Source organism: Balaenoptera musculus, chromosome 1 (genome assembly GCF_009873245.2).
Source record: "Balaenoptera musculus isolate JJ_BM4_2016_0621 chromosome 1, mBalMus1.pri.v3, whole genome shotgun sequence".
Classification (NCBI taxonomy): domain Eukaryota; kingdom Metazoa; phylum Chordata; class Mammalia; order Artiodactyla; family Balaenopteridae; genus Balaenoptera; species Balaenoptera musculus.
Window position 1 is genome coordinate 115764862 of NC_045785.1, and position 144179 is coordinate 115909040.

The 144179-nt window shown below is 38.9% G+C and overlaps 3 protein-coding genes across 5 annotated transcripts; 1 reads left to right on the forward strand and 2 right to left on the reverse strand.

The window, feature by feature from the left end:
• Positions 1 to 9712: 9712 nt before the first annotated feature.
• Positions 9713 to 17903, forward strand: MNDA (myeloid cell nuclear differentiation antigen). Its single transcript, XM_036870190.1, is given in 9 exon segments — positions 9713 to 9777; positions 11698 to 11800; positions 11802 to 11910; positions 12605 to 12726; positions 13825 to 14013; positions 15126 to 15264; positions 15267 to 15547; positions 16936 to 17124; positions 17844 to 17903. Coding segments are annotated over 9 exon segments (1257 nt in total).
• A 22621-nt stretch (positions 17904 to 40524) lies between these two features.
• On the reverse strand, positions 40525 to 55258 carry AIM2 (absent in melanoma 2). Its single transcript, XM_036870318.1, is given in 8 exon segments — positions 40525 to 40659; positions 44926 to 44984; positions 44987 to 45029; positions 45032 to 45298; positions 45300 to 45344; positions 47356 to 47405; positions 47408 to 47498; positions 55214 to 55258. Coding segments are annotated over 8 exon segments (735 nt in total).
• Positions 55259 to 59020: 3762 nt separating this feature from the next.
• On the reverse strand, positions 59021 to 112168 carry LOC118906184 (gamma-interferon-inducible protein 16-like). Of its 3 annotated transcripts, XM_036873573.1 has the most exons (10): positions 111922 to 112168; positions 93045 to 93329; positions 91987 to 92120; positions 91191 to 91352; positions 89550 to 89717; positions 85137 to 85334; positions 82267 to 82686; positions 80601 to 80792; positions 60525 to 60613; positions 59021 to 60176 (listed from the first exon to the last, which is right to left on the reverse strand). In XM_036873573.1, exons 2-9 carry the CDS (start codon positions 93307 to 93309, stop codon positions 60533 to 60535), a joined length of 1620 nt encoding a protein of 539 aa, XP_036729468.1. In that variant the 5' UTR covers positions 93310 to 93329; positions 111922 to 112168; the 3' UTR covers positions 59021 to 60176; positions 60525 to 60532. The 3 variants fall into 3 exon arrangements, with proteins under 3 accessions (XP_036729468.1, XP_036729462.1, XP_036729474.1); XM_036873567.1 differs by having other exon boundaries at positions 59021 to 60613; XM_036873579.1 differs by lacking the exon at positions 111922 to 112168 and adding an exon at positions 108983 to 109032 and having other exon boundaries at positions 59021 to 60613.
• Between the last annotated feature and the right edge of the window lie 32011 nt (positions 112169 to 144179).

Consider the following 144179-nt stretch of genomic DNA (forward strand, 5'->3'; position numbering starts at 1 on the left):
CTTTAAAACCACACACCGTATGCTAACACATATATATATGGAATCTAAAAAAAAAAAAATGGTTCTAATGAACCTAGGGGCAGGACAGGAATAAAGACACAGATGTAGAGAATGGACTTGAGGACACGGTGAGGGGGAAGGGTAAGCTGGGACAAAGTGAGACAGTAGAAATAACATATATACACTACCAGACGTAAAATAGATAGCTAATTGGAAGCAGCTGTATCACACAGGGAGATCGGCTTAGGGCTTTGTGACCACCTAGAGTGGTGGGATAGGGAGGGTGGGAGGGAGGCACAAGAGGGAGAGGATATAGGGATATACGTATACACATAGCTGATTCACTTTTTTATACAGCAGAAACTAACACAACATTGTAAAGCAATTATACTCCAATAAAGATGTTTCAAAACACACACACACACACACACACACACACAAATAAACTCAAAATGGATGAAAGACCTAAATGTAAAACCAGATACTATAAAACTCTTAGAGGAAAACATAGGCAGAACACTCTATGACATAAATTGCATCAATATCTTTTTCAATGCATCTCCCAGGGTAATGGAAATAAAAACAAAAATAAACAAATGGGACCTAATTAAACTCAAAAGCTTTTGCACAGCAATGGAAACCATAAACAACACAAAAAGACAACCCACAGAATGGGAGAAAATATTTGCAAATGATGAGACTGACAAAGGATTAGTCTCTAAAATTTACGAACAGCTCAGGCAACTCAATACCATAAAGACAAACAACCGCATCAAAAAATGGGCAGAAGACTTAAATAGACATTTCTCCAAAGAAGACTTACAGATGGCCAAGAGGCACATGAAAAGATGTTCAACACTGCTTATTATTAGAGAAATGGAAATCAAAACTATACAATGAGGTATCACTTCACACCAGTCAGAATGGCCATCATCAAAAAATCTACAAACAATAAATGCTGAAGAGGGTGTGGAGAAAAGGGAACCCTCTTGCACTGTTGGTGGGAATGTAAATTGGTACAGCCGTTATGGAGAACAGTATGGAGGTTCCTTAAAAAACTAAAAATACAGCTACCATATGATCCAGCAATCCCACTCTTGGGTATATATCTGGAGAAAAACTTGGTTTGAAAGTAAACATGCACCCCAATATTCATCGCAGCACTGTTTACAATAGCCAAGAAATGTAAGCAACCTAAATGTTCATCAAGAGATGAATAAAGATGTGATATATATATACAATGGAATATTATTCAGCCATAAAAAAATGAAATAATGTATTTTGCAGCAACATGGATGGACCTGGAGATTACCATACTAAGTGAAGTAAGTCAGACAGAGAAAGACAAATATCATATGATATCACTTATATGCAGAATATTTTTAAAATGATACAAATGAACTTATCTACAAAACAGAAACAGACTCACAGACCTAGAGAATGAACTTATGGTTACCAGGGTGGAAGGGGAAAGGGGAGAGATAGACTGGGAGTTTGGGATTGACATGTACACACTGCTTTATTTAAAATAAATAACCAACAAGGATCTACTGTAAAACATAATAAGATAAAAAATTTTTTAGACACATTATTAAAAAAATGAAGGAGGAATAAAGACTTCCAGACAAACAAAAGCTAAAGGAATTTATCAACACTAGACCTGCCTTACAAGAAAGACTGAAGGAGTTCTTCAAGCTATATTTAAAGGATGCTAATTAGTAACATGAAAATACACAACACACTGGAGAAAGTAAATATTTAGTCAAAAGCAGACTACTCAAATACTGTAATATGGTGGTATCTTAACTGTAATATGGTGTCATAGTATAAATGTTAAAAGACAAGAGTAATAAAAAATAACTATAGCTACTATATTAACAAATATACAACATAAAAAGAGGTCAATAGATGAATGGATAAAGAAGATGTGATATATATACATATATATATATGATGATTGAATGTTACCCAGCCATAAAAACGAACGAAATCTTGCCATTTGCAGAAACATAAATGGAACTATAAGGCATTATGCTAAGTGAAATAAGTCAGACAGAGAAAGACAAACACTGGATGACCTCACTCATATATGAAATCTAAAAAATTTAAACTCATAGAAACCGAGAATACGCTGGTGATTGCCAGGGACTGAGGTGGTGGGGGAAATGGGAAAATATTGGTTAAAGGGTACAAACTTCCCCATATACGATGAATAAGTTCTAGGGTTGTTTCTTTTTTTTTTTTTTTTTTAATTTTATTTATTTATTTATTTATGGCTGTGTTAGATCTTCGCTTCTGTGCGAGGGCCTTCCCCGGTTGCAGCAAGTGGGGGCCACTCTTCATCACGGTGCGCGGGCCTCTCACCATCGCGGCCTCTCCCGTTGCGGAGCACAGGCTCCCGATGCGCAGGCTCAGCAATTATGGCTCACGGGCCCAGCCGCTCCGCGGCATGTGGGATCTTCCCAGACCAGGGCTCGAACCCGTGTCCCCTGCATTGGCAGGCAGACTCCCAACCACTGTGCCACCAGGGAAGCCCAGTTCTAGGGTTTTAATGAACAGTATTGTGATAACAGTTAAAATAATGTATCATGTATTTGAAAGTTAAGAGAGTAGATCTCAAATGTTCTCATCACAAGGTAATAATGACAATTATGTGACATGATGGAGGTATTACCTAAGGATATGCAATCATTTTGCAATATATACGTGTATCAAATCAACACATCATACATCTTAAATTTCTACAATGTTATATGTCAATTATATCTCAGTAAAGTTGGAATAGAAAAATACAGGTACTGCACACAATGCTGAGGAACATCAGAGAGTTCTAGAATAGAGATATATGTATTTACCACCTTTGCCATCCAGGTTGACCACAGAAAGATTGAGCCTCAGAAGGAAGGGTCAAGCACTAGTGTAGGGACTATTATATAACCCACTCTAACAAAGCCTAAAACCCATCTCTGACATGAGTCAGAGTCTGAGTCACACCAGTTCATTAGGCTAGGGGAACATCTTGGGATTTACACAGATCTGCCTTGACAAAGCCTAAAACCAAGCCATGACATGAGTCAGAGAAAAGTCAAGTTCTGACCAAAAAAAAAGGCACTTGGAAAATATCTTGGCCAATCTACCAGAAAGTCATAACAATTCCCTAAACGCACCTAATTACAGAGTTTCAAAATTATAAAACAAGAACCAATAGCAAAATCAAATCAACAATCATAGTTAGATATTTAAAATCTCTGATTCAATAATTGATAGACAAGAAGAAAAATATCAGGAAAAAAACCAGAAAAATTTAATACCACATGTAACTAATATGATCTAATTTCCATAAAATATGATCTAATTTAATACCATTAAAACAACTGGAATCTACATGTTCTCTTCAAGTGTGCCAAAGTAAAATAAAATGCAGGGACTTATAGTGTCTCAGTAAAATTCATGTCTGAAATCTTAGAGTATACTTCATGACCACACAGGGCTAAATCAGAAATCAGCAATAAGATACCTAGAAAATTCTCCAATATCTCAAAATTATATAATACATTTAAAAATAAGCCATTAGTTAATACATGCCAAGGGTTACTAGGGACAGTAAAATACATCCCACAAAACCTAGGGGAACAAAGCAAAAGTAATACTTAGAGGAAACATATTTTTACTTTAAGTGTTTATATTAAAAAAGAAAAAGTAGTAATGTAATTGATATAAATTTACATCTTACAACACTAGAAAAAAAAGAGAGCGAAGAAAGCAACAGTATAAGGAAGTAAAGCTATAAGCAGAAATCAATACACAAATTTATTTTGTGTATTGTGAAAACAAGTAAACAGACAAAACAAACAGTAAACAGAAAAACAATAAAACAGACAAAAAACATAAAGAAAATTAATAGAGCCAAATGTTGGTTCTTATAAAAGATTAACTCAAGTGGTTGATAACTTGGTAAATATATAAATCAACTTGGCCAGCTCAGGCTCACACACTAATAGGTTTTGTTCTGGCCCTTAGGCATAAGAGGTAAAGAGTTTTGATTTACTATACCCAACACCCTTTTCCCTTCCATTTTCTTCTCTGAAACTACAGATCTTTCATGTGTATCTTTATCCCAAGGTCTAATATGGAATTTTGAGTTGCATGTTATTTCTTGGTGCAATTACTCTTCTGCTTGCTCTGACATGTCTTAGAAGGCTTCTGGTATCTGCTAGACATATGGCATCGATCTGGTGGGGACTCTACACTGAGGAATTTGAGTGATCTTCTGTAATAATACTTGAGATGATAGGAGGTTTTTCCAGGCATTTTTTCCCATATTAAGAGTTCCCTCGCTTCCCACTTAGCTCATTTCCCATTTAGCTCATCTCATTATAACAATGAATCCTTGCACATTCTAGAAAAACACTGATCCTCTAGAAGTGTTGAGAGCCTGACAAATCACTTTGTATCTCTATGATGGCCTTAACCATGAACCACTTGGCCACTAAGAATCAGAAAAAGGTCACATTTTTTTTTCCATTTCTTTGGTCCATCTTTTAAAATTTCAACTGCACAGTATGGATTTAAGAGCATTGTTCAGACTTCCTCTTATTTGGGCCAATAATGTGTGTGCTTTCTGTTGCTGAAACTCAACCCCTGCTCACTAGTGCCAAATAGAAACACAGAAACAGAGTTTTGGTTGAAGTAGAAAAGAGTAGCTTTTATTGCTTTGTCAGGCAAAGGGGACCACAGTGAGCTAACGTCCTCAAGACTGACCCACCCTGAAGGGGGTAGTAAGGAGTTTTATAGTGTTTAAGGAGCAGGGTATGATCAGCTCTTGGAAAATTCTCAGACTGGTTGACATCAAAGTGAAGTTTCAAGCATCATCAACCTTCCGGTTTCAACCAGTCTAGGGTCTATGTTCTTGTGGTCAGCAGTTTTCATCTGGAGGGGGTCTGCTCCCTGTAGAAACAACTTAGGAATGTGTGTCAGGCCTTTATCTATATCTTTGAGGGAACTGGGAGTTTGGTGATTCTGCTGTGTGGTGGATTTATAGTCTAAGTTGCTACCAGTTGTCCAGCCCAATAGCTATTCTTTATTTCTACATCTTCACATTTCCTGATCATTAACTCTTGTTTTCTTTTATGGTAGAGAGATTTTTTTATTTTTATTTATTTTGTTTTTACATCTTTATTGGAGTATAGTTGCTTTACAATGTTGTGTTAGTTTCTGCTGTACAACAAAGTGAATCAGCTATATGTATACATATATCCCCATATCCTCTCTCTCTTGTGCCTCCCTCCCACCCTCCCTATCCCACCCCTCTAGGTGGTCACAAGGCACCTATCTGATCTCCCTGTGCTATGCAGCAGTTTCCCACTAGCCATCCACTTTACATTTGGTAGTGTGTATATGTCAATGTTTCTCTCTCCCTTCGTCCCAGCCTCCCCTTCCCCCACTGCATCCTCAAGTCTGTTCTGTATGTCTGTGTCTTTATTCCTGCCCTGCCACTAGGTCCATCAGTACTATTTTTCTAGATTCCATATATATGCATTAACATACAGTATTTGTTTTTCTCTTTCTTACTTACTTCACTCTGTTTGACAGACTCTAGGTCCATCCACCTCACTACAAATAACTCAATTTTGTTCCTTTTTATGGCTGAGTAATATTCCATTGTACATATGTACCACATCTTCTTTATCCATTCCTCTGTTGATGAACATTTAGGTTGCTTCTATGTCCTGGTTATTGTAAATAGTGCTGCAGTGAACATTTTGGTACATGACTCTTTTTGAATTATGGTTTTCTCAGGGTATATGCCCAGTAATGGGATTGCTGGGTCATATAGTAGTTCTATTTTTCATATTTTAAGGAACCTCCATACTGTTCTCCATAGTGGCTGTATCAATTTACATTCCCACCAACAGTGTAGGAGGGTTCCATTTTCTCCACACCCTCACCAGCATTTATGTTTCTAGTTTTTTCAATGATGGCCATTCTGACTGGTGTGAGGTGATACCTCACTGTGGTTTTGATTTGCATCTCTCTAATGATTAGAGATGTTGAGCATCTTTTCATGTGTTTGTTGACAATCTGTATGTCTTCTTTGGAGAAATGTCTATTTAGGTCTTCAGCCCATTTTTGGATTGGGTTGTTTGTTTTTCTGATATTGAGCTGCATGAGCTGCTTGTATATTTTGGAGATTTATCCTTTGTCAGTTGCTTCATTTGCAAATATTTTCTCCCATTCTGAGGGTTGTCTTTTCACCTTGTTTATGGTTTCCTTTGTTGTGGAAAAGCTTTTAAGTTATATTAGGTCCCATTTTTTTTGTTGTTTGTTTTTATTTCCATTACTCTAGGAGGTGAGTGATCATTAACTCTTGAGTCAGCCTTTTACTTCAAAAAGCAGGGACATTGGGGCTTGCATATGGTTTCATTTCTGCTGCAGAAACAACTGAGGAGTTTCTAGTAACAGGAGAAGAAAATGCCCTGACTCATGGTCGTTCCTGTCATGTGTCCTCTGCCTCCTGGTCTGTGGATTGGGACCCTCTGAAGTGCCTAAAGTCCCTCTCTTCCCTTTACATTTAGACAACGCAACACGTCCACATAAGCAGCACTAAAGTCTGTAATGGAAATGCATGAAAACCTACTGGTTATTGTGGTGTTCTTGCCAAATCCTCCTTGGTTTTCCCTGACTTACTCCTGCATATTCAGATTTTTTTTTTTTTTTAATCTAGACTTCAACTCTGTACTCCACAAACCTAGTTTGAATTAATCCAGTCAGTTTTATTCTCCCTTCAGGAGACCTCAAATCATCTACTAAATGTACCAGGTCTTTGGGATCATTTTTCATTTCATGATGTCATCCTTCTTACAGATCAGATAGTGGGCTACCACAATATTATCTACTGATTGGTTTCATTTATTTGACATCTCAGGATTATTTTTCAAATTATTTCCAATGTACTATATGGGAAAAAATGTATAAAAAGTATTTATTAAGTCCTCAACCCTTCTAGAAGGTCATTGCTCTTCCAGAATTTGAAGGATTCATTGCAGTGATGATATAAGCCCATTACTCACTTGTGATTCTGTGAATAATTCTGAAAGGCAAGTGTAATCATGAAAGTGAATCATAGAAGTAGTGGATCCTTGTCATAGGCAAGAGGATAACTTGGGCAAAATTTATTTCCAAATACTCTAGGAAGAAATTACATGTAAATAATGATTTTATGCCTCTGGTATGTCAACTGTTAATAACTATGTAAATGTTTCACATAGTATTGAAACTAGAGGCAACTTCACAGGCAATTTTTCTCCATCCAGGAAGTACAGTCAAGTATTGATAGTGATAGATGCTTCTAACCAAGATCTGCCACTGCCACTGTGTGAACAGAAAAGGAGGAATAAGTAGCTGGTGACTTTCCTTTCCCCTTTGAGGTAAGAGCCTTGATTAAGGAGCTTTGGTATCTATTGATCCACATCTAAGTCTGCTGGATAAAAAAGTTATAATATTGTAACTCTTCAGACATTTGTAAAATAAATAAATAAACAATAATTTATCTCTAATATTTCGTTGTGACTAGGATGTTTACAGAAGAAAACCATTTGGTTTCTTTGACTAAGGAAATACAAATCGAAGGACATTGATGAGATGAGTCTCAACATTGTTTCACAACCTCTTTATCTCTGGGTACATCCCATGGTGTGAGGTAATCAGCACTAGTCAAGTTATTAAGTGACTCTAACCAATGACATTTTTCCACACTATCTTTGAAAAAACTTCATTTTCTTCATTTCAGGATATCATAACATCCTGCACTTCAGTTTCTGAGAGCTTTCCTGATTTATCTTCCTACTTAAACAAAACAATTATTGAGTGCTGCATTTATGAAGAACTCTAAATTTGGACTACTGTGGAAGAATTTTCAGTGAGCTGAGTTTTGTCAGGATTTTATCAGAGAAGATCTCTGGGTACCTCGTTCAGTAATTAAAATATGTTAAAATCTCAACTATAATCATGATTTTGTCAAATTTTCCTTATAGTTCTCTCAAAATCTAATATAAATGTTATATGTATATGTGTATATATAGTGAAAGAAAGAGAAATATGCTACATAATACTATGAATAATAATATGAATGAATATAAATTAATAATAATGTATACTTATTACTATTAGGTAAATAGAGAATTTAAACTGTTCCAGGTAAGTTCTTTCTGGAACTTAAACCTTTTATCATTGTGTACTAAAACTCTATTTCTGATGAGTCTTTATCTTAAGGTCTATTTAAAGCTACACAAACACAGATACACTGCTTTCTTTAATGTTTGCATGATAAAACTTTTTGTAACTATATTTAAAAACCTTTAAATGACTTTAGTCAACAATACATAGTTAGATTTTTGAAAACTTTGTTTTTTAATGGGTTTAACACTCCCAGGACTGGTTAATTAAACTTCATTGCTGGTCATCTCTCTCTCCTCTGTGTGTGTGTGTGTGTGTGTGTGTGTGTGTGTGTGTGTGTGTATATATATATGAAACACATTAGGTAAAATGCTGTATTTTGGTTAGCTTATAGTACTTTTTGTAATTCTTATTCTATGTTTCCTTCTTTTTCTTTGTCTATTTATACATCTAACTTCTCCTTAAGAATAAGTAACTTGGGTTTCCCTGGTGGCACAGAGGTTAAGAATCTGCCCACCAATGCAGGGGACACAGGTTCGAGCCCTGGTCTGGGAAGATCCCACATGCCACAGAGCAACTAATTCCGTGCACCACAACTACTGAGCCTGTGCTCTAGAGCCCAGAGCCCACAAGCCACAACTACTGAAACCCGCGCGCCTAGAGCCCGTGCTCCGCAACAAGAGAAGCCACTGCAATGAGAAGCCACACACCATAACGAAGAGTAGCCCCCACTTGCCACAACTAGAGAAAGCCTGCACAGTAACGAAGACCCAGTGCAACCATAAATAAATAAATAAATAAATAAATAAATAAATAAATAAATAAATAAAATAAATTTACAAAAAAAAAAAAAGAACAAGTAACTTAGTGGACACTCATATAAACATTTCTCCTTACCATCATGTCAACATGTTGACCTACTTCCTGTTTTGTTTCTCTCCAGACAAGACTGCATTTATTTTTAAAACATTAAAATACTTAATATCTTGTTCCCTTTTGCTTTTTAGCCTGCAGCATTTTTTACCCCATTTCTTTACTTTCTTGTTTAATACTATTCCCAAAAGAGTGCTTGGTAGGTGTCTTTGTGTTGCAAATCTTCTGGTTAATTTTGTTGGTCATTTTCAGAGGATCATCTATAGACCATCACGTTTAAAGAGCTGTTTTAGCTAAATATAAAATTCCTGTTTCAAAATTATTTTTCCTTCAATTTATGCTTGCAACACCTCTCTGAAACCCTTGAGGTCACCAGGGTTTGGAGTTCAGAAGTCGAGTGACTTAAGAAAGACTATTTAAGGCACACACCATACATAGTGTATTCCATACATGGCCCAGTCAGGTCTAAGTCCTGCCTCTCATCTCAAATGCACTACTATTTCAGGAGGAAGACATATGAACATTCACACTAAAGTGGAATTTTTAAAAAATATTACACAGACTCCTGCCATCTCACATCAGGTACTTTTCTGATAAATTTTGTCACCAAATTTACACATACAATTTTGGTTTCACGTTTCTGGGAAGTTTCAAAAGTACAGATATGGATTGGTTACAGACACTATACTCCATGCAGTTTTGCTGCCGAGAATCTAATTTTGAACCTTTGTGAGTGATCTACAGTTTTTCTCTGGAAGCTGTCAAATTGATCTTGTTTCTGGATATTTTTCAGTTTATCTATGGCATGTCTTGGTGTGGATTTTTTCCTTCACTCTCCTATTCAATATTTTATTGGCCTGATCAATCAGAAGATGTTCATGTTATTTTAATTCCAAGAAGTTTATCCCATTATTTCTTCAAATACTTCCTAATTTTCTTTTTAGTTTTCTGCAACTAATAACATGGGGATTTCAACCTGTATTCTGACATGTTTTACATTTTCTTTTCTATTTTCTATTTCTTAATCTCAACCTATCTCCTGTGGGAGAGTTTTCAATCTAATCTTACAAATCAATCATTTATATTCTAATTGTATTCATTGAACTATATAGCCAAACTCTTATGTTCCAGGAGCCAAATCTCCTGAACTCCGAAGTCTGAGGTCTTAACACTCATATTCTATTTCCTGAGTCAATGTGTTGGGGGAAGGTATTGGAGAAAAAAATGATAGAAGTGTCATTTTTCACAAATAGTGATTCTCATAAGCTGTATTATATCAGAGTTTAGGATACTATATGCAAAATATCCTATGTAAGGGTTTCCAGATGATTGGATTCAGGCTGAGTACCTCTGCATATTGTATAAGTTGGCAGACTTTTAAATTTGAATAGTTTCATGAAGACCATGTACTCCCTAGATCTACTTTTCAAAAAAAAAATCGGAAATATATTTCATGAGAGGGTCTGGAACAGCAAGATATGCTATAAAGTTCTGGAGCTTAAATATGAAAAATAGAAAGTGGGAAAAGTAAGAAAGAGTCAGATTTTTCAAGGCCTTCCTAACTAGGCTAAGGATAAGGAATTGTTCATAAAGAAAATGGGGAACTATTGAAGGATTTCAAGTGGGGTAGAAATGTAGTTTATAGAGATAACTTGATCTATGAAAATAACTTATTAGAGAGATTAAGTCTGGAAGGAAGAAATTCAAGCCAACTATTAAATAACCCCAGACAATAAATGCTGTAATTCTGCATTAGAGAGCAGGTAAAAGTCCAGCAAGTTATACAGAGTGAAGTAAGTCAGAAAGAAAAAAACAAATATTGTATATTAACGCATATATGTGGAATCTAAAAAAATGATACTGATGAACCTGTTTGCAGGGCAGGAATAGAGACACACGTAGAGAATGGATGTGTGGACACAGTGGGGAGAAAGGGGGGTGGGATGAATTGGGAGATTGGAATTGACATATACACAATACCATGTGTAAAAGAGATAACTAATGGGAACCTGTTGTATAGCGCAGGAGCTCAGCTGGTATTCTGTGGTGACCTAGATGGGTGGGATGGGGGTGGGGGGGGTCCAAGAGGGAGGGGATATATATATACATATAGCTGATTCACTTCGTTTTACAGCAGAAACTAACACAACATTGTAAAGCAACTATACCCCAATTTAAAAAAGTCCAGCAAAGGGACAGTGATATGGGCACAAAGGACGTGGTCCAAGCCCCAAGGAGAGATGATGCTAATGAGAACGGACTAAAGGAAGAGCAAAGTGGATAAAGGCAGGTACCCAGCATGCAACTGTAGTGCTGTGGCAGAAGGATATTTATATAAGGTGAGAGGCTGCAGCCTATTTTGCACATCAGTCACTTCAGTAACAGTGGGTGTGGGAGGAGTCAGGACCCAACCACAGACCTTCACGGCCAGGCTCTAGCCCTAATGAAGGATGGGAGGAGCACCACGGACTTTGACACTATACAGCCCATATTTTAAACACTGTAAAAATGTCCTGTTTCCAGGCATCCTTCTACCATACCCACCCCTGATCCAACTCAACTAGCATCATTAATAAGGAAAAAAAATTTAAGTCTTCCTAAAGCAGCAGCTCTCAGCACATTTTCCAAATGACACACTTGGTAGTGAAGAGTACCTCTTTGTCACATACACATACACATACTGGCCCAGGATTTAAAACTGACTAGAAAAAAGCAAGATAAATACAACAAAATTCAGACTGCTGATGTGATGGGAAAAAAAATTCCCAGGTGATACCTCTGTCAACAAACTAATAGATGTGTTAGAAGACATAGAAACATTTAAAGACCTTGTAAAAGAACTTAGAAAGGAGAAGCTAAAAGGTAATGCAGAAGATCCCACCCACAGTCGCTCTTCTCTGGCCCTCCCCAATCTTAACTAGTACAACACCTTAGTCATATTTAATATATTATTTTCCCAATTTTTGACTCATTGGCCATGAAAGTGTTAGTACTGCAGCAGCCAACAGGTTTGACAATGTAGGGCAACCCTTTTCCTATAAAGGAAAGTGTCTGTATGTTGGAGGTTGTATTTAGGGTAAGGATAAAAAATGAAAGAAAGAGGAAATGGATGAGAAGTTGAAACTTGCAGTACATTAGAGATGTTAGAAAATGACAAAATAATAATTTAAGATTTGTGGTTTATTTAAAATAACATTTACCTTTAACCAATTAATGTGTCTGTTCTATTAAGACTATTTGCTCCATGGTTATTATTCCTTCTAGTAATAAAGATGGAGCAGTACTTAACATAAAAAACTACCTCTTTGTGATGTGAAGAACTTTTGTAAAATCACCAGGCAAAATGAAAATTTTTAAAAATCCAAAGACCAATATCACCATTTTGTCACCTCATCAACTTGTATCATAGTTGCTTTCACTGGCTTCTGTAATTTTAACAGATCTTTTAAATAACATGAGCAAGCAGTCAGCATCATGGAAACCTTGGGTTTTATTAAAGGACATGATAGGAGAACAGGGTAGGGAAAGGGTTTAACTGAGGTACATGGGAATCCAGAGGACAGGAGGAACACTGCACAGGGAGTCAATACAAAAACAATTGAGGAAGCAGAAGACAGTCTCCCTGCCTGTGTTACTACTATTGGCCCCCTTGCAGCCAGGATGGTGAATGCAGTAGAGGTAGACAAAAGCACACCTAGACCCACAAGCAGGAGCTGAGGGGAAATAACACTGAAACTGCTTCAGCTCTCTTCAAACAGCTGCTCTGGGTTTATTGAGTCTCTGTTTTTATATCAGTTACAAACTAAGACAAAAAAGGAAAAATTCAGCAAAAAAGAGAAATCAGAAAGAAACAGGCTCTGCTACACCGGCACCTACCACAAGTAGTGCTCTGACACCTAGGAGAGTAGAGAAGAATCCTATGGTTCAAGTAAGCTTGTAGTCCCACAGAAGGAACTCTGCTAAGGCACTTGGTTCCTTATTAATATTCCAACAGTTCAGATTTACCAAATTGAGGAATTATGGATCATCTTTTTGACAGGAAAAGAGTGAGGCACTATAAAAATACAGTAAACATTTAAGTGACATAGATATGGTAACATCATCCTCATTATAAAGATGATGTTAACTGTTGGATTGAAAACACATCTTGCTCGTGCTTACATAAACCTAGATTTTCTAATTCTAGGAACAGTGCTCTTCCCATTATGACACAGAGGTGATTGGAGTAGTAACATGTCTGTGTGAATCAACCATCCCTTTTATAATGCAACTATATGTCCATTCTTACCTACCGGCCATCTCTTTTTTTTTCGTATATATAAATTTATTTATTTTATTTTTGGCTGCGTTGGGTCTTCGTTGCTGCACTCAGGCTTTCTCTAGTTGCAGCGAGCAGGGGCTACTCTTCATTGTGGTACATGGGCTTCTTTTTGCAGTAGCTTCTCTCCTTGTGGAGCACAGGCTCTAGGTGCGGGGGCTTCAGTAGTTGTGGCTCGCAGGCTCTAGAGCGCAAGCTCTAGAGCACAGGCTCAGTAGGCGCACAGGCTTAGTTGCTCCGCGGCATGTGGGATCTTCCCAGGGCTCGAACCCGGGTCCCCTGCATTGGCAGGCAGATTCCTAACCATTGCACCACCAGGGAAGTCCCCAGCCATCTCTTTTGGTGGTGGGTTGGAACTACTTGGAGTTTTCAAAGACATCATATTTCATATAAATAGAACCTACTACAATGTAATGAAAATATGTTCTGCTTCTTTTAATACTGAAAACCATTAACAGAGAAATCAAACTACTTTCAGAAAAGAAAAAAAACAAACTGAAGAGGAGACTGGAACAAAAAGGAATAAGGCATCTCCGGAGCAGATTCAGCCTCTGTACCCTTCAGTAACCAACACACCCACAACCGTGGGCCTTCCTCCACCTCCCGAGGCCTGATCATCAACTCCATCCTCCACTCACCTACCTGAGGTACACATTTCCTGTTTCTCTTTTCCAAGTTTTCCTCAAGTCAGTAACAGGTGCATTTCACAGTGACTATTGTTAGTCTGTATATAACTATTGTTATTGATTAACTTGCTTTGGCAAAGGTGTTTCTTTTGTCATGGTAAATTGGTCACATTGATGAGAAGCCATATCCAGGTAAAGTCCAATCATTTACAGGTGATCACCATGTGTAATATCCCAGGTCAGACCAGTCTAAGAACTTCTGGTCTGTGGAGGTAGATAGCTTGACTCCATCTTTCATGAATACATGACACCCCCCTCCCCCCCCCGCTTGCCTCCCATACTTCCTATTACAGATCAGGCAACTCTCCCATTATGAAAGTATTCTGCTGCAACTCAATCAAATCAGGCCACTGTGGAGAAAGGAGATTAGAGGCAAACAAACCTGTCCTCTGTTTTTCTGTTAGCATCCAAGCCACTGAGAAATACTGTGGATACACCGAAGAGGACATGGTTCTAATCAAATATCTTTTATTTGAGCCAGTTTAGAACAGGGAATTCTGAGCCACTACATGTCTTTCTCACTACTTGTAGCAGACTATTATTTCTTCGGAAGAGGCAATAGTTTGAATCCTCACAATGGCCCCGGGTACTCTAGTGATACTTGAAAACCCTTAATGTTTGTGGTTTGTGGTAGGCACCGTTCTCTGTTTGCAATGCTATCTTAGTTATTTTTTTACTCTTTTTATTTTCTTTAGTCGTTTAAGTGAGTAGAAGACATATTTGAATTTATTATTATATTTTAATCTATCCCTCAAATGTTTCATGACAATGTTCTCATCCTCCATGGCTCTGTGTTGCTCTTGCTGAGGATCATGCTTTAATTAAGAGAGATTATTCTGTTTATAATGGATAGTCTAACTTCTATTCCTGTTGTCTGCTACCTTATACTAAGCTTTACCAGTTCATTACTGTTTCCTTTCCATTAAGCACTTCCTTTCTAGCCTGACTTCAGGTCCAAATATCTAGGAAGGTTGTGTGGCCCAATGTTATGACTGAGGTTTCACTCAGAGAAAGAGACTTTGTGTTCCCTGCTCAAACTTGTAAGTTTATTTTCCTGTTTCTGTCCAACACAGAACCAGAAAACGCAGGTCCAAAGTAAAGTAGCTGCCAGGAGAAGTGTTCTGCAAAAGGGCCCAATGACAATGATGGTACTGAAAGCAGCAGAGCCATTTGAATATGAGTCACCAGAAGGGGGGAAAAACACAATGTTTCATGTACAGTGGTTACTGCAAGTCAGTTTTTCCAAGTGAAGGTTTTTAACACCAACCTTAAAGAGAAATTCACAAAGCAGAAGGTCATTACCATATCAGATTACTTTGAATGCAGAGGAATCCTGGAGATAAACAAAGCATCATCTGTGTCTGAAGTTGGTCTTGATCAAAAGTCTGAAGTTCCAAACAGCATTGTAAAAAGAGCAAAAGAAACTCCCAAGATGGATAGTCTTCTCAAGCAAGCGTCGGGAACATTTATGTATGAGTTGTTTATGTTATATCAGGTAATCTCTTAAAATTGTTTTTCATTTTCTCGATCAGTGTCTGAAATTGAATGTCTTCACTTGCCAAGCTCTGCTTACTGACTGAATATTGGAACTCAGTTCTCAGTTCTCTTTCTTGACTAGAGATAGGTGGTCAAGTCTGCCACATAACAGGAAATGGGATTGGGTGGCCTGTTAGCATTCTTCTACCCAAGATACCTCCAAGCAAGTCCTTGAAAAGATTCACCAAGAAACCTTGTCATTTCTCCAGTTATAATTACCTGGTCTCAGACACCATGAACAAGGACTGTGCAGGGTATAAATCAATATGCACATTCTAATAATTTTATCTCAGAGCTCCACCGCAAATTCATCACTTTCTTTTTATTTTGAAGAATGGATTGCCTTACTCAGATTGAATTCTGGTTGCGACATGCATCCAGAGTAATAAAGAGATTGGCTTGTATTCTCCTGAATGCATATACATTCAACAGTTAGGCAAATGATATAACAATTCAGTGCTGTCTCCTCTAGATTATTCATTCATTTAATCAGTTATTCATGAACAACTAATTGAAGAAATATCGTATTGCATGGTATTTGGAAAATATGGTAATCTAATTCCCTTATTTATCAAAAAAAAAGGCATAGAGAGTTTTACTGATACGTCAATTTCCAAATTCAGGGTACTAGAGAGTATGATACCTTAAATCCCCCCTAAAATTTACAGACTTCTATGAACTCATCTTACATCTTATATAATTGACTGCTTCATAAACCTGTATAAGTGTCTCCTAAGATAGCCCCTTAATTTACCTCCATTACTTTCTTACACTATCTTTGAGACCATGCCTATAAATGCAATTATAGAATTGATGAGTCATAGCTTACATGAGTGAGACATATAGAGTGTGAATTGTGAGAACTACATCAATGGAAATAAGATATTGGAGAAGAGTGAATAAATGGAGAAGGTAGAGAAAAAAATTAGTGAGTTACCAGAACCTAACCTGTTATATAGATTTTTTATAATCTATTAAATGAAAAGTTATAGTCAATGTTCATTCATTTCTGCATAAGGAGAGGAGCCAAAAATGTCCATCAGGGAATTCTGATTCCAGTTGTTTTAAGGAAACAAAGCTGCCCTTAAGGTGGAAGCAGTAGAAAATAGGAAGAAAACTCACTGTTCTAGAATTGCCAGATAGAAAACATCTAGAACAAGAAAGGCAAAAATAAAAAATCAAGATAATGAAAAGAAAGTTCTCAGAGAAGACCTTGCCAAAGCCATATGCATACCTGTGCCTATAACTGCTTTTTTATAACTTGTGTTTACTGTGTCACAAGGGTCTTTCTCATACATATGGAGGTTACTATATTTTCAGGCACTGAATATGAAATTTCTGTTGCAGAATAAAGTAAATAAGAAGAACATAATCTATGAAATACAGGATAATACAGGAAAGATGGATGTTGTGGGGAATGGAAAACGGCACATTATCAAGTGTGAGGAAGGAGACAAACTTCGACTTTTCTGCTTTCAACTGAGAACAATTGACCAGAAGCTGAAACTCACATGTGGAAATCACAGCTTCATCCAGGTGGAAGCTGGATGGAGAAACATTAGTTTTCCGGAAAGGCAAATAATTTTGTCTGGGTTTTGAGAGTACCAGTTTCTATATTCTTACATATAGAGTCTAGCAGGTGGGAGGAAAACACAATGTTCTTGTGTTCGTTTGTAAGTGGAGGATTTTTTAAAGGATGTGAGAAAATGACATTCATATAGATTTCAAAAGGATTTGATACTAGTGCTAAATAATAAAATATTTGAAGACATTAGGAGGGCAGGGGAATAATTTCACATAGTGGTCAAGAGCAGGGCTTTGAATGGGACTGACCTGATTTGAATCCTGGCTTCAGCACTCACTAGTTGGCTGGTATTGGAGAAACAGCTTAATTGGTCCTCCAAAAGGGTCAAAGTCTCTATCTCATAGGGTTGGTTAAAAGCTAAGTGAGACAATACATATACATTATCTCACTGCCCGACACAAAGTGAGAAATTAATCTGCATTAGATACTATTTTTTCTCAGCAAAGTAAAGACATTGGAAAGAGTTCTAAGCCAAGAAAATGACACATGCGTGTCCTCAAAGGTGTGAAACAGCATAATGAGTTCTGAAATTCAGTAGATGTGAAAGATTATGAGAGATGAGACTATGGGAGACTATTAGGACATGAAGTGTGGGGGAAGGGAGAAAAATGAGCAGAACTTAATGTCAACTGCTAGGATCTCATTGTGTCTTTCTTATCTCTCCTTCAAGGTCATCAAGACTAAGAAGATAGGAAGGACCAACCAGTTTTCATTTAATTCTGAAAGTTGAAGAGGAGAGCCTCCCCCTTTAAATCTTCAGGTGGCTATAATACTGATATTCTTAAAGTTGAGACATATTTAAACAATAGATTCAGTAGACATAGCCCAGCACATTAAGAGCTTTTTATACCTGAGCTGTGGATTAGGTTACTTTCTTTTATAAAATTTACTTATTATCTAAAATGTTCATCATGTAAAAAAATAAAATTTTCTTTTTTGAAGATCATCGTTCTCCAAAAGTACTGGATATGGTCTCTTTATTGCAGAAGTGAGCCACTTGCAGGTAGTTGATTTGTGCACTATGAGCAATACGGGCCGGGAGGGGGCCACACAGAGCCTCATCAACATTAGGGTCTACATTCTGAATGTGATTTCCAAAGGACAAGGCCCTAACCAGGGCCAGCCTAAGGTGATTCAGTTTGGTCCAACAGCCCATGTTCAAATCTATAAACCCTGTGCCTTGGGGCAAGGTTTATTTGGTCTACACAAAGAGTTATTTTCTGCAACTAAATCCCCCAGAAGGGGAATATTTGTGTAATTGGTTTCTCCGGAGGAGGCACCATTGGTGATTGACACAAAGATACCAATACTTGCAAGAAGCTTCCCTATCCCTAGCTGGTGTGGAATATCTAGTCCCATTTCTCTGATTTGTAGGTACACTCATTATTAGTTTTCCAACTCTATCTAATTATTCTCACATCTTAAATATGTGGATTCCAGACCCCACATAGGGACATGCAATGAGCAAAAAGTAATGAATAGTGAATCAAATCTATTCTAAGTGACAGTAAATATCACCTAAAAAATTAAATATCTAACATCAATATTTAAAATATAGCTATCGACTTCTGTTTCTGGTGATTGCAGAGTAGCTTACCACCATAAGCAGCAATATTACTCAATAAAATAACATGAGGTGAGAGTTTTCAGTCTTCAAACAACCAGTGGCACAAGAATAAAATCCCTGAGAGAAGGAAAACTCAGAACATAAGCTTTATAATTGCCCAAGATCTCTACCTTGGAGGATTTCCTGATTGCAGGCCAGTGAGCAGGTGTCAAAGTAGAGCATGACAGTCACACCGGGTGAAGGGGTAAATATTAGTTTTCATGGTACCTAACTAGCTGGAATATGGAGAGAAGAGAGCTACACAGAGGGCTCATTGACTGAGGCCTGGGTTGCACATAAAGAGGGTGAGATAAAATGAGGTCCACCACGGAGCAGCCCCTAGGAGTTTGAGAACAGAACAGAAGAACAAGAGAGCAAACAGTGCAGGCAACGTTGAATGCTGCCAAAATAGAGACACATATTTAGCACCTGGGCATCAAACTAACAAAATTAAGAAGTTGTTAATTAGGAGTGAACTTCATACAGTAGACTAGCAACTACTCTAGAACCTTCCTAACAAAGCCTAAAACCAAGCCTCAACCTACTTCAGGAAAAAGATAGTATCTGAGTTGTTGGTTTTTTCCAGCTTTGTTGAGATATAATTGACATATAGCATTGTGTTATATATGAGTTATGTACAATGGGATTATCTGATACCATTGTATCTTGAGAAATGATCACCATAATAAGATTAGTTAACACTTTCATCACATCACATAATTACCTTTTTTTGGTGATGGTATTTAAGAGACACTCTCTTAAAAACTTTCAAGTATATAATATAGTATTGTTAACTATACTCACCATGCAGTACATTATATCTCCAGAATTTATTCCTCTTATACCTGGAATGTCATACTCTTTGACTAACATTTTCCCATTTTTCCCAAGCCCTTGTCCATGACAGCTACCAATCTATCCTGTGAGTTTGTTTATTTTAGATTCCACCTTTAAGTGAGATCATACAGTGTTTGTCTTTCTCTGTCTGACTTATTTCACTAAGCATAATCCCATTAAAGTCCATCCACCTTGTCACAAATGGCAGGATTTTCTTCTTTCTCATTTCATGACTGAGTAATATTTCATTGTGTGTGTGTGTGTGTGTGTGTGTGTACATACCCATATATGGATGGGCAATTGTATTGCTTCAACCCTTTCGACTACAGGGAATAATAATGTAATGAACATAGGAGTGCAGATATATCTTTGAGACAGTGATTTCACTTCCTTCAGATATATACCCAGAAGTAGGATTGCTGGATCATAATGTACTTTTATTTTTAATTTTTTGAGAAACATCCATACTGTTTTCCAAAGTGGCTGAAGTAATTTAAATTCCTACTAACAGTACACTTTTCTCAAAATACTCCCAGCACTTATCTCCTGTCTTTTTTTAAACTTAACTTTTATTGAAGTCAGGGAGAGTGATTCCTTCAGCCCTGTTCTTCTTTCTCAAGATTGTTTCAGCTATTCAGGGTCTTTTTTGTTTCCATACAAATTTTTTTTTTTTAAACATCTTTATTGAAGTATAATTGCCTTACAATGGTGTGTTAGCATCTGCTTTATAACAAAGTAAATCAGTTATACATATACAATATGTTCCCATATCTCTTCCCTCTTGCATCTCCCTCCCTCCCACCCTCCCCATCCCACCCCTCTAGGTGGTCACAAAGCACCGAGCTGATCTCCCTGTGCTATGCGGCTGCTTCCCACTAGCTATCTATTTTACATTTGGTAGTGTATATATGTCCATGACACTCTCTCACCCTGTCACATCTCACCCCACCCCCCCCCCCTATCCTCAAGTCCATTCTCTAGTAGGTCTGTGTCTTTATTCCCGTCTTTCCCCCAGGTTCCTCCTGGCCTTTTTTTTTTTTTTTTTCCTTAGATTCCGTATATATGTGTTAGCATACTGTATTTGTTTTTCTCTTTCTGACTTACTTCACTCTGTATAACAGACTCTAACTCCATCCACCTCATTACAAATACCTCCATTTCATTTCTTTTTATGGCTGAGTAATATTCCATTGTATATATGTGCCACATCTTCTTATTCCATTCACCTGTCGATGGACATTTAGGTTGCTTCCATGTCCTGGCTATTGTAAATAGAGCTGCAATGAACATTTTGGTACATGACTCTTTTTGAACTATGGTTTTCTCAGGGTATATGCCCAGTAGTGGGATTGCTGGGTCGTATGGTAGTTCTATTTGTAGTTTTTTAAGGAACCTCCATACTGTTCTCCATAGTGGCTGTATCAATTTACATTCCCACCAACAGTGCAAGAGAGTTCCCTTTTCTCCACACCCTCTCCAGCATTTATTGTTTCTAGATTTTTTGATGATGGCCATTCTGACCGGTGTGAGATGATATCTCATTGTAGTTTTGATTTGCATTTCTCTAATGATTAATGATGTTGAGCATTCTTTCATGTGTCTGTAGGCCATCTGTATATCTTCTTTGGAGAAATGTCTATTTAGGTCTTCTGCCCATTTTTGGATTGGGTTGTTCGTTTTTTTTGTTATTGAGCTGCATGAGCTGCTTGTAAATCTTGGAGATTGATCCTTTGTCTGTTGCTTCACTTGCAAATATTTTCTCCCATTCTGATGGTTGTCTTTTGGTCTTGTTTATGGTTTCCTTTGCTGTGCAAAAGCTTTTAAGTTTCATTAGGTCCCATTTGTTTATTTTTGTTCTTATTTCCATTTCTCTAGGAGCTGGGTCAAAAAGAATCTTGCTGTGATGTACGTCATAGAATGTTCTGCCTATGTTTTCCTCTAAGAGTTTGATAGTGTCTGGTCTTACACTTAGGTCTTTAATCCATTTTGAGTTTATTTTTGTGCATGGTGTCAGGGAGTGTTCTAATTTCATACTTTTACATGTATCTGTCCAATTTTCCCAGCACCACTTATTGAAGAGGCTGTCTTTTCTCCACTGTATATGCTTGCCTCCTTTATCATAGATAAGGTGACCATATTTGCGTGGGTTTATCTCTGGGCTTTCTATCCTGTTCCATTGATCTATATTTCTGTTTTTGTGCCAGTACCAAACTCTCTTGATTACTGTAGCTTTGTAATATAGTCTGAAGTCAGGGAGCCTGATTCCCCCAGCTCCATTTTTCGTTCTCAAGATTGCTTTGGCTATTCGGGGTCTTTTGTGTTTCCATACAAATTGTGAAATTTTTTGTTCTAGTTCTGTGAAAAATGCCAGTGGTAGTTTGATAGGGATTGCATTGAATCTGTAGATTGCTTTGGATAGTAGAGTCATTTTCACAATGTTGATTCTTCCAATCCAGGAACCTGGTATATCTTTCCATCTATTTGTATCATCTTTAATTTCTTTCATCAGTGTCTTATAATTTTCTGCATACAGGTCTTTTGTCTCCTTAGGTAGGTTTATTCCTAGATATTTTATTCTTTTTGTTGCAATGGTAAACGGGAGTGTTTTCTTAATTTCACTTTCAGATTTTTCATCATTAGTGTATAGATATGCAAGAGATTTCTGAGCATTAATTTTGTATCCTGCTACTTTACCAAATTCATTGATTAGCTCTAGGAGTTTTCTGGTAGCATCTTTAGGATTCTCTATGTATAGTATCATGTCATCTGCAAACAGTGACAGATTTAATTCTTCTTTTCCGATTTGGATTCCTTTTATTTCTTTGTCTACTCTGATTGCTGTGGCTAACATCATTTTGGATGATCTGTCCATTGGTGAAAGTGGGGTGTTAAAGTCCCCTACTATGATTGTGTTGCTGTCAATTTCCCCTTTTATGGCTGTTAGTATTTGCCTTATGTATTGAGGTGCTCCTATGTTGGGTGCATAAATATTTACTATTGTTATATCTTCTTCTTGGATCGATCCCTTGATCATTATATAGTGTCCTTCTTTGTCTCTTATAATATTCTTTATTTTAAAGTCTATTTTGTCTGATATGAGAATTGCTACTCCAGCTTTCTTTTGATTTCCATTTGCATGGAATATCTTTTTCCATCCCCTCACTTTCAGTCTGTATGTGTCTCTAGGTCTGAAGTGGGTCTCTTGTAGACAGCATATATATGGGTCTTGTTTTTGTATCCATTCAGCCAGTCTGTGTCTTTTGGTGGGAGCATTTAATCCATTTACATTCAAGGTAATTATCGATATGTATGTTCCTATTCCCATTTTCTTAAATGTTTTGGGTTTGTTATTGTAGGTGTTTTCCTTCTCTTGTGTTTCTTGCCTAGAGAAGTTCCTTTAGCATTTGTTGTAAAGCTGGTTTGGTGGTGCTGAACTCTCTCAGCTTTTGCTTGTCTGAAAAGGTTTTAATTTCTCCATCACATCTGAATGAGATCCTTGCTGGGTAGAGTAATCTTGGTTGTAGGTTTTTCTCCTTCATCACTTTAAGTATATCCTGCCACTCCCTTCTGGCTTGCAGAGTTTCTGCTGAAAGATCAGCTGTTAACCTTATGGGGATTCCCTTGTGTGTTATTTGCTGTTTTTCCCTTGCTGCTTTTAATATGTTTTCTTTATATTTAATTTTTGACAGTTTGATTAATATGTGTCTTGGCGTGTTTCTCCTTGGGTTTATCCTGTATGGGACTCTCTGTGCTTCCAGGACTTGATTAACTATTTCCTTTCCCATATTAGGGAAGTTTTCAACTATAATCTCTTCAAATATTTTCTCAGTCCCTTTCTTTTTCTCTTCTTCTTCTGGGACCCCTATAATTCCAATATTGGTGCGTTTAATGTTGTCCCAGAGGTCTCTGAGACTGTCCTCAGTTCTTTTCATTCTTTTTTCTTTATCCTGCTCTGCAGTAGTTATTTCCACCATTTTATCTTCCAGGTCACTTATCCTTTCTTCTGCCTCAGTTATTCTGCTATTGATCCCATCTAGAGTATTTTTAATTTCATTTATTGTGTTTTTCATCGTTGCTTGGTTCCTCTTTAGTTCTTCTACGTCCTTGTTAAATGTTTCTTGCATTTTGTCTATTCTATTTCCAAGATTTTGGATCATCTTTACTATCATTATTCTGAATTCTTTCTCAGGTAGACTGCCTATTTCCTCTTCATTTGTTAGGTCTGGTGTGTTTTGACCCTGCTCCTTCATCTGCTGTGTGTTTTTCTGTCGTCTCATTTTGCTTATCTTACTGTGTTTGGGGTCTCTTTTTCACAGGCTGCAGGTTCATAGTTCCCGTTGTTTTTGGTATCTGTCCCCAGTGGGTAAGGTTGGTTCAGTGGGTTGTGTAGGCTTCCTGGTAGAGGGGACTATTGCCTGTGTTCTGGTGGATGAGGTTGAATCTTGTCTTTCTGGTGGGCACGTCCACGTCTGGTGGTGTGTTTTGGGGTGTCTGTGGCCTTATGATTTTAGGCAGCCTCCCTGCTAATGGATGGGGCTGTGTTCCTGTCTTGCTAGTTGTTTGGCATAGGGTGTCCAGCCCTGTAGCTTGCTGGTCGTTGAGTGAAGCTGGGTCTTGATGTTGAGATGGAGATCTCTGAGAGATTTTTGCCGTTTGGTATTACGTGGAGCTGGTAGGTCTCTTGTGGACCAGTGTCCTGAAGTTGGCTCTCCCACCTCAGAGGCACAGCCCTGATGCCTGGCTGGAGCACCAAGAGCCTTTCATCCACACAGCTCAGAATATAAGGGAGAAAAAAATAGAAAGAAAGAAAGAGGATAAAATAAAATAAAATAAAGCTATTATAATAAAAAATAAGAAAAAAAATTATTAAGAGTAAATGTATTCAGAAAAAAATTTTTTTTTAATTTTTAAAAATAGATTTATTAATTTTTTATAGTAAAAAATAAGAAAAAAATTTTTAAGAAAAAAATTTATTGGGGCTTCCCTGGTGGCGCAGTGGTTGAGAATCTGCCTGCTAATGCAGGGGACACGGGTTCGAGCCCTGGTCTGGGAAGATCCCACATGCCACGGAGTAGCTGGGCCCGTGAGCCACAACTGCTGAGCCTGCGCGACTGGAGCCTGTGCCCCGCAACGGGAGGGGCCGCGATAGTGAAAGGCCCGCGCACCGCGATGAAGAGCGGTCCCCGCACCGCGATGAAGAGTGGCCCCCGCTTGCCGCAACTGGAGAAAGCCCTCGCACGAACCGAAGACCCAACACAGCCAAAAATAAATAAATAAATAAATAAAGTCGCTATAAAAAAAAAAAAACAACTGCTGTTTAGTTACTGTTTAAAAAAAAAAAAAAAAATTTATTAAGAAAAAAAAATTTTAATTTTTTAAAATAAAAAATATGAAAAAACTTATTAAAAAATTTTTTAATTTCTAAAAATAGAAAATACGGAAAAAATTATTAAGAAAACATATATTAGGAAAAAAAATTTTCTTAAGTAAAAAAAAAAAAAAAATGGATGGACCTAACCCTAGGACTGATGGTGAAAGCAAAGCTATACAGACAAAATCTCACCCAGAAGCATACACATATACACTCACAAAAAAAGGAAAAGGGGAAATTTATATATCCTGCTCCTAAAGTCCACCTTTTGAATTTGGGATGATTCGTTGTCTATTCAGGTATTCAACAGATGCAGGCACATCAAGTTGTTTGTGGAGCTTTAATCCACTGCTTCTGAGGCTTCTGGGGGAGATTTCCCTTTCTCTTCTTTGTTCGTACAGCTCCCAGCGTTCAGCTTTGGATTTGGACCTGCCTCTGCATGTACGTCGCCTGAGGGCGTCCGTTCCCCGCCCAGACAGAATGGGGTTAAAGGAGCAGCTGCTTCGGGGGCTCTGGCTCACTCAGGCCGGGGGAGGGAGCGGTACGGAGGAGGCGGGGCGAGCCTGCGGCATCAGAGGCGTTGTGACGTTGCAGCAGCCTGAGGCACGCCCTGTGTTCTCCCGGGGAAGTTGTCCCCAGATCACGGGAGCCTGGCAGTGGCGAGCTGCACCGGCTCCCAGGAGGGGCGGTGTGGAGAGTGACCTGTGCTCGCACACAGGCTTCTTGGTGGCGACAGCAGCAGCCTTAGCGTCTCCTACCAGTCTCTGGGGTCCACGCTGATGGCCGCGGCTCGCGCCCGTCTCTGGGGTCCGCGCTGTTAGCTGTGGCTCACGCCCGCCTCTGGAGTTTGTCTAGGCGGCACTCTGAATCCCCTCTCCTTGCGCGCCGCGAATCAAAGAGGCAAGAAAAAGTCTCTTTCCTCTTCGGCGGCTGCAGACCTCCTCTCCGTCTCCCTCCCGGCTCGCCGCGGCATGCCAACCCCTTCAGGCTGTGTTCACGCCGCCAACCCCAGTCCTCTCCCTGCGATCCGACCGAAGCCCGCGCCTCAGCTCCCAGCCCCACCCGCCCTGGCGGGTGAGCAGACAAGCCTCTCAGGCTGGTGAGCGCTGCTCGGCGCTGAGCCTCTGTGCGGGAATCTCTCCGTTTTTCCCTCTGCGCCCCTGTTGCTGTGGGATCCGCGCTGATAGCCGCGGCTCGCACCCGTCTCTGGATTTCGTTTAGGCAGCGCTCTGAATCCCCTCTCCTTGCGCGCCGCGAAACAAAGAGGCAAGAAAAAGTCTCTTGCCTCTTCGGCAGCTGCAGACTTTTTCCCGGACTCCCTCCCAGCTAGCACCAAAGCCCGAGCCTCAGCTCCCAGCCCCCGCCCGCCCCGGCGGGTGAGCAGACAAGCCTCTCGGGCTGGTGAGTGCTGGTTGGCGCCGAGCCTCTGTGCGGGAGTCTCTCCGCTTTGCCCTCCGCACCCCTGTGGCTGCGCTCTCCTCCGCAGCTCCGAAGCTTCCCCCCTCTGCCACCCGCAGTCTCTGCCCACAAAGGGGCTTCCTAGTGCCTGGAAACCTTTCCTCCTTCACGGCTCCCTCCCACTGGCGCAGGTCCCGTCCCTATTCTTTTGTCTCTGTTATTTCTTTTTTCTTTTACCCTACCCAAGTACGTGGGGATTTTCTTGCCTTTTGGGAGGTCTGACGTCTTCTGCCAGCGTTCAGTGGGGGTTCTGTAGGAGCAGTTCCACGTGTAGATGTATTTCTACTGTATCTGTGGGAAGGAAGGTGATCTCCGCGTCTTACTCTTCCGCCATCTTGCCCCTACCTCCCCATACAAATTTTAAAACTTTTTGTTCTAGTTCTGTGGAAAATGTCGCTGGTATTTTGATAGGGATTGCATAGAATCTGTAGATTACCTTGGGTAGTATGGTCATTTTAACAATATTGATTCTTCCAAACCAAGAATACAGTATATTTTTCCATCTCTTTGTGTCACCTTCAATTTCTTTCATCAGTGTCTTATAGTTATCAGAGTACAGGTCTTTTGGCTCCTCAGGTAGGTTTATTCTTAGTTATTTTATTCTTTTTGATGCAATGGTAAATGAGATTGTTTCCTTAATTTCTCTTTCCGATATTTTGTTCTTAGTGTAGAGAAATGCAACATATCTGTGTATATTAATTTCATATCCTGCAACTTTACCAAATTCACTGATGAGCTCTAGTAGTTTTCTGGTAGTGTCCTTAGGATTTTCTATATACAGTACCAAGTCATCTGCAAACAGTTACAGTTTTACTTCTTTTTTTATTTCCAGTTTGGATTCCCTTTATTTCTTTTTCTTCTCTGATTGCTGTGGCTAGGACTTCCAAAACTATGTTGAATAAAAGTGGTGAAAGTGGGAATCCTTTTCTTGTTCCTGATATTAGAGGAAATGTTTCAGCTTTTCACCATTGAGTATGATGTTAGCTGTCAGTTTGTCATATATGGCCTTTATTATGTTAAGTTATAGTCCCTCTATGCCCACCTTCTGGAGAGTTTTTATTATATATGGATGTTGAATTTTATCAAAAGCTCTTTCTGCACCTATTGAGATGATCATATGGTTTTTATTCTTCAGTGTGTTAATGTGGTGTATCACATTGATTTGTGGATATTGAAAAATCCTTGCATCCTTGGGATAAATCCCACTTGATCATGGTATATGATCCTTTTAATGTATTGTTGAATTTGGTTTGCTATTATTTTGTTGAGAATTTTTTCATCTATGTTCATCAGTGATATTGGCCTGTAATTTTCTTTTTTTATGATATCTTTGTCTGGTTTTGGTATCAGGGTGATGCTGGCCTCATAGAATGAGTTTGGAAGTGTTCCTTCATCTGCAATTTTTTGGATTAGCTTCATAAAGATAGGTGTTAACTCTTCTCTAAATGTTTGTTAGAATTTGCCTGTGAAGCCTTCTGGTCCTGGACTTTTTTTCGTTAGGAGTTTTTAAATTACTGATTCAATTTCATTACTGTTAATTAGTCTGTTCATCCTATATTATAAAGGTAGAGTAATCAAAACAGTATGGTACTTGCACAAAAACAGACACATAGATCAATGGAACAGGATAGAGACCCCAGAAATAAACCCATACAAATTTAGTCAATTAATCTATAACAAAGGAAGAAAGAATATACAATGGAGAAAAGACAGTCTCTTCAATAAGTGGTGCTGGGAAAACTGGACATCTACATGTAAAAGAATGAAATTGGAATATTCTTTAACACAGTATACAAAAAAATTCAAAATGAATTAAAGACCTAAATGTAAGACTGGATACTATAAAACTCCTAGAAGAAAACATAGGCAGAGCACTCTTTGGCTTAAATCACAGGAATATTTTTGTGGTTCTGTCTCCTAAAATAAAGGAAATAAAAGCAAAAATAAACAGATGAAACTTAATTAAACTTAAAGGCTTTTGCACAGCAAAGGAAACCATCAACAAAACAAATGGACAGCCTACTGAATGGGAGGAAATATTTGCAAGTGATATGACAAATAAGGGATTAGTATCCGACGTATATAAACAGCTCATACAACTCAACATCAAAAAAAACCCCAAACAACCCAATTTAAAAAATTTTAAGTGGGCAGAAGAACTGAATAGACATTTTTCTAAAGAGGAAATGCAGATGGCCAACAAGCACATGAGAAGATGCTCAACATCACTAATGATCAGGGAAATGCAAAACCACAAGATATCACCTCACACATGTCAGAATGGCTATCATCAAAAAGAACACAAATAACAAATGTTGGAGAGGATGTGGAGAAAAGGGAACCTTTATACACTGTTGGTGGAAATGTAAATTGATACAGCCACTGTGGAAACAGTATGGAGGTTTCTCAAAAAAAAACCCAAAAATAGAACTATCATATGACCCAGAAATTCCAATCCTGAGTACATATCCAAAAACAAAAACAAAAACACTAATTCAAAAAGATACACAAACTCCAACGCTCATAGCAGTATTATTTACAATAGCCAAGACATGGAAACAACCTAAATGTCCATCAACAGATGAATGGATAAAGAAGATGTGGTACATATATAAAATGGAATACTACTCAGCCATAAAAAAGATGAATTTTTGCCATTTGCAGCAACATGGATGCTTTTTTTCTTGTGGTCTTACAGGATCTCCTCCTGCCACTGCCACTCTGAGAACAGTGAAGGAGGGAGAAGTAGCTGGATGACTCACCTTTTTATTTGAGCCCAATTTAAGGAACTTTGGTTTTTACTGAACCACATTTAAGTTCACTGGATAAGAAAGTTTTAATGTGGGAACTTCTTTCAGCTATGAATTTGTTATGAAAGACTAAATGAAAGTATGCCTGCTACCATTCTTCATTTTGAGTAAAATATTCACAGGAGGAAATTGTGCAGTTTCCGGACTGCACAAAAGCTACAAGCATTTTTGGGCAGAATTTCAAAATCACCTTATAACTTCAAAACCTCTCTTCCTGAGAGGAAAGAAATTGAGGGAGGAAATTATCTCATGGCACAGCATGACATAGCCAGCACTAGTCAGCTTTTTAAATGATTTAAACTAGCACCATTTTTCATTGTAATCCTTCCAAATACATTATTTTCTCAGTCTTTTTCAAGATTACAGCATTCTGCATTTTAGTCTCCAGAGATTTTTACTAATTTATCTTTCTCCTCTTACAAGACAGTGATTTCTGCATTTCTAAAATATTTCAAGATCAAGACTACTGTGGAGGTTCATTCCACAACCCCCACAGTAGTCTTGAGTTTGGTTTCGGCACCAAAAAACAAAACAAACAAACAAACAAAAAAAGACTACTGTGGAAGAAGTCCAGTGAGGTTAACCTGTGGGGATTTCTGTAGTGAATGATCTGGGCACTTAATTAGTAATCACATGTTCACAAGGGCATTTTTTCTTAGTAAAATTATTTTTCTTGTTTTTCTTTTGCTCCATTTTCTTTAATCCATATTATTGTGCTTGAACCTCAAAATTGTGTCTCATTTCATCTTCCACAAAAAATAACTCCAATTATGACTTAATCAAAGGCATACTGAAAATTAACTACACTTTAATCTTTTGCTTCTACTGGGGATACTTGGTGAATCTGACACAATTTCTTGCCTCAAGAAATTTTCTGTCTTTTGCTTTCCTGGGAGGGAGTAGGGAGAGAAATATGAATCATCCATAAGAATACAGGTGACGACAGCAGTGGGTTCATTGTCTGCTAATTGAGTCTCTTTCACACTTCTTCCCTTTGCTTACTACTCAAAGTTTCTTCAGTACACTGTGTTTCCTTCTGCTTCAGGATTTTCACAAACCAAACTTGGTCAAACCTTTTCATTGTTTGAGTTCCAATTTAATGTCTCCTCCTCAGGAAATCCTCCTTTAGATCTCCTCTTTGGCTAGAAGTCTTCTCGGTGTTTACTTGAATAGGATCTTATTTATTTTTCTTTTGTACAAATTGCAACTACTGTAATTAATATGTGTCATTTCACCCACACTGTAAGTCACAAGAGTAGAGCTATAGAGGAACTTAATTGACTTGTGCACAGGGCTGGTGGTAATTTTGTGCAATTATGTATAATTACTGCCACCTTGAGCCCAACTCTAAGAGCTACACCTCCTCACTTCAAATAGCTGAGGAAAATACAATGCAAGACAGACACAATCCCTTATCTAAAGTTCCTTAGACACCACATAACAGTTTATAACTGTATAGCACTATGTGCATACATCATCACTTACATGGTTCCCTTTAGCCTTCATAGAAAACATGTTAGAGAAGCCATGTGTTTTTTCATTGTATTTTTTAAAAAATTGTGTTAACTGGCTTATAACAAGTTTTATGTGTACAACATTATGTTTCTACTCCTTTACATGCTACAGCCTGCTTACCACCAAAAATTTAGTTTCCATCCATCACCATACTGTTGGTATAATTGATCCCTTTTAACCATTTCACCCTTCCACACCATTCCTCTCTGGTAACCACTATTCTATTCTCTATATCTATGTGTTTGTTTTTGTTTGGTTTGGGTTGTTCATTTATTTTGGTTTTTTGTTTGTTTGTTTTTTATATTACACATATGAATGAGATCATACAGTATTTGTCTTTCTCTGTCTGACTTATTTTACTTAGCATAATACCCTGAAGGTCCATCCATGTTATTGCAAATGGCAAGACTTCATCTTTTTTATAACTGGGTAGAATTCCATTGTGTATGTGTGTGTGTGTGTGTGTGTGTGTGTGTGTGTGTGTGTGTGTGTATACATATGTACATATACCACATCTCTTGTTATCCATTCATCCCTTTATGGGCACTTAGGTTGTGTTCACATCTTGGCTATTGTAAATAATGCTGTGAAGAAAATGCAGATGCAAGTATCTTTTGAAAATAGTGCTTTTGTGTTCTTTGGATAAATACTCTGAAATGGAATAGCTGGATCATATGATAGTTCTATTCTTAATTTTTTGAGGAATCTCCATACTGTTTTCCACAGTGGCTGCACCAATTTACATTCCCACCAACAGTGTACGAGTGTTCCCTTTTCTCCACATCCTTGCCAACACTTGTTATTTCTTGCCTTTTTGATAATAGCCATTCTGACAGGTACGTGGAGATATCTCATTGTGGTTTTAATTGCATCTCCCTCATGATTAGTGATGTTGAGCATCTTTTCATGTGTACTTTGGCCATCTGTATGTCTTCTTTGGAAAAATGTCTATTCAGCTCCTCCTCTCAGTTTTTTAATTGAGCTGTTTTTTGTTGTTGAGTTGTATGATTTCTTTATATATTTTTATTTTTTATTTTTTATTATATTTGCATGAAAAATAACTATTTTCTAAGACAAAAATCTTTAGTGGCATTGTTTTACATTTTTGCAAATGTCTTCCAACGTCTGGCTTGATAGAAGACAGCTGAATCCTCGTATCTGCTTCTGTGTTCAGTCTGTTGCCACGTGTTGTGCTGGTTGAAGTATGAGACGAAAATCCAGCTACACATAGATGACAAGGGTGAAAAGGGGAGGACCCTCTGAAAGTGCCAGGGAGACTGCCAAGGGACCCTCAAACCACACTTTGAGAACCACCATTTGACACTTCACAGGGCTGTTGAGGAGGCTATGGATTATATTAGTGAAGGGTAGCCAGGGTTGGGGGAACAACCTCCACCAGAACCACATGGTCGGAAAGGTAGGGAAGGAACAGTTTTCCAGCAGAGTGGGGCGCTGTTCCGGAAGGAGAGAGGGATGCGGAGCAGACAAGATACAGAGACAAGTCTGTGAGGTCTCCTACTGCAGGGCTTGGCATGCGTTCATACAGTGTATTTCCTGCTGCTCAGGCTCTTGGTTTGCTTGAAACGAGATCCAGCCAGAAGTGTCCTGAGGTAAGAGTGGGAGGGCTCCTGAAATATCCCTGGGGCCTGGGGACAGGACACAGCTGGGTCTGGGATCATGCACCATTGAGGACTCTACTTCTCCATCCCCACACCTCTCCTTCCTGCTCCTTCCTCACTGCAGGCCATTTCCCTCCATTTCCACAGGCTGAGAATAGTTCTGCCAGCAGTGCCCAGTCTGCATGTTCCATGCCAGCAACCCAGAGAAAGATGAACCTCATCTACCTTAGTTCCAGTCACACATTTCTTGGGAAGAAATCTGACTTGTCTAGTTGGGGTCCGGAGGTCACCCCTGGACCCATCAGCTGTTGCCATGGCCTAAGATCACGTGGTTCACACAGGGCAACTCCTGTTGTTAAAATGTGGATGGTGGGGCTAGGGGAGATGGGCAGTTTCTGAAAAAAGAAGGTTGGGAGCAGAGTCTGGCAAACTGTCATCATAATGCACAGAAATCTCTTGCATTCCTATACACTAATGATGAAAAATCTGAAAGAGAAATTAAGGAAACACTCCCATTTATCATTGCAATGAAAAGAATAAAATACCTAGGGATAAACCTACCTAGGGAGAAAAAAGACCTGTATGCAGAAAACTATAAGACACTGATGAAAGAAATGAAAGATGATATAAACAGATAGAGAGATATACCATGTTCTTGGATGGGAAGAATCAACATTGTGAAAATGACTATACTACCCAAAACAATCTACAGATTCAATGCAATCCGTATCAAACCACCAATGGCATTTTTCACAGAACTAGAACAAAATTTCACAATTTGTTTGGAAACACAAAAGACCCCGAATAGCCAAAGCAATCTTGAGAAAGAAAAATGGAGCTGGAGGAATCAGGCTCCCTGACTTCACACTATACTACAAAGCTACAGTAATCAAGACAGTATGGTACTTGCACAGAAAGAGAAATATAGATCAAGGGAACAGGTTAGAAAGCCCAGAGATAAACCAACGCACATATGGACAACTTATCTTTGATAAAGGAGGCAAGAATATGCAATGGAAAAAAGACAGCCTCTTCAATAAATGGTGCTGGAAAACTGGACAGCTACATGTAAAAGAATGAAATTAGAACACTTCCCAACACCATACATAAAAATAAACTCAAAATGGATTAAAGACCTAAATATAAGCCCAGACAGTATAAAACTCTTAGAGGAAAACATAGGAAGAACACCCTTTGACATAAATCACAGCAAGATCCTTTTTGACCCAGCTCCTAGAGAAATGGAAATAGAAACAAAAATACACAAATGAGACCTTTTTAAACTTAAAAGCTTTTGCACAGCAAAGGAAACCATAAACAAGACATAAAGACAACCCTCAGAATGGGAGAAAATATTTGCAAATGAAGCAACTGACAAAGGATTTATCTACAAAAAATACAAGCAGCTCATGCAGCTCAATATCAAAAAAACAAACAACCCAATCCAGAAATGGGCAGATGATCTAAATAGACATATCGCCAAAGAAGATATACAGATTGCCAACAAACCCATGAAAGGATGGTCAACATCACTAATCATTAGAGAATTGTAAATCAAAACTACAATGAGGTATCACCTCACACTGGTCAGAATGGCCATCAACAAAAAATCTACAAACAATAAATGCTGGAGAGGATGTGGAGAAAAGGGAGCCCTCTTGTACTGTTGGTGGGAATGTAAATTGGTACAGCTACTATGGAGAACAGTATGGAGGTTCCTTAAAAAACTAAAAATAGAACTACCATATGACCCAGCAATCCCACTACTGGGCATATACCGTGAGAAAACCATAATTCAAAAAGAGACATGTACCACAATGTTCATTGCAGCTCTGTTTACAATAGCCAGGACATGGAAGCAACCTAAGTGTCCATCGACAGATGAATGGATAAAGAAGATGTGGCACATATATAACAATGGAATATTACTCAGCCATAAAAAGAAACGAAATTGAGTTATTTGTAGTGAGGTGGATGGACCTAGAGTCTGTCATACAGAGTGAAGTAAGTCAAAAAAAGAAAAACAAATACCATATGCTAGCACATATATATAGAATCTTAAAAAAAAAAAAAAAAAGCTAACACACCATTGTAAAGCAATTATACTCCAATAAAGATGTTAAGAATAATATATAGTTCTGATCAACCTAGGGGCAGGACAGGAATAAAGACACTGACATAGAGAATGGACTTGAGGACAATGGGAGGGGGAAGGGTAAGCTGGGAGGAAGTGAGAGAGTAGCACTGACATATATACACTACAAAATGTAAAGTAAATAGCTAGTGGCAAGCAGCTGCATCGCACAGGGAGATCAGCTCGGTGCTTTGTGACCACCTAGAGCAGTGGGATAGGGAGGGCGGGAGGGAAGTGCAAGAGGGAGGTGATAAGGGGTTATATGTATACATACAGCTGATTCACTTTTTATGATGCAGAAACTAACACAACATTGTAAAGCAATTATACTCCAATAAAGATGTTAAAGAATATTTTTATATAGAAAAAACTAAAATAAATTAACCTCCCCAACCTCAAGAGCTGTAGAGTGGATGTTCTAAAACTGAAATACATTAAAAGTGTTTTTATTTTCAAGATGCTGTCACAATCCTGTTTCAAGTTCCCTTTATCCTTGTAGCTTCTGAAAAATGGATTACTTCATATGCACATAATGATTGCCTTCTAGGTTATTTTTATATTTATATTCATGATCTTTATTCTAAGTGCCTCTTGTTATAAATACAAAATTACTACAGTTGAGTGATAAACTAGATTGACTTGGGAGTCCATTAAGTAGGGTGGGGTGAAAGAACTGTGCTTAAAAGAAAATAGAAGACAGAGTTAGTATGAGGTGGCTTATTAGAAGGGAGAAATAATAATATAGTTTGACTCTGAGCCTCTGGGAACTAGCCCTGTGTGACTGCTTCTGGTCTAGGGTGGCACCAAGAGCCCTGGCGAGGGAACCTGCTGACTCTGCCTCCAGGAGCTTAAGGCTAAACTCTTCTGTCCTGGCTTTAGTGCAGAGGAACTGATAGGGAGAATCTTTCCTCCAGAATAATTCAAGCCTTGAATTATTAATCTTGGATAAAAGTTAAAATTAACCTTGGATAAGAAGGCCATGGTCTTTACCCTAGTTTTGAGCTTTCAATTTATATATATATATTCACTGAGCCCATTAAATTAAGCCTAAAATACTATCAATCTTCTAGGTAACTGATCAGTTAACTAGAATTGTAAACAATCCAATTTTTCCTCACTTGGGGAATGAATTAACAAACTCTGGTGGGTCCACACATTGAATTCTACACAGCAATATAAAGAATAAACTGATACACACAACTATGTGAATGAATCCTAAACCACAATACTAAGTGCCAGAAGCCAGACTCAAATTGCTATATATATTTAAATTTCCATTTTAGGAAACTCTGGAAAAGAGAAAAGTTTAAGTTAAGAAACTATATTAGTGGCGGCCGGGAGCTTGGATTGGAGGAAGAATTAACAATAAAGTGGCATGAAGGAAATTCTTGTTATGATGGAATTGTTCTAATTATTCAGAACGTGATCTTGCCTTTCTGTCCCTTATTTTTCTCATCAGGAGGGTAAAAAGAACACCGTCAAGCCTCTAGAGCTATTATAAGATTAAGTGACACAAAATAATTGCAGAACACAAGATACCAAATATGCAATCAAGAAATACACTGTAAGGGAATTATATTCAATATCCTGTAATAAAATAAAATGGAAAAGAATATGAAAAAGAATATATTTATATGTATAACTGAATCACTTTTCTGTACAGCAGAAATAATACATTATAATGTTACAAGGTGGTAAATCAACTATATTTCTATAAAATAAAAAAAAATACACTGTAAAATCAGTGTTAGATATCTATTTTCTGCCATTGTACCCTAAAGTAAATGAATTATTCTTCAGTGTTTGCCTAATGCAAGTCTTTGCCTGGAGCAACTTTCTCATAGGATTCACATATATGAGGACCAGGAAATATATCTGGAGAGCTACTGACCAGTTGGTACCTGAGTAAATAAGTGGAGCCAGCTATTTCACGTCAGACAAGGCTAGAATTACTTCCCACATATACTAGTGACTTCATGCAAATCACCAAAAGCTACCTTATATGGTACACAAATTACCCAATTATGGCCCCTCCAGGAGACCAATTCTGAAAAATATCGTTTTAGACTAAAGCAACTCCACCCTAGGATAAGGGTGGGCAATTGAAGCATAGACTGGATTTCAGCTGGTCTGGCTCCCTCTTGGGTTTCTTTGAATAGGGCACAGCTTGTTCAACCTGTCATTCTTTTTTTTTTTAAATAAAAGATAATTTTATTTTCTTTAACACAACTCCATAGAAAAAGTGGGTACCATGGTCTAAATAAGACTCATTTGAGCAAAAATCAATGAAACTAAAAGCTGGTTCTTTGAGAAGATAAACAAAATTGATAAACCATTAGCCAGACTCATCAAGAGAAAAAGGGAGAAGACTCAAATCAATAGAATTAGAAATGAAAAAGGAGAAGTAACAAATGACACTGCAGAAATACACACGATCATGAGAGATTACTACAAGCAACTCTATGCCAATAAAATGGACAACCTGGAAGAAATGGACAGATTCTTAGAAATGCACAAACTGCCGAGACTGAACCAGGAAGAAATAGAAAATATGAACAGACCAATCACAAGCACTGAAATTGAAACTGTGATTAAAAACCTTCCAACAAACAAAAGCCCAGGACCAGATGGCTTCACAGGAGAATTCTATCAAACATTTAGAGAAGAGCTAACACCTATCCTTCTCAAACTCTTCCAAAATATTGCAGAGGGAGGAACACTCCCAAACACATTCTATGAGGCCACAATCACCCTGATACCAAAACCAGACAAAGATGTCACAAAGAAAGAAAACTACAGGCCAATATCACTGATGAACATAGATGCAAAAATCCTCAACAAAATACTAGCAAACAGAATCCAACAGCACATTAAAAGGATCATACACCATGATCAAGTGGGGTTTATCCCAGGAATGCAAGGATTCTTCAATATATGCAAATCAATCAACGTGATACACCATATTAACAAATTGAAGGAGAAAAACCATATGATCATCTCAATAGATGCAGAGAAAGCTTTCGACAAAATTCAACACCAATTTATGATAAAAACCCTGCAGAAAGTAGGCATAGAGGGAACTTTCCTCAACATAATAAAGGCCATATATGACAAACCCACAGCCAACATTGTCCTCAGTGGTGAAAAACTGAAACCATTTCCACTAAGATCAGGAACAAGACAAGGTTGCCCACTCTCACCACTATTATTCAACATAGTTTTGGAAGTGTTAGCCACAGCAATCAGAGAAGAAAAAGAAATAAAAGGAATCCAAATCGGAAAAGAAGTAAATCTGTCACTGTTTGCAGATGACATGATACTATACATAGAGAATCCTAAAGATGCTACCAGAAAACTCCTAGAGCTAATCAATGAATTTGGTAAAGTAGCAGGATACAAAATTAATGCACAGAAATCTCTTGCATTTCTATATACTAATGACGAAAAATCTGAAAGTGAAATTAAGAAAACACTCCCGTTTACCATTGCAACAAAAAGAATAAAATATCTAGGAATGGGCTTCCCTGGTGGCGCAGTGGTTGAGAATCTGCCTGCCAATGCAGGGGACACGGGTTCGAGCCCTGGTCTGGGAAGATCCCACATGCCACGGAGCAACTGGGCCCGTGAGCCACAATTACTGAGCCTGCGCGTCTGGAGCCTGTGCTCCGCAACAAGAGAGGCCGCGATGGTGAGAGGCCCGCGCACCGCGATGAAGAGTGGTCCCCACTTGCCGCAACTAGAGAAAGCCCTCACACAGAAACGAAGACTCAACACAGTCATAAATAAATAAATAAAAGAACGTGAATTTCTTAAAAAAAAAAAAAAAAATCTAGGAATAAACTTACCTAAGGAGACAAAAGACCTGTATGCAGAAAATTATAAGACACTGATGAAAGAAATTAAAGATGATACAAATAGATGGAGAGATATACCATGTTCTTGAATTGGAAGAATCAACATTGTGAAAATGACTCTACTATCCAAAGCAATCTACAGATTCAATGCAATCCCTATCAAACTACCACTGGCATTTTTCACAGAACTAGAACAAAAAATTTCACAATTTGTATGGAAACACAAAAGACCCCGAATAGCCAAAGCAATCTTGAGAACGAAAAATGGAGCTGGAGGAATCAGGCTCCCTGACTTCAGACTATATTACAAAGCTACAGTAATCAAGAGAGTTTGGTACTGGCACAAAAACAGAAATATAGATCAATGGAACAGGATAGAAAGCCCAGAGATAAACCCATGCACATATGGTCACCTTATCTTTGATAAAGGAGGCAAGCATATACAGTGGAGAAAAGACAGCCTCTTCAATAAGTGGTGCTGGGAAAATTGGACAGATACATGTAAAAGTATGAAATTAGAACACTCCCTGACACCATGCACAAAAATAAACTCAAAATGGATTAAAGACCTAAGTGTAAGGCCAGACACTATCAAACTCTTAGAGGAAAACATAGGTGATGTTTTCATAACATCGAGAACACTCTATGTGTTACATAGAGAACATAGAGAACACTCTATGACATACATCACAGCAAGATTCTTTTTGACCCAGCTCCTAGAGAAATGGAAATAAGAACAAAAATAAACAAATGGGACCTAATGAAACTTAAAAGCTTTTGCACAGCAAAGGAAACCATAAACAAGACATAAAGACAACCCTCAGAATGGGAGAAAATATTTGCAAATGAAGCAACTGACAAAGTATTAATCTCCAAGACTTACAAGCAGCTCATGCAGCTCAATAACAAAAAAACGAACAACCCAATCCAAAAATGGGCAGAAGACCTAAATAGACATTTCTCCAAAGAAGACATACAGATTGCCAACAGACACATGAAAGAATGCTCAACATCATTAATCATTAGAGAAATGCAAATCAAAACTACAATGAGATATCATCTCACACAGGTCAGAATGGCCATCATCAAAAAATCTAGAAACAATAAATGCTGGAGAGGGTGTGGAGGAAAGGGAACAGTCTTGCACTGCTGTTGGGAATGTAAATTGATACAGCCACTATGGAGAACAGTATGGAGGTTCCTTAAAAAACTACAAATAGAACTACCATACGACCCAGCAATCCCACTACTGGGCATATACCCTGAGAAAACCATAGTTCAAAAAGAGTCATGTACCAAAATGTTCATTGCAGCTCTATTTACAATAGCCAGGACATGGAAGCAACCTAAGTGTCCATCGAGAGATGAATGGATAAAGAAGATGTGGCACATATATACAATGGAATATTACTCAGCCATAAAAAGAAATGAAATGGAGGTATTTGTAATGAGGTGGATAGAGTTAGAGTCTGTCATACAGAGTGAAGTAAGTCAGAAAGAGAAAAACAAATACAGTATGCTAACATGCTAACACATATATATGGAATCTAAGGAGAAAAAAAAAAAAAAGGCCATGAAGAACCTAGTGGCAAGACGGGAATAAAGACACAGACCTACTAGAGAATGGACTTGAGGATATGGGGAGGGGGTGGGGTGAGATGTGACAGGGTGAGAGAGTGTCATGGACATATATACACTACCAAATGTAAAATAGATTGCTAGTGGGAAGCAGCCGTATAGCACAGGGAGATCAGCTCGGTGCTTTGTGACTACCTAGAGGGGTGGGATGGGGAGGGTGGGAGGGAGGGAGATGCAAGAGGGAAGAGATATGGGAACATATGTATATGTATAACTGATTCACTCTGTTATAAAGCTGAAACTAACACACCATTGTAAAGCAATTATACTTCAATAAAGATGTTTAAAAAAAAAAGACTCATTTGATATCAACAGTGTACATTATGTAAAACTTGGAATCTCAAGGAAACTAAACATTCCGCTGCCTTTTTGTTTACATAAGTTCACCTAGCAAATGCTCTTCCTTCACCATGAAGATAGACAGTAGCTCAGTTCCAGTCAGTGTCTGGCTAATTTTGAGTCAGTCAAAATAGAAGGAAACCTGGATATAGGCTATGGACTCTGTCCTGTTACATCATGAGATAAACTTGCAGTGAGTGTGAGCACGGCCATCTGCTTTGGAAGGCCTCAGCTTGGGCGTTAGCCCTATAGAGCACCAATTCTGGTGGAGCATCAACCTCTTCATTCTTGCCCAGAGTTATATCCTGTAAAGATCACACCCAAAGTATAAATTCAAATATTGCTTGGGGCTTAGGTGTCCCTATCTGATTTGCAGGCCACAGACTATTTGCTTTTAAGCAACAAACCAATGAATTAGACTCCTAGGGAGGCATGCCTATAGGAAAAAACATGATGCTTATTATGTTTTCCAAATTATAAAAGTTATAGATGCAAAATATGGCATGGAGATAGTATAGAAAAGTATAAAAAAGAAGGTTAAAAGCACCCCTAACACCCCATTCCTAAGAATTAATAGCTAGTATATATATTGCTGTATTTCAAACATATATATACTTAAAAAATATATATATATTTTTTCTGTACTTAGATCTTAGCTCCATAAACATCAATATTAATGACATCCAGGTTTTTAGAAGAACAGCTCTAATCAGGTTTCCATATATGATTCAGGATTGAATGGTTGTTCCTTGCTTTTCCTGGCCTTGATGACCTTGAAGAAGAAAGAGGTGAAGATAAACAATGAGATGACCCTGATTATACATTTCTCCCTTCACTCACACTGTGTCACCTTGCTATGGGCTGCATCCTTTTTTCTCTTCCCATCTGAGGGGCTCTTCTTCCACTCTCACCTATCTTCTTTCGTGAATTCCTGTCTTTTGAGTCACCACCCCCAATTCTTGGTTGGGACCCTGAAATGAGATATGCACTCACACCCAGCGTGAGTGCATGCGGACAGGCAGGAGTTGTTGGAGAACAAGAGAGAGGAAGGAGCAGGTGTACTCAATGCCAAGAGTTGAAGGGAAAGTTCTTACTGAGAGAAAAGGTGGAAGGAAGGGGCAAAAGTTATTCCTGGTGCCAAGCTGTGAAGGAAGGATTGGGATATCTCATTGAGAGCCTGAGCACTGGCAAGATCGAAGAGCATGTGCATTTCTGAGTGCCTGGATATGTCAGCCTTTGTATTTGATCTGTTTGCATTCCAGTGCAGGCATACCTTGGAGATATTATGGGTTCAGTTCCAGACCACTGTGATAAAGTGAATATTGCAATAAAATGACACACAACTTTTTTGCTTTCCCAGTGCATATAAAAGCTATGTTTACACTATACTGTAGCCTATTAAGTGTGCAAGAGCATTAATGCATATACCTTAATCAAAAAATACATTTTGCTAAAAACAGCTGACCATCATCTATCTCTCAGCCTTCATAGAATTGAAGAGTGTCAGGGCCTTACCCTGGGAACGTTGTGGCTGGTTTGACCTTCTATCCAGACCACGAAAACTTTTTCCATATCAACAATAAGGCTATTTTGCTTTCTTATCATTCATGTGTTCACTGGGATAACATTTTTAATTTCCTTTAAAAACTTTTCTTGTGCATTCACAACTTGTCTATTTGGTGCAAGAGGCCTAGCTTTTGGCCTCTTTTTTTGCCTTCCTCACTAAGTTTAATCTTGTCTAGTTTTTGATTTAACATGAGGGATATGTGACTCTTCCTTTCACTTGAACACTTAAGAGGCCTCTGTAGGGTTATTAATTGGCCTAATTTCAATATTGTTTTGTCTCAGGGAATAGGGAGGCCCAACGAGAGGGAGAGAGATGAGGGAATGGCCCATCAATGGAGCAGTCAGAACACACATAACATTTATCAAAGAAATTCACCATCTTATATGGGTGTGTGGTTCATGGCACTCCAAAACAATTTCAGTAGTAACATCAAAGATCACAGACCTCTCAGGCTGGTGAGTGTTTGTTGGCACTGATCTTCTGTGCGGGAATCTCTCCCACTTTGCCCTCTGCACCCCTGTTGCTGTGCTCTCCTCCGTGGCTCCAGAGCTTCCCCCCTTTACACCCCCCAACTCCACCAGTGAAGGGGCTTCCTGGTGTGTGGAAACTTTTCCTCCTTCACAGCTCCTTCCCAGAGGTGCAGGTCCTGTCCCTATTCTTTTTTCTCTGTTTTTCCTTTTTTCCTTTGCCCTACCCAGGTGCAAGGGGAGTTTCTTGCCTTTTGGGAAGTCTGAAGTCTTCTGCCAGCGTTCAGTGGGTGTTCTGGAGGAGTTGTTCCACATGTAGATGCAGTTGTGGTGTATTTGTGGAGAGGAAGGTGATCTCCGTATCTTACTTCTCCGCCATCTTGAAGGCGCCCCCAAGAATTTTTAATTTCATTTATTGTGTTGTTCATCATTGTTTGTTTGCTCTTTAGTTCTTCTAGGTTCTTGTTAAATGTTTCTTGTAGTTTCTCTATTCTATTTCCAAGATTTTCGATCATCTTTACTATCATTACTCTGAATTCTTTTTCAGGTAGACTGCCTATTTCCTCTTCATTTGTTTGGTCTGGTGGGTTTTTACCTTACTCTTTCATCTGCTGCATATTTCTCTGTCTTCTCATTTTGCTTAACTTACTGTGTTTGGGGTCTCCTTTTCACAGGCTGCAGGTTCATAGTTCCCGTTGTTTTTGGTGTCTGCCCCCAGTCTGTAAGTTTGGTTCAGTGACTTGTGTAGGCTTCCTGGTGGAGGGAACTGGTGCCTGTGTTCTGGTAGATGAGGCTGGGTCTTGTCTTTCTGGTGGGCAGGACCACATCCAGTGGTATGTTTTGGGGTGTCTGTGACCTTATTATGATTTTAGGCAGCCTCTCTGCTAATGGGTGGGTTTGTGTTCTTGTCTTGTTAGTTGTTTGGCATGAGGTGTCCAGCATTGGATCTTGCTGGCCATTGGGTGGAGCTGGGTCTTAGAGTTGAGATGGTGATCCCTGGGAGAGCTCTTGCCAATTGATATTACATGTGGCCAGGAGGTCTCTGGTGGTCCAATGTCCTGAACTCGGCTCTCCCACCTCAGAGGCTCAGGCCTGACACCAGGCCAGAGCAGCAAGACCCTGTCAGCCACATGGCTCAGAAGAAAAGGGAGAAAAAAAGAAAGAAAAAATGATAATTTAAGAAAAGTAAAATAAAAAAATAAAAGAAAATGTAGTAAAAGAAAATTATTAAAATAAAAAATATAAATGTAATTTAAAAAAAAGAAGAGAGCAACCAAACCAATAAACAAATCCACCAATGATAACAAGCGCTAAAAACTATACTAAGATAAACATAAAAATCAGAAACAAGTCAGTTGCAGACAGCAAACCCCAAGTCTACAGTTGCTCCCAAAATCCACCACCTCAATTTTGGGTTGATTCATTGTCTATTCAGGTATTCCACAGATTAAGGGGTACCTCAAGTTGATTGTGGGGATTTAAGCCACTGCTCCTGAGGCTGCACAGAGAGATTTCCCTTTCTCTTCTTTGTTTAACAGCCTGAGGCACACTGTGTGTTCTCCCCAGGAAGTTGTCCCTGGATTATGGAACCCAGGCAGTGGCAGGCTGCACAGGCTCCTGGTGGGGGGGGCCGGTGTGTGGATAGTGACCTGTGCTTGCACACAGGATTCTTGGTGGCTGCAACAGCAGCATTAACGTTTCATGCCCGTCTCTGCTGTCTGCGCTGATAGTTGCAGCTCATGCCCATCTCTGGAGCTTGTTTAGGTGGTGCTCTGCCTTCTGTGGAAAGAAAGGGAAGGAATCCTCTCACCTCACATACCCCAAAACAATGGTCTCTTGCCTCTTAGGCAGCTCCAGACTTTTTCCCGGACTCCCTCCTGGCTAGCTGTGGAACAGTAGCCCCCTTCAGGCTGTGTTCATGCAGCCAACCCCAGTCCTCTCCCTGGGGTCTGACCTCCTCCGAAGCCCGAGCCTCAGCTACCAGCCCCCACCCTCCCTGGTGGGTGAGCAGGCAAGCCTCTCAGGCTGGTGAGTGCTGGTCGACACCGATGCTCTGTGTGGGAATCTCTCCACTTTGCCCTCTGCACCCCTGTTGCTTCATTCTCCTCGGTGGCTCTGAAGCTTCCCCCCCCGGAACCCACACCCTGTATCCACCAGTGAAGGGGCTTCCTAGCCTGTGGAAACTTTTCCTCCTTCACATCTCCCTCTCAGAGGTGCGGGTCCCATCCCTATTCTTTTGTCTCTGTTTTTTCTTTTTTCTTTTGCCCTACCCAGATATATGGGGATTTTCTTGTCTTTTGGGAAGTCTGAGGTCTTCTGCCAGCATTCAGTAGGTGTTCTGTAGGAGTTGTTCCACATGTACATGTATTTTTGATGTATTTGTGGGGAGGAAGGTGATCTCCATGTCTTACTCCTCTGCCATCTTGAAAGTCCACTCTATAAAAATAGTTTGAAATGAATAATTTCTAAAGTCTCTCCAAGCTTATAGAGGAGAATAAATGATTCCTCTTAATCAACATAAAATTATATATAATTACCTTCTGGACTACAAACAGCCTATTCACAATTGTTTTATGTGGCTGAGTTTGAAGCTTACGATCTTTGGGGTTTCACCAGGTTTTCCGATAATGTGCTGTGGAACACACTGATCTGTTGGTCAGATTCGACATCACACACAAGGGAGGCACTATTTGCTTCCAGGAAACAACTGTGCCAATAATATTTTGATATCATAATTTTTTTTGGAGTGAATTTATCCTTCAGCTATTTATTGAAAACTTTTACATAAAAGAACGCACTCTCCATAGCCACTGCAGTGTGAAACATCTATTGTTTTCCTTCTTGGGTCTCAAATTCAAAAGGCTTCATTGCTTTCAGCACCATGACTGTCACAGGCCTTTCTGCAATGCTCTTGCCTGATGGATTCCTGCTAGGCCACCATCTTTTTCCACTCAGGCTGAAGGCAACAGAAGAAAGACTTCAGCTTGAGTAAAGAAGGTACTATTGAGGAAACATTACTTCATTCATGATATTAAACCTCCGAAAGCCATCCAAGGCAGATGGAGTCAAAGAAGAGATATAGAGGGGTTAGGAAGAGATATGAGATCTAGAATTATCTAGATAGACAAGAGAGTGCATAGGCAAGATTTCATGTCCTACTTTCAGATGAGACCATATTACCAGCTTTGGAGGCAGACTCCCTGAACTGCATCCTTGCTTTTCTACTGTATGTGAAGAGCCCATCAGATCTCTGAGACATTGCTTACAAGGCAAAGGGGTGAATCTGGTCCTTCTATTGACTCCATTAGGACACAAGATGTCCTCATTCCTCCACCCAATACTGTCCTGAATATTCATTTTACTCTGGTATAAAAGTAAGGGAGTTCAATTATCTGCACAAACCTTCCCAAATTTTTAGAGATGCTCCTGTGCTTGATAAAATGACAGATTAAGTTAGATGTGAGTAAAGGTAGTGACCTAGGTCTGAGATCCTACAAATGAGTTAAAAAGAAGAATCAACTCTACTTTTGTGAATTTACACTTAGAAATAATGAACTAGCCGCTAAGATTTATATAAAAGAATTATATCTTGTTATTTGTAATTCTAAAAAATTGAAATAATTAAAATATAAAAAACAGGGATTTGATTAAATTAAATATGTGGTAGTCAGACGAGAGAATACTATATAAATATTAAAACTGTTTTAGAGGAATAGTATGATAAATTGATTCAAAAAAGGTAAAGGTCCCAAACAAAATATACAGTGTGTTTCTTATTAGATAAATAAACATTAAGTCACACACACAATCACACTAGAGAGATATTTACCAATATCAAATATGGTTTTCTCTAGGTGATAAGATTATAGGTAATTATTTTCTTTGTACTTTTCCAAATTAACAGAGATAGGAGATCGGGGTGTTGTTTTAGAAGCAAATGCTACTTTTGAAAAGCAAGTTGCTGTCCAAACTCAAAGGGGAATAGAGAAAAACAGAGACATATAAGGCCAAGTGTAGGACCTCCTGAGTGGAATCTCCAGTAGGACCTGGAGTGCAGGAAATGTCTATCCATTAGAGGACACTGATGGACCATGAAACAGACTCTATTTGAACAAATTCAGGAAAATGTCAGCTTCACTTAGGTCTACTCCAAGATTTCTTCTCTTTGTACCACGTACCTATAGCTGGATAATGTATATTTCCATTACTGATGACTGGAAGGCACCGCTTACACCTGAATCTTGTCTCCCTGCCCAGAGAAAGTGGTTGCTCTAGACAAAAGGAAGAAAGTATGTATAATCAGTTTCCAGAGTTAATGCATCTATAAAATGATATGATACTTGCCTCACAGGGAATGACACTGCACGCTTGTGGTGAATTCTGTGTTGAGTCTCCCATATGTTGTCTGCTGCTCCTCTTTAGGAAAGGTAATCATTCTTACAGAAGCCAAGACCCTCTCCAGGGATCACTCTTGCCTGAAGAGGGCTACCTCATCTTAGTGCAGGTGCATAAAGGTCTTCCTTCCTGTATCCAAATTATGACAATTCTGAAAGGTATTCTCATCTCCTGAGCTCCCTGTGAGATTTGCTGGAGTCTTTGCTGCAATGCACTGGAGCTGAAATTTTGCCTCTTCTTCTATGTCATTCCCTTGCAGGTATTAATCCTGAGAACACTCTCACATATACTGCCTGAAAACAACTGTCTATTCCAGAGTTTTCTTCTTATAGAATCCACCCTGTAACAATGTGTTAAGATGCCCAGAACCTGGCAGAGATTAGGAGCTCAGTAAGTGTTTAATCTGATGAATCTCAAGCAATTTCCCTTTTTGTTACCCAGACATACCTTTCATATTATAGCCTTGCTTTCTTTACTTGCATGCTGTGCGATAAAGAACAGGGGGCTCCAATGTGGGACGTGACAAAGAGAGTGACTGGAGGATGCTCTTACAAGGACTGAGGCCCCTGCACTTGCCCATCACGCCTAATATGAGGAGAGACTTCCAGTGGGGCATGTTCATGACATCATTTCTGGGAGCTGCAGAAACAACAGGAATCACTTCAGCTTGACTTCTCTCTTTCACTAGCTTTGCTCCTTTTTTCCACTTGTATTTCTCATCAATGGGTTAAAAGTAAATAAATACACATTAACCCAGAAGAGATAAACATAGGTAGCTGAGAAAAATGTAGATATTTCCTCTCGGGAATACAAGAAAATTATCTTGAGTCAACACTTGCGCTGGGATCACACACACCTGCAGCTGCTTCAGCATATTGTAGCAGTAGGTAAATACCTTCAGAGATGTAGGTACAGGAATATAATGATACATAAAGACATTCTGCCTCTGACATAGATGTTGTCAGACCAAATCCAGGAGAATATATTGACCAGAAATCTACTGTAAGAAATAACAATGGAAAATTTTCAGGCTAGGAGAAAGAAATGTCGCACAGAAACAGGAACTTACAGAAATAATGAAGAACACTTTAAAAGGCAAATACATGGGGCTTCCCTGGTCGCACAGTGGTTAAGAATCCACCTGCCAATGCAGGGGACATGGGTTCGAGCCCTAGTCCGGGAAGATCCCACATGCCGCGGAGCAACTAAGCCCGTGCACCACGACTACTGAGCCTGCGCTCTAGAGCCTGCGAGCCACAACTACTGAAGCCCGTGCACCTAGAGGCTGTGCTCCGCAACAAGAGAAGCCACCGCAGTGAGAAGCCCACGCACCACAACGAAGGGTGGCCCCCGCTTGCCACAACTAGAGAAAGCCGGCGCGCAGCAATGAAGACTCAATGCAGCTAAAAATAGAAAAAATAAATAAATTTATTTTTTTTAAAAAGGCAAATACATGGGTAAATATGAAGAGTATTGACAGTTTAATACCACAACAATGATGAGGACAGTGATGGTGATAATGATGACACTGTATGTGATTACAATATGTAGAGGTAAAATATATAACAATAATAATCATAATATTAGCACAAAAGACGGGGGGGAGCGCATAAGTTAACTTTTACTGCATAATAAACCACCCCAAAGCTCAGTGGCTTAAAAAAACAAACATTACTATCTCTTATAATTCTGTAGATTGTCTGAGCAGTTCTTCCAATCTTGGCTGGCTCAGTGAAGCTGAATGAGCAGATGACTTCTCATACACACACGTCTGGGACTTCAGCTGAGATACTGGGAAGACTGTGATAACTGGGGCTTCACCCCTTGTGGTGTCTCATCACCTAAATGCTAAGCAAGGTTTGTTCACAGTAGGGCAGAATGGTTCCCAGAAACAAGAGAAGGCAAGCTCCAACGTACACACGGTTTTCACATCTGTTCTTCATGTTTCCTAATGCCCCATTGGCTAAAGCAAGTCACATGCCTACACCCAGATTCAGAGGTTAAGATATGGAATCTTCACCTCCTGATGAGTATCTGCATGATCACAATGCAAGGTGTGATAGCGTGTTTAAAGCTTACCACAGCATCAATTCATCCAATTCCCCAAAAGGTACCATTAAGAGTGTGAAAACCAAGCCACAAAGTGAGAGAATAGATACATTTCCATTTATTGACTGAGATAGTAGTGTACCCAGGGGGTTCACTTTTTGATACTCTATGTGTATATATAAAACAAAGTACTGGTATCCAGAATATAAATAACTCTCATCCACACATGTTTAAAAGGTAGACAAACCACCAGATAAGTAGGCAAAAAAAAATGTATTGTCGCTTTGCTAAATAAGACATACAAATGGTCAATAACCATATAAACATAAACAGCGCTCAACCTCAAAAGTTATCAGAGAAATGCATATTAAAATACTCTTTAAAAAATGGCAAATATTTTTTAAGTAAATAAGATTTTTTTAAAAAAAAACTGAACTAAGTAGAATTCTCAAATTGCTACACCACTTCAGAAAATAGTTGGGCACTGTTTGCTAAAATTCAATATATACTAGCCTTACTATCCAGTAATTGCATTCACAGGTGTACAGCCAAGAGAAAGATTCACACACATACACAATATTATATATATACTTATATAATTGCATACATATGCGTATATATAAATGAAAAGACATACTTAATGTTCATAATATTTATAACGAACCTAAGTGATCATAGCAACACTATTCATAATGGCCCCAAATAACAATCAACAGTAGACTCTCTCTCTCATATATATGTATAAAACTATATATATATTTATATGTATAAAACTAAAACATGAAATGTTATACAGAAATTAAAATGAACAAACTACTGCTACAAACTACATCATGGATGAAATTATACTAACGTCATTTGAAAAAAGAAAGACCCAAAATAATTTGCACTGTAAAATTCCTTTTATATTCAAAAACAGGCAAAACTAGTCTCTGGTGTTAGAATTCAAGATAATGGCTATCTTTAAGTGTGAGTCTTAGAGGGAGCACAAAAGGGACTTCAGGCGTGCTAATAAAATTTACTGACCAAGATGGTATATCATCTTGCATTTACTTTTTGATAATTTATTGAGCTGTATTCTTAAGATCTGTGTACCTTTTATATTTGTGATATAATACGGTAAAAAGTAGTATATATATACACATATATACCAAAATGTATATATATATATATTTACATGTATAAGGTGTATATATATTTATATATAAATGTATATTTCACCTGATAACTTAAATTATTTGAATAAAACTAAAGTATCCTCCCTGACAATGCCTATTCACTAACTTTTCATTTCCAATCTATCACCAAATCTTAATACTTCTCAAATCTTTCTAAATTCAGTATATTTTCCTCCATTTCCATTTTATAAGCAAATCAAAGTTACTATTATCTCTTCCAGACCTATGGTAATAGTTGTTCTCCCCAAAGTCAAACTGGCTACTCATTTTTTCCCAAATAGTATCCAGAAGTTTCACTATAAAATGAAATCTAGTAACACTCTATGGCCCCAAAACTTTTGATCAATCACATCTGATAAAAACAAAGAATTCTAATCGTGTTCCACAGGACTTACATTGTCTTCTCTCAAAGGGCATCATACCACCCTTCAGAGATTCCCTGTACTTCAGCCACACTGGTTTTCTTTCAAGCCCTCCAGCAAGTCAAACTCCTGCCACAGGCTTTTTTCACACTGTGTTTCCTCTGACTGAAGATACTTTTCATTCCTGTTCATTTTCAGAGTTTAGCACAAAAGTCACTTCTCAAGAGAAGCCTCAGCTTACCAACTCCCACTCTAACTCCCGGCTGTTGTTAGGTTTCTTTGACACATGCTCTGCAACGACCACTGTCCTTTCAGTTGGAACTCTTACCTCAGCTTATTAATTCATTAAATTGTGGTCAAGAAAAAGATCTACCTCTCTCATTAGAATGTAAGCTCTGTAAAACTTGGATTTGTTTTTAACTCCCTGTTTTATCACCAGAACCTAAAAGAGTTCCTGTCACCTATTAGATAACTCAAGGGATATTTACTGAATGGGTAAGTGGATGGATGGGTGGATGACATGCTGGCCCCTCAATAGTGACACCACAGTGCAGCTGTATCATCTGCCTTGGGTGCCCTAGGTCTATGGCCAAGTTATATTTCTTCATGAAAAGCCAACTTCTAGTCTTGGTTTTTAAAATACCATGTCTCAAGATGTCCTTTTCCAATTATTTGGTGGGGGAGGGGGGTGGGGGGGTTGCGGTGGAGGGAACAGCATTCTCTGGGTTTGTTTTTTTTTTGTATTTAAGTATAACTTACAATGTTGTGTTAGTTTCAAGCATACAGCAAAGTGATTCAGTTTTATTCTTTTTTCAGATTCTTTTTCCATTATAGGTTATTACAAGATATTGAGTATAGTTCCCTCTGCTCTGCTCTGCTCTATGGCACATGAGGAGAGGTTGTGAGAAGAACCTTATACAGCAGTCTGTGTGCACACATGCCTGGTTATGCAGAAAGAACCTTCAACAAAGGATGGAAGATGAACCCTACAGGAAACAAAACAAAAACTGGTTTCCTACCAGAATAGTTAAGGGTGGCATGGAGCACAAATAAATTTGCTATGTACAAAGTAGAACTAAGAATACTCCAGGATGGAATTTTTAAATAAAATAGGAACCCTACTGACTTCTTATATGGAGTACAGAGCTACCAGCTACCAGTCATTCATAACTTTCCAACCAGATTCTCTTAGTGAAATCTTGTCCCATATTGGATCATTTTTACCTAGTCAGGATAATAAAATTCTAGGATCATTACAACACCAAAAGGAGGAAAGATTGCAGTAGGGGAAATTTGGTGCTATCCTGGACAGAGAGGAATGAATTCTTCAGTTTAGAGAAAAAACAAAAGACATTCCTAAATATCTTCAGCCTATGTTCACCAACACTTCTAGATTCCTGGCTCACCCTCAGGAAAATCACAAAGCTTTGGGTTACTTGGGGCAATTACGTGTAGTTACTGCCACCTTGAGGCCATCTCTAAAACCTACATCTTCTAACTTCGCTGAGCAGAGGAAAATACAATGCAAGACGCAATCAGTCCCTTCTGTAAAGTGCCTTAGAAACTAGATAACAATTTATATCAGTGTAGCATCATGTGCTTATATCATCATTTACATTCATCATTTACATAATTTACATTTATCTCCTCAGTGCTTATTCTCTACCTGGGCTTTCTAAGCCCGGAATAGGGCAGATGAAAGCCAGAATAAATCACAGTTGTCAACTCACATGTCTCCTTATGGAATGATTTCAAAAGGAAGAATGGTTGAGAAGGCTTGTTAAAATCTAAGTTTTACGTCAAAATATATTCAAGGTAAGTAACTTGGAAACTTCTATCCCAAAGAAAATAATCCAACTTTCTATTGTACCATTATACCAGCTAACCTAGATTCTAAGAAAGAAGTAAAACATGGTATAGTACAGGGAAATTTAAAGTAATTCAGTTTGTGTAAACTTGTAAGCTGATACCAAATCAATCATGGAGTTTATCTGAATGCATTTCTGCTATTAGTTATTTTAAACCGTATTTTCACTGGTGAATACAATAATAATTGACACCACGGTTGTATTTTTATTCTGGATATATCAATACATTTTGAAACTACAAAATTACACAATCCCTAAATAACTGTCATAACACTAAGAAGCAATAACGTGTCATATTTCAAACCCCTGGAGGAGTTATATCCCTGTTCCCAAAGTCATCCTGTTCTTTACTTTGTTAATTGGTGATCCCAAGACTAGAGTCCCAGAGTGAAGTGCTTACATCAGTGTTTGGCTTTATAAGCCTGAGAAGCAGTCTATTTGTCATGGCTGGGGAACAAGACTGGCCAAGTCGTTAAGCATTTCCTCCAATAACTTTCTACCACTTGCGTGTCAATAATTCCTTTTTTTTTTTTTTTTTCCTTCTGACACTCATGAGGTGATGGCTTAACCAATTTAAGAATACAGGAACATTTATTTAGGTGCTTAAGAGCTTCTTTCCTTGGGCCAAAATTCTTAAGCCCCAATACGAAACTAAAAGGAAAGAAAATTCTGAATCCAAACACCACTACTCCAGTACTTTTAAATTATTTCCCTCATCTCAGTAAGTCAATATATATCAAGTAAAAAAAAATACTATGAAATTTATGTTCTAATTCATTTTGCCCCCTTTGCTGAGTAAATCTTAGTAAATTATATATTTTAGTAACGGGACAGTCTCAAAATTAGACATTAGGGTGGAGAGTTCAATGTTTTCAACAGTAAAGCATCTCATCACCAATTTTAGTGTAAAGTAATATCTGAGAAAATCTTGAGAGTAAAAAGAGGAAATCCTGAAATAAAGCAGAGTAAAGGAATTCTTGTTCTAGCAAGTATCATCAGAGAAACCCTCCTGGAGGATGGTCTGTCTCAGACGAAATGATCAAATAGGGGATGAAAATAGCAGAAAAGGCAGAGAGGTTGGAAAGTATGCCTTGTCCACTATTGTAAGGGTCAGAGAACAATAGCTATGATGAACCAGGAACTGCATTCATTCATATACTTTCCCTGTGCCGTGCTATGCAGATGAGATTAATGGCACCAGTTCTAGGTTTGTACAGTAGGACAGAACTGAGCTACATCACCCCTGATGTTTTCATAGAGGTTCAGTCTCCTTTCCTGCTCCAGCACTGAGTCTCATCTTTATTCTACTTAAAATGGGGAGATCATCACAGAGCCACTGATGCCTTTTCTGCCACCAGAATTATCCAAGGTTTACGGTATTAGTTTGGGAAAAAGAAAAAGTAAAAGAAAATAAATTTGAGATTCAGATTGCAGAATGGGAGAGAAGAAAGACTATATGGGAGAAGCATTCGCATTGGAAAGAAAAGAATTCCACCTTATAATTTAACTAAATTCCCACTTGGTGCAAGTGTTCCAACTTCCCTCTCATGCCTAACCTTTCTAACCCTAGCCCTCCTCAGATATACCTTTCACCCTAAATTTTGCACATAATTGCTTGTCACTGCATTTTGGTTTTTGCTTTCTGAATTCTTAATTTATCTTATTTCCTAACCACCATAATGTTCTACTCCTGATTTTCAATTAAAATTTATTTTCCAGAAATATCCACTTGCTCTCTCCTGGCAGTTCATTCATTTCACCATGTTCTGGACCCTGGCTAGACAGTTTCCACACTTTATCTCCTAACCAGCCTATAAGCACAGGTGATATTAAGAAATATTTAGCAAACTGCATGGCACAAGGATTGACCAACTAGAACAAGTGTCCACTGTAAATGGCCAGTATAGTCATACAAGACAATGATCACTTCACTGACCTTATCTTCCACAGTTTTCTCCTTCATTCCACTCCAGTCACACTGGCCTCCTCAGAGTTCCTCAAGCTTCCAGGAACACTCATATTTCAAAGACATTTGTAACTGTTGGGTTTTTGTCTGCCTAAAAGACCTTTTTCTAGGTGTATTTGGTTTGTACTTATCACTTTCTATTCTATATGTTTTAGTCATTTTATTCATGTCTCTACCCACTAGAATGTACACTCCATAATGGTAAAGATCTTTTTCTATTTTGTTTCCTGTTTTATTTCCAGCATATGGAAGGGTGACTGGCACAGAGCCTGGGCTCAGTGATTATTTTTGTATAAATTAATTTACTAATTTAATCTACAGAACAGTGCCCTGATATAGATAATTTTATTATCTCCATCTTACAAAAAGGGAAATTGCAAATCAGAGAGACTGTATAATTTGTCCAAGAATACACAGACAGTCAGTGGCAGAGCCTGGATTAATCTCCATCTATTTGATTACAAAAGTCATGCTCTTTCTACTGTGCCATGCTGCCTTTAAGGAGAAAATGGTTCATGGTTGGTGTCCGGTCCAACGCAGATGTAGATGTGTGGATTTTGTGCCCTCTTAAGTTCCCTTCTGGCCAAAGAATTGTATTCCCCATGATGGATCTAAATCGCTCTCAACATGGCTTATATTTTTATGTTTGGATCTTGAGTTTCCAGGATATATACTAGGGCCTTAAGGAATTGCAAAATGGAAACAACAGTGTGGAAGAGGAGGGATTGGAGTTTAGGGAGGTTGATCCACAGGCACTCACCAACAATTAAAGGTAAAAGAGAGAGAGAAAAAGGCAATTATCTCAAGTTTCTAGTTTGGAAAATTGGGTGGTAAGCAAAAATAAGAAAGGAGGAATTCATTTACCGTAGATGGAAAGGTATGCATGGGAGAAGTTTTGATATGTCTTTAGGACTTTAGAATTTTAAGGCCGAGATATCTGAGTATCCAACTGGTTCATGGCCCAACTCATGTGCTTTCCCATGTAATGTGCTCCTCAGTTTGATTACCTGTCCTATATCCCTGGTTATGAATTTTCCTGTTTTCCGCATCATGTCGTTAGCTCTGATTTAGCTTCATAACAACTTGGCTGAAATAAAGTGGCTTAAAATTCTGAGCAATGCAGACTGAAGTAGAGGGGAGAGCAAGGTGAGAAGAGTGGAGATGAAGCTGGGGTGCTGACTCAGTAGGAGGGCTTATTCTGCTGGAGGCATCAGCATTCCATGGAACTACATCCAAAGAGACAAGGCAAAACAGAGATTGGCTCAGGATATATCAGTAACTGGAACAATCCAATGTGGCAGGAAGGGTCTGTAATTTAAACCAGCGGTCCCCAACCTTTTTGGCACCAGGGACCAGTTTCATGGAAGACAATTTTTCCACGCGCACGGGTGGGAGATAGTTTCAGGATGATTCAAGCACATTACATTTATTATTCCGCGGCTGATCTGACGGGAGGCGGAACTCAGGCAGTCATGAGAGCGATGGGGAGTGGCTGTAAATACAGATGAAGCTTCACTTGCTTACCTGCTGCTCACTTCCTGCTGTGCAGCTGGGTTCCTAACAGGCCAGGGACGGCGACGGGTCCCTAGCCCAGGGGTTGGGGACCCCTGATTTAAACCTTATGGGAGCCCCATAAAATAATATGAAACTCAAAGAAGTCCAGGCAACTGAGGCTTATATACCATCCTGAGCTAAGCAGAAGGGGGTAGGGGTCTGGGGCTTCAAAAGGGAGGAAGAAAATTCACAGGAAGATAAGAAGAACAGATGTTTGGTAAATAGATGTTTGCCCTACCATGCAGATAAGTCTTTCTGATGTAAAAAGCTACCTTTGGTAATAGCTCTCTTTCTGGTAGAGGCCCCCTATCTAAATTCTTTTAGGTAGGTTTAGGGAGATGTAAAAAGGTTTTCCTGAGTCTGCTGGTTCTTAATTGCCTTTAGCTCAAAATCCACATGTCAAAGTGCCATATTTGGGGGTGACATTGTGCTCCTCCTCATTCCTAACTCTTATTTAGACTCTTCAGTAGGTCTTGCATCATTTTCTCATGTGTCTCTTGGATTTGTTGCTTTAAGCGATTGCCCTCCAACTCTGGGATTTCTTTCCCCTGCCTATTCTGACTACTGGCCCTACCAATTATTGGCGCACACGGCCACCCTAGCCTCCTAAGGGAAGGGAGCTTGGGACTGGAAAGATGGATGTAAGAGGCAATAGGATCTAAGAAAAACATAACTATCTTCTCTACTTGAAGTTGCTAACATCTACTAGCTGTATACGTGCCAGATTCAACCTGTAATTTTTCCCTTATATCTATTTCTGGAGGCTGTTGCTGGCACTTCTGATGTCTGATTGATGTGGCATTCCTTAATCAGATTACTAAAAGTTGGGTGTTGATTTTATTTTTGCAGAAAGCAGAACAGAAGTATCATATATTATATGACCTAAATGACAACACATGAAGGATGGAAGTATTGGTGTTTGGTAAAGAGAACAAAATCCAGTGTAAAGAAGGGGATAAACTTCAACTTACATTCTTCAAGCTGTCAAAAGCTGGAGAAAAACTACAGCTGAAACCTGAAGTTCATAGTTTCATTAAGGTGAGAACTTCACGGAGGAAAGTCAACTCTCCAAAAGGATAATGTTTTGTGTTTGCTTTCGGCAAACTGGACAGGTGCTATTGGAGAGGATATGGTGTGGAAGACCCTGATATTTAGTACACTTACAGCTCACAGAACTTAGGAGCTTCCTTTTAGGAAATCCACATCCCAGACACACAGTTAAGAGGACATGGACTTCATAAGGCAGAGACACATGCTGTGGTACCCACACAACCCTACAAACTGTTGAACACTTAGTGTTCAACACTAAGTCTAATGCAGGCGGATTGCCCAAAGTTGGACAAATTATTCTGAGAGATGTATATAAAAGTAGACACAGACCAGGTATAACTTGAGGACACATTTCTCAAAGTCAATTCCTTGCACCTAACATAGTCCGGGGAAATTGAGTCAGGATAAACCCCTACTGCTGACTTTTCATCTCTCCCTCATACCAGTACATCTTGCTGCCACTGCTTGGTCCTCTTCCCCATTTCTTAGCATTGTTTGCACTGGCTGCTGTCTCCCTTTTTAAGAGTGGGGTGGAGACTTGAGACACTGGCATACGTGCCCTTGTTAAGTAGGAATGTATATCTCAAGCCAGATTTAACTTCAGGAGAGTGATTCAAGAGTGAACAATGTACTGGGAGGAAGGGAAGAAGATAGTTTTATGAGAAGAAAAGAAAGATGCACTTTAGGAGGACAGTGGAAGCATTGAAGGGGTAATTGATCAACTTCATCTCAGACTATATATATTTTTTCTCCATCCAGGTTATTAAGGTCAAAAATTGAAATGAAATGGATCAATTCAGATCAACTGGTCTAAACAGCATTTAATTGAAGAATACCTAATACAGACAGCCTCTTCAATCAGATTGTGAGTTACTGGAGAGCAGCAGTACACAGGTTCCTTCCCAAACCCAGGTTAGTCAGAATGGGATAATTCCTGGATAAACAATTCCAAAATCTCAACATCTTATTACAATAGAAATGTATTTCTCATTCATTGCAGCCCACAGCTAGGACAGGGCTCTGCTCTATGTAAATATTCAGGGATATTATGTTGTTCAGTATCTGTTGAATGAATAAAATGATTAATGGAAAATATGCACTATACGTAGTTACACAAGTTAATATAGATGAGTAAAAATAACCAAATTCACAGGAAATCAAATATCAAATATTTATAGCATGAAAAGATTGTCAACCTCACTGATAATCTGAAAAATGAAGTTAATATAAAATTTACTTTTTTCTTATGTTTAAGTGTACTAGAAGACCACTGAGGTTCCAAAAGAGGGGTTGGCAAAATTTTTCTGTAAAGCACCAAATAGTATATATTTTAAACTATGCAGGCCCTAGAGTCTCTGTTACGAATGCTTAACCTTGCACTGGCTACAAAAGGAGCCATAGACAATCCATAGATGAATGAGAAGGTTTGTGTTCCAATAAAACTGTATGGTGGACATTGAAATTTGAATTTGATATAATTTTCATGTGTCACATTCTTCTTTTGATTTTTTCCCCAAGCATTAAAAAAATCTACATAAGAAAATTTTGTGATAATTTAAACTTCACCAAAATGAACATGTCTTTTCAAAAGTTACCTTTAAATCATGAAAAGGCAAGCCATAGATTGAGACATAATATTTGCTAGTCACATAGCCACTAAAGACCCTGTACCCAGAATTTATAAAGGATTCTCAAAACTCAGTATTATGCAAACAAACAGATGAATTTTTAAGATGGGCAAAAAAAAAAAAAAAAAATACATAGGTGGCAAATAAGGACATAAAAAGATGCTCAACCTAATTTATCTTTAGGGAAATGCAAATTAAAACTACAGTGAGATACCACTATGCACCAATTAGAATGACTAAAATTTAAAAAGATTGACCATACCAGGGGCTGATGAAGATGAGGAGGAATTAGAACCGTCATACAATGGTGGCAGGAATGTTAAATGGTACACTACTTGGCAAAAAAGTTGGATAGTTTCTTTGTTTTTTAAAATTAACATGCACCTACAATGCTAAACTCTGAGGTGGATGCAGAGCAACTGATATTCTCACACATTGCTCAGGGGAATGAAAAATGCTACAGCCACCTTAGAAAACAGTTTGGCAATTTCTTATATATTTGAAATATATTTACCATATGAACCAACAGTCTCACCCCGAGATTTTTATTCATTGAAATGATAACACAGGTTCACACAAAAATCTGCATGGGAATATTTGCAGCAGTTTTATTTGTAAATATGTCAAAGTGTCAACAATCCAATTGTTCCTCACTTGGGAAATGGATAAACAAACTTTGGTGGGTCCACACATTGAATTCTATGCAGCAATAAACAGGAATAAACTGATACACACAACTAGGTGGATGAATCCTAAACATACTATACTAAGTGAAAGAAGTCAGACTCAAAATGCTACGTACATTTTAACTTCCATTTTAGGAAACTCTGGAAAAGGGAAAAGTTTAAGTTAAGAAACTATATCAGTGGTTGCCAGGAGCTTGGATTGGAGGAAGCGTTGACAATAAAGTGGCATGAAGGAAATTCTTGTTATGATGGAACTGTTCTAATCATTAGGAACATGATCTTACCTTCTGTTCCTTATTTTTCTTACTAGGAGAGTAAAAAGAAGAACACTATCAACCCTCTAGAGCTAATATAAGATTAAATGACAAAATAATTGCAAAACACCAGATACCAAATACGTGATCAAGAAATACACTGTAAGGAAACTATATTCAATATCCTGTAATAAACCATAATGGAAAAGAATACAAAAAAGAATACATTCATATGTATAGCTGAATCAGTTTGCTGTACAGCAGAAATTAACACACATTATAAATCAACTCTACTTCAATAAAATACATGTAAAAAAAATACATTGTAAATTTCAGTGTTAGCTATCTACTTTCCGCCATTGTACTCCAAACTAAATTAATTATTCGTCAGTGTTTGCCTAACGCAAGTCTTTGCCTGGAGCAACTTCCTCATAGGATCCACACATGTGAGAACCAGGCAGTATAGCTGGAGAGCTACTTACCTGTTAGTACCTGAATAAGTAAGTGGAACCAGTTATTTCACATCAGACAGGGCTAGAATTACTTCCAACATACACTAGTGACTTCATGCAAATCATCAGAAGCTGCCTTATTTGGTACACAAATTACCCAATTATGGCCCCTCCAGGAGATCAATTCTGAAAAGATATCATTGTTTTGGACTAAAGCAACTCCACCCTAGGATAGGGGTTGGCAATTGAAGCACAGACTGGATTTCAGCTGCTCTGCCTTCTTCTTGGGTTTCTTTGAGCAGGGCACAGCTTGTTCAACCTGTTCATTCTTGACCAGAGTTATAGTCTGTAAAGATCACAACCAAAGTATAAATCCAAATATTGCTTGGGTCTTAAGTGTCCCTATCTGATTTGCAGCCCACAGACTATTTGCTTTTAAGCAATGAACTAGACTCCTACGGAGGCATGTCTTTCGGAAAAATCATGTTTATTATGTTTTCCAAATTATAAAAGTTATAGATGCAAAATTAGGCATTGAGATGGTACAGAAAAGTATTAAAAAAATGAAAAACACCCCATTCCTAAGAATTAATGGCTACTATATATATTGTGGTATTTCAACCATATGTATACATATATACTTTTTTTTTCTGTACTTAGATCTTAGCTCCATAAACATCAATATTAATGACATCCAGGTTTTTAGAAGAACAGCTCTAATGAGGTTTCCAAATATGATTCAGGATTGAATGGTTCTTCCTTGCTTTTCCTGGCCTTGGTGACCTTGAAGAAGAAAGAGATAAGATAAACAATGAGATGACCCTGATTATACATTTCTCCCTTCACTCACACTGTGTCACATTGCTATGGGCTGCATCCCTTTTTCTCTTCCCGTCTGAGGGGCTCTTCTCCCACTCTCACCTATATTCTTTAGTGAATTCTTGTCTTTTGAGTCACCACCCCCAATTCTTTGTTAGGACCCTGAAATGAGATATGCATTCACACCCAGCGTGAGTGCATGTGGACAGGCAAGAGTTGTTGGAGAACAAGAGAGAGGAAGGAGCAGGTGTACTCAATGCCAAGAGTTGAAGGGAAAGTTCTTACTGGAAAGAAAGGTGGAAGGAAGGGGCAAAAGTTATTCCTGGCACCATGTTGTGAAGGAAGGATTGGGATATCTCATTGAGAGTCTGAATAATGGCAAGATCAAAGAGCATGTGCATGTTGGTGGGAATGTAAATTGGTACACTATGGAGAAGAGTATGGAGGTTCCTTAAAAAACTAAAAATAGAACTACCATACGACCCAGCAATCCCACTACTGGGCATATACCCTGAGAAAACCATAATTCAAAAAGAGACATGTACCACAATGTTCATTGCAGCTCTGTTTACAATAGCCAGGACATGGAAGCAACCTAAGTGTCCATCGACAGATGAATGGATAAAGAAGATGTGGCACATATATACAATGGAATATTACTCAGCCATTAAAAGAAATGAAACTGAGTCATTTGTAGTGAGGTGGATGGACCTGGAGACTGTCATACAGAGTGAAGTAAGTCAGAAAGAGAAAAACAAATACCGTATGCTAACACATATATATGGAATCTTAAAAAAAAAAAAAAAGGTTCTGAAGAACTTAGGGGCAGGACAGGAATAAAGACGCAGACATAGAGAATGGACTTGAGGACATGGGGAGGGGGAAGAGTAAGCTGGGAAGAAGTGAGAGAATGGCATGGACTTATATATACTACCAAATGTAAAATAGATAGCTAGTGGGAAGAAGCCGCATAGCACAGGGAGATCAGCTCGGTGCTTTGTGACCACCTAGAAGGGTGGGATAGGGATGGTGGGAGGGAGACACAAGAGGGAGGAGATATGGGGTCATATGTATATGTATAGCTGATTCACTTTGTTATAAAGCAGAAACTAACACACCGTTGTAAAGCAATTATACTCCAATAAAGATGTTTTAAAAAAAAGGGAGATCATCAGAGTAGCTACTTCATAGGGTTATTCTGAAAATTAAATGAGAAGATCTATGTAAGATATTTAGCACATGTCCAAAATTATCCATATCATCCACTCAAGCAAGCTCTGTTCCACATTGACTATCTTCAGTAATAAGCAAATTTGACATTAGCTGATTCCACATGTTTTGTGCAATGATTGGGTCCTATGGGATTAACTGCAATTAATTACTCCAAGTTTGATGTCCTTTTTCCTACATAGGCATCTATACACAGACTAGAAATCCAGAGAGCGCTAAAAGCACCATCATGATGAACGGCAGGGAGTAAAATTATAGTTTGAGAGTTTTTTACAACCTCAGTCACAAAAGAGATTTTGGGGAGAACACTCAATCGTAAAGACATTTTTTATATCTACTGTTTCACTTAAATGTCAGATTAGAGAATAGGCTTTAATTAAAGTTTGTAATAAGTAAAAAAAAAAAAAAAAAAAGAGCATGTGCATTTCTGAGTGCCTGATATGTCAGCCTTTGTATTTGATCTGTTTGCATTCCAGTGCAGGCATACCTTGAAGATATTGTGGGTTCAGTTCCAGACCACTGTGATAAAGCGAATATTGCAATAAAATGGCACACAATTTATTTGTTTCCTCAGTGCATAGAAAACTTATGTTTATACTATATTGTAGTCTATTAATGCAATAGCATTAATTAATGTATTAATTAATGTATTAATGTACATACCTGAATCAAAAATACTTTATTGCTAAAAAGACATTAACCATCATCTGAATCTTCAGTGAGTCATAATCTTTTTTTTATGGAGGAGGATCTTGCCTGGATATGGATGGCTGCCGACTGATGAAGGTGATGGTTGCTGAAGGTTGGCGTGGTGGTAGCAATTTCTTAAATAAGACAATGATGAAGTCTGCTGGATTGATTGACTCTTCCTTTCATGGAAAATCTCTCTATAGCATGCATTGCTGTTTGATAGTGTAGGGGAACAAAGTTTGCCACCCCAAAATATGTCTTTCTGGCATGAGGATTAGTTTATGTTGATTATTTTTAAGAAACAGAAGAGTCTGTAAGTCTTCCTTTTCACCTCCCCTTTAGCTGCATAAAGAATTTAGATAAAGGGGCTGTTCCCAGAATAAAGGCCTCATCAGAGGTATCTGCAAAGAATATGAGCTAGGTGTAGTGGAGGAAAACTTGGCAGGGCCCAGAGATCAGAGTCCATTATGTGTCCCATCCTCTCTGCATGCCCAGAAAACATTTGTTTACCAAAATATTTGTTTTTCCATCTTCATGTGAATTGTCTTTCTCCCCAGTGGAAGTCCCAAACAACTACCCCCAACATCCTCTTTTGTCATTAACTGAAGATGGTATTTAAGGTAAGGGTTTCAGCCATCTTGGTGAGTTACTCACTTTTTCTGGGTCTCTCCCATGTATACATGCTATTAAACTTTTGTTTGCTTTACTTCTGTTAATCTGTCTCCTGTCAATTTACTTCTTAGACCAGCTGAAGAATCCAGGAGGGTAGAAGAATTTTTTTTCCTCACCGACAATAGCATTTTACACACAGTAGAACTTCTTTCAGTATTGGAACCAAACTTCTCAAACTCTGCCACAGCTATATCAACTAAGTTTGTGTAATATTCTAAATCCTTTGTTGTCATTTCAACAGTATTCACAGCAGCATCATCAGGAGCAGATTCCATCTTAAGAAGCCATTTTTTTTTTGCTCACCCATAAGAAGCAACACATTATACGTTGAAGTTTCATCATGAGATTGCAGCAATTCAGTAACATCTTCAGGCTCCACTTCTAATTCTAGTTCATTTGCTATATCTACCATATCTATAGTTACTTCCTCCACTGAAGTCATGAACCTTTCAAAATCATCCATGAGGGTTGGAATCAAACTTCCTTCAAATTTCCTTCAAACTCTCATTCATGTTGGTATGTTGACCTCTTCCCATGAAATAGGAATGTTCTTAATGACATCTAGAATGGTGAATCCTTTCCAGAAGGTTTTTATTTGACTTTGCCCTGATCCATCAGAAGAATCATATCTATTGCAGCTATAGCCTTGTGAAATGTATTTCTTAAATAATAATCCCTGGGCTGCAGAATGGATCTTGTGTTAGCATGATAACAACATTAATCTCGTTGTATGTCTCCATCAGTGCTCTTAGGTGATCAGGTGCATTGTCAATGAGCAGTAATATTTTAAAAGGAATCTTTTTTTTTTTTTTTCTGAGCAGTAGGTCTCAACAGTGGGCTTAAAATATTCAGTAAACCATGTTGTAAACAGATGCACTGTCATCCAGGCTTTATTGTGCCATTTACAAGAGCAGAGGAGGAGTAGATTTAGCAATCTTAAAGGCCCTCAGATTTTCAGAGTGGTCAGTGAACACTGATTTCAACTTAGTCACCAGCTGCATTAGCCTATAACAGGAGATTCAGTCCATCCTTTAAAGCTTTAAAGCCATGCACTGACTTCTCCTCTCTAGCTATGGAAGTCCTAGATGGCATCTTCTTCCAATATAAGGCTGTTTCATCTTCAGTGAAAATCTGTTGTTGAGTGTAGCAACCTTTATCAGTCGTCTCTGCTAGATCTTCTGTATAACTTAGCTGCAGCTTCTACATCAGCAGCACTCGCTGCTTCACCTTGTACTTTTATGTTATAGAGATGGCTTCTTAAACCTCATGAACCAACTTCTGCTAACTTCAAACTTTTCTTCTGCAGATTTCTCATGTCTCTCAGCCTTCACAGAATTGAAAAGTGTTAGGGCCTTACTCTGGGACTATTGTAGCTGGTTTGACCTTCTATCCAGACCACTAAAACTTTTTCCATATCAAAAATAAGGCTGTTTTGCTTTGTTATTCATAGGTTCACTGGTGTAACATTTTAAAATTCCTTTAAAAAGCTTTTCTGTGCATTCACAACTTGATCAAAGAAATTCGCCATTTTATATGGGTGTGTGGTTCATGGCACTCCAAATGATTTCAATAGTAACATCACTTATCACAGATCACCATGACAAATATAAGAATAATGAAAAAGCCTGAAATATTATGAGACTTGCCAAACATGACACAGAGACTCAAAGTGACAAATGTTTTGGAAAAATGGCACCAGGAGACTTGCTCTACACAGGATTGCTACAAACCCTCAATTTCTCAATTTGTAAAAAAAAAAAAAAAAAAAAAAAGCAATATCTGGAAAGCACAAGAAAGTGAAAGTGGAGTGCAATAAAACAAGGTATGGCTGTATTAACTTTTGTTAGTGTTCCAGGAATCCATCCCACATGAATGTGTATATGTGAGTTTGACAAAGACCATGGAATTTGCCCTGTAGGACCAAACACCTCTGTTGTAGACAAGTATGTGTATCTCACTAAAGGCAGGTAACTTTGTGTTCTGAAATGCTCAGGGGCATCCTTGATCATTTAGATCAAAATGAGTTCTGTTAACTATCCTCTGGGATAAAAGGTATTTCTTCCATTCTATAGATGATGAATCAGAGGTTCCTAGTATTTAAGTTATTAGTCACCTAGCAAATGACAGAGCCAGTATTTGAAACAAATCTGCCTTAAAGAAGTCCAAATTTACTAAATAATCTACCTGGTCTGAAAATTCAAACAATTCTACAATATTGAGCTTAGATATCATATCCTTTGATAGCCTCTCTGAAGTTTCTCTCTTCAATATGATTAAAAATACCCTTAAGTGAAAACTATAAGATGCTGATGAAAGAAATTGAAGATGACACAAACAGATGGAAAGCTATATCATGTTCTTGGATTGGAAGAATCAATATTGTTAAAATGACCATACTACCTAAGGCAATCAACAGATTCAATGCAATCCCTATCAAATTACCAATAGCATTTTTCAAAGAACTGGAAAAAAATTTTTTAATTTGTATAGAAACACAAAAGACTCCAAATAGCCAAAACAATCTTGAGAAAGAAGAACGGAGCTGGAGGAATCATGCTCCCTGACTTCAGACTACTACAAAGCTACAGTAATCAAAACAGTATGGTGCTGCCATAGAAACAGAAATATAGATCAATGGAACAGGATAGAAAGTCCAGAAATAAACCCACACACTTATGGTCAATTAACCGATGACAAAGGAGGCAAGAATATACAATGGAGGAAAGACAGTCTGTTCAATAAGTGGTGCTGGGAAAACTGGACAGCTACATCTAAAAGAATCAAATTAGAACATTCTCTAACACCATATAAAAAAATAAACTCAGAATGGATTAAGGACCTAAATGTAAAACCGGATACTATAAAACACCTATCACAAACATAGGCAGAACACTCTTTGAAATAAATTACAGCAATATTTTTTTTGGATCAGTCTCCTAGAGTAATGGAAATGAAAACAAAAATAACCAAATGGGACCTAAGTAAACTTAAAGTTTTGCATAGCAAAGGAAACCATAAACAAAACGAAAAGACAACCTATGGCCTCAGAGAAAATATTTGCAAATGATGCTACCAACAAGGGATTAATTTCCAAAATACACAAACAGCTCATACAGCTTAATATCAAAATAACAAACCCAATCAAAAAATGGGCAGAGGATCTAAATATACATTTCTCTAAAGAAGACATATAGATGGCCAACAAACTCATAAAAAGATGCTCAATATTGCTAAGTATTAGAGAAATGCAAATCAAAACTACAATGAAGTGTAACCTCACACCAGTCAGAATGGAAATCATTAAAAAGACTACAAGGGGGCGGAGTCAAGATGGCAGTATGGGAAGACACCAAGTTACCATCTCCCCACAACTAGGGAGCCTGCCTGCTGCTGGTGGAGGACCCTGATGCCCAAAGAGATGGAGGAACCCTGAAATGAATGGGTAGGATGTGGGGGGACTGAAGGGGGAGGCCAGACAGGATCGGCACCCCTGAGGCTAGGGAGATCAGGAGAGGCAGGTGGGAGGGGTCCTCTGGGAGGAGGAGCTGGAGAGGAATGGAGGGCGATTGCCCCACCCACTCGGGCCCAGGGAGCCTGCTGAGCTCCCAGGCCAATGCCCTGCCCTCCAAAGGCCCCTCCAGGCCACGTGGGTCCTTGGGGACATGGGAGGGAGGTCAGGGAGATCAGGAGAGGCAGGCAGGAGGGGCTCTCTGGGAGGGAGGAGCAGGAGAGGAGAGGAGGGCGTTTGCCCCACCCACTCGAGCCCAGGAAGCACGCTGGGCTCCCAGGTGAGGTCCCCTGTGCTCTGAGACCTCTGTTCCATTGAGCCTAGTCCCCACCCCCCACTGCCCCCAGAGCCTTTTCCAGCACTGTGAGTCCTAAGCATAGGCCCTGCCCACTGCCCAAACCTTGCCCTTGCTTAGGCCCCACCCTCCACAGTCAAGGCCTTTCCACCTTTTTTTTTTCTTTTTTTTCCTTTTTTTTTTTTCCCTCCTCCTCTTTTTTACTATTGTGGTACTGTTGTACCTTCCAGTTGATAATTCATTTATATTTTTATTTTTATGTTCTTTCTAACATACCTGTTAGTTTCCTAGTCCAATTTTATTTTTTACCTTGTTATTGTTCTCTCTCTTTTTTTTTTTTTTTTTTTTTGCCACCCCACACGGCTTGCAGGACCTTGGTTTATGAGCCAGGGGTCGGGCAGAAGCTCCTGCAGTGGGACTTCCAAGTCCAAACCACTGGACTAACAGAGAATCTCAGACCCCAGGGGATATTCATCAAAGTGAAGTCTCACAGAGGTCCTCAACTCAGCACCAAGACCCAGTTCTACCCAATAGCCTACAAACTCCAGCTTTGGAAGCCTCAGGCCAAACAGCAAGTAAGACAGGAACACCACCCAACTAATTAGTAAAAAAAAAAAAAAAGTGAGATGGCAAAAAAATACGTCACAGATGAAGAAGCAAGGTAAAAAACCTACAACACCAAATAAATGAAGAGAAAACATGCAATTTACCTGAAAAAGAATTCAGAGTAATGATAGCAAAGATGATGCAGAATCTTGGAAATAGAATGGAGGCACGGATTGAGAAAATACAAGAAATGTTTAACAAAGATCTAGAAGAAATAAAGAACAAACAAAGAGAGATGAACAACACAATAACTGAAATGAAAAATTCACTAGAAGGAATCAATAACAGAATAACTGAGGCAGAAGAACGAATAAGTGAGCTGGAAGACAAAATGGTGGAAATAACTGCTGAGGAGCATAATAAAGAAAAAAAAAATGAAAAGAATTGAAGACTATCTCAGAGACCTCTGGGACAACACTAAATGGACCAACATTTGCATTATAGGGGTCCCAGAAGAAGAAGAGAAAAAGAAAGGGTGTGAGAAAATATTTGAAGAGATTATAGTTGAAAACTTCCCTAACATGGGAAAGGAAATAGTCATCCAAGTCCAGGAAGCACAGAGAGTCCCATACAGGATAAACCCAAGGAGAAACATGGCAAGACTCATATTAATCAAACTAACAAAAATTAAATTCAAAGAAAAAATATTAAAAGCAGAAAGGGAAAAGCAAAGATAATATACAAAGGAATACACATAAGCAGATTTTTCAGCAGAAACTCTGCTGGCCAGAAGGGAGTGGCAGGATATACTTAAAGTGATGAAAGAGAAAAACCTACAACCAGCATTACTCTACCCAGCAAAGATCTCATTCAGATTTAATGAGAAATCAAAAGCTTTTCAGACAAGCAAAAGCTAAGAGAATTCAGCACCACCAAACCAGCTTTACAACAAATGCTAAAGAAACTTCTCTAGGTGGGAAAAACAAGAGAAGAAAAAGACCCACAAAAACAAAGCCAAAACAATTTTAAAAAATGGTAATAGGAGCATACATATCAATAATAACTTTCAAAGTAAATGTATTAAATGTCCCAACCAAAAGACACACACTGGCTGAATGGATACAAAAATAAGACCCATATATATGCTGTCTACAAGAGACCCACTTAAGACCTAGGGACACATACAGACTGAAAGTGAAGGGATGGAAAAAGATATTCCATGAAAATGGAAATCAAAAGAAAGCTGGAGTAGCAATACTCATATCAAATAAAATAGACTTTAAAATAAAGGCTGTTACATGAGATAAGGAAGGACACTACATAATGATCAAAGGATCAATCCAAGAAGAACATATAACAATTATAAATGTTTATGAACCCAACATAGGAGCACCTCAATATATAAGGCAAATGCTAACAACCATGAAAGGAGAAATCGACCGTAACACAATAATAGTAGGGGACTTTAACACCACACTTACACCAATGTACATATCATCCAAACAAAAAATAAATAAGGAAACACAAGCTTTAAATGACACAATAGACCAGATAGGTTTAATTGATATTTATAGACCATTCCACCCAAAAGTGGCAGAATACACTTTCTTCTCAAGTGCACACGAAACATTCTCCAGGATACATCACATCTTTGGACACAAATCAAACCTCGGAAAATTTAAGAAAATTGAAATTGTATCAAGCATCTTTTCTGACTACAACACTATGAGATTGGAAATCAATTACAGGAAAAAAACTGAAAAAACACAAATACATGGAGGCTAAACAGTGCACTACTAAATAATCAAGAGACCACTGAAGAAATCAAAGAAGAAATTTAAAAATACATAGAAACAAATGACAATGAAAACACATCAACCCAAAACCTATGGGACGCAGCAAAAGCAGTTCTAAGAGGGAAGTTTATAGCAATTCAATATCACCTCAATAAACAAGAAAAATCTCAAATACACAATCTAACCATACACTTAAAACAACTACAGAAAGAACAAAGAAAACCCAAAGTCAGTAGAAGGAAAGAAATCATAAAGATCAGAGCAGAAATAATGAAATAGAAATGAAGAAAACAATAGCAAGGATCAATAAAACTAAAAGTTGGTTCTTTGAGAAGATAGACAAAATTGATAAACCCTTAGCCAGACTCATCAAGAAAAAAAAGGGAGAGTACGCAAATCAATAAAATTAGAAATGAAAAAGGAGAAATCACAACTGACACTGCAGAAATGCAAAGGAATATAAGAGACTACTACAAACAACTTTATGCCAATAAAATGGACAGCCACGAAGAAATGGACAAATTCTTGGAAAGGTACAATTTTCCAAGACTGAACCAGGAAGAATTAGAAAATATAAACAGACCTATCACAAGTAATGAAATTGAAACCGTAATTAAAAATCTTCCAACAAACAAAAGTCCAGGACCAGATGGTTTCACAGGTGAACTCTATCACACATTTAGAGAACAGCTAACACTGATCCTTCTCAAACTCTTCTAAAAATTGCAGAGGGAGAAACACTCCCAAATTCATTCTAGAAAGCCACCATCACCCTGATACCAAAACCAGAAAAAGACATCCCCAGAAAAGAAAATTATAGGCCAATATCACTGATGAACATAGATGCAAAAATCCTGAACAAAATACTAGCAAACAGAATATAGCAACACATTAAAAGGATCATACACCACAGTCAAGTGGGATTCATCCCAGGGATGCAAGGATTCTTTAATATACACAAATCAATCAATGTGATACACCACATTAACAAATTAAGGAATAAAAACCATATGAACATCTCAATAGATGCAGAAAAAGCTTTTGACAAAACTTAACACCTATTTATGACAAAAACCCTCCAGAAAATGGGTATAGAGGGAACCTACCTCAATATAATAAAGGCCATATATGACAAACCCACAGCAAGCACCATACTCAATGGTGAAAAACTGAAAGCATTTCCACTAAGATCAGGAACAAGACAAGGATGTCCACTCTTGCCACTCTTATTCAACATATTTTTGGAAGTCCTAGCCATGGCAATCAGAGAAGAAAAAGAAAGAAAAAGAATACAAATTGGAAAAGAAGAAGTAAAACTGTCACTGTTTGCAGATGACATGATGCTATACATAGAAAATCCTAAAGATGTCACCAGAAAACTAATAGAACTAATCAATGAATTTGGTAAGGTTGCAGGATACGAAATTACTGCACAGAAATCTCTGGCATTCCTATACACCAACAATGAAAAATCAGAAAGAAAAATTAAGGAAACACTATCATTTACAATTGCAACAGAAAGAATAAAGTACCTAGGAATAAACCTGCATAAGGAGGTGAAAGACTTGTACTCAGGAAACTATAAAACACTGATGAAAGAAATCAAAGATGACATAAACAGATGGAGAAATATACCATGTCCTTGGATTGGAAGAATCAAAAGCAATCCACAGATTCAATGCAATCCCTATCAAACTACAATGGCATTCTTCACAGAATTAGAACAAAAAGTTTTACAAGTTGTAAGGAAACACAAAAGACCCTGAATTGCCAAAGCAATCTTGAGAAAGAAAAATGGGGTTGGAGGAATCAGACTCCCTGACTTCAAACTATACCACAAAGCTACAGTAATCAAGACAGTATGGTACTGGCACAAAAACAGAAATATAGATCAATGGTACAGGATAGAATGCCCAGAGATAAACTCACGCACATATGGTCACCTAAGTTACAACAAAGGAAACAAGAACATACAATGGAGAAAAGACAGCCTCTTCAATAAGTGGTGCTGGGAAAACTGGACAACTACATGTAAAAGAATGAAATTAGAGCACTACCTAACACCATACACAAAAATAAACTCCAAATGGATTAAAGACATAAATGTAAGACCAGACACTATAAATCTCTTAGAGGAAAACATAGGAAAAACACTCTTTGACATTAAACCACAGCAAGATCTTTTTTGTCCCACCTCCTAGAGTAATAGAAAAAAACCAAAAATAAACAAATGGGACTTAATTAAACTTAAAAGCTTATGCACAGCAAAGGAAACCATAAACAAGACAAAAAGACAACCCTCAGAATGGGAGAAAATATTTTCAAATGAAACAACAGACAAAGGATTAATCTCCAAAATATGCAAACAGCTCATGGAGATCAATATCAAAAAAACAAACAATCCAATTAAAAAATGGGCAGAAGACCTAAATTGACATTTCACCAAGGAAGACATACAGATGGCCAAGAGGCACATGAAAAGATGCTCAACATCACTAATTATTAGAGAAATGCAAATCAAAACTACAATGAGGTATCACCTCACGCCGGTCAGAATGGCCATTATCAAAAAATCTAGAAACAACAAATGCTGGAAAGGGTGTGGGGAAAAGGAAATCCTGCTGCACTGTTGGTGAGAATGTAAATTGATACAACCACTATGGAAAAGAGGATGATGACCTAGAGGGGTGGGATAGGGTGGATGGGAGGGAGGCTCAAGAGGGAAGGACATATATGCATATGGCTGATTCACTATGGTGTACAATAGAAACTAACACAGTATTGTAAAGCAATTTTACTCCAATAAAAATATATTTTAAAAAAGATACTATGTGGATTAAATGAGATAATGTAAAGAAAAAAAGTTACAAGTAACAAATGCTGGAGAGGGTGTGGAGAAAAAGAAACCTTCCTTACACTCTTGTTGGGAATGTAAATTGGTGCAGCCACTATGCAGAACAGCATGGAGGTTCCTTAAAAAGCTAAAAATAGAGTTACCATATGACCCAGCAATCCCACTACTGGGTGTATGCCCTGAGAAAACCATAATTCAAAAAGAGACATGGGGGGTCTGGGCAAGATGGCGGAAGAGTAAGACACGGAGATCACCTTCCTTCCCACAGATACATTAGAAATACATCTACACGTGGAACTGCTCCTACAGAACACCCACTGAATGCTGGCAGAAGACGTCAGACCTCCCAAAAGGCAAGAAACTCCCCACGTACTTGGGTAGGGAAAAAGAAAAAAGAAATAACAGACAAAAGAATAGGGACGGGACCTGCACCAGTGGGAGGGAGCTGTGAAGCAGGAAAGGTTTCCACACACTAGGAAGCCCCTTTGCGGGCGGAGACTGCAGGTGGCAGAGGGGGGAAGCTTCGGAGCCACGGAGGAGAGCACAGCCACAGGGGCGCAGAGGGCAAAGCGGAGCGATTCCTGCACAGAGGCTCAGCGCCGAGCAGCACTCACCAGCCCAAGAGGCTTCTCTGCTCACCAACCAGGGTGGGCGGGGGCTGGGAGCTGAGGCTCGGGCTTTGGTCGGATTGCAGGGAGAGGACTGGGGTTGGCTGCTTGAACACAGCCTGAAGGGGTTAGCGCAACACAGCTAGCCGGGAGGGAGCCCGAGAAAAAGTCTGCAGCCGCCGAAGAGGCAAGAGACTTTTTCTTGCCTCTTTGTTTCGCGGTGCGCGAGGAGAGGGGATTCAGAGCGCCGCCTAAACGAGCTCCAGAGACGGGCGCGAGCCGCAGCTATCAGCACGGATCCGAGAGAAGGGCATGAGACGCTAAGGCTGCTGCTGCCGCCACCAAGAAGCCTGTGTGCGAGCACAGGTCACTATCCACACCACCCCTCCCAGGAGCCTGTGCAGCCCACCACGGCCAGGCTCCCGTGATCCGGGGACAACTTCCCCGGGAGAACGCACGGCGCGCCTCAGGATGCTGCAACGTCATGCCGGCCTCTGTCCCCGGAGGCTCGCCCCGCATCCGTACCCTTCCCTCCCCCCATGCCTGAGTGAGCCAGAGCCCCCAAAGCAGCTGCTCCTTTAACCCCATCCTGTGTGAGCGAAGAACAGACGCCCTCAGGCGACCTACACGCAGAGGCGGGTCCAAATCCAAAGCTGAACCCCGGGAGCTGTGCCAACAAAGAAGAGAAAGGGAAATTTCTCCCAGCAGCCTCAGAAGCAGTGGATTAAAGCTCCACAAACAACTTGATGTACCTGCATCTGTTGAATACCTGAATAGACAACGAATCATCCCAAATTCAGGAGGAGGACTTTGGGAGCAGGATATATTAATTTTTCCCCTTTTCCTTTTTTTGTGAGTGTATATGTGTATGTTTCTGGGTGAGATTTTGTCTGTATAGCTTTGCTTTCACCATTTGTCCTAGGGATCGGTCTGTCCGTTTTTTTTTTTTTTTTACTTAAAAAATTATTTTTCTTAATAATTTTTCCTTATTTTCTATTTTTAAAAATTAAAAAAATATTTTTCTTAATAAGTTTTTTCATATTATTTATTTTAAAAAATTTTAAAAAATTTTTTCTTAATAATTTTTTTCTTATATTTATTATAAAAAATTAATAAATGTATTTTAAAAAATTAAAAAAAATTTCTTAATAAATTTTTTCTTAATAATTTTTTTCTTATTTTTTATTATAATAGCTTTATTTTATTTTATTTTATTTTATTTTATCCTCTTTCTTTCTTTCTTTCTTTCTATTTTTTCTCCCTTTTATTCTGAGCCGTGTGGATGAAAGGCTCTTGGGGCTACAGCCAGGCATCAGGGCTGTGCCTCTGAGGTGGGAGAGCCAACTTCAGGACACTGGTCCACAAGAGACCTCCCAGCTCCATGTAATACCAAATGGCAAAAATCTCTCAGAGATCTCCATCTCAACATCAAGACCCAGCTTCACTCAACAACCAGCAAGCTACAGTGCTGGACACCCTATGCCAAACAACTAGCAAGACAGGAACACAGCCCCATCCATTAGCAGAGAGGCTGCCTAAAATCATAATAAGGCCACAGACACTCCAAAACACACCACCAGACGTGGACCTGCCCACCAGAAAGACAAGATCCAGTCTCATCCACCAGAACACAGGTATTAGTCTCCTCCACCAGGAAGCCTACACAACCCACTAAACCAACCTTAGCCACTGGGGACAGATACCAAAAACAATGGGAACTATGAACCTGCAGCCTGTGAAAAGGAGACTCCAAACACAGTAAGACAAGCAAAATGAGAAGACAGAAAAACACACAGCAGATGAAGGAGCAGGGTCAAAACACACCAGAACTAACAAATGAAGAGGAAATAGGCAGTCTACCTGAAAAAGAATTCAGAATAATGATAGTAAAGATGATCCAAAATCTTGGAAATAGAAGGAAGAAAATATAAGAAACGTTTAACAAGGACCTAGAAGAACTAAAGAGGAACCAAGCAACAATGAAAAACACAATAAATGAAATTAAAAGTACTCTAGACGGGATCAATAGCAGAATAACTGAGGCAGAAGAACAGATAAGTGACCTGGAAGATAAAATATTGGAAATAACTACTGTAGAGCAGAATAAAGAAAAAAGAATGAAAAGAACTGAGGACAGTCTCAGAGACCTCTGGGACAATATTAAACACACTAACATTTGAATTATAGGGGTCCCAGAAGAAGAAGAGAAAAAGAAAGGGACTGAGAAAATATTTGAAGAGATTATAGTTGAAAACTTCCCTAATATGGGAAAGGAAATAGTTAATCAAGTCCTGGAAGCACAGAGAGACTCCATACAGGATAAATCCAAGGAGAAACATGCCAAGACACATATTAATCAAACTATCAAAAATTAAATATCAAGAAAACATATTAAAAGCAGCAAGGGAAAAACAGCAAATAACACACAAGGGAATCCCCATAAGGTTAACAGCTGATCTTTCAGCAGAAACTCTGCAAGCCAGAAGGGAGTGGCAGGATATACTTAAAGTGATGAAGGAGAAAAACCTACAACCAAGATTACTCTACCCAGCAAGGATCTCATTCAGATGTGATGGAGAAATTAAAAACTTTACAGACAAGCAAAAGCCGAGAGAGTTCAGCACCACCAAACCAGCTTTACAACAAATGCTAAAGGAACTTCTCTAGGCAAGAAACACAAGAGAAGGAAAACACCTACAATAACAAACCCAAAACATTTAAGAAAATGGGAATAGGAACATACATATCGATACTTACCTTAAATGTAAATGGATTAAATGCTCCCACCAAAAGACACAGACTGGCTGAATGGATACAAAAACAAGACCCATATATATGCTGTCTGCAAGAGACCCACTTCAGACCTAGAGACACATACAGACTGAAAGTGAGGGGATGGAAAAAGATATTCCATGAAAATGGAAATCAAAAGAAAGCTGGAGTAGCAATTCTCATATCAGACAAAATAGACTTTAAAATAAAGACTATTACAAGAGATAAAAAAGGACACTATATAATGATCAAGGGATCAATCCAAGAGGAAGGTATAACAATTGTAAATATTTATGCACCCAACATAGGAGCACCTCAATACATAAGGCAAATACTAACAGCCGTAAAAGGGGAAATTGACAGTAACACAATCATAGTAGGGGACTTTAACACCCCACTTTCACCAATGGACAGATCATCCAAAATAAAAATAAATAAGGAAACACAAGCTTTAAATGATACATTAAACAAGACGGACTTAATTGATATTTATAGGACATTCCACCCAAAAACAACAGAATACACTTTTTTCTCAAGTGCTCATGGAACATTCTCCAGGATAGATCATATCTTGGGTCACAAATCAAGCCTTGGTAAATTTAAGAAAATTGAAATCATATCAAGTATCTTTTCTGACCACAACACTATGAGACTAGATATCAATTACAGAAAAAGATCTGTAAAAAATACAAACACATGGAGGCTACACAATACACTACTTAATAACGAAGTGATCACTGAAGAAATCAAAGGGGAAATCAAAAAATACCTAGAAACAAATGACAATGGAGACACGACGACCCAAAACCTATGGGATGCAGCAAAAGCAGTTCTAAGAGGGAAGTTTATAGCAATACAAGCCTACCTCAAGAAACAGGAAACATCTCGAATAAACAACCTAACTTTGCACCTAAAGCAATTAGAGAAAGAAGAACTAAAAAACCCCAAAGCCAGCAGAAGGAAAGAAATCATAAAGATCAGATCAGAAATAAATGAAAAAGAAATGAAGGAGACAATAGCAAAGATCAATAAAACTAAAAGCTGGTTCTTTGAGAAGATAAACAAAATTGATAAACTATTAGCCAGACTCATCAAGAGAAAAAGGGAAAAGACTCAAATCAATAGAATTAGAAATGAAAAAGGAGAAGTAACCACTGACACTGCAGAAATACAAATGATCATGAGAGATTACTACAAGCAACTCTATGCCAATAAAATGGACAACCTGGAAGAAATGGACAGATTCTTAGAAATGCACAACCTGCCGAGACTGAACCAGGAAGAAATAGAAAATATGAACAGACCAATCACAAGCACTGAAATTGAAACTGTGATTAAAAATCTTCCAACAAACAAAAGCCCAGGGCCAGATGGCTTCACAGGTGAATTCTATCAAACATTCAGAGGAGACCTAACACCTATCCTTCTCAAACTCTTCCAAAATATTGCAGAGGGAGGAACACTCCCCAACTCATTCTATGAAGCGACCATCACCCTGATACCAAAACCAGACAAAGATGTCACAAAGAAAGAAAACTACAGGCAATATCACTGATGAACATAGATGCAAAAATCCTCAACAAAATACTAGCAAACAGAATCCAACAGCACATTAAAAGGATCATACACCATGATCAAGTGGGGTTTATCCCAGGAATGCAAGGATTCTTCAATATACGGAAATCAATCAACGTGATACACCATATTAACAAATTGAAGGAGAAAAACCATATGATCATCTCAATAGATGCAGAGAAAGCTTTCGACAAAATTCAACACCCATTTATGATAAAAGCCCTGCAGAAAGTAGGCATAGAGGGAACTTTCCTCAACATAATAAAGGCCATATATGACAAACCCACAGCCAACATCGCCCTCAATGGTGAAAAACTGAAACCATTTCCACTAAGATCAGGAACAAGACAAGGTTGCCCACTCTCACCACTATTATTCAACATAGTTTTGGAAGTTTTAGCCACAGCAATCAGAGAAGAAAAAGAAATAAAACGAATCCAAATTGGAAAAGAAAAAGTAAAGCTGTCACTCTTTGCAGATGACATGATACTATAGATAGAGAATCCTAAAGATGCTACCAGAAAACTCCTAGAGCTAATCAATGAATTTGGTAAAGTAGCAGGATACAAAATTAATGCACAGAAATCTCTTGCATTCCTATACACTAATGATGAAAAATCTGAAAGTGAAATTAAGAAAACACTCCCGTTTACCATTGCAACAAAAAGAATAAAATATCTAGGAATAAACCTACCTAAGGAGACAAAAGACCTGTATGCAGAAAATTATAAGACACTGATGAAAGAAATTAAAGATGATACATATAGATGGAGAGATATACCATGTTTTTGGATTGGAAGAATCAACATTGTGAAAATGACTCTACTACCCAAAGCAATCTACAGATTCAATGCAATCCCTATCAAACTACCACTGGCATTTTTCACAGAACTAGAACAAAAAATTTCACAATTTGTATGGAAACACAAAAGACCCCGAATAACCAAAGCAATCTTGTGAACGAAAAATGGAGCTGGAGGAATCAGGCTCCCTGACTTCAGAGTATATTACAAAGCTACAGTAATCAAGACAGTTTGGTACTGGCACAAAAACAGAAACATAGATCAATGGAACAGGATAGAAAGCCCAGAGATAAACCAATGCACATATGGTCACCTTATCTTTGATAAAGGAGGCAAGCATATACAGTGGAGAAAAGACAGCCTCTTCAATAAGTGGTGCTGGGAAATCTGGACAGGTACATGTAAAAGCATGAAATTAGAACACTCCCTGACACCATACACAAAAATAAGCTCAAAATGGATTAAAGACCTATGTGTAAGGCCAGACACTATCAAACTCTTAGAGGAAAACATAGGCAGAACACTCTATGACATAAATCACAGCAAGATCCTTTTTGACCCAGCTCCTAGAGAAATGGAAATAAAAACACAAATAAACAAATGGGACCTAATGAAACTTAAAAGCTTTTGCACAGCAAAGGAAACCATAAATAAGACATAAAGACAACCCTCAGAATGGGAGAAAATATTTGCAAATGAAGCAACTGACAAAGGATTAATCTCCAAGATTTACAAGCAGCTCATGCAGCTCAATAACAAAAAAACAAACAACCCAATCCAAAAATGGGCAGAAGACCTAAATAGACATTTCTCCATAGAAGATATACAGATTGCCAACAGACACATGAAAGAATGCTCAACATCATTAATCATTAGAGAAATGCAAATCAAAACTACAATGAGATATCATCTCACACCGGTCAGAATGGCCATCATCAAAAAATCTAGAAACAATAAATGCTGGAGAGGGTGTGGAGAAAAGGGAACCCTCTTGCACTTTTGGTGGGAATATAAGTTGATACAGCCACTATGGAGAACAGTATGGAGGTTCCTTAGAAAACTACAAGTAGAACTACCATACGACCCAGCAATCCCACTACTGGGCATATACCCTGAGAAAACCATAATTTAAAAAGAGTCATGTACCAAAATGTTCATTGCAGCTCTATTTACAATAGCCAGGACATGGAAGCAACCTAAGTGTCCATCATCAGATGAATGGATAAAGAAGATGTGGCACATATATACAATGGAATATTACTCAGCCATAAAAAGAAATGAAATGGAGGTATTTGTCGTGAGGTGGATGGAGTTAGAGTCTGTCATACAGAGTGAAGTAAGTCAGAAAGAGAAAAACAAATACAGTATGCTAACAGATATATATGGAATCTAAGGGAAAAAAAAAAAAAAAAAGGTCATGAAGAACCTAGTGGCAAGATGGGAATAAAGACACAGACCTACTAGAGAATGCACTTGAGGATATGGGGAGGGGGAGGGGTAAGATGTGACAGGGTGAGAGAGTGGCATGTACATATATACACTACCAAATGTAAAATAGATAGCTAGTGGGAAGCAGCCTCATAGCACAGGGAGATCAGCTCGGTGGTTTGTGACCACCTAGAGGGGTGGGATAGGGAGGGTGGGAGGGAGGGAGATGCAAGAGGGAAGAGATATGGGAACATATGTATATGTATAACTGATTCACTTTGTTATAAAGGAGAAACTAACACACCATTGTAAAGCAATTATACTCCAATAAAGATGTTTAAAAAAATAAAAAATAAAAATAAATAAATAAATAAAAACGAACTGGTAAAAAAAAAAAAAAAAAAAAAGAGAGAGACATGTACCACAATGTTCATTGCAGTACTATTTACAATAGCCAGTACACAGAACCAACCTAAATGTCCATCGATAAATGAATGGATAAAGAAGATGTGGTACATATATACACTGGAATACTACTCAGCCATAAAAAGAATGAAATAATGCCATTTGCAGCAACATGGACGGACCTTGAGATTATCATACTAAGTGAAGTAGTCAGAGAAAGACAACTATCATATGTTATTATTTATATGTGGAATCTAAAAAGATGATACAAATGAACTTATTTACAAAACAGAAATAGATTGATAGACATAGAAAACAAACTTATGGTTACCAAAGAGGATAGCAGTGGGAGAAGCGGAAGTAAATTAGGAGTTTGGGATTAACATATGCACATTATTATCTATAAAATAGGTAAACGAGGACCTACTGTATAGCACAGAGAACTATACTCAATATCTTGTAATAACCTATAATGGAAAAGAATCTGAAAATGAATATATATATGTGTGTGTGTGTGTGTGTGTGTGTAACTGATTCCCTTTCTTGTACACTTGAAACTAAGAAAACATTGTAAATTAACTATACTTCAATACAGAAAATTAAATTTAAAAATATCCCTAAAAAAAAGAATAATGAAAAGGAACTTTACACCCACTAAATGGCAAAAATTAGTTCTCGTTCCACCTGCTGGACTCTTCGTAGTAACAGCAGTCAAGTTTTCTTAAAGACTTCTACTTTGGAACAATGATCACCCCCCAGAAGATCTCACCTTGATGAAACTGTGAATTATGGATCTCAGCTGCCTCTTATCCCCACTTAATGCCAATTCAAAGCAGATGAGTTTAAGTTTATCGCCTTTCTCACAGTTGATTCTGGTCAGTCGTTGTCCATAAACCAGCACTTCCATCACTCCTGTATCATCTCGTATTTCATAATATATGCATTCATTAGATACCAATTTCTGCAAAAGAAAATTAGCATCCATCTTCTGAGAACTGGATCAGGAATCTCCACAACTTTGAAAAATATAGGGCGTTAGTGGAAACTGTTGTCTCAGACCAGTTAATATGAGCTGGAGGTCCAGAATTACAGGTACCAAATAGTGTAAGATATCTTGTTCAGTTTATCCTCCCATTTAAATTATCTTTCTATCTTTCCTTCCTTTAAGTCTTTGTGTGCTGGGTTCTTCTAGAAAACTGGATTACTTTCCTAATTTTTCCTGCTCCCATCTCAGAATAGCTGAGATTTCTTAAGAAACTTGGATATAGTGTGGTCTGATAAGCTGCACAGGTTTCTTTGGATCTCCCTGAGAACAAAGGCCATTCATGTCTTATTATGAGTCTCAAAAAGATGGTTGCAAGTTCTCCTTAAGCAGATTATTATTTCAATATGTAATTCTTTCCTCTATCTTCTCTATTTATTCATTCTTCCTTAATCTGCCCAATCTTGAATCTAGATCATCTACTTCCATTGTTCTAATTTCTATATCACTTACTTTACTCATTAATTCTACAAATGCACATGCGTGCACAGTCACTTAAACAGAGTGTATGGAAAACAACAGGGGGATAGGTAAAGAGCCACCCTAGAAGACATATATAATGGAATATGAAACAATACTTCACATAACGGTTAGGTCAGCTAACCTTAGTATTTCTATGATGTGTTGGGACTGAAATACCTACCCTAATTCTAAGAATTCAGCAAACTTCTGCATTTTATTGCCCATATTAATATATTGTGGAATGAAATGACTTGATTTTTCTAGTGTTTTCAACATCCATATTTCTCTTATTAGTTAATGCCAAGGTTTTTTGCTCAACAATTTTTTGATGAATGAATGTGAAGAAGTGAGAGCACTTTAGAGGTCAGATGATCAGAATCTTAGCTAACTGTGGATAAGAGCTGACTCTAGGGCAAAGTAGTCTATTGATTTCTGATTCTGGTTGTCACAGTTGAAATCCAAGCTTGGAAGGGCAATTCTTTATTCACAATTAAGTTAAGCTGTCACTGAAACAGGTGAGGCAGAACTCAAAGAAACAAAACCAGAAGGAGAGCTCTCTCTCTTTCCCCCCAACCTCTCTCTCTATATCTATATATATAAACATATATAGATGGATATAGATTTGTATGTATCTATATATAGAGAGATATAAACTCTGCCCTTTACTGGCTCAGGGTGGCGATGAATGGATTAGCACAGCTGTTAAAATGCCATGATTTCTGAAGGACTTGCATGCTGTTACCTTGGGAAGAAGAATGTTAAGAGATTGTCTATCTTATATTCTGAAGTGGGAAGACGGCACCCAGCTATCCCTGGTCAGGGGGTCTTTGAGTTCCTGTGTTTATGAAGTTAACCAAATTCATTCGGCAGCTAAGACTTTTACGTTCCGGGGTTGCAGAAGAAATATTGCAAAACAATGGTGTGGGCTTACCTTATGCACCAGAAACACCCCATTCACAAATGTTCCTAGAGCTTGCGAGTAAAGATGACTGATTTTAGGAGTTGCATTTGCCTTTTGAATCAGGCGTTTAGAGATCTCCATCTTTCGGTCAGGGTTAACATCAGACACAGATGAGGCATTGAACACCTCCAGGAACCCATTGCGGCCAAAATAATCTGATATGGCAATGATTTTCTTTGGGATGAACTTCTCCTTCAGGTCAGCATGATAAACCTTCACTTGGAAGAACTGGCTCTCAGTAGCCACTGTGGCATGAAACATCTTCCTCTCGCCTTCTCTGACATCATATGTAAATGGTTCCGTTGCTTTCAGCACCATCACTTCTTTGGGCCCCCTCTGGAAGCCCTCCTCTCTGGAAGCTTCTTTAGGAAAAGCCTTCAATCTTGGTTTCTACATAGAAGTATACACCAAAAACAGGCACAATTAAGAAAAAGATTCACTCTCTAATGAGAATCATCTATGGCTAAATGTTGACCTCAACAAAGAACATAATTAGGTGGAGTTGGGAAAAAAAAAAAAAAAAAACCTAGACAAAGATCACTGACATGGTATATATAATCTAATGGAATGTATGGAGACGATTTAAACAGTGATTTTTCTTCTTTTTCATTGTTTTATGAGTGTGGTAGGAAGAATACTTTTCTTTAAAAGGTATTAACTCAAGGGAAGAACTATTTCTCCCAGGAAGAGCTATGTAGAGTACAGAGGCAGTGGGCAATAGCAGTGCTGTTGTGTAGTGATTTCTAGTAGAGATGAGGATGAAAAAATCACCTTAAATTATCCCATCAACTCATTTCAGTGCGCAAGATAAGATACAAATTTGGATGAAAATAAATTGCCCTTGATAGCACTGAGGGTAGGGAATGGCTCCAGTCAGAATCCATTGATCTCATCCCAGTAGATGTGGCAATTTAAAGACCCAAATTAGAAAGTCCCTTTTCAGGAAAGCAGTGTTATGTTGAAAAAGGGTTAGTAGAAAGTCACTGGAAAAATCCCATGAACTTCCTGAATTTGGAAATGTCCTGGATAAAGGATGTTTTGAAGAGTAGCAGAATCAGCCACCCCAAAATATGTTTCTTTGGCACAGGATTATCTTAAGCTGATTATTTTGAAAAACAACACACATAGAACCAGAAAGAAAGTTGCCCTTTTGTAAGGGAAATGTGTATTTATAAATTAAATCTCCATTTCTAAGGGTGTCTGCCCCTGTGTACTAGGAAGAGAAGGACTCTAAATCTCAAGAGAATACTATCACCAGAGGAGAAACTGACTTATATTTGCATAACAAACATCACCCTTGTTTTTCCTGCTTTTCCTGGTAACCTCCACATAACTGGCCTCCCCACACTTTTCTTTCTTCTGTCTTCACTAAAGATGGTATTTAAGCTGGTGGCTTAGGCCACCTCAGGGAGTTACTCATTCTTCCTGGGTCTCTTCTATGTATAGATGAGGTATACCTGTTAATAAACTTCTGCTAGTTTTTTCTTGACAATCTTTGCTTTAATACAGGGGTCTCAGCCAAGAACTCAGAAGGGTAGAGGGGAAATTACTTTTCCTCCTCTACACACCCCTGTTAGAATAATGGCAGGACCCTTAGGAGAAGAATGCCAAAGGAGAAGTCAGGTGTCAGGGGACTTTTCTATGGCCCCCTGTCTACCCAGTGCCTGAACCATTTCTGAGTTTCAGGAGAGCAGTTTGAATTGGAGGGGAGGCTACTGATCTGTAAGAAGAAGTGTGAAGGCAAGGGGGGGGGGCCATGGGAGTTCTAGGGACCAGTTCATGGAGACAGGCCAGCTGCCTCCACAGACCAGCAGTGCTCCATGTAGTCTGACTTGTACCGTTATACAGGCAACAGCCTGGGGGTCATGGGGCTTAACTCTGATTTCTCATCACTGTGGCCAATTCTCCCTACATCCGAATGCTCATTCCCAGGCCAAGTTAATCAGTAACAACAAATCTCATACTGGTAACAACAGCAGCACCTTGACAAGAAGTGCACAGGACTTAAGGAAGAAATTATGTATCTATACTCAAGGTCATGAAAGAAGACCTGATGGACACATGTTCTTATTATGTTCATTGTGTGTATAGGGAATACTGGAAATAGCCTAAAGTCAAATAGTAAAGGATTATTTTTACATTTATAAAAATTTTAAAATGCAGTTATTCTCTTATATTAAAATAATAATTTAAATCTATACTTCTTGAATTAAGTAGCACTTCAAGATATAGCAGGTGAAAGAAAAAACCTGAATTATAGAAAAATATGTGTAATGTGATCAACCTGGGACAAATTGATATTCTTTGTATATACATAACAAAAGGTAAAATCAGAAAGACTGCCAAAATATGGCATTTGATAGAAGGGAGATTTCAGATAGTTAAAATTAATTATTTTTGTCTATGTATCTGCATTCCCTAAATTTCTTAGATGATATTACTTCCATAATTAAAAAAAAGAGAAAGAATTGGTGATAGTGCTTTGTTTGTTTCTGTATTTCTCCACCTTATTGCACCCTAAGCTCTCTCACTCATGGTGTATTGAGAGAAACACAGAAATAAAATTAAACAAACAAATTACTAGTTATACCCATGACTGAAGAGGAATGATTTATGTGCACACTAGGTCATAGAATATCCTAATGCAAAGGGCAGCATAATAAGAGTCCGAATTTGAATGTAGGTAGGATCTCAAAATACACACTCAATAACAACACGTGTGATCTAATTAATAAAGAATTGTATGTCGTAGGGGATTGGTGAGAAGTTCCTTTATGGTTCTAGAGAACGCTGTCATTATGTTGTAGGGAGGGAAAATACTGAAAACAGGAATCTGGTACCTTGGTTGAGGAACTGCTGGATGAGGTTGGTGGCAGCATCTGAGGAGTCTGAAGGCAGGCCTCATTTGGGATTATGCTGGGGCTTGCACATTGTGGAAGCTGACTCTGTTCCAGGCATAGTTCCCTTTTCTTGGATGTAAGTGTTTTATTGGTTGTGTCTTCTATTTTTTGAATCCAAAAATATGTATTTTCTTCTTCCTGGTTAATGGTTTTCAATATCAGATGAACCATAATATTTCTCTCTTACCCTCTATCTCTCTCTGTCTCTATCTGTCTGTCTCTCTCTCACACACACACACCACAGGATCTTCACTCTGCCAATTTGCTCTGGAATAATAGTACATCTTCAGATACCCTCAACACCTCCCCAGCTTGGAGTCCAACCAGGATTGCACACTTCTCTCTGCAAATGTTAAAAACTCAGGTGATCAAAATTTCATCGGTCTGTTTTGGAATTCTGGCTCTCCCTCTGCTGCAAACTGGCCTGTATCAACTTCACCAAGACAACACTTGGAGTAATTTATTAGTAGAAAACTCTACCAGGTTATAATGGAAGCACATCTCTGAACAATGTTGGCTGTACTTATGGACATTTTATTAACTAAGTCTTCATTACCTTATATATTTACCAAATAAGCAAATCGGTTTCTATCATCTACTCCTCAAATCCAGGAAACCCAGGTCTGCATCCATTTGAATGCTTTGTTTATCAGCATACCAGAGACATTGTCTCAAATTCATAATTCCAGAGGCAGGATTCTGCTATCTACCTAGTCTCTATCAAGCAACCAAATCTTTTGTAGTTCTCAGCAATAAACAGACCCATTAGCAATTTCACCCAGGGCATTCTCAGTACATGGATTTTTATAATTGTTTAAGCCAGGGCAGGAAGTGTCTGTAAAATCATTTATTTTGACTATCTTTGGTTTCACTGATGAAAGACCATTTCTAACATTCTGCAGTATAGAATTGCCACAGTTCTTACCACTTCTAGCACTCATTTAACCAATCCATAAAGTATCAGTTGTTGATAAACTTGTAGATGAGAGAGCTGCTTAAAATGCCTGTCTCTGGCATGCAGCTACTTGATTACAACACCCTCTGACCTTCCTTGTCATTTCATTCCCCATTAGAAGGCTTAAGAGCCTGGGCAATGGAAACAAATCTGAGATATAACACTATCTGACATAAATTTTTACAAATAAATTTCAGATATTGTAGCATCTATACTACAATATATGCAATTAAATGCTCAAGTTTTAGAATTAAATTAGGCTACATTTGAATCCTGGCTCTAACATTCACTTTCTGCATGACCTTGGAGAAGATTTCTAACCTCTAAGAACTTCAGTTTTCTCATATGTAAAATGGGATTAACAATAGCATCCTCGTGTGACGTTATAAAGAACAAATGAGATAATGTACACAAAGAACACAGGTCTTAGAGTCTAGCACCATTAAATACTCATTACCTAGAAATATCACTACATTATTATTTTACAGTAGACACAGGGCTTTCTATTTTTGCTCTGATCCACAGATGTTTCATGCTTAATGTTGGCCTTCTTGATGGAAACCCAATATAGAGATGGTATGGGAAGCACTTTATTAAAGAAGCTTCTCTATTCACTTCTGCTACATTTAGTAATTTAATCTCATTGACAAGAGCATCTTGATCATTTTTTACAATCGGTTAAACCAAAAACTTCCATCATAACAGTAGGATTTAGGTCCCTAAAACATACTATATGGCTGGATTATATTTAAAAATAGTAATTGATTTTTTTCCCTTGGCTTATTTCCTTCACCACTCTACCCTGTTCTTGAATCATGCCAATGTGTGCTGTTTGCTACTGGGGAGACATAGCAGCAGGAATCAAAGAAACTATTGGTCTGCTTCTGTCTTTGAATCCCAAACAGAGCCTATATTACAAAGAAAATAGTTGGGAGACCCCATGATGAAGAAGAACAAGGCTCTCCTGCTCTTTCCCCTGATGAATCAAAGACAGAATGGGTCAGATCCTCTTTGTGCCAGGCCTCCTACAGAGGTGGCTGGACCCCAAAGAAGAAATGACTGAATGGTGTGTTTAGGTGTATGAGGCCAGAAGGACAGATGAGCCTCCCTGGGATTCCTGTGCTCCAAGGAGTTTTAGGGGTAGCAGAATGAGTCTTATGAAAGTAGAAATGACTATGTCACAAGTTTAGGCAGATGGGACCTTAGAAAGTGTCAATTCTAAGCCTGTATGCATAGAAAAATAGGGTTGTCTTGCAAAAGAGAGAGGATATGGGGATATATGTATACGTATAGCTGACTCACTTTGTTACACAGCAGAAACTAACACACATTGTAAAGCAATTATACTTCAATAAAGATGTTAAAAAAAAAAAGAAAAATAGGGTTGTCTAGAGATGTCCACATAAGTCATTGTCATAGCAGAGAGACAGTGAGCCTGAGGTTTCAATGACTAGACCAAGGCCAGCTGGACCTAGAGGCAAACAGGCACAGATTACTAGCTCCATCCCATAAATAAAACAAAGAGAGACTATGTGAGGAATTATTAATTATTGGAGGTAACAGTAATAAAAACAATAACAAAACTTGAAAAATCTTGTCAGAAGAAATCTGTCTTCAACTGGTATGCATGGATTTGCGTAGGGGGCTTCAGCCTCAGCAGCTTGGAACTTGGGTTACAAACTATTTTAGAGAATAATGATTTAAATACTGCTTTTGCCTATTCCTCAGTCACTTGCTTATTTGCTGCAGAAATAGGCATTGTATCCCAGTGTGATGATAAGCACAGGGGTCATATCAGGGCAGAAACAAGGCAGGCTAGGATAGGAGCTGATATACACGTGTGTGTACTCACTTTTCCATTCTCATCTGGTCTTTGCTGGGAAAGGGCACTGTGAATGAAAACTATGGCCTGCCACATCAGTAAACTAAGGATGCTGCAGCCATCAAGCCATCACATTACAGCTGCCCCCATGGTAAGCCCTGAGGGAACTCGGGATAGAAACAGGATGCCCACCATCTAGCAGTCAACTGCTGCAGCCCACCCTGATGGTGCACCTTGAGGAAACTCAGCATGAGAAAGCAGAGGAGACTGGCCCCAGATATCTGAGGTTCATAGCAAAGGAATGATTTCAGTGAGTTCAGACTCTTGCATCTTCCTATACATAGAAAAGTACCAAATTCCTTAACTTGAGATATCTGGCTGTCTTTATTAACAGTAATCTTTTGATGTTCCAACTACCTGCTCTTTGTTGCAAAACCCCATATACATCCTGGCTCCCCCCCTTGTTTCTTCAGAGCAGTCTCTCAAAGCTATCTAAGATTCTGTGTCTCCCACTTAAGTCCTCATATTGTCTGCCGAATAAAACATAACTCTCAACTTTTAGGTTGTGCATTTTTCTTCAGTTGACAGGAACCTTATAACTGATGTTATAGTATGGTAACAAAGAAAAATGTACATTTATTACAGTTGCAATAAGTGCTAAAAAGGAAAAGGAAACGGATCTTTGAAAACAAACAAGAGGAATACCTAGGACTTCCCTGGTGGCACAGCCATTAAGAATCCACCTGCCAATGCAGGGGACATGGGTTCGAGCCCTGGTCCAGGAAGATCTCACATGCCACGGAGCAACTAAGTCCATGCACCAAAACTACTGAGCCTGCGCTCTAGAGCCTACGAGCCACAACTACTGAGCCCATGAGCCACAACTACTGAAGTCTGCACGCCCAGAGCCCATGCTCTGCAACAAGAGAAGCCACTGCAATGAGAAGCCCACACACCACAATGAAGAGTAGCCCCCACTCACCGCAACAATGACCCAACGCAGCCAAAAATAAAATGTAGATAAATAAATAAATTTATTAAAAAAAAAAAAAAAAAGAGGAATACCTAATGTATTCTGGGAGGGGGATATCAGTGAGGACTTGTATGAGGAAGAGATTCAAGTTTGCACCTGAAAGGTGAAGACACCTGAACCAGTGGTGAATCAGGACAAGTGATTCCAAACAAAGAAAGAAGTCCGTGTCAAAACATCTGACATGGGAAGGAGCACAGAACTTTGAAAATAAACCCTATCATGTGGTCAGTGAAAAAAGGGGAGTAGGGCCAAGGAAAGTGGAATGTAAGGGTGAACACACATTCATCTTGACTTGTCTGGTCACCTTCCCCTCCTCTTTCTATTCAACACAAGAATGTAACCCTCTCAAAATTAGAGATTATTTCATAAATACATGCGTTGTAAATAGCCAAGGAGTTAGAATAGAGTGGGATCACAAAACATACACGGAAAAATGAACGAGTGATTATATTAAATAAATGGTAAATTGTGGGAAATGAGATTATGATAATTCTTGTACTTATGTTGTAGGAGGTACAAGGAATGGGAACAGGGAGCAGGTACCTTGACTGAGAAACTGCTGGATGGTGTTGGTGGAGGTATAAATTTCACTGGACAGCTGCTCCCAGTTGGGCATGTGCTGGTTGCTGAAGTTCCTGGAAGCTGACTCTGTTTCTGAGATATGGTCTTCCTTTTTAAGTCATTAATTTTGGTGGCTATGTCATTTTTTTTCTCGAGAAAAAAAGATTTTTTTCTTTAGTTCTTGATAATGATTTTCAAAATCACATAGAACACAACATCATTTCTTTTCTCTTTTTTAACGTAGAGTCTTAAGTTTTCAATTTTTTTCTGAAATAATAGCACATATACAGATACCTGTATTACCTATCCTTCTCCTATCTCAACTAGGATTACAAATTTCACTCTCCAAATATTAAAAGCTCAGATGAAATTTCATTGGTGTGGGATGGAATCCAGGTCCTACATCTGATGCAAACTGGCCAAAGCAGGAAGGTAAACTTCCCTGGTTATAAGGGAAGCAAATCTCAGTCCAAAATTGGCTGCATTTAAGGATGTTTATTAACTATGACTTTCTGATCAAGAAAATACACAAGTGGGTTTCTGATATCTGCTCTTCAGGCTCCTAGAAACCTACTGATATTTTGGGAAAGATTACTGGACGAAATATGGACTCTTGGAACTAATAAGAAAAATGACAACAAGGAAACAACACCCCAAATAGAGAGTCCCTTTATATGGGAGGTCTGTCTTCAAGGGGCATGTGATGGGGGTGGGGGTGGGGGGGGATGCAGCCTGAGTCAGAGGGCAGCTTGGGTCTTAGGTGAGAAACTATGTTAGAGAATAGTGTTTTAAATCCTGCTCTTGCCTACCCTTCATGTTGTCTTGGGGCCATCTTTTAGTGCCCATTCATCTCAAATAAAGGCTCCATAGTCCTGGGTTTCGTATAACCACAGGGCAAAACAAAAAGCAGGTTGGAATAAGAGTCAATGTCTACAGGTGTGAAATCACTTTCCCACCCCTGTCTTGTCTTCCTCTGGGACAGGTTACCTATAATCTGAGCTCCTTGTCTAGAAGAAAAGAAAAATGTAGAGTTATCACAGTTGTGATAAGTACTATAAAGGAATAGTAAAGCGTCCTGTGAAGGCAAACAATGAGAGTATCTGATCCTTTCTTGAAAGGGGTTGTTTCAGTGAGAACTTGCCTGGGGAAGGAATTCAGGTTGGTACCTGAAGGTTGAATGCATTTGAGCCAGAGAAGAGACAGGGATAATGAATTCCCAATCAAGGAAAGAGCCTATGTGCAAACACCTGACATGGGAAAGAGCATAAAATTCTGAGAACTAGTCTAGACCTGTGGTTAAGGGGAAAGGGGTGAAAGGGAGAAACATACCCTTATAGTCATGTCTAATTGTCTGGTCACTCCCATTCCCTATTTCAGGACCAAACATAAGATAGTCACATTCTTGAGGTCAGGAATTATTTCATAAATGCATACCTTGCCAAAAGCCACAGGACTTAGAATACATTGAGGTCTCAATATCTGCATTTGATAAATTAATGGGTGATTTTATTATATAAGGAAATTTTATATAGTAAGGGATTACTGAGAAACTATTTCAAGGTCATGAGGATCCTTATAATATGATGTAGGGTGGTGAACGTATTAGGAACAGGGAAATGGTACCTTGGTTGAGGAACTGCTGGATGGCTTTGGTGGAAGCATTTGAGGAGTCTGGGGAAGGCTCTCAGTTGACTGTATGCTGGTTACTAACAATCCTGGAAGCTGACTCTGCTCCTTCTTTAGATTCATCCTCTTAGATTCATTAGTTTTTGTGGTTTTCTTTTCCTGAAAGTAGGTTTTTTTCCCCTGGTTAATACTTTTCAATAATAAAAGAAACACATCTTTACTACTGAGAAAATCAAACTTTTATTACTAGATTCTAATTATACTAAAATTTATGTCCTTGGGAACTCCAGGGAACTACATATAGTCCACCATCTGAAGAGATGGCCAGAAGGTAAGCAGTGCACATGTATGTTGGCTTCATACCAATAGTAAGGAAAATTTTATACATGTCATTCCTATACTCACTTCTGTGTTGATGATAGGAGCAGCGGACTTGGATTTAGAAAATCTAAGTTTGAATTTAGTCTCTTTGAGTAGGCTTTGGCAAGCTGTTTTCCTAATCTGATTGCTATTTTAATATACATCTAAAAGAGGGGTAATGATTTCATATTTCCACCATAGGGAATTATATTACACAATTTAAAGTGCACAGTAGTTCGGAAACATAATGGGTGATCAGTACCTATTAATTCACCGGCTCTAAAATTAATTTTCACTCTGGCCCTGGATCCCCTTTTCTCTGATTCGTTTATTTGCATGTTGAGAAATGAATAAAGAACTAAGTGTTCATAAGAAGGTAATAAGTAGAAAAGCCACAGTAAAATCTCCTTTTGTGGGACCTTAGCCATCCTACCTTCACAGGTGTATCCTTGATTGATGCAGGTCCCAAAGCTTTATTAGTGGTGGATGTAGATTGGTCAGGACTGGGTTTATCCAGCTTGCTTTTTTTCACTGGAGTTGCTTCTTTTGCTCTGTTTCTCCTAATAACTGATGTGGTAAAAGAGAACATGATAAATCCAGAGGAGTTGGTCTAAGATACCTGAAGCACCTTCAATACTATTTCCTGTCACTTCCTGCTTGTGGATCTGGGTAAGCTTGTATCTGCCTCTACTGCATTAGCCTAGCTTGTCCATAGGTGGCCAGCAGTAGCAGCATAGGTATAGGTACTGGCTCAGACTTCCTCAGTGGTTTCCTTTCTTGTCCCCTGTACCACCAGCATATTCTTCCTGTCCTCTGGACTCCTATCTAGCTCAGTCGAACCCTTTTACAATCCACTTATTCTATATTTTCCTTTTAAGAATCTAAAGTTTTCATGATGCTAGTGGTGGGTCAATTTCTACAGAAGACTTATTTGAATTACTGAAACCAGAGAAAATGAATATAATCTAATTTGTGATGGGACAAAGTGGTGATACTGGACTTTGACTTTTTAAAATATGTTTTCCTAATCCAGTGGTTTTATAAGAGGCAAGTTCTTCACATCTCTCAGAGGCAGGTTTTTATTTAAGTACTGCCTCAGAGTTGTTTCTAGAAAGTATAAAAATGATGGAGTAAATATGATAATAGAGCATGCATATTTACTGATTTAAATATTTCAAGAACCTACATGTTCTAATTTTGTTTCATCATTGTCTAACCTTTCTAATGTATGGAAGCCTCAGCCTTTCTCATCAGCTCCTTCTAATATTTTCTTTGCCCACACCCCCAAAATACACCCTCTAAAACATATCAGATCTCTTTGTAGGAAAGGCATCCTCTAAGTTGTCAATTTGTTGGCATCTAAAGTACTACCATTGTCATGGCTACTGAGTCCTAAGTTGGAAAAGAGAGGTCTAAACTTTGACCAAATCAGGGTTCTATTTAAGGTTGAGGTCAGTACGGAGAGAGTGTGAAAGAGGTTCTTCCAAGTACCTTTTAACTTCTCATTTTTAAGAGTTTTAGCAAGGTCTTTAATTTCTTCTATATCTTTGACCAATTCTATTAATTTGTCAACACAGGCAGGCCCACGGAACTTTGCTTCCATCAAGTTAGCAATCTTAACTCTGTCATATTCATCTTGCATTTTACTAGTCAGTCTTAAATCCTTGGCCAGTAAACACTTAATCACGCTAAACTGATAATCACTGATGTGCTGAAATCCTTTCAGCAGAACAATTCTCTTGAATTCATTCCCCATCTCTCAAGTTAGGTACGTGCCTGCAAGAGAAAAAAAACATACAGTGTTGCACCTTTTTACAGACAATTTAAAAGACTGGTTATGTCTATGTGAGTTAATGGCATATGCCAAAGTATTATCCATGGGTGTGTGTGACAAAAAGAGACTTAATTACCAGACGTGTTACTGCGGAAAGTGGGTTGAAAACTGCTGTATGAGAAACTTCTAAGAAATTCTCCCATTTTAATGATGATCTTGAGTTGGTTTAAGGGTGGGTATGGTGGAAGGAGGTCCAGAAATAAGCAATGGTTGCAGTGTGTCAAGTATGGACTACGCAGTGTCCAAGTCCCTGATTCCTCCTCCTATCCTTTATTGAAGCTGCAGCCTACTTCTTGAATGTCTGCCTTGTTGGTTCATGACTCTTTCCACCATGTCTGAAGTGGCCTATGAACAAAATGGGCTGCAACCTCTCACCTTATACAAATATCCTTCTGTCATAGCACTACAGTTCCACGCTGGGTACCAACACTAGTCCATCCACTTGGCACTTCCCTAGTCAGTTCTCATTAGCATCATCTCTCCCTGGGGTGTGGACCATGTTCTCTGTGTCCTATGTGCCCATATCAGTGTCCATTTGTTGGACTTCTCCCTTCTCTCTAGGACAGGATCACAGCATTTATTGGCTGGAATTATTTCAATGGCTGCTTGATTTTTCTCCTTCCAGGCTTAATTTCTCTAATCAGTTCTTTCCATAGAGCCAGATATCTCTCTATAAAGCCACGGTTCTATCCCACTTGACATCCTTCAATAGTTCCCCATTTTCTCTTTGAAAAAGTTCTTGATCCATAGGCTGGCTTAAAATGCCTTGAATAATCTGCCTCTTTCTTTACCTCTGTAATTTTTATGTCTCTTGCTCTAGAAATACACACCACACCTTACTTTTTCATATTTCATGACTTTGTTAATTCCCTTCCCAAGGCCTAGAAAGCCATTCCCATCTCTCTTCCTCTGAATACCTCCTTAGAGCATTCAAGACTCAACTGAGGCTTTGTCTTCTGAAAGCTACCAGGGGCCTGATTTGGGAGTGAGTGTCACTCTTCTGGGCCTCTTTAGAGCCCTGTGCACCTCCTTGATGGCACTCAATGTATGGTATGTATTCCAGTTTTCTGTTTCAAGTCAAGAATTCTTTTAGTTAGGAAACATGTGTTTGTGTACCTTTTTTTATAATTGGAATGTTCAAATTCCCAGGGTTGTGAATTATTCCTTCTTGAGAGATCGTGAGCAACCTCAGTTAGATCAGGCCCATAGAGTGATGAGCCCACACCGGCCCAGGACCACCACAGTGCTGCAGCCTGCCTTATCAAAAACCAGCCAATCCACCAGCAGGCCTGAAACAGCCCCTGAATCTCTTGGGCCATTGCCCTGCCTGCCAGTAGGCCAAAACCAATTCTGGGACAACTTGGACCCCTTAGCCAGTGGCACTAGGCTTTGGCCCCAATGACCAACAGGCTTATACCAGCTTCAGGACCGCCAGGGTCCTGTAACCAGAGGCCCTGAGACCTGGCTTCACCCACCAGTGAGCCGGCCCTAGTCCCAGTAAGCCCTGGTCCCTGGTCCCGTCCTTTAGCAGGCTGACTCCAGCCCTGGGGCCACTGGGCCCCAGACCCAACCACCAACAGGCCAACACCAGTTCCGACACACACTGGACCCCTCAGCCAGCTGCCCCATGACCAAACCCCACTCACCAGTGGCCAGCACCAGTTTTGGGACACGCCAGAACCTGTAGCCTGCTGGTCTGCCTACCAGTGGGCCAGCACTGTCCCTGGGACACCCAAGGTTGCACAGCCAGTCACCTTGTGACCCAGCCTCACCAACCATTGTCCTTGGCACAAGGCAGGGCCTGGCAACCAACTGGGGCCAGCCACACCTACCAGACTATCCACGATAGTCAGCCGACCACAAAAGAAGGACTTGCATAGCTCTCATAGGGGGAACCCCTAGAGAAGGGGCCCCCAAACCCTGGGCTACAGACTGGTACCAGTCCATGGCCTATTAGGAACAGGGCTGCACAGCAGGAGATAAGCAGCAGGCAAGCAAGCAAAGCTTCATCTGTATCTACAGCTGCTCCCCATTGCTCACATTACTGCCTGAGCTGCACCTCCTGTCAGATCAGCGGCGGCATTAGAGCCTCATAGGAGTGCAAACCCTACTGTGACTGCACATGCGAAGGATCTAGGTTGTGCACTCCTTATGAGAATCTAATGCCTGATGATCTGAGGTGGAGCTGAGGCGGTGATGCTAGCACCGGGGAGCGGCTGCAAATACAGATTATCATTAGCAGAGAGGTTTGACTGCACAGAGACCATAATAAATCAATTGCTTGCAGACTCATATCAAAACCCTATCAGTGAGTGGCAAGTGACAATTAAGCTGCATCTGGTGGCAGGCTTTATAGTGGCAAGTGAGTTGATGCACTTCAATTGTACAGCTGCATCTGGTGGCAGAGCTTAAGTCAGAATCCGACACTTATTTTAGTCTGCACATGGCTGGCCCATTATTTTATTTACTACTGTCCATGCCTCTTTCCCGCACCATGCACTTGTCTCAGTCACAGTTTTGGCAAGCTAACCTTAGCCAAAATGAGTAAAAAACAAAAGTCACTGGAGAGCTTCTTTGAAAATGGGGAAAGACCCAATGATGAGACAGCAGAAGACTCTTAAGACTGCCAACAAAAAGAAAGCTGCATTTAAAAGAAAATACCAAGAGTCCTACTTAAATTACGGGTTCATTGCAACAGGTGATTAACATTCTCCAAGCCCACTTTGCATAGTATGTGGTGACCAGCTATCCAACGAAGCCATGAAAGCTTCAAAACTGTTTCACCACATGGAGACCAAGCACCCTGCATGAAAAGACAAGCCTCTGGATTTTTTCAAAACAAAAACATGTGAGCACGAAGAACAGAAGCAATTATCGAAGGCCACCACTTCATCACATGTGTCTGCACTGAGAGCATCATTCTTAGTGGCTAATTGCATTGCTAAAGCTAAGAAGCACTTTACTATTGGTGAACAGTTGATCCTGCCTGCTGCTAAGGACATTTGTTGTGAAATTTTAGGAGAGGCTGCAATTCAAAGGTGGCACGTGTTCCTCTTTCGGCTAGCACCATAACTAGGCGAACTGATGAAATAGCAGAGGATATTGAGGCATAATTGTTAGAGAGGATTAATGAGTCACCGTGGTATGCAATCCAGGTTGATGAGTGTACCAATGTTGACAACAAAACAACAATGCTTGTTTTTGTGTAATATATTTTTCAGGAGGATGCGCATGAGGATATGTTATGTGCACTTTTGTTGCCAACCAACACCACAGCTGCAGAACTATTCAAGTCTTTGAATGATTACATATCAGGAAAACTGAACTGGTCATTTTGTGTCAGTATATGCACAGATAGAGCGGCTGCCATGACTGGACGGCTTTCTGGTTTCACTACTCAGGCCAAATAGGTCACTTCTGAATGTGAGTCTAAACACTGTGTCATCCATAGAGAAATGCTGATAAGCCGAAAAATGTCACCTGAACTTAACAACGTTTTGCAGGATGTGATTAAAATTATCAGTCACATTAAAGTACATGCCCTTAACTCACATTTGTTCATGTAGCTTTGTGAGGAGATGGACACAGAGCACACACGTCTTCTCTTATACACAGAAGTGAGATGGCTTTCTAAAGGTCGATCATTGGCCAGAGTTTTTGAGTTATGAGAGCTGCCTTAGAGATTTCTTTTAGAAAAACAGGCACCATTGGCAGCACATTTCAGTGACACAAAATGGGTCTCAAAACTTGCTTACTGGGCTTCCCCGGTGGCGCAGTGGTTGAGAATCTGCCTGCCAATGCAGGGGACACGGGTTCGATCCCTGGTCTGGGAAGATCCCACATGCCGCGGAGCAACTGGGCCCGTGAGCCACAACTACTGAGCCTGCGCGTCTGGAGCCTGTGCTCCGCAACAAGAGAGGCCGCGACAGTGAGAGGCCCACGCACCGCAATGAAGAGTGGCCCACGCTCGCCGCAACTAGAGAAAGCCCTCACACAGAAACGAAGACCCAACACAGCTAAAAATTAATTAATTAAAAAAAAAAAAAACTTGCTTACTTGTGTGACGTATTCAACCTGCTCAACAAACTCGATCTGTCACTTAAGGGGAGAACTACAACTGTGTTCAAGTCAGTAGATAAAGTGACTTCATTCAAAGACAAACTGGAATTAGGGGGGTGACGAGTGAACATTGGGATTTTTGATATGTTTCAAACATTAGCAAAGATTTTGAGAGAGTGAGCCAGGGCCTTCTTTCTCCCACCTGGTGCATGATCACCTATCTCAGCTTTCAAGAGAGTTTGAGCATTACTTCTCAACCACAAAAGACCCCCGAACTGGGAAGGAATGGATCTACAACTCATTTGTGAATAAGCCAGGTGAATCTACTTTGTCCATGCTAGAAGAGGATCAACTGCTTGAGACTGCAAATGACAGTGGCCTTAAAAGTATGTTTGAGACAACTTCAAATCTCCATACATTCTGGATTAAAGTCAAGGTGGAATATCCTTAAATTGCCACAAAAGCACTGAAAAGCCTGCTTCCATTTCCAACATCCTATCTTTGTGAAGCAGGGTTTTCTGCAGTGTCAGCAACCAAAACGAGATTACAGAGTAGACTGGACATGAGCAACACACTTCAGCTGTCACTGTCTCCCATCATCCCCAGATGGGACCATCTAGTTGCAGGAAAACTGCTCAGGGCTCCCACTGATTCTGCATTATGGTGAGTTGTATAATTATTTCATTATATATCACATTGTAATAATAATAGAAATAAAGAGCATAATAAATGTAATGTGCTTGAATCATCCCGAAACCATTCCCCCCACCCTGGTCTGTGGAAAAATTGTCTTCCATGAAACTGGTCTCTGGTGCCAAAAAGTTGGGGACTGCAGCCCTAGAGCATATTGCTCTGGTGACCAGAAGGTAGTTAGTGCACTGCTGGGACAAATAGGACATCTACAAAAGACTACTTCTCCAAGGTCAGGAAACATAACCAATGTACCAAATACACAGAAATAAAACAAGAAATTAGGCAAAATGAAGCTAAAGAGGAATATGTTCCAAATGAAGGAACAAGATAAAACCTCAGAAGAACAACTAAGTGAAGTGGAGGTAGGCAACCTACCCAATAAATAGTTCACAGAGGTGACCATAAAAATGCTCAAAGAACTCGGGAGAAGATTGGATGAACAGAGTGAAAAGTTAGAAGTTTTTAACAAAAAATTAGAAAATATAAAGAAGAAACAAACAGAGAGGAAGAATAAAATAACTGAAATGAAAAATAAACCAGAAGGAATCAACAGTAGAGCTAATGATACAGTAGAACAGATCAGCGAGCTGGAAGACAGAAAAATGAAAATCACTGAAGCTGAACAAAAAAAAAAAAAAAAAAGAAAGAAATGAGGACAGTTTAAGAGAACTCTGGGACAACATCAAACATGTTATCATTCATCATATCATAGGAGGGTTCCAGAAGGAGAAGAGAGAGAAAAAGGGGCAGAGAACATATTTGAAGACATAATAGCTGAAAACTTCCTTAGCCTGGGTAAGGAAACAGACAGGAAGCACAGTGAGTCCCTAACAGGATCAACCCAAAGAGGACCACACCAAGACACACTGTAATTAAGATGGCAAAAATTAAAGATAAGGAGAAAATATTAAAATCAGCAAGGGAAAAGCAACAAGTTTCATACAAGGGAACTCCCATAAGGCTATCAGCTGACTTTTCAGCAGAAACTCTGCAGACCAGAAGGGAGTGGCATGATATGTTTAAAGTGATGAAAAAGAATAATCTACAACCAAGAATACTCTTGCCAGGAAGTCTTTCATTCAGATTTTATGGAGAGATTAAAAGTTTTACAGGCAAGCAAAAGCTAAAAGAGTTCAGCACCAGCAAACTGGCTTTAAAAGAAATGTTAAAGGGACTTTTCCAAGTAAAAAGAAAAGAAATATGAAACATAAAAGGAAAAAATCTCATTGGTAAAGGCAAATATACAGTAAAGGTAATATATTAGCCATGTATAAAGCTAGTAGGAAGGTTAAAAGACAAAAGTTGTAAAATCATCTATATCTGCAATAAGTTGCTAAGGGATACACAAAACAAAAAGATGTGAATATGATGTCAAAATTATAAACATGGAAAGGGGGGAGGAAATGCAGTGTTGTTAAAATGTGTTTAAACTTAAGAAGTCAGCAACTTAAAATAATCATATATATATGAACAAGACAAGGATGCCCACTCTCACCACTTTTATTTAACATAGTATTAGAAGTCCTAGTCACAGCAGCCAAACTAGAAACAAAGAAAAATAAAAGGAAACCAAATTTTAAAGGAAAAATTAAAACTTTTACTGTTTGCAGATGAAGTGATACTATACATAGAAAATCCTAAAGACACCACAAAAAAAACCTACTAAAACTCATCAATGAATTCACTTAAGTTGCAGGATATGAAGTTAATATATAGAAATCTGTTGCATTTCTATACACTAACAATGAACTATCAAAAACAGAAATTAAGAAAGCAATACCATTTATAATCACATCAAAAAGAACAAAATGCTTAGGAATAAATCTGACTAAGGAGGTAGAAGACCTGTATTTGGAAAACTATAAGACACTGATGAAAGAAATTGAAGACAACACAAAAAAATGGAAAGATATAATGTTCATGGATTGAACGAATTAATATTATTAAAATGACTAAACTACCCAAAGCACTCTACAGATACAATGCAATCCCTATCAAATTACCAATGGCATTTTTCACAGAACTAGAACAAAAAAATCTAAAATTTGTATGGAAACACAAAAGACCTCAAAAAGCCAAAACAATTTTGAGAAAGAAGAACAAAGCTGGAGGTACCATGCTCCCTGATTTCAAACTATACTACAAAGCTACAGTAATCAAAACAGTATAGTAATGGAACAAAAACAGATATATAGATCAACAGAACAGAATAGATCCCAGAAATGAAGCCACACTTTATGGGCAATTAATCTGACAAAGGTGGGAAGAATATACAATGCATAAAAGACAGCCTCTTCAACAAATGGTGTTGGGAAAACTGGACAGCTACATGCAAAAGAATCAAACTGGTCTACTCTCTCACACCATACAAAAATAAATTCAAAACAAATTAAAGACTTAAATGTAAGACCTGAAACCATAAAAATTCTAGAAGAAAACATAGGCAGTACACACCTTGACATCAGTCTTCATTATATTTTTTTGGATATATCTTCTCAGGTAAGGGAAACAAAAGCAAAAATAAATAGATGGGACTACATCAAACTAAAAATCTTTTGCACAGCAAAGGGAACTATCAACAAAACCAAAAGGCCACCTACTGAATGGGAGACTATATTTGTAAACAATATATTTGACAATGGGTTGATATCCAAAATATACAAAGAATTCATACAAGTCAACATCAAACAAACAAACAACCCAATTTAAAAATCAGCAGAGGATCTGAAGGGACATTTTTCCAAGGAAGACATACAGATGGCCAACAGGCTCATGAAAAGATGTTTAACATCACTAACCTGTCAGAATGGTTATTATATCAAAAAGATGACAAATAACAAGTGTTCGTGAGGATATGGAGAAAAGAGAACTCTCATGCTCTGTTGGTGGGAATGTAAACTGGTGCAGCCACTATGGAAAACAACATGGAGATTTGCAAAAAATTAGGAGTAAAACTACCATATGATCCAGATACTCAAGATACACTCTTGAGTGTCTATCCAAAGAAAACAAAAACACTATTAGAAAAGATATATGCACTGCAATGTTCACGTCAGCACTATTTGCAATAACCAAGATATGAAAACAACTTAAATGCTCCTCAGTAGATGAATGGATAAAGAAGACGTGGTAAATATATATGATGGGTTATTACTCAGGCATAAAAAATAATAAAATATTGCCATTTGCAACAACATGGATGGACCTAGAGGGTATTATGCTAAGTGAAATAAGTCAGACAGAGAAAGACAAACATTGTATGATTTCATTTATATGTGGAATCTAAAAACACAAAACAAATGAACAAACATATCAAAACATAAACAGAATTACAGGTACAGAGAACAAATGGGTGTTCTCCAGAGGGAGGGGGTGGGGGGCAAAGAAATGTTAGGGAGATTAAGAGGTACAAACTTCCAGTTGCAAAATAAATGAGTCATGTGTATGAAATGTACAGTGAGGAATATAGTCAATAAGTATGTAATATCTTTGTATAGTGACAATCATAACTAGACTTATTGTGGTGATTGATTTGAAATGTATAGAAATAGCGAATCATGAGACCTTCAAGAGAGCGGAATAGTAAGATGTGGAGATCACCTTCCTCTCCACAAATACATCAGAAATACATCTACATGTGGAACAACTCCTACAGAACACCTACTGAATGCTGGCAGAAGACCTCAAACCTCCCAAAAGGCAAGAAACTCCCCACGTACCTGGGTAGGGCAAAAGAAAAAAGAAAAAAACAGAGGCAAAAGAATAGGGACAGGACCTGCACCAGTGGGAGGGAGCTGTGAAGAAGGAAAAGTTTCCACACACTAGGAAGCCCCTTCACTGGCTGAGACAGGGCGTGGTGGGGGGAAGCTTCGGAGCCATGGAGGAGAGCGCAGCAACAGGGGTGCAGAGGGCAAAGCAGAGAGATTCCTGAACAGAGAATCGGTGCCGACCAGCACTCACCAGACCGAGAGGCTTCTCTGCTCATCTGCCGGGACGGGTGGGGACTGGGAGCTGAGGCTCGGGCTTCGGAGGTCAGATCCCAGGGAGAGGACTGGGTTTGGCTGCGTGAACACAGCCTGAAGGGAGCTAGTGAGCCACAGCTAGCTGGGAAGGAGTCTGGAAAAAAGTCTGGAGCTGCCTAAGAGGGAAGAGACCATTGTTTTGGGGTGCACGAGGAGAGGGGATTCAGAGCACCACCTAAATGAGCTCCAGAGATGGGGTGCAAGCTGCAGCTACAGCACAGACGCCAAGAGACGGGCATGATATGCTAAAGCTGCTGCTGCAGCCACCAAGAAGGCTGTGTGCAAGCAGAGGTCACTATCCACACCTCCCCTCCCAGGAGCCTATGCAGCCCGCCACTGCCAGGGTCCCGTGATCTAGGCACAACTTCCCCGGGAGAACAAACGGTGCGCCTCAGACTCTTACAACATCATGCTGGCCTCTGCTGCTGAAGGCTCACCCTGCATTCCATACCCCTTCCTCTCCCCAGCCTCAGTGAGCCAGATCCCCCTAATCAGCTGCTACTTTAACCCCATCCTGTCTGGGTGAGAACAGACGTCCTCGGGAGATCTACACTCAGAGGCAGGGCCAAATCCAAAGCTGAACCCCAGGAGCTCTGAAAACAAAGAAGGGAAAAGGAAATTGCTCCCAGAAGCCTCAGGAGCAGCGGATTAAATCTCCACAAACAACCTGATGTACCCTGCATCTCTGGAAAACCTGAAAAGAAAACGAATGATCCCAAAATTGAGGTGGTGGACTTTGGCAGCAGCAATATATATATTTTTTTCCTTTTTCTCTTTTTGTGAGTGTGTATGTGCATGCTTCTGTGTGTGATTTTGTTTGTATAGCTTTGCTTTTACCATGTGTCCTAGGTTTCTGTCCATCCGTTTTTTGTTTTGTTTTGTTTTGTTTTTTAGTATAGTTTCTAGCGCTTGTTATCATTGGTGGATTTGTTTTTTGGTTTGGTTGCTCTCCTCTTTCTTTCTTTCTTATTTTTCTTCTTTGTTTCCTTTTTTATTACTTTTTAATTTTTTTATTTTTAATAATTATTTTTTATTTTAATAACTTGATTTATTTTCTTTCTTTTTTTCTCCCTTTTCTCCTGACCTGTGTGGCTGACAAGGTCTCGGTGCTCCAGCCAGGTGTCAGGCCTGTGCCTCTGAGTTGGGAGAGCTGAGTTCAAGACATTGGTCCACCAGAAACTTCCCAGCTCCATGTAATATCAAATGGCGAAAGTTCTCCCAGACATCTGCATCTCAACGCTAAGGCCCAGCTCCACTCAATGACCAGCAGGCTACAGTGCTGGACACCCTATGCCAAACAACTAGCAAGACAGGAACACAAACCCACCCATTAGCAGTGAGGCTGCCAAAAATCATAATAGGGTCACAGACACCCCCAAACACACCACCGGACACGGACCTGCCCACCAGAAAGACAAGATCCAGCCTCATCCACCAGAACACAGGCACTACTCCCCTCCACCAGGAAGCCTACACAACCCACTGAACCAACCTTAGCCACTGGGGGCAGACACCAAAAACAACAGGAACTACGAACCTGCAGCCTGTGAAAAGGAGACCCCAAACACAGTAAGGTTAAGCAAAATGAGAAGACAGAGAAACACACAGCAGACAAAGGAGTAAGGTAAAACCCCACAGGCCAAAAAAATGAAGAGGAAATAGGCAGTCTACCTAAAGAAGAATTCAGAGTAATGATAGTAAAGATGATCCAAAATCTTGGAAATAGACTAGAGAAAATACAAGAAACGTTTAACAAGGACCCAGAAGAACTAAAGAGCAAACAAACAATGATGAACAACACAATAAATGAAACTGAAAATTCTCTAGAAGGAATCAATGGCACCATAACTGAGGCAGAAGAATGGATAAGTGACCTGGAAGATAAAATAGTGGAAATAACAACAACAGAGCAGAATAAAGAAAAAAGAATGAAAAGAATTGAGGACAGTCTCAGAGACCTCTGAGACAACATTAAACACACCAACATTCGAATTATAGGGGTTCCAGAAGAAGAAGAGAAAAAGAAAGGGACTGAGAAAATATTTGAAGAGATTATAGTTGAAAACTTCCCTAATATGGAAAAGGAAATAGTCATTCAAGTCCAGAAAGTGCAGAGACTCCCATACAGGATAAATTGGAGGAGAAACACGTCAAGACACATATTAATCAAACTATCAAAAATTAAATACAAAGAAAAATATTAAAAGCATCAAGGGAAAAACAACAAATAACATACAAGGGAATCCCCATAAGGTGAACAGCTGATCTTTCAGCAGAAACTCTGCAAGCCAGGAGGGAGTGGCAGGACATAATTAAAGTGATGAAAGGGAAAAACCTAGAACCAAGATTACTTTACCCAGCAAGGATCTCATTCAGATTCGATGGAGAAATTAAAACTTTTACAGACAAGCAAAACCTAAGAGAATTCAGCACAAAAAAGCCAGCTTTACAACAAATGCTAAAGGAACTTCTCTTGGCAGTAAACACAAGAGAAGGAAAAGACCTACAATAACAAACCCAAAACAATTTTTAAAAGTGGTAATAGGAACATACATATCGACAACTACCTTAAATGTAAATGGATTAAATGCTCCAACCAAAAGATATAGACTGGCTGAATGGATATAACACCAAGAACGTATATCTGTTGTCTACGAGAGACCAACTTCAGACCTAGGGACACATAAAGACTGAAAGTGAGGGGATGGAAAAAGATATTGCATGCAAATGAAAATCAAAAGAAAGCTGGAATAGCAATTCTCATATCAGACAAAATAGACTTTAACATAAAGACTATTACAAGAGACAAAGAAGGACACTACATAATGATCAAGGGATCAATCCAAGAAGAAGATATAACAATTGTAAATATTTATACACCCAACATAGGAGCACCTCAATACATAAGACAAATGCTAACAGCCATAAAAGGGGAAATCGACAGTAACACAATCATAGTAGGGGACTTTAACACCACTTGCACCAATGGACAGATCATGCAAAATGAAAATAAATAAGAAATCACAAGCTTTAAATGATACATTAGAAAAGATGGACTTAATTGATATTTATAGGACATTCCATCCAAAAACAACAGAATACACTTTCTTCTCAAGTGCTTATGGAACATTCTCCAAGATAGATGATATCTTGGGTCCCAAATCAAGCCTTGATAAATTTAAGAAAATTGAAGTCATATCAAGTACCGTTTCTGACCACAATGCTATGAGACTAGATATCAGTTACAGGAAAAAAATCTGTAAAAAATACAAACACATGGAGGCTAAACAATACATACTTAATAACCAAGAGATCACTGAAGAAATCAAAGAGGAAATCGAAAATACCTAGAAACAAATGACAATGAAAACACAATGACGCAAAACCTATGGGATGCAGCAAAAGCAGTTCTAAGAGGGAAGTTTATAGCAATACAATCTTACCTCAAGAAACAAGAAACGTCTCAAGTAAACAATCTAACCTTAAACCTAAAGCAATTAGAGAAAGAAGAACAAAAAAACCCCAAAGTTAGCAGAAGGAAAGAAATCATAAAGATCAGAGAAGAAATAAATGAAATAGAAATGAAGGAACAATAGCAAAACTCAATAAAATTAAAAGCTTGTTCTTTGAGAAGATAAACAAAATTGATAAACAATTAGCCAGACTCATAAAGAAGAAGAGGGAGAAGACTCAAATCAATAGAATTACAAATGAAAAAAGAGAGGTAACAACTGACACTGCAGAAATACAAAGGATCATGACAGATTACTACAAGCAACTATATGCCAATAAAATGGACAACCTGGGACATGGACAAATTCTTAGAAAACCACAACCTTCTGAGACTGAACCAGGAAGAAATAGAGAATATAAACAGACCAATCACAAGCAATGAAATTGAGACTGTGATTAAAAATCTTCCAACAAACAAATGCCCAGGACCAGATGGCTTCACAGGCAAATTCTATCAAACTTTTACAGAAAAGCTAACACTTACCCATCACAAACTCTTCCAAAATATAGCAGAGGGAGAAACACTCCCAAACTCATTCTATGAGACCACCATCACCCAGATACCAAAACCAGACAAAGATGTCACAAAGAAAGAAAACTACAGGCGAATAACACTGATGAACATAGATGCAAAAATCCTCAACAAAATACTAGCAAATAAACTCCAACAGCACATTAAAAGGATCCTACACCATGATCAAGTGGAGTTTATTCCAGGAATGCAAGGATTCTTCAATATATGCAAATCAATCAATGTGATACACCATATTAAAACCATATTAACAAACTGAAGAATAAAAACCATATGATCATCTCAATAGATGCAGAAAAAGCTTTCGAGAAAATTCAACACCCATTTATGATAAAAACCCTCCAGAAAGTAGGCACAGAGGGAACTTACCTCAACATAATAAAGGCCATATATGACAAACTCACAGCCAACATCATTCTCAATGGTGAAAAACTGAAAACATTTCCACTAAGATCAGGAACAAGACAAGGTTTCCCACTCTCACCAGTATTATTCAACATAGTTTTCGAAGTTTTAGCCACAGCAATCAGAGAAGAAAAAGAAATAAAAGGAATCCAAATCGGAAAAGAAGAAGTAAAGCTGTTACTGATTGCAGATGACATGATACTATACATAGAGAATCCTAAAGATGCTACCAGAAAACTCCTAGAGCTAATCAATGAATTTGGTAAAGTAGCAGGATACAAAATTAATGCACAGAAATCTCTTGCATTCCTATACACTAATGATGAAAAATCTGAAAGAGAAATTAAGGAAACACTCCCATTTACCACTGCAAAAAAAAGAATAAAATACCTAGGAATAAACCTACCTAAGGAGACAAAAGACCTGTATGCAGAAAACTATAAGACACTAATGAAAGAAATTAAAGATGATACAAACAGATGGAGAGATATACCATGCTCTTGGAATGGAAGAATCAACACTGTGAAAATGACTCTACTACCCAAAGCAATCTACAGATTCAACGCAATCCATATCAAACTACCAATGGCATTTTTCACAGAACTAGAACAAAAATTTTCACAATTTCTATGGAAACACAAAAGACCCCGAATAGCCAAAGCAATCTTGAGAAAGAAAAACAGAGCTGGAGGAATCAGGCTCCAGGACTTCAGACTATACTACAAAGCTTCAGTAATCAAGATAGCATGGTAGTGGCACAAAAACAGAAATATAGGTAAATGAAACTGGATAGAAAGCCCAGAGATAAACCCACACACATATGGTCAACTTATTTTTGATAAAGGTGCAAGAATATACAATGGAGAAAAGACAGCTTCCTCAATAAGTAGTGGTGGGAAAACTGGACAGCTACATGTAAAAGAATGAAATTAGAACACTACCTAACACCATACACAAAAATAAACTCAAAATGGATTAAAGACCTAAATGTAAGGCCAGACAGTATCAAATTCTTAGAGGAAAACATAGGCAGAACACTCTATGACACAGATCACAGCAAGATCCTTTTTGACCCACCTCCTAGAGAAATGGATATAAAAACAAAAATAAACAAATGGGACCTAATGAAACTTAAAAGCTTTTGCACAGCAAAGGAAACCATAAACAAGACCAAAAGACAACCCTCAGAATGGGAGAAAATATTTGCAAATGAAGCAACTGACAAAGGATTAATCTCCAAGATTTACAAGCAGCTCATGCAGCTCAATATCAAAAAAACAAACAACCCAATCCAAAAATGGGCAGAAGACCTAAATAGACATTTCTCCAAAGAAGATATACAGATTGCCAACAAACACATGAAAGAATGCTCAACATCATTAATCGTTAGAGAAATGCAAATCAAAACTACAATGAGGTATCACCTCACACCAGTCAGAATGGCCATCATCAAAAATCTACAAATAGGGCTTCCCTGGTGGCGCAGTGGTTGAGAATCTGCCTGCCAATGCAGGGGACACGGGTTCGAGCCCTGGTCTGGGAAGATCCCACGTGCCGCGGAGCAACTGGGCCCGTGAGCCACAATTACTGAGCCTGCGCGTCTGGAGCCTGTGCTCCGCAACAAGAGAGGCCACGATAGTGAGAGGCCCGCGCACCGCGATGAAGAGTGGACCCCACTTGCCACAACTAGAGAAAGCCCTCACACAGAAACGAAGACCCAACACAGCCAAAAATAAATTAAAAAAAAAAAAAAAAAAAAATCTACAAATAATAAATGCTGGAGAGGGTGTGGAGAAGAGGGAACCTCTTGCACTGTTGGTGGGAATGTAAGTTGATACAACCACTATGGAGCCCAGTGTGGAAGTTCCTTAAAAAACTAAAAATAGAACTACCATATGACTCAGCAATCCCAGTACTGGGCATATACCCTGAAAAAAACATAATTCAAAAAGAGTCATGTGGTGGCCCCCAAGCTGTAAGCTTATTCAGCTTTCTGCTTTCCGGAGAACTGCTTGTCTCTTTCTTGGTATGCACTCCTGACGCTGCGGTAATGAGCGTAAAAAAGGAAAATGGCTTGCGGCCAGTTTCGTTCCAGGTGCCTGCTCTGGATCTAAGAGCCCCTGGTTGTTCCCCAGAAGAAGGACGTGCTGCCCTGAGGGGGAAGTCTGTATCTCCAAAGAATGGCCCATAAGGCATGCTGACGCATAGATAGTGGCGCATAGATAGTGGCGCATAGATAGTGGTGCATAGATAGTGGCGCATAGATAGTGGCGACAGAATTATGTGGAAATACAAGGTTTACTGATTTGTTGTCTAGTATTCGTTCCGTACTAAACCTATATATACATTCATGCTCTTTGAATAAACTTGCCTTGCAACCATCAGTTGTCTTGGCCCTTCTGACCCCATACTGGTGCTTTTCAGTTCCTTACCCCTCACCGCCAGGAACTTCTAGCTTTCTGCAGCCGGTCTGTGGCAGAGTCATGTACCACAATGTTCATTGAAGTTCTATTTACAATAGCCAGGACATGGAAGCAACCTAAGTGTCCATCATCAGATGAATGGATAAAGAAGATGTGGCACATATATACAATGGAATATTACTCAGTCATAAAAAGAAACGAAGTTGAGTTATTTGTTGTGATGTGGATGGAGCTAGAGACCATCATACAGAGTGAAGTAAGTCAGAAAGAGAAAAATAAATACTGTATGCTAACACATATATACGGAATCTAAAAAAAAAAAAAAAAGGTTCTGATGAACCTAGGGGCAGGACAGGAATAAAGACGCAGACATAGAGAATGGACTTGAGGACACAGGGAGGGGTAAGGGTAAGCTGGGACGAAGTGAGAGAGTGGCATGGACATATATACACTACCAAATGTAAAATAGATAGCTAGTGGGAAGCAGCCACATAGCACAGGGAGATCAGCTCAGTGCTTTGTGACCACCTAGAGGGGTGGGATAGGGAGGGTGGGAGGGAGACGCAAGAGGGAAGAGATATGGGGATATATGTATATGTATAACTGATTCACTCTGTTATAAAGCAGAAACTAACACACCGTTGTAAAGCAATTATACTCCAATAAAGATGTTTAAAAAAAGAAGAAAGAAAGAATGGAACACTATGTTGCATAACAGGAACTACCACAATGTTGTAGGTCAGTTATACTGCAAAAACAAACAAACAAACTCATAGAAAAGAAATTAGATTTGTAGTAACCCAAGAGGAGAAAGGGAATTGGATGAAGTCAGGAAAAAGGTGAAAACTTTCAGTTATAAGATAAATAGGTACTAGGGATGTAATGCACAACATGATAAATATAATTACCACTGCTGTATGTTATATATGAAAGTTATTATGAGAGTATATCCTAAGAGTTCTCTTCATAAGAAAAAGAAAATTTTTTTGTACTTCTGTAATTTTGTATCTATATAAGATGATGGATGTTCACTAAACTTATTATGCTTATCGCTTCATGATGGATATAAATCAAATCACTATGCTGCACACCTTAAATTCATACAGTGCCATATGTAAATTATGTCTCAATAAAACTGGAAGAAAAAAATATAAAATGCAGACCTTAGCTCCCTCTCCCCAGATAATAAATTAGATTCATTAAATAGCCTTTCTGAAGTTTCCAGATTGTGAATTTCACAACATATCTAGTCCCAGGGGTAAGAGAAGAGGTACTCCCCATCTATCTTGAGGGAAAAATAATTTTTAGAGTAGAATTTTTAATCTAGTCCAAATGATACTTAAATATGAGGGCCTCAAACACTATTGTATTCAAGGCATTGGTAGTTTTGGCAGACAAAGACCCATATGGAAACATCTATTGGAAGTAATAGTCAGTAAAAATTAATATATAAAGTCAAGAAAAACTGTAAGCTGAAAGGTAAGTAAGAGTGAAAACTTAACGTGATTAGGTGTGTCTATGCCTTAAAAAAAAAAATAAAGCCCTGACTGAAGAGAAGAGAAGCAGGAAGTATATCAACATGGTGGAGGGAGAGAGGGAGGACAAAGAATATGACAGTTCATTAATGTATTTGTCTTAAATGGTAAGTCAGATAGGGATATAAGTAAAAAACAAAAACAAATCAAAAAAGGAGAATATAGAAGTATCATAAATTGAAATGAAGAAAGCAGACACAAGACAATATATGTTAATTATCAACATAAAGGGTCTAACCGGTTAAGCTTAAGTGACAAATTGGTCAACTTGGATTTAAGAAATCTGCCAGTGTATTGTTAATAAAAGATCACTTAAAAGTGGAAAAATAAAAGAAAAATATTTATCATGCAAAGAGTAAGTAAAAGAAAACCAGTTTATCTATATTACTGTGGTTTTAAATAGTTCTGAAGATAAGTATCATCAGAGCACAACACAATGATAAAACGTCCGACTCCTAGGGAAATACAACAGTTTTAATTGTGTATTTGCTTACTGAAAGTAAATATAATAAGTGTAATTAACAGCATTTATCTAACATACATAAGATTCTGAAATGAATATTAAAAATCTTATATTCTAGTCAAGCACATATAAAATATTACTGTATCAGGCCATACAGAAAGTCTTTAAACAATTCTAAAAGTAGACAATAGAAATCAATTTGTAATTGCCTCTCTCTGCCTCTCTCCTATGCCTTGCCACCAGAAAAAAAAAGTATTAATTTTCAGGAAGGCAGAAAGTAATCCTAAAAGAAACTGAAATAACAACACTGGCAGCTGGTGTAAAATGGAGTCTAAAAGAAAAAGTAAACTGTCTTAAGAGAGGTAAAGAAGCCATGTTTTGTATAACTGTACTTGTGGAATTGAAACTTCTCTGCTCTCCTCTGTGTGTGTTTCTAAAATTAGGACAATGCCATACAATACACTTTTATATCCAGATGTATTTTTTTACTCAATATTATTTTATGATACTTTTATCATGCCCCTATCTTGACTTTCACCCAGGCCCCCACCACAGCCACCAAGTTTCCTGTGCATCTTCCAGGGAAGGAAACCAAACCTTTTCTCTAAATATAGCTCATGCCGATAGTTGCCTGGGAATACATTTTAATATCTTCTATAGTCAAAATGCATCTCCCTTTGTTCAGGCTTCAGTTGTAGTGGAATAAAATGTCTATTATTTGCCTAGGCAGTAAAGGATTAGAATCAAGCTACTGCTGTTTTCACTTTTCTGAATATAGTTGATATAAAACCTTTCCCCCCAAATTTTTCATGACTAAAGCTCCCCTTCTCATCTTGAGGCTACCAATCAGGTACCCACAGCTCTCTAGAGAAATCCCTACCAGCCTTACCTCAGTGAAAATGTCCTCCACAGTAGTCCAGACCTTGAGGTTTTCTTTAGAAATGCAAGAATCACTGCTTATTTTACTTAAGTAGGACGATAAATCAGTAAAGCTCACAGAGACTGAACTGCAGAATTTTATAATCTCCTGAAGGGCAGAGGAAAAAGAAGTATTTTGAAAGACAACAAGGAAAAAGGGCACTGGCTAGACAAAAACTTGATTTAGTGCTGACTACCTCACACTGTGCTTTCCCGGAGAGAGGGAAGTTAGGAAACAGTATTGAGACTCCTCCCACCAATGTTCTTAGCTTTCAGTTTCATTAGTTAGAGAAAATAAACGGTTTATTTCCTGTAAATATCTTAATCAAAATGAATAATTATGGCAAAGTTACACTCAAAATTTTTTTTATTATAAATGTCAGTAGATGAAAAGAGTTCCAACATTAGAACTTTGTTATTCAGCAGACTTACATGAGGGTCATTAGAAAACTATATTCCCTTGAATGACTCTCAAATATACAAGAAGTAAGGTAAGCCATATGGCCACTTATCCCTTACTTCCTGTTCTCAGAGTTGCAGTGGCAAGAGGAGATCTTGGAAGAACCATCTATCTGTATTGTTTTTTGACTGAAACTCCTGGAAGGGGGTGAGTTTTCTATAAAATAGCTATTGGTTTAAATAGTACCTAAAACATTCACCCAGTTAATGACTGACACACCTGGAGCTTGACAGAAGTAGAAGGTCATTACAAATATGTGAATCCTTCCTCAGATATATAGAAAGAAATGTGACATTAGTGGCCCTCTTGACTATGACTAGCTACTTAACCTCACTGATTAACTTCATGTTTACTCATCATGCTTTCTGCATTAGTCATGGGTAAACACAAGTGGCTAGTGGGCTTATATCATGACAGCTTCGAAACCTTGCAAATTCTGGAAGAACACTGAACCTCTGGAATAAGAGGGGCCTGATAAACCTTTTGGTCTATGGTGTTACTTCTGTGGAGGAGAGTGGATGCCTTCCGGAGTACCGTACGCCCTGAGATGTCAAATAAATGGCACCAGCCAGCAGACCTTATAGTGGTTACTCACCAGCTGATCTGCAAGTAGAGTGAGATCATGACTGCAAATGGGTCCTAAAACAGCTAAAGTTCGTAGATAATCCGAGGTCTTCTAAAGAGAAGAAAGCCAATTACTTTCATACAAACTAGAGTCATGGAAGGGATAGTTGAAGTCTGGATATGAAACCATTTGAACAACTTCACCAAAGTAGGAGTAAGTCAGGAAAAAGCAAAGAGGATCTGGAGTGAGGTCCAGAAACACCTGTGGGTGTTCACTGTTTCCTGTCACAGGTTTTAGGTTGCTGTTATGTGGATGCATGGAGCTGGTGTTAAGGTAATGCGTAAAGAGGAACTTTAGGGAGGTCAGGAGAGCCCATTCCAGAGATCAGAGGGCAGTGGACACATGGGAGGAATGGCCATAATTCAGAACATTTTCCTGCCCCTTTTCTTATAATCAATTCATGTGGAGTAAGGTTCTCGGTTGAGACTCCAGTATACAACACACAGATTACTGTTATCAATAAACACAGTTCAGAGCAATGTTCCATAATTCATATTGTGCAGTTGGTATTTTAATAGATGAAGCAAAGGAATGTTAAAAAACCTTAACTTTGCCAACCTAGTTAAGGTTTACAGAATTTCACTCTCAGGAGGATGAAATGTATGGCATGGAAACAGAGGCAGACACTCAGTTGTGCAAACCAAGACAGTTCATCTAGAGAGGAGAGACAGCAAGGGAGAAGGAAATGTCAGCACAGTTAGTATGTGTGTTACTGGTTCTATGGCAGCAAGACAAATTCTAGACTCCTCTGAGGAGTGAGCTAGTTACTTCATGCCACGGCCACGACTGGCTTGGAAATTCAGTGGGATTCAGCATTAGAGGAAATTACAATAACCAAGGGACTCGAGTGTGCAGATTAACATCAATCTCTGGCTTTGGCAATTCAGCTGAATAATATTCTTTTCAACTTTTAGGTTTAGCTTTTATTACCCAAACACACACACACACACATACATACATATATATACACATACATGTATGCACTCTCATACATGCATGTACACACACACTCACAGACAGCCAATCATTCTCTTGTTTTTGCATGCTTGGAAGAAAGTCCGTCTATCTACTTTTTTTAATTCAACAAATATTTAACAATAAGTAAGATTTAAGGATCTAATGTACAGCATGGTGACTATAGCTAATAATACTGTATTGTATACTTGAAATTTGCTAAGAGAGTAAATCTTAAGCATTTTTACAAAAAAAGGTAACTTTTTAAGTTTGTGTACGTGTGCTCTTTTTACTCTTAAATATGAGTAAACAGACATGAATCACGTTCAGAAAAACCCCTAATGTGAAAAAGAACAAAACATGTAGAGAAAGGAACTTAAAAGAAACAAAGGATGAGGAAGAAGAAAGCTACATATTTATATATATATATATATATATATAGAGAGAGAGAGAGAGAGAGAGAGAGAGAGAGAGTCATCAGAGATAGAAGGCATTGTATCAATGAAACAAAAAGATCATGCTAACAAATGTGAAAAAACAAAGAAATTAACAGGAGAGTTTTTAGAGATGTCTTTTAAATGTGATAGCAGAAAAAATTTAAATTTAATAGAGTGGTAGAGGATAAATTTGAGGAGTTCCTTTTCAGTGTATACCTAGAAGACAATGAGATGGAGAAAAGGGAGAGAAAAGAAGAAATGTAGAGGTTTATGCTTGGGTGAATATTAACCAGCTCAACGTGGTTATATATAATAGATGCCCAAGCAAGAATGAACCAAGAAAATAAAGAAAAGGAAGTTATCAAAGAACTAATATCTAGCTTGCTGAATGGGGGGGACAACATATATAAAAGCACATTATTTTAAAATCACAAAACACCAAGGAGAGAGCAAGTCTTAAAGCTTCCAGAAAAAAAAAACAAAAAAAACAGATCACATCCACCGATTAGGAATAAGAATGGCATGGCCTTTTTTTTTTTTTTTAACATCTTTTTTGGAGTATAATTGCTTTACAATGGTGTGTTAGTTTCTGCTTTATAACAAAGTGAATCAGCTATACATATGCATATATCATCTCCTCCCTTCTGCGTCTCCCTCCCACCCTCCCTATCCCACCTCTCTAGGTGGTCACAAAGCACTGAGCTGATCTCCCTGTGCTATGCGGCTGCTTCCCACTAGCTATCTATTTTACATTTGGTAGTGTGTATAAGTCCATGCCACTCTCTCACTTTGTCCCAGCTTACACTTCCCCCTCCCCATGTCCTCAAGTCCATTCTCTAGTAGGTCTGTGTCTTTATTCCCATCCTGCCCCTAGGCTCTTCATGACCTTTTTTTTTTTTTTTCTTAGATTCCATATATATGTGTTAGCATACAGTATTTGTTTTTCTCTTTCTGACTTACTTCACTCTGTATGACAGACTCCAGGTCCATCCACCTCACTACAAATAACTCAATTTCGTTTCTTTTTATGGCTGAGTAATATTGCATTGTATACAATGGCATGGCCTTCTTGACAGCAGGACCGGAAGCTAGAAGACACGGGGGGGTGGGAGGGGGGCGCAATCGCTTTACCACTTGAAGGCAAACAATTTTTAGCCTGGTATTCTATACCCAGCTGATAATTAATTACACATAAGTGTAAGGAAGGAACAAAATTGTTCAGGGAATCCCCAGGGTGACGATGAACAGAAGTCCCTGAACCTTGACCCGTGCAGAGCCGGACAGCAGAGCAGCTTGTCCGGATGGAAGGGGAGGACACGGAACTCAAGGAGGACTCCTGACCAAAGAAAGAGTGGCGGGGGGGCAGGAAGGAGGGGTCTGCCTGTGCTGCAGGTGGTGAGTGGCTCTTATAAAGTAAGTGAGTTTGCTTTGAGGGGAATTTTACAATTTTGGCAGTTTAGAGAGACCTAGGGATCAGGGCATAAAAAGTTGAACAAACTATTAAAGAAACGTCATTGACTTCAGACAAAAATTAAAGACGCATAAGGAAGGAACACAATACACTATATAGCTTACCTGTGAGTTTTTTTTACATAGTCATAGTAATATAAAATACCAAACATTGATTTGGCCAAAAATTTTGAAATGACTGTATTGGGGAAGTGGAAGGAAGGAATCACATGTATGTGTGAGATGTGGGGCTCTCACAATGTACAAGAAGAAGGGTTTCATATAAAACAAACTTGTGGTTACCAAGGGGGAAAGGCGGGGAGGGATAATTTAGGAGTTTGGGATTAACATACACACACTGCTATGTACAAAATAGATAACCAGAAAGGATCTACTGTACAGAACAGGGAACTCTGCTCAATAATTTGTGATAACCTATAAGGGAAAAGAATCTGAAAAAGAATATATATATATATATGTGTGTGTGTATATATATATATATATATATATATATGTGTGTGTGTATATATACATATACATATATATATATTCTGAATCACTGTGCTGTACACCTGAAACTAACACAACATTGTAAATCAACTATACTTCAATTAATAAATAATAAAAAATTGTTAAAAGATTAAATTAATACATAAGGGGCTCTACTAGATGCTGATTAAAGTATCAGCATCTTCCCACTTGCTTATCCTAAGGATCTATTAATTTTACACAAAATTTCAAACACAACTTACATTAAGGTATAATAGTATTTTATAAGTAGAATTAACTACTTCCAGCTAAGAGAATTTGGGAAGTTTCCATTAAGGAAAAAGGGCATTTGGGCTGGTCCTATCAGAAAGAATCAGATTTCAATAAGTGGGAATACAAAAAATAGAATCCCAGGTCAGCAGAATGGAATAGTCCATTTCAAGGACTGTCCATGTAGAGTCAACAGGTCATCTATTCCCTGGGGTCCCTGATTGCCTCTGGTGCAGAGAGCTAAGGTTTATCACTAACCTTTAAGTGGTAGGGCCTTCCATAGGTTATCTCATGTAACCTCACAACACACTATGTGTAAATACATTAACCACACCTCATCGATGAGGGAACTGAAACTGAAAGGCGTTAAGGCTCTTGTTCAAGGGTACCCAGCTAGTCAGTGGTGGAGACAGAATTTAAACTCAGTTATTTTCTGTTAAATGCCCATTTCCTTTCTATCACTCTGTCCTGCCTTCTGGAATACCTGCACATAATTTATATACTTGACACACCAATATAAAGAAAGCCTTTTTTTAGGAGTACAGACAGATCAAATAAAGAAACCCTAGAGGGGCAGGCTCTGCACTCACCCACAACCACCCTTTCTAGGTCTTTCTCACCACATCCTTCCCCTCAGCTCTCACACAGCTCAATACACAGATAAATGTTCTACCAGAGAGGAAGCAACAACCTCAGACTGTTCAAGATTCTTACTGCAAATAACACAATCGACTATGGCTAGTTGTTCTTTTTTTTCAATTTGTTGTACAATGTGATGATTTAATGAATTGAAGGGGCTTTATTAAAGGATATTAACTTCTCACATCATTGGGAAGGCTGAAGGAGCAAAATCAAGTCTAAACTCACACAAACAAAAAATGCCTCATGCTTCGCACACCTCCTTACCCCGCCCACATTCACACACTCCAAGCCAGGCAGCAAAACTGTTCTGAATGAGCAAGCTCAGTGCTTCTGCCACTGCACACAAGATGTCAAGACCTGACTTCACCTTATTCACGAAATCTGCAGTACTAATGCCACTTCCATATCAGGAAGTTGACCTTGAGATTGCTGCATTCGCCTAAAACCCACACATCTTTGAAAACAGCTGTATCAGCAAGAGGGAAGCCCCATGTGCATCCTGGTTCTCCTGCTGAGGACTTCCAAATCAAGCCTCACTTGGAAGCAGGTGACAGGGCAAACCTATGCCACATGTATCCAACTGGGCTGCAAGAGAACTTGAGTGTCTGACTTCTGAGTTGGGAGGTGGGAATTGTTACATGTGAATTATTTAAAAGATGTTGGGCAACCACGAATATGACATGTCTGCTGTAAACCCATTCAAAAGACATAGGAGTCATTCATCACTCACGGATTTCTGGCTCAAGAACGTAGGTGAATGATGGGGTCATTACAGAGAATAAGAGCACTGGAGGAGGAGTACATCAGGACAGGTGAAGGGACGTGGCCTGAGTGCTAGAAGTGTTGAGTTTGAGGTTCCTGTGAGATGTAAATGGAGATGTTTAATTGAATATATGACCCTGGAGCTTAGATGAAAAGTCAGAACTCCAGATAATAAGATGGACAGTATCAGAATACAGACGGCAATTGATGCTGTAGAACAGGATGAGATCGTCAGGATATGCTGTGAAGACAGTGTGGGCCTTGGAGCCACAGAGAGCTCAGACAGGAAGTGGTTGGGCAGAAAAGGAAGAGTCGGCAAGGGAGACTTACAAAGAAAGGCCAGAGCAGGATGGAAAAGAAGCAACAGCTGGCACGGTTCTGGAAGGCAAGAGAGTGTTTCAAGAAGGGTGGGGTTCAGACCCAGCAAACCCTTCTAGAAACAGTCATCAGGTAATTTTTCATTTCCTCCATTTACCCCTCATTCCATAATTTTAGTCTGGTTTCCCCTGTTTACATTGAGTCACAATGACCTGAAATAGAGAGTAGGTAAAAATGTAGCACAAGTGAGGCAATAATAAAAGCCTGAGAGTCGATCCTAAGGCTCTTCCAGCTTCTAAATCATATTCTCCCCTACATTCTCAGTGCCTCCTCCTCTTCCTACCTTGTGAACACGGGCCCTTTGTTCGTGGTGTGTGGTCATCTTTCTGTTCTCTTCCTGGTCATCTTATCCATAATGCTCTGTGGCCAGGCCTTTCCCCACATCCCTCTGCCCCGATAGACTAAGCTCAGGCTACCCTGACCATACCCGCCCTCCATTTCACCCTCGTCCTTCATTTGGTTAATTCCTATTCACCTCCAGATCTCTCTTTATATTTCACTTTCTCCAAAATTATTTTCAAGTCCTCCCGGCCTAAATTTGGGTTAAGTACTCCAACTGTCCATCCCCATAAAACCCAGGACTTCCCATATATCGACATTGTGCAAAGAAGTGCCTGGGCTCTGGCTCTGCACAAAGTTAGAATTCCCGCTCCACCACCTGTGTGAGCTTGGGAAAGTCTCTTACCCCACTGGAGACCGACAGCGCCTAATCCATGCAGGTGCTGTGAAAATTTAAAAAGTTCACGTACTTAAGGCACTAAGCAAAGTAACTGAAAGAGAGAAAGCACTTGGCAAACACTGTGCATTATTATTAATATCATCAGTATTATCACTCTCATCATATTGTTTAAGGCCTAATATCTGCCTTCTTCCCTGAGATATAAACTCTGTAGGGGTAGAAACTAAATCTGTCTTGTTTAAAAACAAAAGAAAAATATCAACACTGGGACTGGAATATAGTAAGACTTCAATGCACATTCATTAAATATGGGATTCTCATGTACTTGTGTAAAAAATAATTCCAAACCCAAAGGACCCAGATCCCCCACAAACCTGCCACCCTAAAAGTCATTTCTATCCAAATGTATAATGAAAAACTCAAACTCAACATATCTTAAATCAGTGATTATCTTGGTACCTAGATGGTATCTAGGTACCATCTCTTTCTGATTCTGCTTTTACTGTTAATGGAACCACAATCCTTCCAGTGACCTAGGCTCCAAACCTCATAGTCATCTCCAATTCTTCCCTCTTCCTTGACCCCTACATCTAGTCAATTTCATTAATACTGACAATATTAAGGACAAGGCTGATTCGGGGTGATGGTAAGGATAATGGTAGTCAGGTGAGGTTGTGATAAAAAAATGAAAATGATTACCATACCTGATAGTAAGTTAACCTTTCAATATCCATGGGAAGCCTGTCTGAAGGAACCGTCTTTGTGCTGAACTGCAGAAGGGCACCTGAAGACAAAAACAGGGGGATCAGGATGGTGATTTTGGTATTTATATTCCAACATTTATATTAATCATTTATTAATGAATTTTTAATGGTAATAACCTGTCAAACCATTTGTGTGTTATGAAAAGCAACTGCAGGCTTTCTCTTCATTCTCAAGAGTCTCTTTCTGAATTTACTAGTGACATATAGCACAGTTGGGTACATTTCTTCAGTGCTAAGTGGTCCTTTGATCCCTGAGGTTTTCTGCATAATCGGAAATGTTCCAATTTACTCTTGTTCCTTTCCTACTTCTCATTTACCACAGTGGATGATGGAAAATTACAAAATGATAGAAAAAGTTAATGCAACTGGTGATAAGCCAGGAGAGTGACCCTAATTGGGACATCAAGTAGGCAGGAAGAGGGGGAGGAGGGACAGAAAAAGCACAGGGTTATTTTGACATTATCAGGCATAGCTGAGGTTCTGGGGTGATTGAATTGGCTCTGGCAAATGGAATGATGTGTGTATATGTGGGACATAAAAGTTGTGTCTCTGACACCTGGATCCTACATCTTCCTGGCCAGGTGGCCATTGTACATGCCTTAGAATCGTGGGATGAAGATGCACCAGGTACTAGGAGCCTCATAAGTCAGTTGGGCCTGATGTTTATTGTTTCATAATGTCAAGGAAATGACCTAAAGCTTCACACTGGTTTTCCCAATTATATCTCCAAACATATACTTCCAAAAAGGCAATGATGTCCTTCCACCAAGCCCCAACCTCAATGAAACTATAGTGTCCAAATATCAGCTGCAGCTTTTTTCCCTACGTATTGTTGGTTAAAAGTAGCTATTTTTAAGCTTATCTCCTTTCTCACACTTGATCTTAGTCCATCATCCAACTCACTACATCTTCCTTCCTTTGTCTTTTCTTGAAACATAACACAGTATCCTGGCTAAGGATTGTCATACATATGAGAAGGACAAGGTTTTCATAGAAACTCCTGGCCTGGGTGACGGGCTATCTCTGAGCCACTCACCGACCTGGGTACATACAAGTATTGTTTCAATTAATAATCCTAACTGTGCAAAGTAAGCATGATTATTACCCCCACTTTATAGATGAGAAAATAGAGGCTTAGAGGTGTTTTGTGACTGGCCCCAAATCATACAACTAATGAGTAGCAGTAATAGGGTTTGAACTTCAGCCTTGTGAAGCCGGAGCCAAAGCTCTTAAAGATTATAAAACACTGCCCCCTCGTGGCAACATGAAGAAGTACAGCTCAGTGACCAACAGGATAAAAACCACGGGGATCAACAGGAAGTAAATATAGAGAATATGTCTTGCTTAAAGATGTACCAGTTTGGGGTTGTTTGTACAGCTGCACTACATGCAGGCATCCTTACTGAGTCTTGCTATCTGGCTCTTCCTTAAGAAGTTCTTTTCCTAGTTCTATTCTTTTACTCTCAGCGTAGCTGAATGCAAAACAAAACACAAGACACTCTGCTTAGTTCTTTAAATTATGTGCCAGCCTGGACAAAAAAAGACTACTCAGGGACATTTTCCTGGGTGCCAGAATCACAATATCACAATAACAGAACTGGAGGCTGGAAAACACCACCCAGATCCCCAAACCCCACAAGGAAAGAATTTATTCCTCCAGGAGTATTGGCTGCTGACAGCTGAGTTTGTCTCCTGGGATTGCTCAATGCTGAAGGAAGCTGCCTTGCCCAAGGTTACACTCTCGTATGGACAGGTTCAAAGTTCCAGCCCTCCTGCCTCAGTTAGGGACCACTAGAAGCCATCCCAGCTCTAAAGTAACAGAGGGATTGGCTGCATCCCCATTACAATTGCACTGCGGTTCAACTTCTTCCTCTGCCCAAGCTGCTTCCCTCTCTCCTTTCAAGTGTTTCCAAGAGCATCCTCTAATAAGCCTCTCACAGGCAAATCTTGGAGTCTGTTTCTCAGGCAACCAACCTAAGATAATACTCAACTCTTAACTTGAATCATATTCACACATACTGTCACTTTAAATAAGGTGCAGGAGTGCAGTGTAAAGATATATATCAGAAAAGCACATGGATATAAAGTTCAGAAACATACCAGAAGGTAAAAGTCATATATGAATTGGGGATCAATCAATCAGTCCTCATATGCTGCTAGAGTATGTGACCACTTCACATTTCATAACTTTGAAATTGTCATCATGCCACTTGAATTCCTTGTCCTTCAGTTTTTTAATCTCTAAATAAAAGGATGTAATTAAGTGTTTTCTATGGTCACTTCAGACCAAGTCCAAAACTTTACCTTAAAACTTCATAGTGAAAACTCTTACAATCTTTCCTACAAGGTTGTGTTTGAAGGTTATTTGTTTGTTTTTGTTTTGACCTTGAGCTCTTCATCTGCTATTTTGATATGGTGATTAGGGATACAGGTCTTTTCCATCAGTAACAGCATCAAACATGTGTAAGGCATGGCTCAACTCTAGGAAACCTTGGGACAGTAATTGTTGATTCCTCTTTGGGGTAAAGTTCTCTTTTAAGTTGATGCTAAAATTTTTCACTAGGAAGAAACTCACTCTATCCACATAAGCATGAAGTGTCTTATTCTCAAAGACTCAAGTTCAAATCCCTCCTGGGATCCCTCTTATTCAGTAACTTCCTATTGACCTTCTTTCCCTTTTAGTTTCTTCTTTGAATGGAGACATGGGAATAAAGGTACAGACTGTCATCAGGAAAAATGAATGACTGTTAAATGAGAAAACTCAATCCCAATGTTAAACTTATAAAACTTAGTTTGCATGGCCCTAAGGAAATGTTGAACTTAGGAAGACAGTACAAAATAATTAACACAAGATAAAGTAACTTAAATAGCACAGCTAGAGAAAAGAATGATGGGATAGAGGTTAGAGTTTCTATATTCAGACATTCTTGATCTCACAGGTGTAGAGGACAGAAAAGTTTTTCTTCAATCAAATTAATACCACGTGTTGTTATGACCCCTGAAAAAAGCAGGGCAGAATCAGTCCACAGTGACACTTTTGTCATGGTGTGCCTTGGAAGGTTCTGTCTTTCCTTTTTTATATTATAGGCTGGGTCCCTTTTCATTATTCCCATCAAGGAAGAAGAGGAGGAACTCCTGTGAGCCTTAAAGATTCACAAGTTACAAGACCATCCTATATGCCTGAGGGTGGACACCATGAATAAAATTATATACTTATAAAACACAATTGTTACATCACTAATCATTAGAGAAATGCAAATCAAAACTACAGTGAGATATCAATATCACCTCACACCAGTCAGAATGGCCATCATCAAAAATATACAAATAATAAATGCTGGAGAGGGTGTGGAGAAGAGGGAACCTCTTGCACTGTTGGTGGGAATGTAAGTTGATACAGCCACTATGGAGAACAGTATGGAGGTTCCTTAAAAAACTAAAAATAGAACTACCATACGACCCAGCAATCCCACTACTGGGCATATACCCTGAGAAAACCATAATTCAAAAAGAGTCATGTACCACAATGTTCATTGCAGCTCTATTTACAATAGCCAGGACATGGAAGCAACCTAAGTGTCCATCGAGAGATGAATGGATAAAGAAGATGTGGCACATATATCCAATGGAATATTACTCAGCCATAAAAAGAAACGAAATTGAGTTATTTGTAGTGAGGTGGATGGACCTAGAGTCTATCATACAGAGTGAAGTAAGTCAGAAAGAGAAAAACAAATACCGTATGCTAACACATATATATGAAATCTAAAAAAAAAAAAAAAAGGGTTCTGAAGAACCTAGGGGCAGGACAGGAATAAAGACGCAGACGTAGAGAACGGACTTGAGGGGACACAGGGAGGGGTAAGGGTAAGCTGGGACGAAGTAAGAGAGTGGCATGGACATATATACACTACCAAATGTAAAATAGATAGCTAGTGGGAAGCAGCCGCATAGCACAGGGAGATCAGCTCGGTGCTTTGTGACCACCTAGAGGAGTGGGATAGGGAGGGTGGGAGGGAGACGCAAGAGGGAAGAGATATGGGGATATATGTATATGTATAGCTGATTCACTTCCTTATAAAGTAGCAACTAACACACCATTGTAAAGCAATTATACTCCAATAAAGCTGTTAAACAAACAACAACAACAGACACAATCGTTACATATATCCTCATTATCTCTGTTTTGGGAGCAATCTGGATGGCTTGAACCAAAGCAGCCAGCTCAAGGTTTTCCTCTCCAGATGCCCTTTTATTTGGAAAATAACTTAGGAGGCTGAAGTATAAGAGAGGTACCAATGAATGATGTGCAAGCATGTGCATATCTGTGTGTGTGTGTTTGTGTATATGTTCATCAAATGCCAGTAATTGCCAAAGTAAAACTGGCTTTGTCCCTCTCCTTTGAAAAGGTCCTCTTTAAGAGGTGACCATTTAAACTGGTGTCACCTCTAAAAGTGTTCTGTCATGGAGGGGCTTCAAGGACACATAGAATAAAAAATGAATGGCATCCCTGAAGTTATGCAGTGTAACAGGAAGCAGTGAGGGTGATTTGTCCACAGACACATACCCTAAAGATAGCTCTATTTCTTTCGTTCAAATTAAGGAAGGAAATGATCAAAAAGTGAAATCCTTAGGTCAGTCTGGATCTTATAGTGAATTAAAGATTCTTCACAAAAGAGAGCAAATAATTATCATCCAGCAATCCACCTCCTGGTATTTACCTTAAGAAATAAAGATGTGAACTCAGATTTAAAGAAATGGCTATTCATCCTAACGCAATTTTAACAGTAAAATACGAAAATATTTTCTGACCAAAACTAAGAATGGTATTGAAGAATATGACGCAGGAAATGGTTCACCATGTAGCGTTATCTGAAAACGGTAAGTTACTACATAATATATACAATAAGTCCCAAATTTCATGAATATATGTTCAGCTGGAGTTTGTGATGGCATATAACCGTTTTAGCCCTAATTAGGCAGAGCATAAGTTAAACCCCACCAAACATGCCCCATAATTATACGGATTAGAGACTGGCTCCCATTCTCTGCCCACCTTACATTATCAGACTGAAGCAGTCCGAAGCTCTAATCTTCTGGGGGAGGGGTAAAACATGGTGAAGCAGGAGGAGGGGTGGGAACACTGCCCCATGCAGGCAGCTGAGAGAGGGAGAATGTATCCTCATGTCCCTGTATTCTCCAGGCCCAACCACAACTTAAGGATAGGAGCAATCACAGTGTCTATGCTCAGAGTGAGACACTAGGGTGTGAAGAGGTTAGGTTCCTTGCCTGACGTTACAAAGGTATAAGTAGAGGGTAAGAATTTGATCCCAGGTAATTATTCTCTAGAGCCTAAAATTTTAACCAAATACCAATCTGCTTCTGCATAAATAAATTACTGGAAAGACATTAACACACACTCACACACACACACACACACACACACACATGCACACACACAGCTCCATGACATTTACAAATGGAAGGGGGTATTAGTGATGGCATATATAATTCTACAAGGTCTAGCATACTATTTCAATTTACCTCCCTGGCTATACAATATTAAAAGGCATCTGAATTTCCTGAGGGTCAGTGGAGGGATGTAGGCAGACACATTAGATTGTGGAGTGGCGGGGGGGGAGGTGGGAATGTATTTAATATTTGCTACAGATTACCTAGAAAAAAATAAGTTGATGATATTGATTGGTGGATTTGTAGCTGCTTTAAAAGGTACATCTCTAGAGTTTTGATTTGTGAACAGAATTCAGCTTGGAAGAACAATCTGGAGAGGCATGCCACAGGATTCTGTTCTGATGGAGCTTTTTCATCATTCACTCAGAAGTAAAGAAAACACCAGATTTGCTGAAAACACAAAGATTCAAGGGAAAGCTTATATCTATTGGTTAACACCACAGATATCTCAAATAGCCTAACAGGACCAGAAAAATATGCACAATAAATTTGCAAAATCAATTTTCATAAATTTAAGTTTTGGAATATAGAAAGAAAACATCAAATGTATAAATGTATAATTGACAGGAAAGAACTATATTAATAGTCATTCTCATAGTTCCATATGAAATGAAAAAACATTACACATAAATCAGCTTCAAGTGGATCGAAAACGTAACTGAGAAAGAAAATACCATAACACTTTAAATTTATTTATTTATTTATTTATGGCTGTGTTGGGTCTTCGTTTCTGTGCGAGGGCTTTCTCTAGTTGTGGCAAGCGGGGACAACTTTTCATCGCGGTGTGCGGGCCTCTCACTATCGCGGCCTCTCTTGGTGTGGAGCACAGGCTCCAGATGCGCAGGCTCAGTAATTGTAGCTCACGGGCCCAGTTGCTCCGCGGCATGTGAGATCTTCCCAGACCAGGGCTCGAACCCGTGTCCCCTGCATTGGCAGGCAGATTCTCAACCACTGCACCACCAGGGAAGCCCCCATAACACTTTTAGAAGAACACAAATAACAATAAATTCATGACAGAGGAGTTGTAAAGGGTACAGAATGAAAATCATGAAGGAAAAGTTGATAAGATAAATTATATTAAAATTGGGACCTTCTGTTGACTAAAATATCAGAGAAAGTGGAAAAACAATCTAAAAATTGGGAGAAGATATGTGAAGGCCCATACAACCGACAGAGGTTTAGTATCCAGAATATACAGAGAAGTCCCATAAATCTATAAGAAAAAGACAAACAACCCAATAGTTACATGAGCAGAAGATTAGAGCAGCACTTTACCTGTGAAGAAACACAACTGGCAAACTAATATGTGAAAAAGTGCTTAAACTCATCAGTGGTAACCAGGGAAATGAAAATTTAAACCACAGTGAGATGCCACTTAACCACCACCAGAAAAGCAAGTATTAAAATATGACAAATCCAAATATTGGTGAGGACATGGATAATTGGAAATTAGTATTTTTTTAATTTAATTTTTTTTTAACTTTTTTGCCATGCCGCACAGCATGTGGGCTCTTAGTCCCTGACCAGGGATCAAATCCATGCCCCCTGCATTGGAGGCACGAGTCTTAACCATTGGGCCACCAGGAAAGTCCCCCGGAAAGTAGTCTTATCCACTGCAGAAGTATAAGGAAGTATAAATTGTTTGGATCATAATGTGGCATTATCAATTAATTTTGAAGATACACATATCCTATGATACAGCACTCCCCATGCTAGAAAAACTTCTTAGCAGCCCTGTGTGTTAAAGCAAAAAAAAAAAAAAAAAAAAAAGAAATAAAGAAATAAAAAGTGACCAACCAGGGGCTTCCCTGGTGGCTCAGTGGTTAAGAATCCACCTGCCAATTCAGGGGACACAGGTTCGAGCCCTGGTCCAGGAAGATCCCACATGCCATGGAGCAACTAAGCCCACGCGCCACAGCTACTGAGCCTGTGCCCTAGAGGCTGCGAGCCACAACTACTGAGCCCATGTGCCACAACTACTGAAGCCCACACGCCTAGAGCCCGTGTTCTGCAACAAGAGAAGCCACTGCAATGAGAAGGCCGTGTACCACAACGAAGAGTAACCCCCGCTCGCTGCAACTAGAGAAAGCCCACATGCAGCAACAAAGACCCAATGCAGCCAAAAATAAATAAATAAATTTATTAAAAAAAATAATAAAGTGACCAACCATAAAATGGACAAATAAATTGTGGTATATTCATGTAGTGGAAAATTACACAACTGCAAAAGTGAACTACAGTTAAAATAACAACGTGAATGAATCTTAGCAAGTTGCAGAATATACATAATATGATTTCATGTATTTAAGGTATAAAATGTACAAATTAAACAATATATTGTTCACTGATACAAAACTTAAAAGAAAAGCAAAGGGATAAAACCTCCAAATTCAGAAAAGTAGTTACTTCAGGGGAATGGGAAGTGAATGGGACTGGAGAGGCACATGGGGCTTTGGAGCTAATGATCATATTCTGTTTCATAAATTAATTGGGTGGTGGGTACACAGGTATTTGTTGTGCTTTTATAAGTCTGCATCTTAAACATGTGCTTATAAATATTATTTTGTGTATCTATGCAGTACTTAACAATTTTAAGACATCAAATATTCTCAGTGAGTTTTTTTTTTCTTTTTTTAGTATGGGTAACTTGGCACACCATGAAGCTCTTTTACAATTATTTATGATGGTTTACATTTTTAAAATAATTTTTCCAAAATTGAGGATTTTGTTCTACTTTTTCATTTTGTGTGTCTAATGTATGTTCAGTGTTATTCTCGCTCTAGGCTGCTTGTGCTAGCAAAAAAGGTAAAACAACCTGACTATCAAAAAATATACATTTTACTATTTCTTTCATTAAGCTCAGGTTTTTTTTTCTTTTTGTTGCTGTGACAGAACAATGTAAATCATTACTGAAAATCAGAAAATGTAGCCAAACAAAAGTAGACAAAAAAAACAATACTCATAACCCCATAGAGGCGAGCACTCCTGACACTTCTGGGAAAATCCTTTCAGATCAATTTCCTTGCTGGCTATGAGTTAATAAAAAAAATGGAAAGAGTAATACTTTGTTATACATGTTTTATAATCAACCATCATTTAGTCAATCTACATCAGAGAGCAGAAAACCCTGAATCTGCCCTCTCTCTTTTCCTCTGTATCCTAAGGGATTTATAAAATAATTCAATCCTTCCCTCAAGGCAGGACAAAACAAAGAGGTTGGATGGAGAATAGTGTTCATTATGAATGTCAACTCCGATCAGTTGGTGGCAGTTGCATGAGCTCTGTTTTGAGACACTTTCTGAGAATGCAGCTGAGCAGTGAACTCTGCCTGTGCCAAGAGCTTGGGAAGAGAGAAGGAAGAAGCACCCATGCCCAGTGTCTGCCATCGCAGCCTACAGGGCTTCTTTGTTTACATGACAGCTTCCTTGGTGATCTCTATTTTCCCAACTAAGTTCTCTAGAATACTCTCTACTATATTCTGCACCTTTCTTTGTCTTCCTCCTTTACAGACTATGTTGAAAGGTACCTAGTTTACTCTGTCTAATATCAAAAATGTATGTAACTTGAGATCTTTAAGGTACCACGCTTGCTTTGAAGTGGAAAGAGCTACACCTAAAATATCATAATGGATGCCTGGAAATCTATAATGGCTAGAAGCATTTAAAGTTTAAGTAACTTAATTGGCATGTTGCACATTGTATACTACCAAGAATTCCCTACGAAGGAGGTAGGAACACTGAAAAGGAAAACATTACAGCTTCAATTTGTACTTTATACTGATGACCATAGGTGTTCATGTTCAAGTCAAAGCTATTATGATGATAGGAGGGGACTAAATTGAGAAGAATTTGCAGAGCATATGGAATTGGACCAGCATCTCATTTATTAAATCTCAATAAAATTGAGCCATCATATCACACCAGCCCACTTTTATAAAATCTCCCCCGTTACAATAAACTAGATTGTAATGTGTCTTGGTAGAGTAGGTCTGGGCTCTAAGAAGGCTCTTCTACCAAAGGAAAGGGGCTAGTTCCTGATACAACATAAGCTTTCTTTTGAAACTAATGTACAACCGTGATGATATCCATCCACAGTGTTACTACTCGCTGAAAAGGTCCTCCTTTAACTAGTTTTTAACTTTAGCCCCCACCCACACCTTCTCATTTGAGATTTAAGAGAGGCAACTTGGTGTAGTGGAAAGGGCAGGAACTTTAAAATTTTTTCACGTCTTCATTTCTTGGTTTCTCTCGTTCACTAGCCAATGACCTTGGGCATGTTACTTAGCCTCTCTGAGTCCTATCTGCCAAATAAAGATATAATGTCCTCCTCGCAGGGATGTTGTGAAGAGAAATAGGATAATATGTCAGTATGACCTATTGCAATGGCTAGTTCATGGTATAAGCTTAATCAGTGTCAGTGGTGCCATGTATATCAGGGAAATAATAATCTAAGATCTAATAAATAAATTGCCATTTATTTTTAATTTCAGAAATTTTTAATGGCTTTTGATGCTACTTATCCACAGTCTCCTTTTCCAGCTTTAAGAGACATTTTAAAACTATGGCTTCCTAAGGCAACCTCTCTAAACTTTTCCTGACTTCTATGGCCTAGTAGTGCCTCCTTGAAGTATGATCACAACCAGAACCGCAAGTGGTACTCTCAGGCAGACAGACCGTGGCGACAGAGCGCTACTCACTAAAGAGTCGGAGCTGGAACCAGCCAAGAATGAATGTAACTCTTTGTAGGTGTTAGCAGCCACGAGAGCAGAGGTATATATAAATGGGCTGCTTGAAGATTTTGTCTCCTGGAGGGGCTACAAGGGGACTGCATTGGCCTTTAGTCATACATACACACACACACACACACACACACACACACACACACACAAACACACACACACACACATACACACACCACCACCACCACCACCACCACCACTTCCCTTCATCCTTTAACCCCTTTCCTGCTTGTGATCTGGGTGATTTCCAAGACATTAGGTTGTTCTGGGATTGAAGCAACTCTAAGACACAGAAAATCCAAAATTGCAAGAAAGCCCTCAGGCCTCTCTTTCACCCTCCAAGAGGATGAACCCTTCAACTGCACGATATAGAAAAGTGAGAATTCTCCCCAAATCTTAGGCAAACCACTAAGTCCTGTAGCTGTATTATCTCTGAGATCTGGCATTCCTTAAAGGTCACTGTGTCAATGTTTTATATTCTTAGGCACCTACCCTGACGGAGCCTTTTACACTTTATAAAGCCCTTTCAAATACATAGTACATGTAATTTTAATAACCAAATGAGGTGAGTAACATTTCCCAAAACTCCATAAGTGAGAACACAGTGGCTTCTAATCCCAAGGTGAATTCTTTTCCACTGGCCCATGGTTACATCACCCCAGGCCTTGTGCATTCCAGTCCCCTCACGTCCCAGGCTGCAACACAGAACTACCTTCTTCAGGAAACACTCACCACACATGCACACACAAATTTCACAGCCATAGCAAACCTGTTTAGAGTTATGAGAAGTATAGAGAGACACAAGTGATTATACAAGAGGCAATACCAGTGAAAGTGGATTTTGAACCAGAGCGCCTGGGTTCAAATCCTCCTTTCCCCACTGAACTGAGTAACACTGGGCAAGTCACTAATCCTACGCTTTAATTTTCTTATCTCTATAGTGGAGATAATAGTAGTACTTGAGAATCACATAAATCAATGCATAGAAAACACTTAGATTAGTGCTTGTTATGTGGCACAAACTAAGTGTTAGCTCACATCACTAAACTGGCAAATCAAATCTCTTAACTCAAGAATCGCAGGCGCTACAACCACACATCCATAAAAGAGAAATAAAAGAAATACTCACTTCATCCTGAGGTAGTATTTCATTCCCAGGAGGGGTCCCCTTCATTTTCCTGATTTTGTAGATCTTCAGACAAACTTATGAAAATACATTTTTAAAAATTTCTATGATATAGTCGAGAGCTGAGACAGAAGAAGCATTTCTATCACAAATTCAGCTACCTGAAGCCTAGCCATTGTCGCTAGCTTACATTTGAAGACCTTTCACACACACAATAATAAGAATTTAATCTCTTAAAATCATCAACACAAATATCCAACCCTTTTTGAAACAGAATTTTCTCACATTCCACCTCCCTCTCACCATAGAAGGCATCAACCTCTAAGCGACACAAAATCTACAGATTATATGCCCTTTTTATTGGATGCCTGTCATATGCCAGGCACTGTGCTGGTCCTGAAAAATACAACAGAAAACCAGACACAGTCCCTCACCTCACAGGGCTTAAAATTTAGAGTTGCATATGCTCTCCAACATGGTTACCATGAACAATGTGTGGCTATTTAAATTTAAAATTAATTAAAATCAAATAAAAGTAAAAGTGTATTTCCTCAGTCACACTAGCCACATTTTTTTTTTTTTTTTTTTGGCCGTGCCGCACAGCTTGTGGAATCTTAGTTCCCTGACCAGGGATTGAACTCAGGCCCTCAGCAGTGAAAGCACAGAGTCATAACCACTGGACTGCCAGGGAAGTCCTTAGCTACTTTTTAAACGTTCAATAGTCACGTGTGCCTAGTAGCTACTGTATTGGACAGCACAGATATAGAATATTCCCAGCCTTGTTGAAAGTCCTACTGGAGGGTGTTGATGCAGAGAAAGATAAAGGTAAGTAAACAGGCAATGGGAATATGGCACAGAAAATGCTATGACAGAGAAACAGGATGCTAAGGGATAAATCCCTAACTCAGACTTGATAGGAGACAGGGATTCTGGAACAATTCCTAGAGACAGTGACATCCAAGCTGAGGCTTGTTCATTTGTTTAACAAGCATCTATCATGCACCAGGCATTGGGAGTAGAGGAGCATATAATATAAACAAAGGCTCTTTTTCACAGAGCCTCAGTGGAGGAAGACAATCAATAAACAAATACACTCCCCAAATAATTTCTGTTAGTGACACACGCTATGGAGGAAAACAATGGCATAATGAGGAGAGGCTACTTCAGTTTGCTGAGAAGTGAAAACCCAGCTGAGTTTGGGAATCTTAAATATATACTATTGATACTACATATAAAATAGATAACTAATGAGAACATACTGTATAGCACAGGGAACTCTACTCAATGCTCTGTGGTGACCTGAATGGAAAGGAAGTCCAAAAGGGAGGGGATATATGTATATGCATGGCTGATTCATTTTGCTGTACAGTAGAAACTAACACAACACTGTTAAGCAATTATACTCCAATAAAAATTAATTTAAAAAATAGATATAATGACACAAGCTTCATGTTATGTGATTTTTTTTCACCAGTGCTCAGTAACCCCAAAGTAGGTTCAAAAAAGGCAGACAGTTAGGATTTTGCAGCAGAGGATGGTTGAACAATAGAATTAAGGATAAGGGGAAGAGTTATTGAAGTTCTGGGCCATGCAATTCAAGTTTCATAGAAAAATCAGTGAAGACAGGTGGGGCTAATAGGCACTGAGAAAATAGGTCCAAAACTAGAGATCCAGATGAAGCAGAAGGAGACAAAGGGCAGGGACAACTGGGTGATAGAACTGGAAGGATAGAGAGACGTGAAGGTGTGGTCAGAAGACAATGTGCAAATTTTATTATTCAGAGAAAAAAAGTTCCTATAGGAGTGGCGATAGGACTAGATGGATACAGTGAAATAGAGGTGAAAGCTGATGTAGGTGAAATACCTAGGATCTGAAACTCTGACTCACCTCTATAATGTACAGCTCACAACCATGTTCCACAAGGTTTTCATAGACCTGTTTTGTTTTGTTTTTTTCTCCCATAGACCTACCATATCACTCTGTGTCTGATTATATTAACGGCTTTTCTTTTTTCATATCACTTGCTTGAATCAAGAGCAGGGACACAACCACACCTTCCTGGTGCACTAGGTCCTCACTGGCATGTCCTACACTGACTTTCCTTAGTAAAGGACTTCCTACAGCTCTGCACTCCTCCCATGTTCCTTAGAAAAGCCAAAGGATCACTTAATCTTACCCTTGTGTGCCTAAAGTAGAATTCTAACCTGGCAACAGGTAAGCACAACCTTAGAAACAAGGTTAGGTTAAACTAAGGGAGACTGATTTAAGAAATGCCAAGGAGTACACTGGCTTCAAGTGATACCCCCACCAGTGTTTACATTTACACATTGGCCTTAATAATTTCCTTCTTTGGGGATATAAAACAAGAGCAGAGTGTAATTCTTACTCCCAGTCTTAACCATTTATTTTGGCTTCTACCATGGAAATCGTCTATGTTTCAACCAGGGACCCACAGTCTGCCATCAAATTATGAACCCTTAGGACATGTCCACAATACATAAAAAGTGAATTGGTAGATAAAACCTAGTAAAAGTCAGAATGCATCACTATAGGTAAACTCTTTACAGAAACACGGACTGCCCTTTCTCTACCTTATAATGTCTGAGATACTCCAACTCACCCCTCCAGACCCCATTCATTTGACTCTCCATGTTCATGAAGCCTTTCCAAACCTTCCCACATCTTCCTCCCATAAAACATTCTCACCTCTGGGCCACCACTGTTTGTCTCTACTGCAATTTGTTTTTTAATCTGTTTCCCATTATAAACCACATATTTCTTGAAACAAAGAACAATATTTTATTCATCTTTGTTTTCCTGATTTTTATGTATTAGGTAGTGCCTAATACATAGAATATGCTTAATGAATGTTTGAGGGAGGGAAGAAGAAAAGGGAAATAGGGAGGAAGGAAAGAAGGAATATGTGAATTAGGAAGGAGTGACACACAGGCTACAGATAACTTGATAAAATCCTGCATGTTCCTATTACAAAAGGGGAAAGCAGGGATAAGCAGAAATGTGACTATAAGACCCTTCCTGAAGCTAAGCTTGTGTTTATGCCTAAGCTCTAGATCAGTCCAGAATGTTCCTCTACAACAATGAATCAGGATACATGCATTCTTCTTCATACCTTTTAGCCATAGAGGAGACAGCATGCTTAGTGAAGAGGGGGCCGAAGTCAATGACCTGGTTCTTGGCTCTGTGGCCCTGCATGAGTTCCCTAACCCGTCTGAATCTGAGTCTATCTGTAACACCAGGCTATTAACATCTGCTCTATGACCTATGCTCAACTGAGATAACTGAGCTGAAAATCTTCATAAAATCTAAAGGGCACTGTCCATGGATGAGATCACCGTCATTGGATCTAGCTCCACTTGGTTTCCAGACCTACCCTCCCCCAGGCCAAAGTGTATTCCAGCTGTTGTAGGCTGTCTCATCCACATGTAGCACAGGGAGTATACTCGCTTTCATCATATGTTAGCTGGATGATATCACATATGCTCACAGTTTTACCACATTATATTTTCCCTGTCTACTGTGCTGGGCTTATGATAATCATCAGCTTAGTGTTCATCTCAGAGAGACTGTCAGTCACTGCAGCAAAGCTTGCCTGGGTCAATCTGGAGAGAGAGTCTTCTCTCTACCTCACCAAGTTTAGAATTGGAGAAGATAAGATGGAGGTAGGTTTGCTTAGTCCTCGATTCATAACTTCGTGGTCCTGGGATGGGCATAGATGAGTAAGGTGGCTGGACCAATCATTTTCTAGAGTCCCAAGTTAGTGTCTACCACTGATTGAAATGTGAGAGAAGATGAACTCGCTCCTAAACCATCCTCTTTCGGTTGCCGTACAGATATTTTTCTTCTCTTGGCTGCAAAGAGGGAAGAACGCCTTCCCTGAAGATCAGATCTAAAATATGAAAGGAAATTCTAGGTGTAGCTTTCAATTCCTTACCAATCATCTCCCTCTCCCAAATTCGCCCACACCAACACCAAGAGGATGCAAAGGAGCTATTCTGGAACCCAATTAAGCAATGGGGGTTTGACATGAAATCTATTCTGGCTAGTATTTCCTCCCACAGTTGGTAACAGATAGCCCTACCTCATCCTGAATTTTCTTATATATTAAGCAGAGCTAACAGAGAAAACTTACATGTTCTTTTTGTTTCATGAAGTTTCTCACCTTTCCCCAAGTAGGATATAGGATCTGCGTCATTCAGGGCATTTGAATGTCAATGTTGAATATGAAGATGAAGATTATGGGCTGAATGTCAGAAGATCTGAAAGGCTCATGAGGAGAAGATGGAAAGAAACTACCGCAGTCACAGGAGCGTTTCCCCTCTGGCAAAAACGGAGAGTGGTTTTGGGTTTGGGTTTTGTTTTTTTTTTAATTTGAGAGAATAATTTCTTGTTATAATAACAAAGGATTTCACTGAAACTGGAACAGTTGACAGAATATGGTTGAACTTAATTAAACCTTCAAGGGGGAATAAGAAGAGGGTCAAACAAAGTCAATGAATGGAGAAGCCCAAGATTGGTCTGGAATTAAATAAGATAGTAAGATTGAGAGAGCTCTATAAAGTACAGAGTATTGTGCCAATGTCAATTCCTTTTTACTTTTAGAAACATTACTGCAGGATTAGCCTTTCTCTTAGATAAAACAGATAGTTGCTTCTGTGGGATTATGTCTAAGGATCCTGAAGACCTACCTGTCTTCCAAATTGCCCCTAAACTGATTTGTAATAAAATGGTCAAATCCTATGCCACACAAAGTTCCAATACTACTTTGGGAAATAAAAATGAAAAAAATCTAGTTTAGGAATAAACGAATGAGTCGTAAAACCATCAGCTATTAACACCATGGCTGTTTATAGCTAGCCAGTCTCTCTGCAAGGTTTTGAGGAAATGGGCCACAGATCATGTAACTTTTCACTTATTGTTTCTCTCATTCATTCAACAAACATATATGGAGTGTCTATTATGTGTGAGGCATTATGGGCTCTTCTACTACATGGTAGAACAAAAAAGACAAGGTCCCTGCCCTGGAGAAGTTCATATTCTAGCTGGGGGAGAGGAGCAATAAACATAACAGATATGTAATTGAGATAGTATAAATATCAAATATATGTAAGTGAGATAGTATACTTATAAGAAATGCCAGGGCAGAATAAAGGGGGTCAGGGATGCCGGGGAAGTGAGTGATGGCAATTTTAAATTGGGTGGGCAGTCTATGTCTCCTTGAGAAGGTAAAATTTAAGCAAAGACCTGAAGGAGTTGATTATGCAGATATCTGGGGAAGAGCATTCCAGAAAGAGAAAACTCATGTGAAGGTTCTAGGGCAGTAGCACACCCATGAGTTCAAGAATCAGTGAGGAGCCCAGAGTGATCACAGCAGAGCAAGAAGCAGGGAGATAATACAAGGTGAGGTCAGAGAAGTATGTTGATAGAGGGGTAGACAGATCATGTAGGGCCTTACAGGTAGAAGGGCCATATAATTTATTGTCCAGATTGGAATCCATGTAAGGATAAAAGAGGTGTTACTAATAATTACACTGGGGCAATAATCGTAAAGCAGGCAAACCCGGATGTTTGGTGGCCCTACTGATAAGCCACTGTCTGGCCTCTGGTTTTTACTTTGAAGCAAATGGGAAGTCACAATATATACACTACCAAATGTAAAATAGATAGCTAGTGGGAAGCAGCCGCATAGCACAGGGAGATCAGCTCGGTGCTTTGTGACCACCTAGAGGGGTGGGATAGGGAGGGTGGGAGGGAGACGCAAGAGGGAGGAGATATGAGGATATATGTATAGGTGTAGCTGATTCACTTTGTTATAAAGCAGAAACTAACACACCATTGTAAAGCAATTATACTCCAATAAAGATGTTAAACATAAATAAATAAATAATAAAAGGTGGGGGTGGGGGGAAGAAAGCAGTGTGCCCTGAGGTTGCAACTGGGAGATAATTTGTAATTTAGATGAAAAAAAGTCATCAAAAACTTAACACTTCAGGCAATTCCAACCCCAAAAGCCTCTACTTTTCCTATCAATACTGACTGTATGCCAGGTTTTCTGCAGATGTGAGTGGGAAGAATCTGCTTGACACAATTGGCAAGATGACTCCTTAGAGCAGGAGGGGTGAGCCTGCAGGCCACAGCAGACATCAAAGAAGGCAATGTTACTAGTCAGTCCTTTAAAAGAGGGACAGAAGGGGACCATGGATGGGCAGAGGGAATCTTTGTTTACTCTCCCTCAGAGTATCTCACCCCTACTACCACGGTTAATCCACCCCAGACAAAGAACCACATCTTATTACATTTTAGGTCCTCTACTTCCTTCCTACCCAGAGAAGTTTACAACTCTCCCCCAGTCTAATGGCTATCACTCTTGTTGCATATTTTTACTGCGATAAAATATATATGACATAATATTTATCATTTTAACCATTTGTAAGTCTACAATTCAGTAGCATTAAATACATTCGCAATGATGTGTAAGCATCCCCACTGTTTATAATCAAAACATTTTCATCACCTGAACTCCTGTTGCTTTTTAATGTTTATTCTAAACCCAATGATTACCTCTCACTCAAACCTCCACGGTGATGAACACCACATGGCTGACAAATTCACATTTCTGAAGGCAAAGTGTTCAGGTTCTGAGGCAGCTCAATGTTACTGAATGTTACTCAGTGTTAAATCTTCACTCTTCCTTTCTAAAATTATCCCATGTGGTCTCAATGTGTCCAGTTTACAAGCAAGCAAAGAGAGAGAAAAACCCTACAAAACAGCACCCACCTTCCCCAGCCTCCCTGATGCATAGGGAGAGCCACATGACACAGTGTTAACTCAGCAAAAGTTGTGGGGAGGATCTCACAGCAAAGCTTGTGAAGGAGTGGGAGGGGAGGCACAGACAAGCCCTTTGCCCATCCACTTCTACTGCTTCGAATAGGACACTAACATGGAATCGAAAGAGCTATTTTGTGGCCATAAGGTGACAAGCACACCCTATGTGTGACTAAGTGGAAAAAAAGAAGTATCCTGAGTCCCAGATGGCTTTGCAAAGCTGCTACACCAGCCCTAGGTGGTTGACTAGCAGACATAAAAATAAGGCTTTGGATTAAATGTCTGTTAAATCAATGTTTTTTTTGTTTGTTCGTTTGCTCATTCAAGTCTCTGTTTCTTTCAATTGAATACAAATCAAAAAAACTTCTCTGTCATGGGATCATCGTCGCTTTAATATGGTCTGTGCCAACCAATAGCAAAGTTGTCCAAACTCTCCAATTGTGTCCTAATCGTTTCTAACAGGCAGTATTAAATTTTTACAAAAAATGTATACTGATAAAGATGTTAATCACACCTCTGGACTTAAAAATGAGTAGACAAGCCACATAAAATAAATTATCTTCCTTTTAAAAAAGCCATTTCAAGAGATTTTCTTCAATAGCATAAAATATTTTCATGGATAAGGGAGCTTGCAAACACACATGTACCTTTGGACAAGATTATTTCCTCACCTCCACCCCCTTACTCCCACATGCAGGTGGAGGTGAGATTGGAGAAACGAATACAGGAGATGGAAGAGATGGGGAAAAGGTTGGTACAAAGAACGGACTATAACACTGTGTTTGGTTACACTTCTGTGTCCCAGCAGAACTGCCACGGGTTCCCTTCAGCCTAGCTTCCCACCAGCACCCCTGCAGACGCACCAACATGCTCAGCTGCTTTGCTTCCAAACCTCTGGTCCTCAGTCAGGTTCTTCTACCTTCTCTAGAAACCTCCCTAGCCCTTTTCTCTTTTGGAAAATGTTAAAGTCTCTAGAACTGGCTAGGGACCTGAAGAGAGGCATGATTTAGGGGTGAAAAGAAAAATCATCAAAATTTCTTCATATGCAGGCTTCAAGGAAAAGATGAGATATGTGAAAGAAAAATGAGAAAATGGCATAAGTAAGTACCCGTTTGTTTTATTTTTCCCCTTGATACTGAGCAGGGCCCTGGGGGGCTCCTGGGCACAAAAGCCTTTCTGTGTCCCCCATATCTCTGATTACAGGAAATAGACTTCATTCAGCCTCCATGACCTTCCCTGAGTTCCAATGGGCAGATTCAAGAAGTTGCTAATTAGGGAAGGGAGGGGATGCCAGACCAGGGAGAAACAAACAGTCAAGAGAAACCATAGTGCAGCCTTGGGGCAAGGTCCTGGCTCCTCATCAAGGAATACACACAGCAATATCTTTGAGCTGTTTTGCACAGACTGAAAGCCCCACCACGTGGGAGAAATTAACAGGTAACATACGAAGGAATGCTGCCTGCAAGCAAGTAGACCCCAGACCAGTTGGAACCAGAAGGTTGATAATGCTGACTCCCACTTACCTCACCACCAACCAATCAGAAGAATGTTCACGAACTGATCACGCCCTCTTTGAACAATTATTATAAAACTCCTCACTACCCCCTCCAGGATGGGTCACACAGTTTTGAGGACATTAGACTGCTACGGCCCCCTTTACCTGGCAAAGCAATAAAGCTATTCTTTTCTACTTCACCCAAAACTCTGTCTCTGAGATTTAATTTGGTGTCAGCATACAGAGGCCGGATTCGGCTTCACCCTTAACCCACAGTTTTTCTTTAATAGGAAGTAATACTTTACTTCCTCCTCTATGATGGATTAAGGGTACATTACAGGAAGTATAGAAACTTTATCAAAGAAATTGAAATTAATTAATTACTACCATTTTATGCCTATTAAATTAGTAAAATTTAAAACTACAGGTATATTTATGGAGACTCTGATAACTTGCAGGACATCCTAGAAAGCAATTTATTAATACATATCGAGTCAAAAAATTGTTACGACTTTGACTTAACAATTGCACTTGTGATGTATCTTGTGAAATAACTCAAAAGAAGATTCCAGATCAGAGTTACACATAATGAAAATTTGAAGATGCTCACTTCAGAGTTACTTAGGATAGCAAAAGAAGAAAAAGGAAATAATCCTAATGCAATAAATATTAATGACAATGTGCCAGGCTGTGTGCTAAGCAATGGAGATACAATTCAAAAAGACAAACAAACCCCATGCCCAAATGGGGCTTATATTCTAGTGGAAGAAACAAATAAAAACATGTGTCAAGTAGTGATCACATCAAAAAAAAAAAATAAATGAAGCAAAGAAAATCATTGAGCTTCTAAATGATGGAGCCAGAAATTAAACTCAGGTCATGTGAGTTATGCTCTTCTCAATGCTTTACCAACTTACCTCAAAGCAGACCCAGGAAATTCATTCAGATCTGCTGCTCTAAATTCCCCCATGGAGAACAAGAAAGGAAACCATATTACAGAAGCTATGAAGAAGAGAGAATTTCACGACCCCAAGGTGTTTTTCCTCCCAGGAGGGCAGGTGACTTTGTGAAGCCATGGGAGTGACCAGCTCACAGGACAGAGGCCAAGGCAGTGAGTGGGGTTTCCCTTCAGCTTCTTCCCTGATCTCTGAGTGTGGCTGAGACAAAGACCATGGCCCTACTTCCACATAAAACTTGCTTCAGGAGTCATCTTACAACATCTTATTCAATGGAAGATCTGAGAACCAGAATCTGAAGTGTCACCAAATTGGGGGGCACCATTTATGCACAAAAGACCCAAATTCTATGTTCCTTCAGACCCTCTTGCTCTGCCCTTGGTATACAAGGGCCTATGGATCTCAAAATGTCATTTAAAAAAAAACTATGATGATTTTCTGATGCAGCTATTCCCAACTTTCCAGCAAATTATCTGTGAAGACAAAGATAGATGTGAAGATTTGCAAAGAAAAATCTTACACCATCAGTCAACCTATTGCCAGAATGTGAGAAGCTGATGGTAATGACTTGATAAGTGCAACCAGTAGCCTTAATATACTTTACTACCCAAAACCAAAATCAAAAAGTGTGGAGACGTTTTGTCCCTCCCCCCAATTGCTGCACCTCCAGATTAGAGAAATTGAGTCTGTGCCAAGTAGAACTGAGATCAAACCCTTCTTTGCATGAATATTGATATTTTAGTGGCCAAAGTGTCACCTGTTCTCATCCTCCTTCTTTCTACATACATTCATGAATTACAATGTCTAGAAAACATCAGGGAAAATTTGGGGTGAGGGTGGAGGGGCTGGATCCTGACAACACATTCCATTAGTGGTCCAGGGAATTACACATCCTCACTATAACATGTTGTAGGTGGGGTAGAGTCAGGTAGAGCTCTAGTAACAACTCTTACTGGGGATTGTGGTTTTCTTGTAATCCAGTGTTCAGCATCTATAATAAACAGTCAGTACACCTGAAACTAATATAATATGTCAATTATATCTGAATTTTTTAAAAAAGCAAAACATAAATGAATAAAATAAACAGTAGGACAAGACTCTTATCAGTTAGAAGAAGCCACACAATACTAGCTCGTAACAACAACCACAGCGAGATCAGGTAGAACTGGGCACATTCATCTGCATTTTGACCTCAGAGTAGACTGATGATTATTCTAATAGCAGAGTAGACAGGGAATGAGGCCTAGGGCAGTCCACATCTCCTTTGGGAGATGCTGGGGATGTATAGAACTCTTCTTTATCAAGAAAATTAAAACAACCTGGCATGAGGCCTAATAAAACACCTTATAGAGAAAAGCAAAAGAGATCTTGTTATATTTTGGAACTAGATAGAGTAGTGCTTGCACAACACTGTGAACATTGTAAAAGCTGCAGAATTGTTCACTTTAAAATGGTTAATTCTATGTTATGTGAATTTCACCTCCATTTAAAAAAAAGAGTGAGAAAACATGTGGTAGCAATTTACTTGGACTCTAAGAAAATGACTTGTCCCCACAGAATTAATGACATAGGACTTATGAAACAAGAAGCAAGGGAAATATATAAATATTGATCCTAAAAAAAAAGATGTTTAAAAAGGAGAAAGCAAACACAGAAGAAGTATAATATGAAAATAAAGCTAATCACACCAAATCCAAATATATCAATTATCCCAATACATGTAAATTAAACTTGTCAGTTAGAATGTCAGATTGGATTACAACACAATCCAACTTCTGTGCTACTTACAAAAGACACACCTACAGCATGAAAATAAAGAAAAGTTGAAAAGAATGAGAAGAGATACATCAGCCAAATACTAACCAAAAGACAGCCAGTATAGATATAGCAATATCAGCCAAAGAAGACTTTAAGACAAATAGCATCATTAAGGACAGAGTTCCTATGCAATGAATAAAGATTAAAGTCACTAAAGCAATGTAACAATTCTAAACATGTACGCACATTATTAAATAGACTCAATAGATTTAAACAAAAATTGAAAGACTTGCAAAAATAAATTGACAAATCACCATGATGGTGGGAGATTATAGCATGCCGTTTTTCAATCAATTATGATTCAAGCAGCCAAAACGATTCAGCAAAAATATAGAAGAGTTGAATAACACAATTAACAACTTCATCTGATGGAACATTTAGAAATATTTATTATGTATTTAATAGGGCTATAAAAGATGTCTCAACCAATTTCAAAGAATAGTTGTCACATGAATCTAATTGGTTCCTCAAACTCTAGGAATTTAGCCATAACTGTGGGAAAAATGGAGTTCAACCTTAAATGAACAGAAATAAATTTTCTGCCATGTAATACTATAAGAAATAGAAATTAAACTGTGTAATAGAAAAAAAGTTTAAAAGCTATACTTCTTGCCCTTCTGAATCTGTGAAGAGTTTTATCTGCTAGGTATTTTTTTAATTTCAAGAATAATGTATAATACAGTTTTGTACTCTGCTGCTTTTAGCCTAATATTACATCATAGGCATTTTGTCATGCCATTGTTCTTGTCTTTTTCTTAGAAACTGATCCCCAGCCCTAAAGTTTTTCCCTCCTTCAGCCAGAAGTCAAAAGCCTCTAAAAATAAACTCACATCAATAAGACACCTGCAGACCAACACATCTAGAAAATCAGAATTCCTTTTAAACTCAGTCTGGATCAACCTCCTGCACAATATATTCTAATTCCTGCCACAGCCAAATGCATTTCCTTTTGTTAAAGTCTCAGTTGTGGTGAAATAAAAGCTAACTTCTATTCCCTCAGTCAACTGAAGATTTAGAATCAGACTACCCACAGCTTTTCCTTTTCTGGAATATAGTCAGTGCCACTCCTTTTTCCCACCACAGAAACCCACAGCTATTGTTTCTTTCTAATTTTTCAATGAGCAAATGGTTCCCCAGAGCTTTTTCTAGAAAAATTCCCACAGGCCTTACCTCACTGGAATTTCATTCCACAGCAAACTAGTCCTTGAGTCAATGCTGCAGGGATGACTATTAGTCTTCTTAGGGCAGAAAGATATATCAGGTAAAGCTCTTCATTAGTTAACAGTGGGACATGATAAGAAGAGGATTTGAAAGGTAACAAAGAAAAAGTGCCCCTGGCTAATTTCACTTGGAAACTGGAGTGGTCCTTGCTGTTACCTAGGTGCTAAGCCCTGGAAAAGAAAAGGCACAATTATTACAGGATTTTAAGACTCCTCCCACCAAATTCTTAGTTTCCTGTTTCCTTTTCCAGTCAAGTCTGAACAGTTTTTTCTATTCATTTGAGAACTCAGACAAAGATATTTCAAGTAGAGGGAAATGAAAGCAAGGAGGTCTTCCTTTATTTTGTTTCCCAAATTTCAAGGGAATTCACATCTGGAGTAGTGGGTCTCCAAGTGTGGCCGCTGGAGTGGCAACATCTGCATCACCTGGAAACTTGTGAGAAATGCAAATTCTTGGGCCTGACACCAGACAAAATAAATCTGAAACTCTGGGGGTGGCACCAGCAGGCTGTGTCTGAACAAGCTGTTCAGGGTGATTCTGATGACAGTGAATTTTGAAAACCACTACTCAGAACATTCCTGTCTAACTGTCTGCCAGCTGAGCCAATAAATTCTTATAGCCTTGGGTGAAGTTCAGGTTGCAAGTTTAACC

Bases quoted from the DNA above. Each gene is read 5' to 3' on its own strand.
- LOC118906184 (XM_036873573.1), bottom strand. From the start codon at position 93,309: ATGGGGAATGAATTCAAGAGAATTGTTCTGCTGAAAGGATTTCAGCAC. The intron at 91,353-91,986 runs GTAGGATGGCTA...ACCTACTTTCAG, and splicing joins TCAAGGATACACCTGTGAAG to GAAAAGAAAACCACAAAAAC. The intron at 85,335-89,549 runs GTACCTGCTCCC...ACCATTAACCAG, and splicing joins CCAGCAGTTTCTCAGTCAAG to GAAGAAGAAAATACATATTT.